The sequence below is a fragment of the Salarias fasciatus genome, chromosome 9 (genome assembly GCF_902148845.1).
Source record: "Salarias fasciatus chromosome 9, fSalaFa1.1, whole genome shotgun sequence".
Lineage (NCBI taxonomy): Eukaryota > Metazoa > Chordata > Actinopteri > Blenniiformes > Blenniidae > Salarias > Salarias fasciatus.
In genome coordinates this window covers 17677459-17796848 of record NC_043753.1, presented here as the reverse complement: position 1 = coordinate 17796848, position 119390 = coordinate 17677459, and the positions used below count along the sequence as shown (strand labels likewise).

Genomic DNA, 119390 nt, shown 5'->3' with positions numbered 1-119390 from the left:
TCTGTCGTTTCTCACAATATTGCAGCATAAATGTGAAACTTTTCTGAAACGAAAACGCTAAATTGATGCGTTTTCACTGGAAAGCTTTTGGTGTAAATTAGAAAAAGGACTATTAAAAATTAGCAGTGTTGCAGATAAGTGAAGACATGGAAATAATGTTCAGATAAAGTGTTCGAATAAATGCTGAATACTGAGTCAAACTCAAGTCTAAGTTGAGTCAAAATTTGTAAAATAAAATTCACATGAAGCTGAAAATAAACTGGAAAAGATCTAATTAAAACTTGTCAGTTTCTGCAATTTAAGGTGAAATATTGAATTTGCAAACAAAAAGTTGGAATGTCTTTGAAATGGAAAAAAATTACTAACAGCATGAATTTAATTTATGTATCAGTTTTTATTCACAAAAGGCAGATTACATAGACACAATCACAGTGCAGCTGGACAGTAAAAAAACACAACCCCAAGAGGATTGTGCCAGGAGAAGCAGCATGAGCTAGAGACGACCACAGCGGAACCTAGCAACCGTTACCATGGCGATGGAAGTGCTCTCAGCTGACTTTGATGTCTTTAGCTTTCATGTCTACTGTTTACCCAGCGGTGTTGGACTCTGTTGTCACTCTTGTATCGAGTCACCGGAGAAGCAGCGAGCAGAGCGACAGAGAGCGAAGCAGCGAGCGACAGAGAGCAGAGAAGAGTTAGAATCCAAAAGAATCCAACAGTTCCATTTTGTTTGAGAAACACGCTTGAGATATGACAGAATATCAGCATCCGAAAGGTAGAGGAAAATTTACCAAGAACCCTCGCGGGTTTGAAGGAATTCCTCCGGAACTTTTAAGCATGCGCGCTCATATCGACGAGCTTCTCGCGACACTGAAAGACCGCGAAATGACGATTCTGCAGTTGAAGAATGAACTGAGGGAGAGCACGCAGAAATCTGTGGATGTTCCTGAAGTTCAGAGGAAACAGCAGGAGAGTCAACACAGCTCAGACAAGTCAGTGGAGGAAGACCACAGGTTGACTGCAGTGTTGCAGGAGCAGAAAGAAAAGACGGGCAGGGCAGAGGCAGCCAGCCTCAGCCAGCAGCACAGCAGAGACCTGCAAAGAGACGTGACCGAACTGAAGGGGAGGATTACAGACTCAGGCCATATTGTGTCCAGTTATATGACAGAAAATGGGAGACTGGCAGAAAAACAGGGTCGTCGGGGTGGAGGAAGATTTACCAAAAACAGCCGCTGGTATAAAGGAAACCCTCCTGAGTTTTCAGACATGCGCGCTCATATCGATGAGCTTATTGCGACACTGAAAGACCGCGAAATGACGATTCTGCAGTTGAAGAATGAACTGAGGGAGAGCACGCAGAAATCTGTGGATGTTCCTGAAGTTCAGACGGAACAGCAGGAGAGTCAACACAGCCCAGACAAGTCAGTGGAGGAAGACCACAGGTTGACTGTAGTGTTGCCGGAGCAGGAGAAGACGACCAGAGCAGAGGCAGCCAGCCTCAGCCAGCAGCACAGCAGAGACCTGCAAAGAGAAGAGACTGAACTGAAGGAGAAGATTAGGGACTCGGACCATATAGTGTCTAGTAATATGACAGAAAATGGGAGACCCTATGTAAAGGCAGAAAACCAGCGAGCTCGCGGTAGAGGAAGATTTTCAGAAAAACGTCGCTGGAATGAAGGAATTCCTCCTGAAATTTTAGACATGCGCGCTCATATCGATGAGCTCATCGCGACAGTGAAAGACCGCGAGATGACGATTCTGCAGATGAAAAATGAACAGAGGGAGAGGACACAGAAATCTGTGGAGGTTCCGGAAGTTCAGACCCAACAACCAGAGACACCAGACGAGTCAGTGAAGGAAGAACTCGACAGGATGGCTGCACTGTTGCAGGAGCAGAAGGAGAAGACGACCAGAGCTGAGGCAGACAGCCTCAGCCACCAGCAGCACATCACAGACCTGGAAAGAGAAGTGACCGAGCTGAAGGGGAAGATTAGAGACTCAGACCATACTATGTCTAGTTATGTGACAGAAAATGGGAGACTCTATCAAATGCTCCAGAACACGTCTGCACTGCTGGCAGACAGAGCACAGCTGGAGCTCCAAAAAGAGGAGGACTGGACAATGAGGCTCGGAGCTCTTGAAGAGAAGCTGGAGCAGGAGGTGAAGGAGAGAAAGAGGATGGAGGAAGAGAAGAAGGCCTCGTTGGCTGATCAAATGTCCCTCCAGAACGAGAGGGACTCCCTCCAGGCTGAGAAGATCAGATTAGAGGAGGCCAATAGAGTTTTATTAGAGACAGTCCAGGCCAAGAAAAAGAAAAAAAGAGGCTTCTGGAGGCATTTTGGCAAAAACAAACACAGCAGAGAGAAGAAGGCAGAGCATGTGGAGAAAAAGAATGTTGCCTCCGAAGAGACAAAGGATCTCTGTGGCAATAGGACTGTATTAGTCCATGTGAAAAATACTGCTGGAATTGATGATTTGAAAACAGGTGAGAGCACCATCGCAGCTTCGGAGACTGTAGAGCTCAAAGAGAAGAAAAAACGAAAAGTATCGGAGGCGCTGGTGAAAACGCAGGACAACCAGAGGGACCATGACAGCAGGCACAAGGGTTTCTGGCACAGATTGTTTCGTAGAAGGAAGACGTGTGACCTCGATCAATAAGAAGCTGCTGTGGGACCCGTCACTTCTATCGTCCAAAGCAGGAAGTTTGGGGGGGCTGGGGGTTGCGATACCCTGGCTGGAGAACCAGAAAGACAAGATAAAAAAAGAGAGAAAAAGAAAGACAAAGAAAAAATTATAGGAAGAAAGACAAAAAAAAGAGAGCAGCAGAAAAAAAATAAACATTTACATGAGGGGGCTAGATGGGTGGGAGGGGGTGGGGGTTGTAATACCCTGGCTCCGAGGGTATAAAGATGGAGCACAGGTGGGGGGGGGGGGGGGTCCATAGGTTGCACGATCACGCAGATCTTTAATCTCTCAGCACTCTTCATATTCTGCATGTGGTGAAGCAGAAAAAAAGAGAGAAAAAGAAAGACAAAGAAAAATTATAGGAAGAAAGACAAAAAAAGAGAGCAGCAGAAAAAAAAATAAACATTTAAACCCATTTTACACTGTCTGTGTTTCTGATTCAACAGATTCCCAAGCGATCCAACAGCTCCATTGAGAGAAGTTTAATCAAACACTGTGACGTCGCCTGGCGGAACAGCCGGGGCGCCAACCTGGAGACAGGCCTGGCCACGCGAGCACCTGGTGGCCCGGCCTAAAAACATGTAATGATAGTGTTGGTGTTGATTTTACGGGTTAAAAATGTACTTAATTCAAGATTTTACTGTTAAAAAAAAGTATAGTTTAAAAACAAGGTTAACCTCAAAATTTCTATTAGAAAAAAATATTTCTATGATAAAATACTGGAAGCTGTGATTGCCAGAAGTATGAAAAATGTGGCCATTTTAATGTTTTAGCGTAATATTTTACCATACCATATTTCACATGATCAGCTTGATTTCTTTAATACAAAAGTTAATGAACAACACTCGAATATTTATGGAATTAAGCCAAATATAATTTGTTGGTCACCTGATGGCATTATTATTATTTTATTTTAATGTTTTCAGGGTTGATCCAAAACGAAAGTCCATTGAGATCTGCGGTATAAAGCAGATGAGCAGTTTGGAGATACATTTATAATTACTTTTTATCATGTTTTATCACTGATTTGTATTGACTTCTGCCGTTTGCGGCAGAAGAATAAGTTGATTAATAAAATTAAACCCGGGACCCAGTGTGTGTGTGTGTGTGTGTGTGTGTGTGTGTGTGCGCACGCCCCCCCTTTTTTTTTCTCAGCACCCCCTGGTGAAAATAAGTTCCCTCGGCTATGCTCATGGATGTTCTCACTAAAGCCTTACCTCCAAAATAAAGCGAAAATTATCATTTTTTTCTAAACTTTCACTCATGGATGGTCTTACTATAGCCTTACCTCCAAAGTAAAGTGAAAATTTATATATTTTTTTCAATTTTCACTCAGCCTTCCCTCCAGAATAAAATGAAAATTTTTCGCACAAAAAAAAAAGTTTTTTTTTTTTTTTCAATTTTCACTCATGGATGGTCTTACTATAGCCTCACCTCCAAAATGAAGTTACAGTTATCAAAAATTAATTTTTCAGTTCTCACTCATTGATGGTCTTACGATAGCCTACCTCCAAAATTAATGGAAAATTATCAAACAAATTTTTTTTTTTTTTCAAATTTCACTCTAGTATAGTTCTTACTATAGCCTTATCTCAAAAATAAAGCAATTTTTTTTTCTCAACTTTCACTTATGGATTTTTTACTATTAGCCTCACCTCTAAAATAAGGTGAACATTTTCAAAAATTTTCTTTACTATTGCCTTCAATCCAGAATAAAGTGGAAATTATCCTTTTATTTTTTTTTCAATTTTTACTCATGGATGGTCTTACCCCCTTACCCCCAAAATGAAGTGACAATTTTCAAACACTTTTTTTTTTTTTCCAATTTTCACTCATGGACATGGCCGCGGGAAGTAGGGGTGCGGAGGGTGCTGCAGCGCCCCCTCGCGAATGTAGCAAAAACTTCCATTAATTGAAAACTACATCGCTTAATTTTATTTTATAAATAATAATTAATTTAGCTATGTTTTCATGGCAACCTAAATTCAGTCACGCCGCACGGTGCCTCATACTCAGGGCCGGCTCTAGGCATAGGCGAACTAGGCGGCCGCCTAGGGCGACACGTCCCGAGGGGGGCGCCGCGGTCGTACAAGGGGCGCCACGACGCTCTGTGTTCCGTGTGCCCCGCTGTGCAGCGGTCCGACGCACCGCGCTCCTCGTCCTCGGCGCTGCTCGGCACTGATCGGTATTGTTCGGCATCGCTCCTCAGCGCCCCCGCCCCCCCCCCCTCAACAAATGTCGGGACCGCTCGAAAAACACGCTCCCAAAGGGCGCTCATGTCGGGCTCGCCTAGGGCGCCTCTGAAGCCCGGGCCGGCCCTGATTACATGTCATCGAAAGGGTTTTAGTTTCTGTATGATACATTTATGACCAGAGTGTCGGTTGGTCCAACTCAGGACCAGAGACTGCACAGGTATAGCTTAAAAAATTACAATATCATGAAAGTGTACTATAATTTTTCGATATTATTTCTCATTTGACAAAGTCCAACTCACGAAAACCCAAAGGTCAGTGTCTCAGAAATTTGGAATATAACATAAGATCAGTAAAAAAGGATTTAAAAAAAAAGTAAGGCTTCTGAAATGCATGTTCATTTTCATGCACTCAATACTTGGTTGGGCCTCCATTTGTATTAATCAATGCAGCGTGGCATGGAGGCGATCAGCCTGTGTTATGGAAGCCCAGGGTGCTTTGAAAGAAGCCTTCAGGTCATCTGCACCGTTGGGTCTGGTGTCGAGCCGCACAGTTTGCTGGTCAATCAAGCACAGCAACAGTATGGTCACTGAACCAGCTTTTGGTACCTTTGGCAGTGTGAGCAGGTTACAAGTCCTGCTGGAAAATAAAACAATCATCTCCATAAAGCTCGTCAGCAGACAGAAGCATGGAGTGCTTTAAAAGGACCGCAGCGTTGACTGTGGACTTGAGAAACAATCCAGTTCTTTTTCTCCACAGCCCAGGTATGACGCTTCTGACAGTGTCTCTTGTTCAGGAGAAGCTTCAACATTTGTATCCCATGTCTAGGATTGGTCTGTGCATAGTGGCTCTTGATGCGTTGACTCCAGCCTCAGTCCACTGCTTAAGGTCCCCCAAATTGCTTTTTGTTGACAATCCTCCGAAGGCTGCGCTCATTGCTTTCGCTGGTGCACGTTTTCCTAACAGCACTCTGTGAACAACAAGCTTGGCTTCCCCGCCTTGCGAGAGTATGACGTCATCAAGAGATGATCAAAAGGACACCGTGACACAGGCCCAGTGGCCTAATGGATAAGGCATCAGCCTCCGGAGCTGGGGATTGTGGGTTCAAGTCCCACCTGGGTCGACTTTAATTCTTGAATTAATGCAAGGTTTTAAATAACTGATGAAAACTCCATCCCAAGACTGTCACAGCCAAACCTGCACTGCAAAATGTATTTACCAGAGGAGGTATTACTTAATGCCGAAGCACCATATCCATAATACAGTTCATTGACAGAAGCACACGCTGTCCACCAGGGATGCACTGCTCATTCATAACCACAAAAGTCAGATTCAGTCTACCAGCAACTCCAAAGCATGGCAATGCATCCTAATGCTGTAAATACACATTATTGAAACAAAATTCATGAATATGATTATTTTCACTTTAAAATACATTTAGATTGACAACATTTTAAGAATAATTGCAATTTATTGGGTCCATATGTGGTACATGTGCATTCTTTCTTGCTTCAACAGTGCATTACAAAGAAGAGAAACAGTGGCTGCAGTTGCTCACACCAGCTGTAAACTGTTATTTAACTATTGGTTTCTACAGGTCAGGTCTGCGTAACATAGTCAGAAACATCCTCTAGGGCCGTGCAGTCGTTGTCCAGGTACTCCAGGACTACATTACCCCCATTATATAGGGGAGTCTCTGGGTGAGCGAGCAGGGAGAGGAGAGTATCGTCCATCCGGAAAGCGTCGCCTGTCTGAGGATGGCATAACCTCAGCTTCTGCAAATACAGAGTGAAAATGCATCAATATCACTTTCTAATTAGAGGTACATGTGTGTATGATGCAGATCTAACTTCTATTTTGAATTTTAAGCAACATTCAGAGTATCACTCAGACTCTGCATACTTTTTTTAACCACTCCAAAAACAGAGAACTGAAGAAAAAAACAGGAAGTGTGCATTGCAGCATTATTTCAGTTTGTGTTCAATGACAAACACCCCTACATCAGCATCACAGAACACTGGCTGAGACCGCTTCCTGTGGGTAGACGTCTCTTCTTGCCGCTGTCTTGTGCTATGAGCAGGAAAGCGCTGGTACTTCAGCACTTCAAGTATGTAAACAGACTTATATGCAGATATGGAGCACAAAGCTAGTGATAAACAGACAATCTCTATTGCAGACAGAAGTGATAAACTAAGACTAGACGCAGACAGAAAGCACAGTAAAGGGAGCTGATCATGATTTCAGCACCAGTAACAAATATCTAAACAGAATTTCTTGTAATTGTCAGTAACCCTGGGGCCGTCTAACCTTAGCAGTCAAGACGTTGTTGTTGTTCTTGAGGCTGGCGAGTGAAGCTGCGTAATCCACGATTTTTCCCACGCTCCATTTGGAACAGAAGAACATGGGCTGGCTGGAGTCTTTAGATCCTTTTGGAAGATACACCTGAAAATACGTTCTCTCGGTCTGGAAAGCAAAAACAGAAGAGCAGTGGAAACACTGAAAGACTGGACCTGTCTTTAACAGTGTTAAACTGAAAGATTACTCAGAGAGTGGTGAGGACTTCAAAAAAACACAGCTGGCCTCTCACACACACATCATGCACTGTACATCTCTCATCAGTGTAGAACGACCAGATTCTCTAAAAGTTCCATCCTCCAAACCTTCAGGCTGTTTAATGTAATATAATATAATATAATATAATATAATATAATATAATATAATATAATATAATATAATATAATATAATATAATATAATATAATCATTTAATCACTGCACCTCTCAGTCTTGTACCTTTATAAGAATATCACATCCTAATAAGTCACTTTAAAACACAGGCAGGAAACAATAAGTCGTGAGATTTTCTTTTTCATAATTAGTCTTTTAGACCTTCATTTGATGTTTGGGATTGTAGGTTTTTATTCCTGAGCCAGTGGAACAGATTGTTTTTTGCCAATTTGCATTGTTTGATGTATCACTGAATGGCTTTCACCGAAGAAGAATGTGATTCTTTCCAACTAGGTCAGTAAATAATGTTTAACTCTTAGATCAGCATTGTACAGTGTATTGGGCTGTAGTTGGACACAGCTTGAATAGGGCAGTTTGATTGTAAATCAAGATTTATTTTTCTGTTATTTTCCTTCATACCTTGCAAGTCAATTCTCATTTCCCTCAAGCTGCTTTAAATATTACTACACGTGATCATTAAAACATTTCCTATTGATGAATTTCTGACAAATTCACAAGATGAGCCCACAGTCCCAGTATTGCACACGTTTCAAAGCAGTCATCCATAATTCAGCTAAAATCACCCTGACTATCCCACGAATGAGCAAATTTATGAAGGCCCACAAGGCAGTGAGCGACTTGGCTTTTCTAACCTCTATTAGCCATTACAAGTCAGAAGTGTTTGTCAGACTGTAAAAATGTGTAAAATGTCACAACAAGGCCGAAGTTTAAAACTTTAAAGCCTCGGGCGGATTGGATGTTACCTGTGGCAGGCCTTTGTCTCCAGCAGCGTGCAGCTTGAGTTTCATGAGTGCTACTTTAGCCGCAGTCGCACTGTTCTTTGCTCCTCTGCGCCCTTTACTTTTGGATCGATCCTTTGACTCTGCGCCATCACAAGGCAGTTTTTAACACACGAAAAAAAAAAAAAGAGGAAGTTGTTAGTTATTATTGTTTGGTTATTTCAAGGATGGCTGCTTTTTGCTTAATACTGATCCCATGTGGACAAATGAGGAACAACAGAAGAATATAAAAAATGAACTGACCTACAATCTTTTGGACCAACTCTTTGGTGGCAGCCATTCGAGGCTTTTGGACTTCCAACTTTTCACACTTGTGATCATCTTGATGGCGGTGGCTGTGATGCAAAAACATCAGAAATGTAGTATTTAATAGTTGCTTGAAGCAGAGTAGAATTCAAGACGAGTTTTGTTGCTTTGTAACAAAGCTTCAAGACAAAAAGACCCACTTACACCAAACAGAAATGTTTCTCACACTGTGGACATATAACTGGCAGCAGTTCTTTTCCCTTGCAGTCTTCAAATGAGCATGGATAACTTTTCGTGCCACCAACACTCTGGATATCCTTTTTCACAGGCTCCTAATAAAAAGAAAGCAAGATTCTAAACAAAAACAGGACACTCAGTATATAGCTAAAATAAAGAGAGAACTATTAATGATTATTATAATGCCATCAGAGGAAAACATGAACACTGTGTTGTCAACAGTGCGACGTACCTCTGAGCATGAGTGAGACTCTCTGCTTCTGTGGTCCAAACTACAAGATTAGGAAAAGAATCATGTTTCAAATTAAATTACGGCATATACATCTGCAGAAGAACACCTGTGCTGACAATAGCATGCATGTTTTAGTGTCTTTTACCACAGAATAACTGAGAACAGTTTGAATGCTCCTGACAATATTGTTAATCCAAGTATGGAAACTATCTCGTTTTGTCCAACGCTCACACAGTAACGAGGCTTTCCTGTATTGAGATTACTTTCACTACCGTGACCCACTGACAAATGAGCAGGCAGAGGGTATTGATTTTCAAATAGAACACATTAAACAAGTAACAGATGTCTTCTGATGATGGTAACCAGAATCCCACTGAAACAGCCCAAAAGAGGATGCTTATAAGTCTCATCACCTCTCATAATAAAGAGACAGCAGTAGGTCTTCAAAAACGTATTCGTTAAAAATCTCAATTAACAGACATCAAGATTTATTATATCTTTGTCTCAACCACTGATTATTGTATCAACATAATGAAATTCAGCATCATTTTATACCAGAAGAGGATGAAGTCTTACCAGAAAACACCATGGCAGGAATCACAAACAAAAGGAAGGAAATCTATAAAGAAAACGAAATGAATCTTCTTATTCTTAGGAGTATAAATGATACAAAAATTAAAATAGATGAGTACAGGGAATGTGGGAACGATATAGAGGGAACAGCAACACTTCTCTGTCTATCAGGGACTGATTACTACTCTAACCTTAAAGGACATCATCAGAGTGTTTTTAATAACACTGGGATCAAGGACAGTGTTCTGATTCTCAGTCAAATAGGCAGCAGTTACCAGAAGTCAATGCTACCAAATGTTTATCTGTGTTTATCTCGTTTGATACTTCGCTGGCGGTTGCTCATTTCGTTTACAATCAAACTAAATCAGAAACCGGTTTTTTTTTTTTTTTTTTTTTTTGAGAAGAAGAGTGAGTTGTTTTGTAGAAAACAGTAAACCGAACACTACTAAAATCACAGCTAGCGGTTAGCTTGTGAGCTAACTTGGCTAAAATGCTATGTCATTATGAAGAGCAATTTCCCCGTTTGAAAAAAAAAACAGTAACGCCACCTCCAAACGATTTATTTGGGGTCGTTCACATGAAAATAAACGGACCTTTGAGATTGCAGGACTCGATCTGACAATGTTTTCCAATGTCCAACTCAGCCATTTGTTAGCCGAAGAGCTAACGGACATGTCAACATGAACTTTGACCCGGATACAATGATGACGCAACTATTTCTAAACGCATTTTTTTTTAAATATTTTTAAATTGATTTTTAAATTAATGTTTTTTTAATGCCCACAATAGAAATATATAAAAGCGTATTGCATTCTCTGGAAAAAAATAATATTTCATAATTATGAGATCTTTTCTCGTAATTAAGAGATCAGGATCTCGTAATTTTGTAAAAAATGTAATCATTTTCCCACAGCAATGCAATGCGCTTCTGCAAAGGTTAGTATGCGAATGTGAAATTAATATCAACATTGTATGGTCAAATTTATTCAATTATTATTCTTGTGTAACAAACAACAACAACTGATAGATAAATCAAACATACATATAATAGTGAAACATAGATTCATAATAAATAAAGAATACACACACACACACACACACACACACACACATAAAACACCCATACACAAGTTCAAATTGAGAGAGTTAGCATGCATCATTTGTACTTTACAGCCAGTTCATATACTACACATAAACTGGACATACTCACTGTAATATTTCAGCATTTGTCAGCATTGCCAAGAGGATGTCCTGTGGAAGGACAAAAGCTGAGCTGGTTGTAATAGATGTCCTGTCTCAAAAGGCAATCGAGATTGAGATTTAAAAAAAAAAATCAAATCCTGCAAGTCAAAGTCTTCAGCTGATGTTACACTGAAGCTTTTTATTTTACTAATTTAACCCCTCTGTGTTACACTTAGAACAAATTCAGCTATTAAAGTTTCTGTTTTAACGGCACAATCTGTTTTAGTTTTTGTGTTTTGATTATTCTACCATCCATATTAATAAATGTGAAAACAGTCATGCACGAGAACGCCACCTCTGCATTTCTTGTGTGGTGTTGCATGGCTGTCAGAGTCTTCATGAAGTTTTCTTTTAGCTCATCTTGAGACTTGGCTCTGAACAGCCATGGAAGGACCTGGTGACATACCCTATTTCTTTCTTTAAGGCTCCGTCTGATCAGCAGTCGTCTGCTCTTCATCTGCACTCGTCCTCTTCGCTGGGCTGGTTTTGGCTCTTTCATGAGATGGACAGTAGTTTGATGTGGTGCTATTGTTTGAGGAAGATACATTTGTATCAGATTATTCTAATTTTATAAGGAGTAAATATAGAAAAAATAGTTGCGCTCATGATTCCCATTGCTTGAATTGTGCTGTTCAAACTGAAAACGATCAAAAAAAAAAAAAAAAAAAAACATAAAATATCAATAATCAGGATATTTCTGGCCAGTGGTGATGATGAGATAATGGTATCTGGAATTTTCAGTATTTGATCATAAAAAGGAACCTTTTACATGTTGAAGTAATTTCTTGAGTTGTAATTGCAAATGAACATACTTCAGGTGATTTTTCAGTCCATTTTCAACTGCTCTGATCTGAAGGGGCAGCACAGCTGAAGAGGTGAGGAACTGCTCAATGTCTCTGCTCCAGAAGCCGAACCATTCTGACAGTGGACATCCATTTGTTCGATGCTCGGTTTGACGCTGAATAACCATTCATCTTCAGACTAAAGACCTCACTAACAATTACATAAAAGATTTAAAGAGAAGTCTCTAACATCCACATGTTAATATACAAAGCCATGAAAAGCGATTGACTTACTGATTGCTGGGAAGGTGCATGGAATAAATGTGTTGCATGTTGATGAAGTGATGCTGGACCACGAGACGTGGAGTCAAACGACTCACAGCATCAAGCCGCAGCATTCTTTTTAGTATGTCTACAAACATGGTGAATCCCTGATTTCCACCACCTTGTCAGTCACGCCGGTTGAGGACAGAGGTCGGATCTGCAATGCCACACAACAATAACTGTCAGAATGTGTCTTCAGTGACCACGATTCATATATAGTTTATCTCCACAGATTTAGAGTAGACAGTGGAGCGTTAAAATGCTCTCTTACATTCAGCAAATCATCCAGGGAGCTTAACGCTTTCCTCTTCTTCTCCTTCTCCTTTAATGGATGCTCTGTCAGATTGAAATTTTCTTCTGGGGTCTGAAAAGAGAAAGGGAGACATAAAGTTTTAGACAATGTCAAATACAGACTTTTAAAGAAATCTTCCAAGACAGAAGTTGAAATATGAGATACCTTGAGCCTGAAGGAGTCAGTCGTACTGTCTGTGTCATAACACTGGGCTGTCCTCTGTGAGCTGTTGAGCAGCTCATCAGGTAGCCGTCCTTGACACTGATTTATGTATCACAGCTGGAAATAGAGAACATCAGCCTGATAAGAAGTCACATTTCTTTTGGGTGTCTCGCTTATTCATTATGTATTAGAATATATTTCAGACCCGGTGAAGAGTTTGGTTCTAATTACCATTTCATACGGACACTTGGGAGGACAGACCAAAGCATCGAAGTACAAAGAGGCAGCTATGCACCCCAGGGAATAAGGTAGATGCAGAACCTCTGCTGACCTGATGGAAGAGAGAGAACCTTGATTAAATTAGATTCTAACACAATCTCCACTTTGTCAGAAACAGATGGGGAAAAAATTGAGGCTACTCACCGATATGGCAGCATCTGGATGTTTCTGCCTGGCTTGGCTGCTGATGTTGGGTGAGCCCGTTGGAAGCCAGCAACTTTCACTCTCAGAGGTTAGGACTTTGGGTCAACCACAATGATATTCTCTAGACGCAGGTCAGTGTGGATTAAATTGATGGTGTCATATTTTCATGAAGTCTAGGAAAAAAAATTTAAACGCTGAAACTCCAGACAAATGAGTTCTCCGGTGGTAAAGAAATGGTGCCACCTCACCACGCTGCATTTGTTGGAGTCGAGCTTCCTCAATTTCTTGAGGTTGTAGCACTGTGAACATGTAATTCACACACATTTTCTGCTATTGTGTTCAGTATGAAGCTACTGATTGTACAAAGTACAAACAAACTATTGTGTTTCCTCCTTACGCCTGCCTTGGTGGCTTCAAGGTTAGGTGGTTCGTTCTGGCGGATTTTCATTGTGACTGGCTCGGAGTCCCTTCATTCTCAAGCACGATTGTTCCGAAGCCTCCTTGCTCCAGCAGAGACTCCGCTTTGTAAGAGGTGGTTGCAGAGGAGATGATATGTCCATGGACGGGCAGAGAAAGCCTGGCAGAGGAAGCGGCTGAAGCCATGTAGCAACAAGCACCTGCTGATCTGAGCTGAGAGCTGAGAGCAAAGAAGACCTTCGTTTCAAACAACACATACAAACAGATATTAACAAAGAAAAACTAAAACTCATTTTGCTAAGCCTTTCATTTAAGGCCGAAGCTAGAGTAGCAGCAAAGAAAGCTGCAATTTGAGTAGAAGTATGTTTTAGCACAACTTAATGTATTTATGAGTTTTGTTTGCAAGTTACAGTTTCATAATAATCATATCATTTATAGAAATCAAACAGAATATTTTGGGCCAGTCATCATAAAGATTTTTAAGCTCATAACAAAGGGAATAAAGTGGAAACGTCTCCTGTCGTCCTTCTCTAACACTCCTCCATGAAAAAGTAAAAGAGAGAAGAGCTGCATGCGGCACAATGTCATCAAGGTCACCATAATGTGTTATACACATTATTTATTTTTTTTCAAGGTGCATGATTTTGTTAGTGGCCCTAATATTCTTCTGTACAAATCCTTACAGATATGATGTGTTGGAAATGTTTTCTCTGAAATGTTCTGGAGTCGAATACATGCAGTGCTCACGCCACAAAGTCCACTGTGTGTTTGGAAGTGGAAAATGTTCTTGATGTGTTTTTTTTGGTTGACAATGTCATAGTACCAAAGTGTCTGTGCAAAAAATATGGTAATGTATAGTATGAAATATCCATTAAATAAAAAAAAAACATGCATGTGTATGTAAAGCATTTTCGGTGGTGTTAAAAGACTGGATTATATCCAATTAAATGGCAAAACACTGACATCTACTGTCCTGAATATTGAGCAGCTCTGTCCATATGGCAAAGCATTATGGGTAATCCCTTCACCTCAAAGAGGGGAATAATTGCAGATCTGTTGCAGAGAAGAACATATTTAAACTAAAAAGTATTCTAAACACGCATTATCATTTTCAGGGTTTGTTCATTATTATTATTTTAAATAAAATATTGACATTTAATTTTCCTTTGCTTATTTTCGATCATGTACTCTTAATATTTCATTAGTTCAGTCACTTCACATCAACTTACTCATGCAATAATTAAATACGACCACTTCTTGTTACAAATCTGTTCTTTAATTTAAAAAAGGTGTAATACAATGATACTGTAACAGTGCAAACAGGCTGCCAACAGCGAAACATGTCTTAGGAAAATAATTTATTATTTAGTAGACGTTTCAGTCACATGATTGTAGACATGGTGCGGTCGCTGAATAGAATATTAATACTTTATTAATCCCAGGGGGGGAATTCTTTGAAGCCCCATACAGAATAAAACATATGCAATAAGTAGAAGAGAAAGTTGAGACGGGATGAAAAGGAAGAAAATAACACTTTGACTCTTGACTCCATTTGCTCCCTGTGAGAAATATTTGTTTCTTTTCTTTTAAAACATTTTCCACAGCAGCAGAGGAGAGAGTCTGTGTTCAAAGGACAAAGGAGAGACGGGGTGGAGGAGGAGGAGGAGGAGGAGGAGGGGGAGGAGAGAGGAGGAAGGAGGTCTTCAGGTATGCAGACGTCACGCAGGTGATGTTGTACTGTAGGTGTGGTGAAAGCTGACTGGCTGCTTTGAATGGAAACCACTAAGTGGCCAAGCAGGAAATTCTGCCCCCGACAACACACACCCGCCTGTGGAGAAACCAGAGGCAGGACGGCCGTGCCCGCAGCTCCGCTCGTTTTTATATCTGCGCGGTTTTAGTCTGAAAAATAGCTGCGGGGAAAAATGAGTAAAATCTCCAACTTTTTCAAGGGGGGCTCCTCCAGCTCCTCCAAGTCCAAACACCACCGGTCTCGGGGGGGTCCGTCCCCCCAGGAGGCCATCCACAAACTGCGGGAGACCGAGGAAATGCTGACCAAGAAGCAGGACTACCTGGAGAAGAGGATCGAGCAGGAGCTGGCGACCGCCAAGAAACATGGCACCAAGAACAAGAGAGGTATGAATTTTCACCTGTCGTGCACCTGCTGCCCAGAGCCTGGCCCGGGGACAGCTTTCATTTAGGCCAGCCTGTTTTCTGGAACCTCTGAATAGTTATTTGATCGTTTAGACAAAAGAAATATATAATAAATTGATAATATTAATCGTAATGTGTGTATTTGTGTCTCTTTCACTCCAGTTTTCTTGTTTATTATGTAAGATGACGTCATGTAAACACGGAAGTGAGGCCTTGTTGTTGAAGCCCAGAATACTGAAGCTTCATCAAGCATAAACTTTATCTGAAAGAACAGGCCAAACTCTGATTACACTCTTTACTTTATTCCTGAAACGACTATTTCATTTCACCTTGGAGCTACTTTTATATTTCCTATAAACTGCACTTCCTGAACACAAGTGTATCAGATTTCTCGGAAAAGCAATACATTTAATAAGAAGTTAGCACAAAGCCATCAAAGGCAGGAATTACAGTTGTAATTCTAAATAAGGTCTCATAAAGTTGAGATCTACATTTGTGTGAAGTGCAAATGGAAAACCTTGTTAATGAGCAACTTGGTTTATTAAACTGTAGACTTTGACACGCAGGGCTTATATAAGTTAAAGCACTATAAACTCCTTCAACTCAATTTGACCTACTGTAGTTATATTTGATCGCTTTCTTGTAGGGTAAAATATTTCCAAACGATTTGAAGAAAATAAGACAAAACAAAAGAAACAAAGAAAAAAGCAAGCCTTCTTTAAAGCTGACAGATTTTTTTTCCTTAGGAAGCCATCATCACTTGTCATGGTGATGTGTTTTCTTAGTGTTTTGCGTTGCTCACCTTCATCAGTCAACGTAGTCTTGTACAGGGAGGAACCATAATTCTTTTGTTTGTGCACGCCCAGATGCCTCTCAGCCAGAGGAAAGACAGACATGAAATTACTGGGGAGGATCCCACAAATGACTTAACTACATCTTTTCTGCATCAGCTGCCCTGGCAGCCTTGAAGAAGAAGAAGCGCTTAGAGCAGCAGCTTACCCAGATCGACGGCACGCTGTCCACCATCGAGTTCCAGAGAGAAGCTCTGGAGAACTCACACACCAACACAGAGGTCCTGAAAAACATGGGCTATGCTGCTAATGCCATGAAGCGAGTCCACGAAAACATGTAAGAAGAACAAATTGGAATTATGTTGTTTCTCATTATTTGTACTGTTTATCTTTTATGGATTCAGTATCAGTTTTCGTTGTTGTGAACATTTTTTTAAATGTAATGTTACACGTGTGTTGAATCTGTTTTGCCTGTCTTCTCTGTGTCTTCAGGGACGTTAACAAGATAGACGATCTCATGGCGGACATCACAGAGCAACAAGACGTGGCCCAGGAGATCAGCGAGGCGATCTCCCGGCCTTTCGGCGAGACATTTGATGAGGTGACCGTCTCTATCCAAATAAACATTTGTCAGCACCTTCTTGCTGTTTTGTGAACCCAGTGTGTGTGTGTGTTTTTGGCACAGACTGTGTGTCACGTGCTCATGCGTTTCCTGTTTCCATTATTTGTTTGTTCAGGATGAGCTGCTGGCCGAGCTGGAGGAGCTGGAGAACCAAGCAGAGGAGGAAGGAATGATGACGATGGGCGGACTCCCCAGTGTTCCCAGCTCCAGCCTGCCCTCATTACGGCCCGGTCAGCGTGCCAGTAAGTCTGCGACTCCGGGATCTCCAGTGATACTCCTTACAAACATGAAAATACAAACAGAAATTCCATTTGTATCTAATATATTTTGTTTAAACTTTGCAATTGGAGTGATACATAATTTGATTAGATGTCTTTTTAAAATTTCTTAGGAATGACTTATAACAATAACCACATTAACGTCTGACTGTTTTTCTTCCGTACAGCGACGAGGAGAAGAATCGAAGAGGACCAGGACATGCAAATGCTGGCGTCATGGGGAACTTAAGTACACTTACCTGAAGATAACATGAACTTAATGTTACATTCAAAAAGTGTCCAGAAAGCTACATTATGTTTGTTTTCACTTTTTGTATCATCATTGAAGGTTTATGGGGTAAATGAAGAGCATTGCGTTTTATTAGAATAAACTTTTTTGCTTCTCAGCTTTTAGACTCTCTTTATGGTTTGTAAAAAATAAAAGTGAAGGAATCAAGATTTTAGATTGGCCTGACTGCTTTTTCCTTGTTTGTTTTAGTTGAATAAACTACTTTTCAGACTCCTAATGAACATTTTAGACAGGTGATTTTGTTTTCCAGGGCAGAATTCTCTCTTGCACAGCTGTAAATATCGTCAAATTTCACTTTAATGTTGTACATATGTTGCTTTGTTATCACAATAAAAAACTTGCTACGCATTGGCACCTTGTCTTTACTGTAAATATATGGTGTTCTTGGATAAGACGAGTAAAGTTTTCTTTGTGCTCAACATCTGTTTTGTTGTTGTTTTACGAGGTTTTGGTAAAGGACACTTAAACATTTTAACAGCTCAGTTTAATTCATATATCTTTCTTGAGCTGTATTTACATGTAACGTTGTGAGTCTTGTATGCATCCCTTTTGTGAATGTCTCAACAATAGAAACATTGTGGTTTTTGGAGATCAGTCTCACATGATACTTCAGGAAACAATTTAAGGAAGTCTGTTCTTCAAATTTCCCTTAAGTCTGTTGTAATTTTGCTTTTAAAAGTATATATACTGATGTCTTTTTCATGGTTTTCTTTATCTAATGTTAATGCCAATGTAGATAATACTGATGGTGAAAAGGGTGACCTAGTTCCCAAGTTTTTATACTGAAGCATTTCTTCAGTTTTGTCTTTGAACACTGCGTTGATTAAGGACAGAGGAAGCGTCATGGATTCATGAGATCAGGTGGTTTTCAACTGCCTCACTCACGTGTCTACTGCAAGTGATACTCTTCAGTTTGGAGCTGGACTTCTGAATGTTTTTCATGTGAAAATAAATCATTGTTCATAGCTTTAGATCCATTTGCAGTGGAGAGCAAAACTCTAATTTGAAATAGTGTAAGGTTACATTAAGCATTTTTTAAGCCTGTTTTAATAAATTAAAAGTTGAATGTTTTGTAATGATGCGTTTCAAGGGGTCAGCAAAAATCTGTTGGACAACTGCAGCTCATTCAGAACTCTACTGCCAGGGTCCTCCTCACCAACACAAAGAAGATAGAGCACATTACACCTGTGCTTAAATCTACAGTGGCCCAGAAGGGCCAACGCCACGAGGCAGCAGCAAAAAGCCACAACACAAAAGCAAGGGTTACAATAGAACAACATAAAGCAACGTCAATGAAAAAGACATCAACACTGCAGCAAATGAAGCAGCAGAAAAACATCAGAACACAAATGCAAGGCCTCACTGGGAATGAGCAGCAGTCACATAAACAAGCTTTGTTTCCGGGGGACAATATTCTCTGACGTACTCTATTGAATGCAGAAGAGTTTAATGAAAAATAAGTGAAACTCTACGACTTGATGGGTTTTCAGAAATCAGTAATGTTGGTCATTGTGTTGAAATTGTCACTACATAATTTATGTGCTTTGTAGTCAATCATTTGGGAACACTTTGATTCCTTCAGAAAATACTGTCCCCCAGAAGCAAAGCATGTTTTTCCAACAGCTGAACACTCCCACTGTGGCATTTGCATTGTGGCTTTTATTGTTGTGGTTTTTGCTATTTTGCTGTGATTTTTGCATTTGTTTTTCAAAATTCTTACCTTAATCACAATATTCTTACTTTATTTATTTTTCTGTTTTTTTTATTTTAAAGTCAGAAAAAAGTGTATTAACTTTTTTTTTTTTTAACCTAACCTGTAAGATTCAAGTAAAAAAAAAAATCCACTTTTTATATATATTTTTTTCTAGATGGCCCTAATCCAGGTCTGTACACCTTGAAGTAGCATTAAAGTGTTAATCTGCAGTGAGTGAAGCGTCCTCCTCTCCTCTCCGTCACTGAATGACTCTGCAGTCCGTCTCCTTCCTCCACGTCCCGGTTTCATTCTGAAAAGCCGCCGCGGGCTTCCGGTAACTGCTGTCATCAGTAGGAAGTCTTCTCTCCACACTGACCGCCCGAAGACGAGTAACCTCCGCCGTGCCGAATAAAACCCACAATGGCAGAAAATAACCCGCTGGAGACGACGGGTGAGTTTTTATATTCGCCGTTTCTTCGCCTTTCCTTCATTCTGACGCAGAAACTCGGCGCGAGACCGCAAAGTTAACAAAGTGTTTCCAGGTTCGAACAACTGAGCCGGAGTTTGACACGTTCAACACGGAGCTGCCTTAAAAACACACGATAACTACAGACGACCTCCGTTTATCTTCATTTCTGAGTAGTTTTCGACTATTGAGGGTTTATTACCGTGTAACTTCAGCTGAAGGCTGGAATGAGACGACGCTGAAGTTGGCTTCCGATTCGCCAGCTTCCGATTCGGCACTTAAGGGAAAAGTTAAGGGGAAATGAAATGAACGTGCAGTGTGACAGTTTATCCACTGATTACCTGTTTTTTTCGACACTTCTTAATGTGTAAACATTTTAGACATTTGGGTAAGACATTAACTATGCCTCACAAGAACTATTATATTTGTGAAAACATTTGAGGGGAAATTTAACCGTTTTTGCTGTATAACCACTCCTTATTACACCAGGTCCAGATTGAAAACCACTGCACCTAGACTCTTCAAATCTGGACTGAATTATTCTACACAGACTACAGATTCATAAAAACATAGTCTCTGATTTGTGAAACTTTTATTCTATTTGTGAAAACGCGATAAAGGCACATTTCAGTGTATTTTTCTCATCCAGACCACATGACACCAGGTCTAGGTCAGGAACCACTGCACCTAGACTCTTCAAGTCTGGACTGAATTATTCTACACAGACTACAGATTCATAAAAACATAGTTTCTGATTTGTGAAACTTTTATTCTATTTGTGAAAATGCAAAAAATGCACATTTCAGTGTATTTTTCTCATCCAGACCACATGACACCAGGTCTAGGTCAGGAACCACTGCACCTAGACTCTTCAAGTCTGGACTGAATTATTCTACACAGACTACAGATTCATAAAAACATAGTTTCTGATTTGTGAAACTTTTATTCTATTTGTGAAAACGTGATAAAGGCACATTTCACTGTTTTTTTCTCATCCAGACCACATGACACCAGGTGTAGGTCGAGAACCACTGCACCTAGACTCTTCAAATTTGGACTGAATTATTCTAAAGAGACTGTAGATTCATAAGAACATAGTCTCTGATTTGTGAAACTTTTATTCTATTTGTGAAAATGCAAAAAAGGCACATTTCACTGTTTTTTTCTCATCCAGACCACATGACACCAGGTGTAGGGCGAGAACCACTGCACCTAGACTCTTCAAATCTGGACTGAATTATTCTAAAGAGATTGTAGATTCATATAAACATAGTGTCTGATTTGTGAAACTTTTATTCTATTAGTGAAAATGCAAAAAATGCACATTTCAGTGTATTTTTCTCATCCAGACCACATGACACCAGGTCTAGGTCAGGAACCACTGCACCTAGACTCTTCAAGTCTGGACTGAATTATTCTACACAGACTACAGATTCATAAAAACATAGTTTCTGATTTGTGAAACTTTTATTCTATTTGTGAAAACGTGATAAAGGCACATTTCACTGTTTTTTTCTCATCCAGACCACATGACACCAGGTGTAGGTCGAGAACCACTGCACCTAGACTCTTCAAATTTGGACTGAATTATTCTAAAGAGACTGTAGATTCATAAGAACATAGTCTCTGATTTGTGAAACTTTTATTCTATTTGTGAAAACGTGATAAAGGCACATTTCACTGTTTTTTTCTCATCCAGACCACATTACACCAGGCCTAGGTCGAGAACCACTGCACCTAGACTCTTCAAATTTGGACTGAATTATTCTACACAGACTACAGATTCATAAAAACATAGTCTCTGATTTGTGAAACTTTTATTCTATTTGTGAAAACGCGATAAAGGCACATTTCAGTGTATTTTTCTCATCCAGACCACATGACACCAGGTCTAGGTCAGGAACCACTGCACCTAGACTCTTCAAGTCTGGACTGAATTATTCTACACAGACTACAGATTCATAAAAACATAGTTTCTGATTTGTGAAACTTTTATTCTATTTGTGAAAATGCAAAAAATGCACATTTCAGTGTATTTTTCTCATCCAGACCACATGACACCAGGTCTAGGTCAGGAACCACTGCACCTAGACTCTTCAAGTCTGGACTGAATTATTCTACACAGACTACAGATTCATAAAAACATAGTTTCTGATTTGTGAAACTTTTATTCTATTTGTGAAAACGTGATAAAGGCACATTTCACTGTTTTTTTCTCATCCAGACCACATTACACCAGGTCTAGGTCGAGAACCACTGCACCTAGACTCTTCAAATTTGGACTGAATTATTCTAAAGAGACTGTAGATTCATAAGAACATAGTCTCTGATTTGTGAAACTTTTATTCTATTTGTGAAAATGCAAAAAAGGCACATTTCACTGTTTTTTTCTCATCCAGACCACATGACACCAGGTGTAGGGCGAGAACCACTGCACCTAGACTCTTCAAATCTGGACTGAATTATTCTAAAGAGATTGTAGATTCATATAAACATAGTGTCTGATTTGTGAAACTTTTATTCTATTAGTGAAAATGCAAAAAATGCACATTTCAGTGTATTTTTCTCATCCAGACCACATGACACCAGGTCTAGGTCAGGAACCACTGCACCTAGACTCTTCAAGTCTGGACTGAATTATTCTACACAGACTACAGATTCATAAAAACATAGTTTCTGATTTGTGAAACTTTTATTCTATTTGTGAAAACGTGATAAAGGCACATTTCACTGTTTTTTTCTCATCCAGACCACATGACACCAGGTGTAGGTCGAGAACCACTGCACCTAGACTCTTCAAATTTGGACTGAATTATTCTAAAGAGACTGTAGATTCATAAGAACATAGTCTCTGATTTGTGAAACTTTTATTCTATTTGTGAAAACGTGATAAAGGCACATTTCACTGTTTTTTTCTCATCCAGACCACATTACACCAGGCCTAGGTCGAGAACCACTGCACCTAGACTCTTCAAATTTGGACTGAATTATTCTACACAGACTACAGATTCATAAAAACATAGTCTCTGATTTGTGAAACTTTTATTCTATTTGTGAAAACGCGATAAAGGCACATTTCACTGTTTTTTTCTCATCCAGACCACATTACACCAGGTCTAGGTCGAGAACCACTGCACCTAGACTCTTCAAATCTGGACTGAATTATTCTACACAGACTACAGTTTCATAAAAACATAGTCTCTGATTTGTGAAACTTTTATTCTATTTGTGAAAACACGATAAAGGCACATTTCGCTGTTTTTTTTCTCATCCAGACCACATTACACCAGGTCTAGGTCGAGAACCACTGCACCTAGACTCTTCAAATCTGGACTGAGTTATTCTAAAGATACTGTAGATTCATAAAAACATAGTCTCTGATTTGTGAAACTTTTATTCTATTTGTGAAAACGCGATAAAGGCACATTTCACTGTTTTTTTCTCATCCAGACCACATGACACCAGGTCTAGGTCAGGAACCACTGCACCTAGACTCTTCAAATCTGGACTGAATTATTCTACGCAGACTGTAGATTCATAAAACCATAGTCTCTGATTTGTGAAACTTTTATTCTATTTGTGAAAATCCGATAAATGCACTTTTTGCAGTTTTTTCAGCATATAGACCACACTACACCAGGTCTAGGTCGAGAACCACTTACACTCCTCAAAGGCTATTTTTTCTCTGTTGAGTGTAAGGTTGCTACCCCTTTTTTTCCTGTTCCTTTCCTGCAACATTGAAGGTTTTCCATTATCTTACTGTGTCTGCCTTACTGTTTTCTTTATTCTACTTCGTAAGTGCTTAGCCCGCCTACGGGCTTCGCTAGTGGCACTCCCCTTGGCGCAGCCAATCAACTGAGACAGCAAAAGTTCAACGCACCAATCCCCGCCGCCCGATGGCGCAGCTCCACGCCCCCCGAGGGTTTACCCCGAGCTGGAGGCAGCCATTCTCCCTTTTTCTGAATCAGCCAAGTAAGGGAAGCAGACAGCGGGGCCAGCAGGTAGGCGGGCACGCACTTACTCGTAGAACTGGAGTTACGTCCCGTAACTTCTAATTCTACTTCGTAAGTGCTTAGCCCGCCTACGGGCTTCGCTAGTGGCACACACCCAGGCGATGGCCGTAGGTCAATGAATGTACCTCCAGCTGGCCTGCTGACGGGATTGGTGCGCAAGGCGGAAGTAAACAAACTGTACGTTCAGAACGGCCGCAGAACTCCCAAAGAACGAGGCGAGCATCCATGCGCCAAAGCGCCACCCACGACGTGAACAAGCATCGCCGCAGCGACAGAGACACACGATGGCCGGGGCAAGCCACAGCGGCAGGCGGGGAACCCCTGGTCCGTGACCCACACAAGGGAAGCGGCAGCCGGATCGAGAATCCAATACGGCAAGCGGCAGAACTCCTGTTCCCGCTAAGCGCCGCCACTGCAACAACATCCGCAGACCATGGCAAAAACCAAGCGGCAGATGGGGAAAGTCCTGGTCCGTGGCGGGAAGGCTAAAGGACCGAAACGGTTAAGTGACCGAACTCGCGTTCTCACGGAACCCGACATGGTCACAGAGCCTGTACACACATTCAACAGATATGAACGCACAAAAGTGGACGCAGAGGCCCAGGAGGCAGCGTGGCAGATGTCACCCACTGTGACACCTCTGCACAGGGATGCAGAGGCAGCCACATGTTGTGTGGAATGAGCACGAATCACTGCTGGCAGCGAGACATTCTGTGTCTCACAAGCAGCTGCAGTAGTGCTCCCCACCCAGTGGGCGAGACGCTGAGAGGTCAGCTGAGAGGGCACCAAACCTCAAAAACAGCTGGTCCATGGTGTGAAAGCCAGCTGTGCGCTGGACATAAAGACGCAGGGCCCTAACCGGGCACAGCAGCCACAGCCGTGGGTCGTTCTCAGACGAGCCAGGCAGGGAGCCAAGCGTTCTGACCCGGATCACTCGCGACCGGAAGTCCGAAGTGACCACCTTGGGATGAAAGGCCGGGTTAGGCCAGAGATGCACAAGTCCCCCATCCTGGCTAAACACCATGCAGGATGGGTGGACCGACAAGGCGCAAGATGGCGGCCTTCAAGGAGAGAAAGCGGTCCTCCGCCTGCTCCAAAAGCTCAAGGGAGCCCCTTAAGACCCTTCAGCACAATGTGGAGATCCCACGGGGAGACCACATGCCTGGGGGGGTGGCCGTAGCCGCGCAGAAAATGCTTCACCAACGGGTGACTGCATGCAGAGAAGCGGCCGAAGCAGCCGTAACCTGCTGTAATGGCCAACGCAAACACTGCAGTGTGGATGCAGCGCGGCAGCCATCCAGCAGGGCCTGGAGGAACTCCATGGAATCCCAGGCACCCCCCACCACGTGGTGGTCTAGGGTGCCTCCCCATCCTGCGAGAGATGCATCCGTGAACACCTCGACGTGATGCAATACGCAGCCCAGGGGGACTCCCTTCATAGGACAGCAGGATCCATCCAGAAAAGGAGATCCTGACGTGCCCCGGGAGGGATCGAGACCTTTCTGCATCCGTCCCGCTTCCCCAAGCAGTGGAGGCATGCACACCGCCGTTGCAGCCTGCGCATGTGTTGAAGGCCCACCCAGGTACCACTGGGTGGGCCGCGGCCATTAAAAACCCAGGACGGTCCTGACCAAACGGACCCTGACCAGAGGTGTGGTCACTGCAGACCTCAGGGCTGAGAGGAGGGAGGCTCGCCTGTCCGCAGAGAGGCGGGTCCTTATAGAGAGCATGTCCAGCTCCAAACCCAGGTAAGCCGTGTGCTGAACTGGGGTGAGCATGCTCTTGTCCCGGTTCACCAAGAACTGCAGGAGCTCTCCAGGAAGTGTTTGACCATCAGTATACGGAACCTCCTGGTGGCTATGTGAGTGTTTAGGACCTGCAGGTCCAGAATGGGTATCATGCCTCCGCTCTTCTTGGGAACCAAGAAGTAGGGGGAATAAAAACCCGAGTGCGCGTCCTCCGTGCTCAGCTCCGTAACTGCGCCCCGGCGGAGGAGCGGGGACACTTCTGCTTCGAGAGCGGCCACACCTGCAGGGCATGCGAGCCGCCTACGAAGAATCCCATTGAAGAGAGGCGGGCGACAGGCGAACTGCAGGGCATAGCCGCTTCTCAGCGTCCTGGACAACCAGGGAGAAAGCGGTCCCAACATAGCACACCACATCTGAAGCGGAGCGTGAGTGGCTGTACCACGGCCTGAGGGGACAGCCCACCCATCCTCCCGGCCTCGGGGGACGACGGGGACCCCGGCGAAAAGGGCTGTTGAAGGGGTGTCCCATGAAAGAGCTCGGGCAGCCGCTTCGGAGCCGCGTTTGTTGGGGACGAACCCGGCGGTGTGGTCCCGAAATTTCTCGGGCCGCCGACCACGGTGATGCTACCGGGGCGGGGCGCTCATCAGCGGGGACCCGGCCGGCGTGGCTCCACCGCTCTGACGCCTCGCTGTGCTTAACACAGGCGGGAGCCAGCGGAAAGTAGTTTGGAGCGTTGCGAGGCACCGTGCAGGACCTCGACAGCGCTCCATTTGTGCATCACGCTCGGCGGGAGAGCCAGTGGCCAAGCTCGCTGCTGCGTCCCGCTTACACAGCAGCAGCGCGGCGAGCGCGTGGAGTAAGAGCCGGTGATAGCGCCGTGTGTCCGGGCCGCTTTGCGCGCACTCCGCTCGCCATTCTCTGCTATATCACGTAGCGAGAGAAGGGAGGGAAAGAGCCCCGCCGAGCTTGGTATGCTTAGTCATACAAGCGCGGGAAGAGGGGAGGATAGCTGCTCCTTAGCGATGTAACACAACCCTCACCGTCCTCTTGGCGGTGAGCCGGGCATCTCAGACACGCCGCCCGTAGGCCTGGAACGGTGGCATGGCGGGACACAGCACCGCAGTCCTGGACCGAGTCTTTGACTGGGTTGCTAGCCCGAGAGCTAAGTCATGCTGCGCCAGCTCGGAGGCAGAAGCGCAAAGCCAGTGCGTTGAGCGGTGGAGGTGAAGAGCCCCGCGAGGTGCTCCACAGGCTCGCAGGGGTCTCAGGCAGGAGTACTGCAACAACACATCATGAGTAGGGCAAACTAACCCGTCTCACGACGGTCTAGAAAAGTTGGAGAAGGTGCCGTCGCGTTGCGTGGACTCCTTACACACGGGGATGCCGCTGCTGCTGCTGCTGCTGCTGCTGCTGCTGCATGCGTGGGAGCCGGTGAGACAGCGCCCATAAAGGCTGCTCTCTGCTGGGTTACCTCAAGCGGCAGAGCGCGGCAGGCATGCAGGAAGGCGACTGGCAGTGATGCTGTCAGCCGAGGCAGGCAAAGTAGCGCTCGTGAAGATCTTGGTCGATGAGCAGGATGATAAGCCCGACACCCGATGGCGACTGGTCACAGGCCGGTCCATCCGTCTTGATCCGAAGAAACTTGTGGCTTCTGAAAGTCTGAAGTGATGCTGATTCAGAAAAAGGGAGAATGGCTGCCTCCAGCTTGGGGTAAACCCTCGGGGGGCGTGGAGCTGCGCCATCGGGCGGCGGGGACTGGTGCGTCGAACTTTTGTGGTCTCAGTTGATTGGCTGCGCCAAGGGGAGTGCCACTAGCGAAGCCCGTAGGCGGGCGAAGCACTTACGAAGTAGAATAAAGAAAACAGTAAGGCAGACACAGTAAGATAATGGAAAACCTTCAATGTTGCAGGAAAGGAACAAAAAAAAAGGGGTAGCAGCCTTACACTCAACAGAGAAAAAATAGCCTTTGAGGAGTGTAAGTGTAGTGGTTCTCGACATAGACCTGGTGTAGTGTGGTCTATATGCTGAAAAAACTGCAAAAAGTGCCTTTATTGCATTTTCACAAATAGAATAAAAGTTTCACAAATCAGATACTATGTTTTTATGAATCTACAGTCTCTTTAGAATAACTCAGTCCAAATTTGAAGAGTCCAGGTGCAGTGGTTCTCGACCTAGACCTGGTGTCATGTGGTCTGGATGAGAAAAAAACAGTGAAATGTGCCTTTATCGCATTTTCACAAATAGAATAAAAGTTTCACAAATCAGAGACTATGTTTTTATGAATCTACAGTCTGCGTAGAATAATTCAGTCCAGATTTGAAGAGTCTAGGTGCAGTGGTTCCTGACCAAGACCTGGTGTCATGTGGTCTGGATGAGAAAAAAACAGTGAAATGTGCCTTTTTTGCATTTTCACAAATAGAATAAAAGTTTCACAAATCAGAGACTATGTTTTTATGAATCTACAGTCTCTTTAGAATAACTCAGCCCAGATTTGAAGAGTCTAGGTGCAGTGGTTCTCGACCTACACCTGGTGTCATGTGGTCTGGATGAGAAAAAAACAGTGAAATGTGCCTTTATCGCATTTTCACAAATAGAATAAAAGTTTCACAAATCAGAGACTATGTTTTTATGAATCTACAGTCTCTTTAGAATAATTCAGTCCAAATTTGAAGAGTCTAGGTGCAGTGGTTCCTGACCTAGACCTGGTGTCATGTGGTCTGGATGAGAAAAATACACTGAAATGTGCCTTTTTTGCATTTTCACAAATAGAATAAAAGTTTCACAAATCAGAGACTATTTTTATATGAATCTACAGTCTCTTTAGAATTACTCAGTCCAGATTTGAAGAGTCTAGGTGCAGTGGTTCTCGACCTAGACCTGGTGTAATGTGGTCTGGATGAGAAAAAAACAGTGAAATGTGCCTTTATCGCGTTTTCACAAATAGAATAAAAGTTTCACAAATCAGAGACTATGTTTTTATGAATCTACAGTCTCTTTAGAATAATTCAGTCCAAATTTGAAGAGTCTAGGTGCAGTGGTTCCTGACCTAGACCTGGTGTAATGTGGTCTGGATGACAAAAAAACAGTGAAATGTGCCTTTATCGCGTTTTCACAAATAGAATAAAAGTTTCACAAATCAGACACTATGTTTTTATGAATCTGTAGTCTGTGTAGAATAATTCAGTCCAAATTTGAAGAGTCTAGGTGCAGTGGTTCTCGACCTCGACCTGGTGTCATGTGGTCTGGATGACAAAAAAACTGTGAAATGTGCCTTTATCGCGTTTTCACAAATAGAATAAAAGTTTCACAAATCAGAGACTATGTTTTTATGAATCTGTAGTCTGTGTAGAATAATTCAGTCCAGATTTGAAGAGTCTCGGTGCAGTGGTTTTCAATCTGGACCTGGTGTAATAAGGAGTGGTTATACAGCAAAAACGGTTAAATTTCCCCTCAAATGTTTTCACAAATATAATAGTTCTTGTGAGGCATAGTTAATGTCTTACCCAAATGTCTAAAATGTTTACACATCAAGAAGTGTCGAAAAAAAACAGGTAATCAGTGGATAAACTGTCACACTGCACGTTCATTTCATTTCCCCTTAACTTTTCCCTTAAGTGCCGAATCGGAAGCTGGCGAATCGGAAGCCAACTTCAGCGTCGTTGGAATGAGCCAGTTTGACTTCAGCTTACATCATCCACTGAGAAGTTTCTATCAAAATCCGTTTTTTAAAATTTTGCTCAGATATATCATTTTAAAAGTAATATAAGCTGATTCTGTTGAAATCACGCTTGCAGTTGTGTGTTTGTGTATAAACCTGTTTGTGTGTGTTTACATTTGTTCATATAATCCCAAGATAATAGTTGAGCTGATATTTTGAACTGCTTGTCTGAAGTTATTATATCAACACTCAGTTATTTCCTACTTCTTCTCTCACATGCTGAAATCACTGGCTCCCTGCATGCAGCTGGAGATGCTTCTGGAGCAGAGGAAGAGGCCAAGCAGGCGGCGGCGGCGGCAGCCAAGGCGGCCCGGCGTCTGCCCGAAGTCCGTCTGGTGGTCCTCGGCTGGAGGTGGCCGGGGAAAAGCCTCACGGCCAACACCATCTTAGGCAGGGAGGAGTTTCGCCTGGAGCGAGCGGCCGAGTTCTGCGTCAAGAGGGAGACGGAGGTGCAGGGGCGCCAGGTGACCGTGGTGGACACTCCGGGCTGGTTCTCCGCCCAGGACACGCCGCCGTCCTACAAAGAGGAGCTGGTACGGGGAGCCTCTCTCTGTCCTCCGGGCCCACACGCCTTCCTGCTGGCCATCCCCGTGGGGATGTTCACCGAAGTGGACCGCTCCCGCATCGAGGAGCACGTGAGCCTGTTCGGGGAGCACGTGTGGAGACACACGATCGTGGTGTTCACCTGGGCAGAGGTGTTGCGGACGATTTCCATCGAGAGGTACATTCGCCGGGAGGGCAAAGAGCTGCAGTGGGTGCTGGAGAAGTGCAAGCGAAGGTACTTTGTCATCAATAACTGCATCTTCGGGGAGCATCCCCAGGTGGGACGTTTGATGGAGAGGGTGGAGAAGCTGGTGGCAGAAGAGGGAGGCTACTATAACCCAGAGGTGGGCGAGGCGGAGAAGAAAACTCTGGACGAGAACAAGAATCCAACCCGAGATGTGCAGGAGCTTGGGGCCCGGCCCAAACAGAACTCTGGCCTGGCTTTGTCAGAAGCAATGAAGGTGGACTCGCTTTCCAGTGAGTGAAGATTCTTCTTCTGATCAGAAATCTAGAGCCGTTATATTTAACGTTTTATACTATTATTGACAAACCCAATCATTAACTAGTAGACACATAGAATCCCCACCTTCACTTTGCAGTTTTCCTCAATTTTTTGGAGGTTTAAAGCAAATGCCAGCTAATTTTTTCTTCCTGTATTAATCTACTTTTTGTTATTCATTACAGCAAGAAGCTGTATTGAAAAAAGAAAAGCCCAGCCATACACCTCCAAATAGTTGATAATGTTGCTGTCTTTGCTGAGTGAATGAACACTGTAGTATTTTAAAATGTGTTGATATCGTAGTTAATCCCTCTATTTTATCTTTTATTTTATCTAAACTGAAAGTTTCCTTGAGTTTAAGGTGCAGTGTCGTCACAAGGCCCACAACATTTCACAACAGCAGAAATCTGAGTCTCAGGAAATGCCTTTTCACTTCTTTTTTTTCACTTTAATTTAAGAGAGGAAATCCAGATAAAATAAACTAATCAATGTGAAAAACTATGAATAATTTTATCAGACCACATTTTCTTTACTGTATTTATTGTAGCTATAATGGAGATACGTTATATTTATAAATTATGCCTTGAAACCTGTTGCATGAAAACAGTAGATATACATTTAAGGATGAAATGAAAATCCTCTGGCTTTCTAATTGATCTAAACCCCCCAAATATGACATTATTAAAAATGTCATAGTTGCTGTCGATATAACTGAACAATCAAATCAAATCAAATCAAATCAATCTTTATTTCAGACACAAAGGGTCCATATTAAAAAGAAAAAAAATCTCCATGTATTTGCTTTCAGATTGACAAGACACTGATGGACTCTCAAGGCCCTCGACTCACATGAACCTGGTGACAGATCTTCTCATGTGGCGCCACAGAAAAGGATGAAACAACTGAAATGTTACTGAATGTACAATTCTGTGTGTGATTTATTCTATTTATTTTTTTTAATCTGACACGTTAGTGGGTGTATTCTTGATACTGCAGCCTTCACTGAGGTATGAAAGGGCTTTTCACTTCAACTTTTTTTTTTTTTTCTTCATTCTGTCCAGAGACTTATTGTCATGTTTTAGCCTGTAATCATATCTGGAACATGATTATAAGACGAAAGAAGCGAATGCTGTCGTCTGCATAAAGCCATCATCAGTTTTTGACAGCATGTTACCCATAACTCCTCCGCCCCGACAGAGCTGCACTTCTAAACTGTCACTATGATTTTCTGTTGTCGAGGGAATCAAACTATTCCCACTTGTGACCAAACTGTAAATGTTTTTCTTTTTTCTCATGCACTGCAATGTGTGTACAGTTGTGAAACACTTGTGTAGGTAGTCATTGACTTTTGATTATTATTTGATTGTGTGTAGATCTTTTATCTGTTGATATTACTTTGTAATAGTGATGTATTTAAAATTAAAAAAAAAGAAAAAAGATGAGTTACTACATTAGCTTCTGAGTAGTTAAATGACATGTCAAATACTGCAGATTGATTTTCCAAAGTTTTCTATCAGGATGATTTTCTGTTACTGGTCATTTTGTTTCTCCTTTTATTTCTTGCTGTTTGTTGATTTAACATCTTTTGGCTTTTAGACAAGCCCAGCCCTTCTTTGGTTGCATGAAACGATCGTGTGCTATTGTTTCTTTTTTATTTAACCATCTGGTTTGTCAGCCTCGATACCTCTTCATTCAGGGACGAATCAATGTTCAGTGATTTGAGAAAAAACATCAGGTTTAGAAGTCAGAATCAACCTGATGGGCGGACCTTTGTTCTTTTTTTATTCATGTTTAAGATTGACGTTGTTACAGTTATTTCATATTCATGTGTTCACAGTTATATATGCGTAATGATCACAGTAATTTCAATGTACCCACATAAAGACTGCAAGATGAAACAAACATTTAAAAGAAATATATTATCACTGCTTTCGTAGTCTCTCTTTTTTAAAATATTAAAATAAATTGTGGTTCAAAAGTCACATTTAAAAGTGCAATGACAGCCAGATTTTGTTTGTTAAAATTTGGGCGCATTTTGGTTTCAATCCAAAAACAGAAGATTCCTCTCAATTATTTGGAGGAAGCAACATGTTGCATAGGAGACGATAACTTGTTGCATGACATCAGGAAGAACAGGAAACTGATAATTATTTGCATTTCATTTGTCAACTCAAATGTCGTTGTGCCAGTCTGAGTTTAAAGTTGCTGTTTAATTGTTTGAGATCTCAATAAAAAAGACTTTCTTATCTTTATGATGTGTTTTCCAGCTGCCTTTTTTTCCTTTTGTTTATTACGTGAGGGACACATGGAATCGGACTCAACAGTTCTGTCATTGAAATGACGGCATGCTCTGTCAACAACTACTCTTTTGAAAAAAAAAAAGTTAAAATCACCAACTTAGATAATTGCAATTACACACTTTGCTGTATGTGCACACAGGATTTTGCATGCAAGATGGATAGACAGGTGTAGCTGGTAATTTTTTAGTGTGGTTAAACGTCTCATTTTCATCACATTGACAAACTGCTCTGCTCTGAGCTTGTAGGATTTAACTTGCAAATGTGGCTGCCTAGCTGATTAGCTACAGAACTGAAATGATTAACTTTTATGGTTGTGAGACCAAACAAATGTCATATTTGCAACCAGAGGGCCACATTTGAACAAGGATATCAAGAAAGTATGGCTTGTCAACTGATTTATTTTAGTTTTAGATTAAATGTTCAATTTAATGTTTCATTTCCTAAGTAAATCAATTTCAGATACTGTTATAAAACAGCTTTGTTACTTCCTTGACTTCACTGATGATTGTCAGCTAGTTATTAATCCAATAATCAGGAAATTGAAGAATCAAAATGGACTACTGCAAACAATAAGGTCATGTTTTTCCTGCATCCATCCATTCTTTCTTTCTACACAGTGAAGATAACACTGTGGCGTGTTGTGCAGAGCTTTTTAAAATCCTGCAGAGCAAAGTCAGCTGCTGTGGACAGACACTCAAATCCTCCGCGAAGGGCCAGCTTTCTTTGCACTGTACGGACCGCTGTCTGAAACAGGAAGTGGATATAACCACTCGCAGTGGTTTTACAGGAAGGTTGATCATTGCTGTCCGACCCAGTTAGGTCACTTCAGTTCGTTCTCGCTGTGATTCTTTGACACAGTTTACTGTCATCTTTGTTGACATTTATCACTGGAACCTGAAGGTGTAGTGTTATGAAACCTTTCACCCGAGATGTTCTTACTAATACTTCAAATTTACCACAGAAGAACATGATTAACACTGTTTAGTGTCACTGATGTAAAGAATCTTTTAAAATGCCAAGACAACCAAGCACGTTCAATCATTAAAGCAATGAAAAGATTGGTAACAAGTAACAAGGCACAAACAAAAGGTGCCCTTGGAAGTGTAACTGGATACAGTTCACCTTTGTAGAAGTGTTTCCTGGCACTGCGTTCATACCTGTGGTGTGTTTCACAGAGCAGAACGAGAGTCAAGTTACTCTTTAGAAATTCATGAATCCAGAGGAGTTAGCTTTTCACAGGCTCCACGTACTACTCAACACCAGTGTTGCGCAAGTTACATTTAGAAAGTAATTAGTTATGGGTACTGGTTAGTTCTTCAAAAAGTAATTTAGTTAACTTTGAGTTGATTATTTACTAGGCAAAGTTACTTTGAAAACTTTATTTTAAAAAGAGTTTGAATATGTCAAAGAATTTGGATCCTCTTTTCATGGAACTATAACATGTATGTTCAATTATTTATTATAAAACTGAATATATGATTCCACTTCGTGTGGTGCTTAGCCCACCTACGGGCTTTGCTTTTGGTACTCCCCTTTGGCGCCAGCCAGTCACTGAGACAGATCTGAAAACATCGCAATCCCAATCCCGCACGTGTGCTGACACACTGCCACGCCCCTCACCAAGGGGATATAATCAGCTAGCGCCAGCTCCACTTCCCTCTTCTTTCTCAGCCTTTGAGACTGATCTGAAGCTCCGTTCAAGACCAAGACGAAGAAACAAAGACATGGACAAGCCGGCCCGCAAAGGGTCGCCATCCGGCGTCGGGCCGTTTTCCTGCCGTGGCTGCGGCACGCCGCTTCACGAGCAAGACCGCCACGAGCGCTGCTTCACCTGCCTGGGCTGGCAGCATCAGCGCCAGCGGGCTTCCTGCCCTGCCTGTCTCACCCTCCCACTCGAAGAGTCCGAGCGTCAAGTGGCATTCATGGGCGCCATTTCACCGGCTTCTGTTCCAGGCAAGACCGGCGTGGACTTCGCCGCCGCTCCCGCCTCCGTCACCGACTGGGCCGAGTCGGTGAAGGAGCTGCTGTAGCTCCTCCGGCTCGGAGAAGTCTGCACGGCATGATGATTCCCTCTCCACATTCTCCAAGGCCAGCCGTCTGAGTGCCCCCCGCAAGCCTGTGGAGCACCTCGCGGGGCTCTTCACCACTGCTGTGGGCCACACCAGCCTGGCGCTCCTGCCGCAACCTCCGAAGCCGGCGCAGCGCGACTTCGCACTTGGACTAGCAACCCAGTCACGGGCTCGGTCCCGGTCTACGGTGCTGTGTCCCGCCATCATTGGAGGCCAACGTGCAGCGTGACTGGTGTGCGCCGCTCAGTGCCAGGGGCGCGGTGAAAGGCTACCATGAGTACTGCTGTGTGGACGACTGGCCTCCTGTCTCTGGAGAGGACTCCGTGAGGCTCTGCCTGTTACCCACCTCGACTCCGTGGCTCAGCGGAAAGCCTGTGCTGCCATCTGAAAAGAGACAGGCGCATGGCTGCCTTCCTGGACCGTGGTTATGCTAATGGCAATCAGGTGTTCGCCTTAGCTAACAATAGGACTTTTCTCCTAGGCTCCACTGATAAGCTCTGCCACGAGCGGACAGCTTTATCACCGGAGGACATTGAGGAGATCCAGAACACGTTCGAAGTCCTGATGCGGATGTGCCGCACCTCCGCCATCAACGGAGGTTGTGCCATGGCCAGCGCCCAGCTCGGTATGAGACATCTGTGGCTTGGCCTCTCCTCCCTTGCGGAACGGGACCAGAAGGGTATTCTGGGGCTCCCCCTTTCTACCTGTTCCCTCTTTGGTCCCGATATCCAGATGATCATCGAGCGTCTGGAGGCGGCGACCCGAGGCTCACAGCAGCTCGCCCCCCACCTCCACCCCCGCCGCACGCCGAATCCACCGCGCCGGCGTCCTGCAGAGCGGCGGAGGTCTGCCCTTTGGGACCCCGTGGCACCTGACCAGACTCGCTCAGCTGCCCGCCGTTCCTCGTCCTTCCAGGGCTCCGATCAGTCGAGACGGTCTTCTCAACCCTCTGCTTCTGTTGTGAAAAGTGTTGTCATTAAAGGTCGTCAGGCCCGTTACATCACTAAAGAGCAACAATCCTTCCTGTCTCACCGTGCTTGCATGACTGACGGATGCCGAGCCCAGCAGAGCTCTCCTCCTCCCCTCCCTCTGCTGTTACATAAAGCAGCGATGGAGGGATCTTTGCCAACTCCGCCTTTGGCCAGGGTCTGCGTGCAGGTACTCTGGATCTGCCTCCAAACCAGCATTTACCCGGAGGTGACCATGGAGGATCCCAGCCTCATGTATTTGTGGCAGACGAGGCCTTTCCTCTTCGCCCCTACCTGATGCGCCCCTTTCCTGGACGTGGTGGCCTAACCCTGGAGCAGCGCATCTTTAACTACCGCCTCTCCCGGGCCCGGCTGGTGGTGGAGGATGCGTTCGGGATTTGGTCTTCACAGTGGAGGATGTTCCGCACTCTGCTGGAAATCCACCCTGAAGTTGTTGAGAAGTGTGTGAAGGCGACGTGTGTTCTCCACAACTTCATGAGGACGTCTGCAGATGGGCGAGCGCCTGCATTCAGAGGAGCGGTGGAGCAAGAGGAGCCACTTCCAGGTGTGCGGCGGATGGGGGCCAACAATGCGACCCGAGACTCACTCAACACACGAGATGTGTTCATGGCCCACTTCTGCGAGGAGGGAGCAGTACCGTGGCAGCCAGCAGAATAGTCATGTCCTCACAGGACTGACCCACAATGGCTCTTTTAAGAGCCACCCACAAATACCTAAAGAGCACTCCTTCTATTATAACATTTAAGCATCTACATTTAACAATGTACTAATAAAATGTGTATATTAATGTTTTTCTTGTGTATGTTTCGATATTAATATGCTCTTTGGAGCTTTTTTTTCCATCCTGTTTGCAGGTAATGGCTGCCAGACTCTACTCCTTCCCCAGACTTCTGTATCACCACAACATGCACGTTCAGACCAGTCTAAACAGCACAAGGTGAAATAAATAAAACAAATTTCCAACAGAAAACTGTTTTTTTCCTTCTAAGATTATATGAAACTAAATATCTACAATTGGGGAAATCAACATTTTCAATCAATCAGGATTATAAAATGATAAAGGTGTGCTTAAAGTCACAGTCAAAAACAGAAAAGAGTTGCAGAGAGCATAACTTTTTTTATTTAACAAAACATAAAACTATATACATAAAATATAGAGACAAGAATAGAAAGGATCTTGATTGGAGGAGGTGCGGTGGAAGAGGAGGGACACACCATGGAGTCTGGTTCCTCTCCTGCAAAAAGTGTCACCTCATTCAGGTCAAATTACCGAGTTGGCTCCAATTGTTCCAAATTTAGCATAAAAGTGCTGCTTTCATTTAATATTTTGTGTATTTGAAATTTGACAAAATCTTTTGATTGAGGCGGCACTTTTTGCAGGAGAGGAAGCAGAGAGAGGAGGAAGTGCTCATCTTCTGAGTAGGGTTTCCTCAGTTCTGCCAGCATCTCCCGCTCAAAGGATGATGGCTCTGAGCGGTCCTGGAGCCTTCTTCTTTGCCTCTTACGAGGTGGCCCTTTAAAGAAACACAGGACAATGAGAATCCTGACAGCTGAAATATGTTTCACCCACAATTCAACCAATTATTACAAAGAAAATAACATAAGCAACAACTAAATTCTGTATTAAAAGAAGAATATGTGTAATTTAACAATATATAAACAACTTTTATGTTAAATTATGTCAAAGTAAATGAGCATTCATAGTACAATTGTTATTTAAACTGACCTTGATTATTTCACATCTGGGAACCAAATTTAGCTTACAAGCATGCAAGTTTTCTCACAGCCTTTATTTGCTGTATATTTCAGTATATGTTAAACAAAAAAAAAAAAAAACAAACAAAAAAAAAACGGGCATCTAAACAAATTCAGAAAAATTCCTAGATTCACAGTTCATCATTCAAAGACACACACAAATGAATGACTATTGGACCCAAAAGTAAGATAAAAGTTTCAAAAGAAATATTTTTTTGACACAAGCACGTAGCTCTCCAGAAAGATATATCTATAGTATTTTTTGGAATCTACTTGATTGTGTGGATCTTTTTCAAAGCTTTTAAAATATTCCTACATTCTCAACCTTAGCAAAATTCCAACACACCTGAAGGTGTAGGAGCAGATGAACAGCCAGCCTGCGCAGAAGAGGCAGAAGAAGCAGCAGCAGCAGCAGCAGCCGGTGGTTCAGGCACAGGTGACTCTGGGTTTGAAGAGGATGGTTCTGTCCCAGGTCCTATGTCAGCAAGTTCTGTATGAAAAAATAAATGATTAAATAAATGCACCGTTTCTGTTTTTGGTTCTATTTTTCCAAAAAAATAAATATTTTTTTTATTATTTCCACTGCTTGTACTCCTGCTACTAAATATCAAGGTAGCACACTGATCAGACAGAAATCAATGTATTTTGTTTAGCTATCATAAAATGTGTGAGTGTTTTTTTCAACTAAATCAGACATATCAAGCACCTGACATCCCTGCTGCTGCTTCTTCCTGTGGCTCCTCTGGGTGGTCATACCCTGCTTGCTCCTCTTCCTCGACCCTTGGCAGCGGCATGTTGCCTGACATCTCCCGTGGGGCGATGTGGGGGTCGAGGAAGGATAAGACGGCTCGGTATTTCCACCTCTTCGCTGACCCTGCCTCTGAACCACTCTTCTTCCTCCTCTCTTGCTCCTTCCTGAACTCCTTGGTGTACTTGTCCCTCAGGCTCTTCCACCGATTTTTGCACAGTTCCTCTGTATAAACATTGGTTTTAGCGGGAAAGATAGCAGTGGCTGTACAATGTTCTGACTGAATGTAGCACACAATACAGCGTGATGAAAAGTTTAGATAACTTACTTGGGACCCCGATCTCCTCGCTGATCCTCCCCCAAGCAAGACCCTTTCTATTCTTGTCTCGGTAGTGGAAAGACGACGTGTCGTGCAGCTCCGGACGAGCGCGCACAGCCACAATCAACTTGTCCTCCATCGTTGTCTTTCTTTTCCGGACTCCTGGTCCTGACGTAAACGACGTGAAACGTAGTGACGTAGCACTGGAGGGATCGTCTCATTATGGCTCTATTCACACGAAAGATATCTTTAAAGATGTGCTCACCCACACTGCTGAACATTAACATTCTGTAAACATGCGGAGCTGTTCTTGATCCATATCCAGTCAAATATCGATGGCAAAATGTATCCAGCAATTTTCTGTATGCTATATTCTTGGCTGGAATGTTTTCAGAAGTTATTAAAGTGACATATCAAGCTGGAGCCTGATGTTCAGAGAAACTGGGTTTGTTTTCAAATCATTACTATGGGATACACTATATGGTTGTTGAGTATGTATACGTCAGTAGACACTTTTTAAAATCAGAAAACTGAAAAAAATCCTGCGTAACATGTCTCTATCATAGTTTCCACTCGCCGGCAGAGTCGCTGCATCTTTGATCATCAAAGAAATAAAGAGACACTTTTCTGAGCTCAATCTGAAAGTGATTCCAATGTGGCATGAGCAAGGTGGAGTGATGTTTAATTGTTTGACAACGCCACCTAGGGAGTTACACTCCAGGGAATCCCAACAAGTCAGTCAAGTCACACAGGTTGAAAAGATTCCATCAGGACAAAGAGGTTCCAAATAAAACAAATGTTTTTAACCAAAACTTAAAAAACAAAATTGTGACGGCTCGCTGACTGTCTGTGGGTTCCAAAGTTCCGCTACCTGGGTAGCCTTTTCAGGCTTCTCCCCAGGTGACACCACAAACCAAAACCCGAAAAGGAACAGCTGGAGGTCCTCTTTTGCGCGACCCATAGCTCAGCAGTGAGCTGAGAAACAGAGGGGCGAAAGAACTACAATCCGAGTTGTCCAGACAGCAGCCCTTTTTCTCACAGCTGACTACAATAGGAAAGACAACGACCGAAGCATTGTTCCTTGAACCTGTGACACCAACCCATTTGCTCACATTGAAGAGGAACCCAATACTGTGGAACACTGTCCAACGTAATTTCAGAGTGGGATATATTGTTCTGACTGCAAATGCCACTGCTCCAAGGAAACTCCTGGTTAATCAGAAGAGTGATTAAAACATTTCCTGATGGAATGTCAGGAATGTATGGCCATACACAGTTCGGGGAAGAGCATGCCACAGCAGCCAGTGGACAAGCATTAACAGATCCAAAAGGTGCATCAACATTACGCAATGTGATGTTCAGTGACATCCTAGTGTGCATTCAATATAAATATCTTCTATTTCAGTGTTACTACGAATAAAGGATGAACATCAAAAGCATGTTTTAGCCGACTGTTTCAAATAAAAGCTATGAAGCTTAAAAAGAATGGAAAGTTAAATCAGTCATATTGACTAAAAAAGAAACACTGAATAACAAAACTCACTGGATTCATATTGACAGTTTATTTCCATTTCTTGAAAGTTCACAACTTTTGTGAAAGAAAACAAACATATTTCCTGAAGCACAGTCTGAACAGTGTTTGAATCAGAAACGTTTCCTTTAAACTGGATGGTCTCTTGTGATTTTGGGCTTGAACTGGACTTCCTGAACGAGATCTCCAACAGAGTCTTTGATTCGTGACGTTTCAGGTGGTGAAGCAACGAACCATGACGAGCAAATCTCAATACACGTTTCACAAGAAAATGGCTTCTCACCTCTGTGAGGTCTCATGTGGAACAACAAATGAAAACAAAATTCTGTTGATTGAAATTTTTCCTAGGTTTCACAAGAGTACGGCTTCTATCCTGTGTGAGTTCTCATGTGTCGCAACATACTATTGTTTTGGCTGAAGCTTTTCCCACATGTTCCACAAGAATACGGCTTCTCGCCTGTGTGAGTTCTCATGTGAGTCCTTAAATGGCCCTGTTCACGGAAACTTTTCCTACATGTTCCGCAAGAATACGGCTTCTCACCTGTGTGAGTTCTCATGTGTACCAACAAATTACTTTGTTGACTGACACCTTTTCCACATATTTCACATGAATACGGCTTCTCGCCTGTGTGAGTTCTCATGTGAGTCCTTAAATGACCCTGTCTACTGAAATGTCTCCCACAAGTTTCACAAGAATAAGGCTTCTCGCCTGTGTGAGTTCTCATGTGGACCAACAAATTAATGTGGTGCCCAAAACTTTTCCCACACGTTCCACAAGAATAAGGCTTCTCGCCTGTGTGAGTTCTCATGTGTACCAACAAATTACTTTGTTGACTGACACCTTTTCCACATATTTCACATGAATACGGCTTCTCGCCTGTGTGAGTTCTCATGTGAGTCCTTAAATGGCCCTGTTTACTGAAACTTTTCCTACATGTTCCACAAGAATACGGCTTCTCGCCTGTGTGAGTTCTCATGTGGACCAACAAATGACGAACATGTTTGCCGCATGTTTCACAAATCTTCCTGGGAGTGACCCTTTCTCCCTCCTGACACAATTTATGTCTTTTACAGACCATTTCATCACATGTGTCCTTATGCACCTCTTTTATCTGTGAAGGTTCTGGTTCTTCTGGTTCCTCTTTGACCTGTAGAGGTTCTGGTTCTTCTTTTTCCTCAGAGATCTGTAGAGGTTCTGGTTCTTCTGGCTCCTTTTTGAGCCGTAGAAGTTCTGGTTCTTCTGGTTCTTCTTTGACCTGTGGAGGTTCTGGTTCTTCTTGTTTCTCATAGATCTGCAGAGGTTCTGGTTCTTCCTGTTCTTGACAGCAGTTTGTTTCCTGATAAAGGAGCTGCTCCTCTCTACAGTCATGGTGCTGTTGGAGCTCTGCAGGGACAGAAAAGCACAAGATAAATGATTATTTAAATTCCTTTAGTTCCAGCTTAAAAAAAACCTGGGACTAAAGTGGTGAAACTGAAAACTGTGTTTAGAAGTAGAGAGTGGAGAAGAACAGTGAGTGTTTTTGGAGTTATCAGTCTGCTGAGAAAAGGTGAGTAAAATCTTAAAATCATAACAGACACAGATCCTGCCTGTGTCTGTGGTGGATAAACCACACAGCCATAATGATGGAGATCCTCTACCAGCCACATTCATGCGTTCATTCAGACTTGTACACACCTATTTTATGCAACTTGAGCTGAGGTTTCAAGATGATTTCCTGCAGTTGGTTCTGACGGTCAATCTTCTTCTCGTACTGGACGATAGTTTGTTCAAACAGGGTGAAGACATCCACAGCAGCTACACTTAGTCTCTGGATGGTCAAGCCTCTCACAGAGTCCAGGGTATTATTATTTCCACCATCAGTAGCAGACACCTCATCAAAATCCCCCTTCTCTCTAACGTGTGGAGCTTCATGTTCCTCCTGCTCCAGACTGGAGCTCGTCCTCTGCTGCTGTGGACCCCCTGGAAGGAGACAAGGCAAAGTCACTGATGTGATGGATGTGAATGTTTTACAGTAACAGATGGATGATGGAGGACAGGCTACATTTAAAATAAAGACATTTCAAACAAAAACTGTCTGCTCATTTCAATAAAACAGACAGTAGCTGTGGAGTTAGGAGAATAAATGATAAAGCTGTCTCTGGATGCAACATTAGCTTCTCTGAACTCTTAAACACTAGTGGAAGTTTCAGTTTTATATAGTTCAGACTTGAACGCATCATGATTCTGAAAGATTTACTCTAAAGTCTCCATTCTAAACTTTAATCACAGTAAGCTAACATCACTATGTCAGCTCAGACTGAATAAATAAATCACTCAATCCGTTTGCAAAGAGCTCAAACATTTCCTCTTTATCTGTCTGCCAGCTTCACAACAAATGTCAAACAAACGACCGTCCAGTAGTCAGATTCATGGGATCATTCAGAATTTAACTTACCTGCAGTGTGGAACCTGATTTGAGGTTTCAAGACGCTTTCCAGCAGTCTGCTCTGTCGATAAATCTCCTCTTCCAACTGGAGGACAGTTTGTTGAAACACGGTGAACATTTCTCCAGCAGCAGCAGTTAGTGACTGGTTGATAACCTCTCTTAAAGCCTGAACTGAAGTCATTGTTGCTGCAGGAGATGAGATATTCAAAATATCTATCCTGTCAGACATGACAAGGCTCTGAACATCCTCCATAAAAACCGCTTCTTTTCTTGTTTTTTTATTCTTTTTCTGAACGATCAAAAACACAGCGTTCAGCTTCACACTGACTCCTACTGGACATCGGGGGAACTGCAGCTCATCAGCTGCAAATCAAATCAGCTCTTTTATCATTGGACTGTCCTGTGAGTTTTCTTTTTTGTTTTTACACATTATCAACTTAATGATCATGATCTATAGAATATCAAAATATTTCCAATTTGCATTTTCCCAATGTTTTCCTCCTGCTGCTGAAGCATGGCGGGGTGTGATGTGTGTGTGTGTGGAAGAGTGAACATGTTTTTAGTGTCTTCAGAGCAGACAGGAAGATCATGTGAACACAGAGGTGTCTGGACTGCACAGCTCTGACATTCAGAAGATCTCTGTCTGAAAAATTAGTTCCGTGTTTGTTTGTTCTGTGATGAGCAGTTCTGTTCAAATAAAAAAAAACCCTTGAATATGCATCACCTGTGCATCTAAATATGCATTTAAAGCTGTAAAAGGTGCAGACACTTTTTTGTTGTTGTTTAAGGTCTTTAAACTTTAATTAGCACAAAATAACAACTCCTGCATACATTTTACATTATTTTCTTTGTATTCTTATACTTTTTCAGCAGAGAATCCCGTTTTTGTTAGGAGATACACAGACAAGGCTTGTTCAGGCTGTTCTTGTTGGAAAATTTTTATTTTCCGCAGCATGGTCTGAAGACCCAGAGAGAAATGAAATTACAGCTTTCTTCAGAGAACTGTTTGAATTTTCAGAGCATCAGATACTCCCATTTCACTATTTCAGCACCACCAAGGGGTGTAAGAAATCTCTGAAACCAAGGGTAAGAATCACTTATTATAATTATTTTTGGGGAAAAAAAATTAAATTATATTAAGTATTTAAGATTTTGTCACTTGTTATTTTTCAAAATGTGAAAAATTCTGTTTTTGTTCACTGATGTAACATAATATCTGTTTTTGAAGGTAAAATTGTGACGCAGTCTTGCTGCCATGACAATCTGCAGGTCTACGGTTTGGCCATTAGGTGGCAGTAAAGATCAGCCCAGCAGCATGATTCCCAGCAGTGACGTGACCTTGCTTACCACAGATTCATTACCTTGATTTGTAAAATGTAATGACTGGCTGTCCAGCTATTAACACCCACTTATTCTTGCTTATAATGAAAACATGAAGTGGTTTGCATTTTGCAGCACACATCATTAAGTCGCCATTCTCTCTGAATCACAGCACACAAGGTGAAATTCGACAGTTTGTTCATTAAAAGTCTGTTGTTGCACGTTCAGCAGGACAGAGTGATGGGACCTGCATGGCTCATCCTGCAGGTTGGGGAGGGTGGTGCTCATGATGAACCACCCTCCTCAGGGCCAAGAAGCCCTGCTGGGCGCAGCTGCTCCATCCAGGTGGTAACACTCCCACCCAAAACACCCTCAGCGGTGCGGGTGTGAACGTTCCTGAGCATTCTCTGTGATGATCAACACTGTAAATTGGAAAGTCAGGGACGGCTCTGGATGATATCACTCTGCTGAATACTGCTCTGCTCCCAGTTTGCTGGAGTCGCCTCCGTGTGTCTTCTGCTGACTTGTTTACTCAGCTTTCTCTGGGTTCTGCCGTAAAGCTCCATCCCCTCCGTCTGCAGAGAGACACAGACACTATCTACCCGATGCAAGGATTCCACATAAACTGGGCACACAGCATTTTTCACAGGTGTGTATCTCAGGGCCAACAGAGTGTTTAAAGTAGAAAATGGTGTTTTTCCACACAGGTAAGGATGGATTTGGTGGATTTCCTGAAACTGAGCACAGCAAAAAACACCGACTTTCTTACATATATTTATGTTCTGTCATGCAATTCCTCTTAAATAATGGTGGTAATTAAGCTTTTATTAAGCCAAATGCATGTGATATTTCAGCTGCACAGCTCCTTTGATTAAATCAATATATTCTACTTAATTGAACTAAAAGGGGGAAATTGCAATCCAATAGCTATTTACAAATGCAAGCTTTAATGAAAACATCCCGAGCTCCATGTTGAGACATCATGCACGTGAATCAGGGGCGGCTGTTTTTAGCAACATTATTTATTATTTCAAATGTAATCAAAACAACAGTAGTTACAGAAATTACAGACAGCTATGATACCGTGTGGTCTTATTGTGTGCTATGAAGTGTCATGATGAGATAAAACAAGGAAGAAGGCTCCCGCTCTCCCTTCTATATACTGAACCTTTTCGGATTGTCGCTGAATCTGCGATTCAGCATCATCGGATCCAACTCATCAGAGAAGAAAAGCAGAGCACACAGCAGTTACCTATCTCAACAACAACCACGATGCTGCTACTCACCGTCTAAAATAACATGTTAATAAAGGAGTGAAAGCGATTAGTCACGGCCGTTCGGATGCTGCTTGAAAATGTCCCGTCTCTAAGATATGACTGTTTCCACAGACAAACAAACTCCAGTCGTATCTGACTGCATTTTGATTGTGGCTTTAAAAAAACAAAACAAAAAAAAAACACTTGCAGTTTCAGGTGGCAGCATACAACAAGCAAGTCTTTCTCCACAGGGGGTCAATCTCACCATGCTGGAAAAAAAAAAGATACATCTGTGGTCACAGAGACGTCGCTGACCTTTGAACCCAAACTTTTTGTGCAAAGGGCTTTCTAGTGGCATTAGAAATGAGGAAATCCTATCCGAGAGGTCGACATCAACCAGACCATATCAGTGTGACTGTGAATAAGGGTGAGTATGAAACATTACATGAGACTCTTCGTCCTCCATGTGGTGCATCTTTGGATGAGGTGTGTTCTGATTTAGAAGAGAAGTTTTGTACCGTTTAGCCATCAGAGATATACAGACTTGGACAAAATTGTTGGTACCCTTCGTTTAATGAAAGAAAAATTCACAGTGGTCAGATAAATAACTTGAATCTGACGAAAGTAATCGTAAAAAAAATTCTATGAAATTTAACTAATAAAATTCAGACATTGCTTTTCAATCATGCTTCAACAGGATTATTTTAATAAAATAAATTCAAGAAACAGGCCTGGACAAAAATGATGGTACCCCTAGAAAAGACTGAAAATGACGTGACCAAAGGGACATGTCAGTCCAAGGTGTGTCCACTAATTAGCATCACAGGTGTCTCCAATCTTGTAATCAGTCAGTGGCTCGTATGAAGGGTGAGAGGTAGTCACATGAAGTGAACCACACACAACATGGACCAGAGGAAGCAAAGCAAAGAGCTGTTTCAGGAAATTAGAAAGAAAGTTATAGAACAGCATGTAAAAGGTCAACCAAAATGGACTTAATGGGAGACGACTGAGGAGGACACCATTGTGAAAAACAAATCATAAAAAAGCCAGACTGGAATTTGCCAGACTACATGTTGACAAGCCACAAAGCTTCTGGGAGAATGTCCTATGGACAGATGAGACAAAATGGAAGTTTTTGCCAAGGCACGTCAGCTCTATGTTCACAGAAAGAAAAATGAAGCATATGAAGAAAGGAACACTGTCCCTGCTGTGAAACATGGAGGAGGCTCTGTTATGTTCTGGGGCTGCTTTGCTGAATCTGTGCAGGGCACAATGAAATCTCAAGACTATCAAGGGATTCTAGAGAGAAATGTGCTGCCAGTGTCAGAAAGCTCGGTCTCAGTCGCAGGTCATGGGTCTTCTAACAGGACAATGACTCAAAACACAGCTAAAAACACCCAAGAATGGCTGAGAGGAAAACTTGGACTATTCTCAAGTGGCCTTCTATGAGCCCTGACCTAAAGCCTATCGAACATCTTTGGAAGGAGATGTTTCTTGAGTTTATTTTTTTCAAAATAATTCTGTTGAAGCATGATTGAAAAGCAATGACTGACTTTCATTTGTTAAATTTCATAGAATTTTTATTTATTACTACTTTTGTCAGATTCCCGTTGTTTCTCTGACCACTGTGAATTATTTTTCTTTCATTAAACGAAGGGTACCAACAATTTTGTCCACGTCTGTATATCAGAAACTCAAATGTCATATAGTTTTTAAAAATGTGATTTTTGAAGGGAATGTTATAAAAACACACCAAATCAGTGAAGATTATCGGGAAATCCCGCTGACTACTACAGAATGTTTGCATAAAAACCAAACCAGTCACCTTATAATAAGAAAAATGACCAACAGCATTGTCATTCATCGAAGCTAACATATACATTAAATTATGATTGAATGGTCATTTTGAAATTTTGTTTGGAATCACTGCAGTTTCGAATTGCAGAGGCCAGAGAAAAAAAAGTTACTGATTGATCAATGATTGGACAGCTGTTCCCAAGAGGACGTTTTCAGGAAATAATTAAGAGTAAAGTTTAAAAAAACGCTCACAATCGGAAAACATCCTCAGACTTTAAAATGACACCAAAATGTGAATTAAACCACGAGGATCACTGCTGGCTGACGGGTGTGGGTGGCGAGGCATGGAGGCTGTGGTGGAAGCTGAGGTAAATACTTCAGAGTATAGCTCATTTAAATGCTGATCAGTCTTTGGTCTCAATGCGATGGTGGCGAGATGCGACTAACAATAATTGAGATGATTGTTTTGTGTTTTGATGCATTTGAGTTGAACGAGTGTAATATTGCACATTTAATTTTCAGTAGAATTCCAGGATGTCGAGATTTAGCATCTCTAAAAATAAGTCTACAATCATTGGTGTAAAACATGAACTGTGAAATCCTGAACAGTATAAATGAGCGTTCAAAATGGGCTTTGAACCGAGACTGAACTGACTCCAACAGTATTCACATTTAAGTAAAAAAGTAGAGAAAGAAAGGCCACTCTTAAAACATAAAAAAGAAAAAAAAGTTCTTCAGTATCATCACTGACTAGACTACTAATGTTTTGCCATGAATTACCTGAATCTGCAAATGTTTGGGCCTCGGTATGTACAGCGTGGATAAGCCAAATCATTTCACACAGACACAAACCTGGTTATGCTCGGCAATGAAGCCACACTTTAACCTCCCCTCAGAAAACAACAAGGGAAAATGAAAAAAAGAAAAGAGAGAAAAACTCCAATCAGACCAGTGTGTTTTCCGGCTCACACAAGCTGTATCCAGATACCACTGAATATAATCAAAAAAGAAAAAAAAAAATCATCCGTGCAGAGCCAGCTCAAACGATAAAGCAGGTGGATGTCCGATCTCCACTGTAAACTGCTCATCTGTATTCACACACACACACACATATGAATCACACTTCAGAAAATATATTCACACTCACAAGCGCCTGTCTTGTAATTTTGCATTAGTACCACATGTATATTGAAAAGAAAAAGAAAATATGTGCATGAAACAAACTGTGCAAACGCTAATTGGGGATAAAACGGCACGGCAGTAATGAACCCAAAGCAATAAAATAAAAAATAAAAAAAACTTAAAGGGAACTATAGAGTGTGCCCATCACCCAAATAAAACACTGAAATATCGTCAGTGAGCAAAAAAAACAAAAAAAAACAAGTCTGACGCTTCATTTTGAAGAGATGGAAGCAGCCAAACGTCGGATGCTCAGAGCGTCACTCCCTGCTGTCGATAATGGCAGTGACAGGAATCCTGCTGGCGTCACGTCAAGCGGCCGCGGCGGAAAAGTCAATTGAGCCTGCTATGGTATTGAAAAGCAATACCGACGGTCTACACAGATAAATGTGCCAATCCTGGTGAAACAAAAAAAATAAAAATAAAAAAAAAAGGAAAAGAAGCAAAAGCTGGATGGATATACAAAGGCCTATACTGTATCACCCCACCAACAATGAAGTGGAAATCTCTGTTCACATACTTGTTTCTGAAAATATATATTGTATGCTTCACCCTGCTCCCCAGCATCGCCTCGGCAGTCAGGCTGTACAAAACCTCCACAGGATGACCTCTGAACTCTCCCCTCCCTCTGTCCTGGCAGCTCGGTCTCTGTTCTGGGATCACTTGTCGGGGTTTTCTCGCTTCCTGCCGTCGCTGAACGCTGCATCCAGTCCCGTCGAGCGCTCGACGGGCCCCAATCCACAGTCTTAACAAAGTCACTGAGCTCCCCCGCCGCCGGGCGCGTCCCCGGAGGTTCCCGGCGAGGAGTCGCCACGGAGCAGGAGGGAGGAGGGCTGCGGGAACGTCGACGGCCGCCCCCCCTCCCTCAGCACTGCTCCGACTCGATGAAGCCCTCCTTCTCCTGGCCCACCGGCTCCACCTCGGCGTAGGCCGGGTGACCCGAGCCGCGGCGAAACTTCATGGCCGGCCACCTGCTGGGGCGTCTCTGCAGGGGAGAACAGGAGAGGAGAGTAAAGAATGTGTGTGAGGAATGGGAAATCAATCTGCTCTTCTGTATCCAGAGGAAAAAAAAACAAAAACAAACAGTTTTCCAGGAAAAAATATCTTCTTTACATGTAAAACTACTTGAATTCTGAGTCTGATGGATAGTTTTGCTTCTTTTGAGCAGGCAGTGTTGCTCCCGTGAGCGACAGTGACCTTGTAACGTCGACAAGGATAAACTCTGAGACGCCATTTGTCTTTTGAGACGTCGGAACATCACTCGCCGTGTCGGTCTCCAAACCGCTCGCTCTCTGTTTCAGTATGTCCACTTTCATTTACGAACAGGCTGTGCCGAGTTTCATCATCTCCCTCGGAAAATCACAATGCATATTTATGAGTCGGAGACTTTGCATAGTTTATTTGTGCACAGCTGTTCATTTCATGACGGATTACAATGGAAAGTCTGAAAGCTGGAGAAAGTTTCCTGGCAAATCACAGCGATGTGCTTTTTTGCGAGCAAAACTGAAATGTTTGACTGGTTTAAACAGTCAGGGTTTATTCCTGCAAAACAGAACAATACAGCCGAAATATGGAAAGAAAGAGAAGAGAACATCTGGTAAACTGTTAGAACGACCACATGCAGGAGCCTATAAAAGAGAAACAGGCTTTCCAGTGATACAATCGAACAGACAAATATCTGATAGTTTATCCACTGAAAGCATAAAGGGAAATTCCTCACGGACAAACACCTCACCTCGATGAGGAAGAGGCTGGCTGCAGAGGTTGGATGATGGTAGATGTAGATGGTGATTAATACGCCGGCGATCATGATGAGCATCACCAGCAGGATGCCGAGGATCAGGCCCGTGTGCAGGGGGTGTGTGCCCGGCACCTTGTCCACCGCACTGTCCCCAGACATCACTGGAAAACACACAGCAAATCTGTTACAGCATGCTTTCATGTTTTCAAGTTTTTTTATCAATCAACTCTCGAATGAAGGGGTGAAATATTGTTGCAGTATTGTTGTGAACCGCCAGGGGGCACTCATCAAACGTCAATACCCTTCTCCATAAAAACAACTCATCAATAGGAAAATCCTACCAGCAGCTTTTCACCTTTACATGTTGGAAAAAGTTCCACTTCCAGATAATCTGACTTTAGATTATCGTGACATTTCATTGACTGTGAGAGAAATTCAAGGTTAAAGGTTCAACCCTGTCTCAGTCTGTATTGTGATTTCTCTGAGGTCTCTTTTAGGTATTCATGAAGAGTTCTTCTCTCCCATAAGTAGGAATAAGAGTTAATCCCACACCAAGGTTAGTCCGGTCCAGATAGTGGGGGAAGGGGGTTCTATACATTCTGAAACAGTTTCATTTTAGCCTCCAGTCGTGGAACTGCAAACTGAAAAGGCTGCATAATGAGTCCGTCCTTCAGCGGGCCTGAAAAAGTCATCACTCGTTTGCAAACCACTTCATCAGGTTCATATTTGAACCTCAAAGTCGACCCAGCAGGTGATTGGAGAGGGGTTTTCTTTTTTTCTTTTTTGTCCAACCTTCAGTGGGAATCTCTATTTTCAGCTTTAGGGAAACAACAGTTCCCTCACGTCCCTATAGTGAAACCAGCATGGATGCCATCCTCATTTTTTTTTTCCAGCTTATCTCTTCCAGAATTAGTGCAGCGGTTCTATTCACATATCTGAGGGTTTCTATTTCTTTGCCCCTTTGACAACCTCTCCTCAGTCTCCACCCCGGTTTTAATTAGCAGCTCCTGCCTGTCGGCCAACCAGCGGCTCCCCTGGCGCCCTGCCTCATTGATTTCCAGCGCGCAGAATAACCGGGCGGTAATCAAACCTGTCCGATGCGTGTGGGCAGCCAGCGTGAGAGCGTGTGGGCCTGTAAGTCAACACAGCCGTCATGCACACACCCTCGCTGGAGGTATAAAGGAGCAGCGCAACGTACGCTTGAAACAAAGCAGCTGATTACCTCCAGCACCCACAATGCAGCGGGGGAGTTTTCTCGGTGTCATTTAGTCTGATGCTGCAGTCGCACGATATTAGAGGCGTTACTCCTTAAAAAGAACCCAGCTTGGCAGAGCAGGTAATGCTGGGACACTGTTGGGCTTTTAATCAAATAAACAGTCTGGAGGCGCTTTGTTTTTCCTGGGTTTTCCTCGGAGAGCTCTTCTCCTGCTTTTCATCCATCACAGCCGCACGGTTTAGGAGCCGCCTCTTTATTCAGATGGAAGCCTAAATGCAGCAGATTGTGGGTTTTGGGGTGTTGGGAGGCGGGCTGGGCTTTATCGGAGTGCTCCTGATCAAAGAGCAGAAACAGTGGCAGACGGTTTTTCCATTGCACATATGTGAACAAAAAAAACAACACCTGCTGCACAGACTGAAGATGATCCTGATCGAAACTTGTCTGAACATGAACTGAGAGCGTCTCCGGTTTGTTTTGTCCACACCATGGTTCATATGAGAAGAAGAGCAGCACAATATGTTCATATTGAATAAAGGATATTAAATTAAAATACATGGTTGAGGCTCCTTTCCTGAAAAAAGTCCTTAAACAGCATTTTTTCAGAAAACAATATTTGTAAAGTAGCTCATAAAACAACAGCAGTGAAAGCAAAGCCCAAAGAGAATCGTGCCAATGGTCTGTTTTGTCCAAAAAAACACTCTAAACCCTGAATAACACTAATCTACAAAACAAGAGTGTATTTCCTGGCCATGAAAATGCCGGAATCAGCATTTCCTTATTCAATTATTTTGCATATTTAATTTATAACCAACTGGCCCAGTCTGGACCAAACTGGCTGACATGAAGAATAATACGGAGAATATCAGTTTAGCACAATGCAGTCTGGGGCAGGGACACACAGCCAGGCAGCGCCGGTCCTCACTAGATTGGATTCATCGCTCATTAGCTTTGTCCTGACGGCTGCTCGGACCTGAGGAGACTGAGCGAGCGCTAATGGACGGCCCGACTCTTAGACAGCAATAAAAATGCATTAGAGCTTTAGAGAGCGTCGGAAAAGCGGCCAATCCGTCTTTTTCCCGCTCTGCATTAGTGCCACAGCTGCAGCACAGGGGTACAACTGTTGTAATGGCTTTCAGGAAACCAACAATACAAACGGAGCACACTTCTAATTCAGCGCCTTTTTGTAAACAGGTGCCGAGGAGGCGGCGGCGGCGGCGGCGCTCCAGATCCAGAGCTGCTTATCTGCACTCCTACTACTGTCGGTGTAATAACTTCAGCTTTTCATTCACACTCAAGGTCAGAGGACTCTCTGGTTTCACAGGTGGAAATTAAAGCTGAGTGTTCAGAATGAAACCAGAGTCTGACTAATCAAACCTTCACAAAGAGCCTCAAAATCAATAATATCACTCTGTCATCTTTGGTTCCAACAAAGCGAGTCAGGGGTAATTTCACGGCCTTTGTGTTGTGTGTCCCCAAAGCTTGACTCACAGCTCCCTTTCACCTTGAGCAGCGTTACTGTCAGGTATGTGGCGATAAAGGCTGAGATGCATGAGAAAAAGCGGAGCGATATTATCACAGCTTCGGGTCCCGGGCGGCAGCGATGGAGACATGCAGCGTTTGTGTAATGAAAAGAGCGATGGAAGCGGCGGATTTCCAGTCCCTCTCAAGCAGGAAATGAAACATTTGGGGGGGCTATCTGACAAAACGGACGGAGCTCCAAACTAATTCAAGACTTTGGATGTATAACATTTTACCGTGACAGCCACACTGTTTGACATACGTGAAGTTTCATGTGGGCATATTTAAAATGTTGGTGTCATTGGGATGCTTTGCTGTCGAGCTTGTTTCCTCTCTCAGACATGGCAACCCTGCCTCGCCTAACTGAACCCCCGCCTGCATTTCAAACAACAGCCGAACCAACCGCAGCTGCACCTTTTTTCCATAAAGCCTCCGCTCCAGACGCTGTAATTGATTGTTGCGTCCCACAGAGGACAGTTAAGCATTAAAAGTCGGCTTGCTGGATAAAGTTTATCAGCCGATTGAGCCATACGTCCGCCGTAAAGATAAAAAAGCAATCAGGGACCAATACTTCAGCGGTAAACTCAAAACCAGGAGGCAGGCGGGGGAGACAAATGCAGGCATTAAGGAAACAGAGCTACAGCGGCCACGGCAGTTATTGGATGCTACAGTGTGGTGGAAGATACATACCCTGGTTATCTCTCAGATGAAGCGCAATCTTGGTGTCATCTGCGAAGAGATAAAGACAAAGAAACCACGGGTGTCAGACATAATCATCAAGGAATCTCTTTGTAGCTTGTTATTGAAGCTCAGATAATATAAACAGCTCCCCGAAGGCTCCAGATCCAGTTAATCATCTTTAATTAGTGAGCCATCTTGCTTAAAATCTTATTAAAAATTAATGCTTTGAATATAATGGCTTAGCATCTATAATTCAAGAGAGGAAAGCTGTCTGGGGTTAACTATACCGGTGAAATATGGAAATGCAGTACGACCCACTTCTTCTCGCATTTCCACACAGCATCGGACTCACATTATGCAAATTTGGCACATATAGCACCAGATGTATTTCACTGAATGATTAAATTCAAACGGATTTCAATTTTCAAAAAGAGTGAATGCCGCCATGTTTCGGTGCATGAAATGAATCATTAAAGGGAACGTCATTCAGAGAGAGGCCGCAGACACTTTGACCGAGTTCGAATCCCACCAGGTCATAAATACGGAAAAATACGGCTGCTCCAGAATCACAAGAAACAAACCGTTTGGATTTCATTTTACCGAAAGCAATACATATAAGGCAAATGTGCACATATCCCCAAAAATATATATTTTTAAGATGATTGCACATAAGATTAGAAGAAATCTTATTATCTGTCTGAATCATAAATGCTTGTTTATGTGGTTTTACTCAAAACGCTTTTTCTACACGACCCAAATGAACATCTTTCTTTCCAGTGTAGATGTACTGAAACGAGATAAAGAAGCCGTACTACAGTTTTGGTAAAAATCATCTCACTATGAACCATTTCTTTCATTTGTGTTTCATCTATTTTGTAGTCTTAAGGCTTATATTTGCAGATTGTGTGCATCCTATAACGCTGTCTGGTTTAGTTTAGAGGGGATTCAGTTAATCCATCTAAAAAATCCATGACAGCTGTATTCCTGGTGATGTTTACATGATGAACATTGCAGTTTAGTAGATTTTAGCAAATAATATTCTTTTTGATTATCTTACTGTTTTCATACTTGGGGGAAAAAACTTTAAGAAAAAGCATTTACTTCTAGTTTTTCTTGGAAAAATGACAGTTGAACCTGACCTGAGTTTCTTCTTAATCCAGAGGTGTATTTTTGACATGACTGTGCAGATCTTGGAGATGACAGATTATTATTCGATGGAGACGTGGTGGAGCAGAGAGAAGCTGAAAACAGGCAGCACAGAACCAGTATTCACCATCTCCAGCTTGGTCCCTCACTCCATCTGTTATAGTAAATCCTCATCTTCACACTTCACCTCTTGCTTCTGCACATTTTCCCATCATAACTTCTACAGCCACTGAAAGACAGCATTAATCTCAGCGTCTCGCTCAAAGACTCGCAGGCGGCTGTGCCATCCTTATTCATGGGGCTGATAGGAGAGGTAACAGCGGCTCTCTCCGCAGCCGGAACTCATTTTTAAAAGCGCCGCGGTTCTCCGAGGCGGTTGTACGTCGTACAGTCGGAGGAGTGAAAGCTGAGACGTTTCAATCTGTCACACCCAGACATGCCTCCACACCCACACGTTTACATTCTCCCTTCGCTCTCTCTTCGAGCTGCGTGTCTCCGGCCCCGTGCCTGACCCTGACCCCTGACCCCTGCAGCTGAAGAGACAGGTCAGGGGAAACTGATCTGCCGTACATGTCCGCCGGAACAAATGCAAATACCGCAGGATGCCCCCTCGACCTCTCGGATCCCGACACATGCACGGACCACACATCTCATCCCTTTACGCCCCGCCCTGAACTCGCTGCGTCCGTCCTCCTCGCAGCAGCGATGCCAGGTTAAACTCGGCCCCCGCCACATGATTAATGAGGGCGTGACGAGGAAGACGGTTGACCTTTGCTTGAGTCAGCCTTGAAAGCAAATGCCTTCTTGAGAAAATGAAATAACGGATGACCCAGCGGTGGATGTATAAAGCCTCAAAAAGTCCCAACAAGAGAGAAAAAAGAACATCAGTGGAATTTAAGTAGAGTAGAATAAGTAGGCAGCGCTCCAGCACTACAAAAGAGTCTGCTTTAGGTTATTTGGACTGGAAAAAACATTCTGCACGGCTGCTATTAAGGATTAAATGCTTTGAAAAAAAATGATATTTTGGAGCTCAAGTTCAAAAATCAAATAAGGATTTAACAAAGCTGCAGAGAATAAAAGAGGAAGAATGAAAAAAAAAAACATACAACCCAACATGAATCTTATTGCAATCTGTTGCTAAATTTAAGATACTGTGAGATTCCAGCTGTCAGAGATCAAGTCAGCCAGAATCAACCTTTAATTTTAAATATCCAAGGTGAAAGCAAAACAGTCCCTGCAGAAGAAAATCACTTCTTTTCAATCCTTATTCCAACTTTTCCCCATGTCCCCTCAGGCGAGGTCAAACACCTTCAAAAAGTCCTTCGACGAGATTCAGACAGCAGCTACAGTTGAACAGAGACAGATCCGGAGACGTGTGACGCCTCTGTGAACATATAGCTCCACTGTTTTCTACAGGCAGGGCTCACAGAGAGACACACACCGCCACACACACACACACACACACACAAACACATCCATACCGCTGCTTGTGCATAACGCACGGCGACATGATGGTACATGAAGAAAAGCAATCACAAACTGGAGTTGATTATAATAAACTGCTTGTTTACACATATAAATTGCTCGGAGGCCATAAAAGGAGAAATGAGCTGAAAATTGGGACTATAAATTCAGTTGACTCGTAACTCTGCCATCTCCGGAGACAAAGTAAATAAACCTTAGAGGACACCTTGGCTGCTTTCCTATCATCAGCAAAAGAAGCATGCCTGCAACTTTCAAAGTGAATTTGCATTAATAACTCTGAAATCATGCTGCAGTATGGTTTGGGTTAGCCTCTGCTGGGGTGTGCGAGTCGATGCTTTATGGTGCAATATGAGAGGAGGTGGGAGTGAACTCTGTGACATTTGACTGGCTTCATGCGAGAGAAATATATTTATATAGATTTTAAAAAGTCCATGAATGTTGTTTTTGCTGTCAATAAGTAAACCCTGCATTTTAAGGAGATGTGGAATCGAGCAGCCTTGGTCCAGCTATTCATGTCAAACCAAAAATCCTAATCAGAATTTCCTTCTGACAGGAATATAAAATGAATATAAGTGAAGTAGTGTTTAAAATTCTTCCGAATTGTCTGGATAATGTATATATTTATTCTGAATGTTGAACACACCCTACCAGAAAAATGTCTTCAGTCATTAAATTAGTCCTTGAAAGAAGCTCAGTCGGTAATGAGGCTCAGCCTGCAGGGAGTCTTCACATCCGTGATGAAGCCTTTTTCCTTTTTTTTTTTTACTAAATTCAAAATCCATTCAAAATAATTCTCTACTTGTTGTGACAGAGTCAGCTCTTCTCCTCATTTCTATGACACCTCAAAACTAATATTTTTGTCTTTGGCAGCCAACCGGTAAGATTTACTGTCTCGTATTACGTAACAAACCTGTTTTGATTCTGTGAGAGAACGATCGGGTCACGTTTTCAAGCATGATGGTGAGTCCACAGAGCTGAATGAGGTGATCACAGGTCTGTGCATATTTTGGAAATGTGGGATTTGTACTGATTCAATCTGCAGTGGTTCAAACACAGCTGCTGTGCTTCTGCTCCGATGCACACCAGCTGCAATGATTTCCGCGTAGCTTAAGTAGCGAGCCACCGGCGCACGGTAATGCATATTCTGAACAAGAGAAATGTCTCAGGCATGTTGCGAAAGCGGAAACACATCAATACCGATATAGGAGAGTCGTGCAAATGCACTTCATTTAGCATGTTGCCGGAACAGAGCATCCATCATCGCCTGATATAGACCAAGTCCGGGGATCCTGCTCAGTGAGCAGCATGGCGTCCGTCCAGCTGCTTTACCTTCAGTGGGGACGCTGGTGGGCGGGTGGGACGTGAAGGGCGTCTCCCCTTCTGCAACGCCGCCTCTGCTTCTTGACGTCGTTTTGGCGACGTTCACTGTGGTGAAGGGGTAAAGGTGAGTCGTGTCCTCGATATCGCACATCTTGTCCTTCGTCTGAAAAGAGGAAGTGAAGATCTTTGTTAGCTAACGGAATCTGTAAAGCACAACATGACAGAGTTGACAGTTTATCATTCATGCCCACCTCGTCGGGGCAGCTGTTGTCCACCCAGTCCTGCCGGTGGCGGTCGAAGCCGCTGGAACATCTGCGCAAAACAAACAGCTGTCACTCAAACGCGCCATCGTCTGTCAAACGGAGCGGTCTCGCATTTCACAAAAGACAGGAGATTAACGGTCGGATGTCATGCTAATGATGTAGGACACTGCCCAGTGCGGTGAATTACTGCGACTGAAAGAGGGACGAGTGAATCAAACTGTGTGACAGGGCCTTTTGTTCAAAGCTGCAGAATCATTAACCAGAGAACGTCGACCTAATGGGGACGCTCAAGAAGGAGTGACAGCTCCAAAACCATTCAGTCCGGAGAAGAGAAATGAAAACAGCTCACAGCGCTTCACTCTGAGGAACTGGAGATGGAACTGAAGAGACAGGAGAAAAAGCCAAGCAGGAAAATCATGCAAACTTCACACAGAAGGAGCCCCGAGCCCAGATTCTTCCCGGGGATAATCTCACAGTTTGGTCTCGACCAATAGTACTTTTGGGTTTTTCTTCCCTGATTCCAGCTGTTTAGCAAACATCTGTACCTCCCACTCAGCGCCACCCTCTGAGCTCTGAATCACACCGGCTTAAGAAGCGAGCTACCAAGAGTTCAATGAGGCACGGGGGCCTCGGGACGAGGGCGGCGCTGAATCAACAGCGCATCGCGGCGTGAGACTTCTCAGAACCTCATGAGGCGGTAATTGAGGCGGCGGCGGCTACTAATCCAGCCTGCTGTAAACGGATCAAAGACGCAGGTTTTTATCATCCTTTCTGCAGGGAGTCAAAGTAAGTATGCAAACTCTCACACTCTGCGCTCTGTTCAGAAAAGAATCGCACAAATAAAACGTAGCTGTGACTCATAAAGCAGGAGCACGGTGGTGTTTGTGCTTTCTGGATCCCCGACAGGCCTTATTTTCTGCCCGACGCATTGTGATGGTAATGGCTTTATCTGAAGGAGTCCATCTCCATCTCGCCACTTCTTTAATCATCCCATCTCTTCTATTCCCCACCCCCTACCAACTAAATTCTGCCCATCTGTTCATCCGGGGGAGACAGATTCCTCTGCTTAATCCCCCATTTTTCCTCAAACTGCTTTTCCCCGCCGAGAGGGCAGCGCAGGAAGCAGAGTGAGACACAATAACGCTGAGCAGGTCTGGGCTGACCTGTCCCTTCAGGGAGGGCTTGTTTTGTATCTCCTCAATAGCATCCATCTCAGCCAGTTACCGCCGAGCGCAGAGAGCCACGCCGCTTCTAATTAGAAACGGGCCGAGGTGCTTCATTTGAATATAAATGAGCTGATGAGGGAGAATATTTCTGCTCAGGTTGCAGGCGTCGCAGCAGGATAGATGGGCTGCGTTACAGGCTTTTCATTCTCCATCTTCTGTGGAATATACACTTATTTTGTGCAGGGCAGAGAGTAATCTGGTACACTCACTGCAGTATTATCCGTCTCATGCTCACCAATACGGATCACTCTCTATACAAGCCAGTTGGGTCTTTTTGGACTCTTTAAAAACCTCCAAACAGCCGTTTTCACACTTCCTGTGGATTCAAATTCACATGGAAATGAGTCAAGAGCGTATTTTCCAAAGAGAAAATCGATCATTTCAAGTGTTTATTCATCAGAGCTTTCTTAGGCTGCCGCTGCTTTCCATTAAGAACATTTAATAAGTTTTCAGTTTCATGAGGCCGTGTTGAAACCGACTAGTGACGACATGGGAAATGATTCAATCCGCATCAACATGTGCGGCTGTGCTGGGAACGGATGTTGTAACAAAACAGTCGGTGAATAAATGAACTCAGAGCCTCTATCAGAAACTACGAGCGCCACCAAATAAACCGCACTCCCCTGAAACTATTGTCATTTTTAAAACAATCAATATACTCTGCGTTCCCAAAGAGGATCTTCTCAATGTTACTACTTTAACTGGAACCTTTTCGTGTTCTCTTGGGCAAATGTGACATTAACAAGTTTCTGTTGCACAGTTTTATTCCTGTTTGATCAGAAATAACTCTGAATGTCAATTTATGTCACTGCGGGAACAGAAAAAACAATATTTAATTTGAAATGCAGTCCTTTTTATGGCTTCATAGTACATATAAAACTAGATATTTCTGAATTGATTTTACTACTAAAACATATTCAGAAAAACAAGCATCTCACAATTCACCCACAAACTAATAAAGGTTTCTACTGACAATAATGTCTCAAACTTTATGAAAACAGTTAATGTTAATGAAGAGAAAGCTGCCTGTGTAGCTGTTCCTGAGACACAAATAGGAGAGAGGAGAGGTTACAGTGACACTGACAGGTTTCTCCCACCAAACGTCATTATATCAGAGCACCGTGCTTTCATTCTTCTCTCTGTGATTGAAAAAAAAAAAAGTGTCACTGTTGGTGCAAACTAAACAAGCAACAGACGAGTTTAAGAATTTCAGCTTTCTGCTTCCAAACTTGATTCTTTAGATTTTAAGATAAGATTCAGATCTTAAAACTCAACAAGAAGGAGTATAACAGGATTATGGATCTTGTTAACATAAATAATCTTCTACAGATTAAAATGTTGAATTGATGCTGCTGAAAGAGTTTCCTGCATGTGCAGCCGCTCGGCCTCTATCAGTCCACATCTGTCCTGCTTCTTTAAGTCACACGTCCGCCACAGCAGAGCGATTCAAGTCGTAACTCAGCCTGAAGAGCAGCGGCGAGCTCTCACCTTCCCGGCACTTCGCTGAGAGAGAGGTTCATCAGGGCTGTTCTCTCAAAATGTCAGAGCCTTTCATTAACCCTGCGGCCGGCGAGCCGCTATGGTTCTTAATCAGCGCGTGTTAAAGGCGTGTTTTCTTTCAAAGAGGGTGGATGAAGGATACAAAGGGCAGAGTCGGGATGAACCGCGAGATATTAACACAGCAAGAAAGCTAATTAAAATGCCACTTAATGAGATCACTGCCACAGGCGAACAGTATCTCTCCACAGCGTCCATAAATCGGCGAACTGGAAACAGGTTTACACGTCACTCAATTCACTTTCTCTCCATCGTAGACAAAAGAATTTAGGATAGAAAATCAAACAGAGAATCAAAGAATATCACTCAGAACAAATAATATGGAAACAAACAGATGACTTTGACTCAAAGGGCCAAACTTCAACCATCATTACAACTCTGAAACAATATTATTCAGATTTTATCATGAAGTTGAAACCATCTTCAGTGGAAAATGAATTCCTCCCCTCCTTGTCCTTCTCACTAAGACTTTTCCTGCTTGACAAAACCAAACCTCCCCACAGATCACGTTCCAGCTGTCAGGAAATTCTGGGGAGGAACGTTAACACTTTCTCAGCAGCTCAAATATTTACTTTGGTTTGAAGTGCCGGGAAACAGGGAGGATGAGATAAAACGTGAAGCAGAGGCTGACAAAACAGGTGTGACGAGAACGAGCTGCAATATCGTCTCTTCACATTCCCAACATCTGCACGTGGAGAACTTATTGTGATTGATACAGTCAGAAATAAATTTTACTACATTGTTAAATCCCATCATGAAAATACCCTGTATGGATCCAGTGTGTCTATTACAGACTGTGAAAACAGCAGACAGGCCACTAAACAAAGAACAATCAGGAAATGATATATTTAAAAGAAGAATAAAGATGAGTAGAAGTGTGTTTAAGGCCGACCTGTTGAGTCGATGGCACCAGCTGCAGTTGAAGTTGATTTGTGAGGAGATGCAGGAGCCACAACTGGTGAACTGCAGGCAGGCTGCAGAGGAAGAAACACGTCAAACCAATCATCCAACCAATAGATACGATTTGATACCAAACCAGGAGAATGGACTTCATGCCACATGGAACCCAATGAGACACTGAGCGAGCCAAACGTTTACAGTCTGTTCTTCTTACTGGGCAGAGGCATCATTTCCACGGCGGTGGAGTTGGTGATCCTCGTCTTCGTCAGCTCCACGCGGTGGTACTCATAGATCGTCCTCCGTCTCACGTCTACGGTTCGGCAGAGGAAAGAGAGATGAAGGGAGAGAGCAAAGCCACCGTAGCAAATCCCCCACCCCGAGACAAAAACTGGGACGAGTGGTCCCTGAAGAAAGAAGAAACGCGAGCGGGAGGCAGAATGGGGTCGTGAGGGACGCCAACGCAGCGTTCTATTCCACCCCCCCTCCTCACTTTGTGCCTAAAGTGTCAGCCATGACACGTCCGCTGCCACAACTTGGCACCAGACGGCTGCAATTTCCCCCGGGACCCGATATTAATCTGACCCTGCTGAAAGGCCGCCTTTCCCAGTCATCTGTAGCAGAAAGTCATCCGCCGAGGTAAGATGGAGCAATTGATTAGATACATCATTGACTCCAATTGCATCCCGGCCCCCGGAATGCTTCTGAGAAACTGTTGAACGGCCTGTTTGCTTTTGCTGGCCGTGCATCTTCACTGTTACCACAGACCGGCATGACTCATTCTCTGGAAATAACTCAAAAAGTCACTCTTAGTATTAGAATTTCTTAACAGATCCGATAGGGCTCTGCTGCTGTTGATGCCGTGATTATTTAAACCCTAATTGGATTTTTATGTGACTTTCTGTGCAGGCGCTCAAGGAACGACGCTCTAAAATTGCAGAATAAATCACTGGGATATACTGCAATGTGCGTGGCAGCATTGCTCAATACGCGACATTTCTTATAGCGGCTGTATTTGCTCGACCAATGAGCTACAAAATTGAAATTCAATAAGCCAGAGGCTGGCAGTGAAATGTGTACGAGAGAAGGCTGAAAATGTCTCATCCATCACCGGATATTTTGCAACCGATGAAACAGCTTTAAAGTCATATTTAAGAGGACATGTTTAGAAATGGGCTCACTCAGATGAGAGGATCAATACGACTTCTTTAAGTCGCGAGGCAGTTACCGTAGCTCAGGACAAAATGGCGCTGAGACACCTGCGAACGCCTGTTTACGCCGTAACATGTTTTGAGTCATTTCTGTAAAGGTGTACAGTAAAAACAGACACTGTGATGGACCTTTGTGAACAGTATTTGCTCAAATTATCCAATATAAAGCAGACACTTGTAGGATTGGTATGGATCATTAATTTTAAAGGTCAGATTAATTCAGATGATCTGCACAAAGAAAGATCACAAACCCTCTAATCCTCTGCTTCCAGTCACTTCAGTGGTTTGGCTTCTTTATTTACTGTCTCTGGAAGAGTTATAATAATTCTCTGTGAAACGTTCCTCTTTTTCCCCTCATGCTCGTCTGATTTTTTGCTCTGGGAGCCGTGGTTGCCGGCGCTGCCTGCGGTGTTGTTCTCATGTGACGCCGCCGCCGTATCCCTGCAGACCTGCTTGGCTCGATTACACACAGGACGGCTGATCAAAGCGGCCGCGGCGAAGCCAGCGCGGCCCGACCTGAGAGTAAGACCACCCTTCCTCTCCCTTTCTCCGCTCCCCCCGGTGACTGACTTCCTCCCGCCTCTAGCGAAGGGATTATCAAGTCCTTAATGATACGGTGGGGGCCAGAGGAAGGTCACTTTCCCGGCTCCAGGCTGCTGATGTGTGGGCGAACCGCACAGCCTCACTGACCTCTGAATCCAAGATGGCCGCCACATAAACAACGTCTCATCAGTCTTCAGTCAGCTTGACTGATGCCATCAATTAAGTAAAAGAGAATCATTTAATCAGTCATCAAACAGTAAGATGAGGTTATATAAAGTATGTTTGGTGAAAATAGGTCTTTTCACTCATTAAGCACACGATCAGGGCTGCTGCTGATCACTAATGCGCAGCGGAGCAATTCAAGTGAGACTCTCTGTAGCTTTTAGTGACACGAAATACATGCTCAATCAACCTCTGCTCCCCCATGACTAATCTTTCCAGATTTAACAGCAGGTTGGGCTTAATTAGATGCATTAGAAGAATTTTACTGAGCATTAATTATTGACAGCCACACACTGCAGCTCCACTCTGCACCCTCCTGAAGCAGATCAAGATTATTAATCCCGGTGCAGACACGGAGATATAAAAAGGATTGAGGCGATCTCACCTTCATTTTAAGAATATCTGTGTGACTGAAAAGGCGTAATCCCACATTAGGAGGGTCTATTAAAGCATGGATCTTAACATGCATGTGTACCTGAGCTGTTAATTGCAAAACCTGTCTATGGGAAACCCACAAATCTCTCCTCTCATCTGGGTCTTTACAGGGTGGACTGTGGCCCGACCTGCCTGCGGGCAGAGTAAAATGTTTTATTTGAGCTTTTAAACTGAATCGCTGCAGCGTAGGGCAAAAAAAAAAAAAAAGTCCCTCCGGTTGCCATGGCTGCTCTGCAGTAATTGGCTGCACACACACTTAAACATGTCTTCATGGCACAGTCTGCAGCGGCCACAGGCTTCCTCCTATCACCTCCCAGTAGATTATAGTTTTATACACTTAATATATAAATAATTAGAAAGAAAATCCAAAGTAGTCAAAAATCTGTCACAATATAACCCTTTAAATGAGATCCAGGGAAAGATCTGCTACCAGAGTTTTGATTTTACTTCTTTTTTTTAATTTCCTTGTGAAAAATGCACCCTCAGCAGCACTTTCTTTACAACCGATACTTGTACTTTATACGCAAGAAGAAGATTTGAGGTAACACATAAACTACAATCGCACAGAGGAATGTGCTGATGTGGTCTCATTCCGTCACATAAAATCTGCTGACTCAGGGGCGAGCTTAAATGTTAGTCCTCGTCCTTTTTAACCATCGGAGCGTCTTTCTCGCTCGTTTGCATCACGGTAATGACCATCATCAGGAACGATCTCCGACCGCCGAGTCTCCTTCTCCACACCTCGCGGGTGAGAGATGCAAAAACTGCCCTTTCGCTTCAGACACGAGCTGCTGCGCTTTGCAAATACCAAGCGAAGACCAGCAAATGCAGCTTCTTTTTTTTTTAAATGTATAAGTAATAGTTATGAACATTTTCAGTAATTTGAAGGAGACATTTTGGTGCAGCCGTTTCAACTTAGGATGGTTTGAAGACGATAGCTCAGCGTCTTGTTTTCAGACGGAGGTTCAGAGATGGGAGCAGACGCAGCCAGAGACACCATGTCATGTTCAACATGACACCCAGGTCTGAATCCGCTTCCACTCTCGATTTCATCACCTCGTCACAAAGCGGCGGCGCGCAACGCCGGTTTCATCACGCTCTGTCAGACGCATCAAAGACAGCTTGGTTTATGAAGTCCGGGAGGACTGCATTAACTGATTCCCTCCTCAGATCTCTTTCAGTGCCAGACATAACCTTATGGGAGGAGACGCCGCGACAGGCTGCCAGATTAGGCAGGGAAACAAAGTCCATGTCAAAAAAAAAGAAAAGAAAAAAAAATCCTCACTACTCCAAAGAGACAAAAAACAAAAAAAAGCTCCAGAGTTATTCACTTTGACAAAAAAAAAAATGTTATCCAAGTTTAACACGCGCCATCAGAACACACTTTAAATTACTGAATAAATCACATCTGACAACTCATTATTGCCGCAGACCTGGAATCAGAGTCCATCAGAAGTCAGAGAGAGTTTGGGTTTTAAAAAAAAAGAAAAAGAAGAAGAAGAAGCTTTGAAGTATCTCTTATGCTTGCATTTGCCTTTAAATTTAATAGCTGTAAATTACAGTAAGTCCAAAGTGAATGGGACAGGCAGATCTGGAGCGCTGCCCGAGGAGAAGAGGCGCTGACAGAGGAAGCTAAAGCAAACCAGACCAGGCTGAGCCATCATCAGATCCACGATGAAACTAACTCTCCCCTCCCGAATAATCCCGGAGGATATTTGTGCTTTTAATATAAGTAGGCTTATTTCTTCATAACCACAGCTGCTGTTGCAGTGCGTGTCAGGTCTGACGACCAGGGGAAGTTACAGGATGCAACAAACTTCGGCAGATTTTGTATTTCCTCCTCTGGCTTGGTTTAAAACTTTTAGTGTGCTCCGGGCGGAATGCACACTTTTTATATATTTATGAAAGAAGAGATAGAGATAGAGGGAATGCGGTGATAAATACTAATAGATTTTCAGGGACGAGTTTGGACAATTCATGGACATAGTTTGCTATTTCAAAGAACTTTTGAAGAAAGCTGAATGAGCTATCGGCTAGAAAATAAAAGATTCTGATTTTAACACCCAAAATGCAACAAAGGTATCTTGAGCATCTTACACACCACAAAAGGTGTTCCATGCCCTCCTTTTGCACTTTGAAACCTCCGATAAAAACTAATCTCACTGAAAATATCAGCTACCAACATGATGGTGTGCTCAGAGATAACAGTGAATCGTTTCAAAGATACGGATCTGAAAGTAAAACACTGGAGTTATCCCGGAGGCCGGAGGCAGTTGGTGCGGAATTATAACAACCCAGAGAAAGAGTGTATGTTTTTAATATTTTTTTAAACCACAAGAAAGTGCATTGAACACTACAAACGTGAAGTATAATTTTTCAGAAATCGCATAAAGGGTTATAATGAGCTGCTAATGTTACCCTGAAGTCCGATATTCAACCACTATTGCTCAAAGAATTCCACGAAGCGCTTTCTGTGTCTGCATGAGCTCTAATCTTACGACGTTCTGTGGTCAGGTAATGATATCTCCCCTGGTTTCGCATGAATTTCATCTACAAAATGCTTGAAATGAAAATAAAGTGAGCGTAAAATATGTGCACAGTTGGCCTGTGGATGAATACAGACTCTCGTTGCTCGCCGGCGTCTGACACTCACTGGGAATCTGCTGGATCTTGTGGACGACCACGAAAGCGTCGGACAGGCCCACCTTCACCGGATGATTGACGGAGCTGATCTGCGACACCTCGATGGGGATCTGTAACGGAGACGTGCAAATCAATTATCGGCGGGACGGCAGCCTGGCCGCGGCGGTCCGACCACGCTGGCAGTCTCCCGCAGGAATCTGCTGAGGCATATGGCGAGCTCCGCAGCGCGGGATAAACATTTCTGTCACAGATGGGACAGAAATGAGCAACAGCTCGAAATGAGCAACAGGGAAAAAAAACACAGGACCTGACATTCAGGGTGTTTCAATCTGGCATTTTGACTTTACACACCAAAAACACAAACCGCAGTGACACACAGGGACGGATTTCTGATTGAAAAGTGACGCGAAAGTGAAAAAAAAACACATCTCGTAATACTGAAGGTTATGCAAGAAGTCTGATTTTGTGTCATGGTCTCGTTGGCCATTTCAGGCCAATAATAGCAACACGGCAGCCTTCAGATGAGCTCCTCTAAATGTGTGAAAAGAACAAATTATGTAAAAGCCATAAAAGACGGAGCCCTGCTGTTATAAGCACTGCAATTATCATAGATCATTACTTAGTTATTGCAATTTCACAGTCCCGGAGCAGTGTCTGCTGGATAATATTTTTCATTACCTCCTCTCTCTCTCTCCGCTCAATTAAGTTGTTTTTCCAATACATTCATGAAATGTGGAAACGAACAGACACCTCTGGGAAACGCAGTGACCCAAAACATCGTTACGGCTTAAAGCATAAGGAAAAACTTAAAATACAATCGACTGATCTTCCCTCATTAGTTTGCGAGTAGTGTTGACATTAATCCCTGGCATAATGTCTATCCAGAAAACAAGAAAATCCTGCTTTTTTTAAATTTTTTATCCGAGATATGAAAATAAAAATACAGCTTTTTTTTTGTTTTCATGTCGAAGAAGTCAGAGGCAGTGTTCAAAATGATGTTTTTGAAAAAGTGGAAAAACAGCCAGGAGGCAAATTATTAGAGGAACGTGATTTAGGAGAAGTGCATAGTAGGGTCAAATGATTTCTATTAAAACATTCAGGAACACAAATGATGAAAAATAAATTGATCTTGGACGGTTCTGAGGGTTTTTAAGTTTGCTAAGTAAGTCATTTTGAGACAACGCTGGATTCCTAACAGACACAGACACAAAAGCAGCCACATGTGGAGAAACTAAAGGCCTTGGCTCACTGTTATAAAAAGAAAAATAAGAAAAAGAGGTTAAAAAATAACACTGAAGCGAGATTTTCTTCCAGGAATTCGGTGCTTACAAACTGAATGTTGTTTCTCCAGCCCTGGTTCTGACTGTGGAAACACTGACCTAACCCAGCCGGCGCTTTACCGACCATCAAGATGGATTTGAGTCTGCAGGAGGCCAGCTGGAGATTTGTGGCAAAGCTGCATGTATGACACAGTAATAAAGGCTCGTTTCGCTCATCTGGAAAATGACGCAAAGCAATAAAGAACAGAGGAAAGGGAAGAGCCTTGCGTAATTGATCCCATACTTCTTTGTATGCGAAGACGATCCTGCCGGTGTTGTGCAGCGTGGCCTGGAAGGTGAAGCTCCCCAGGTGGTAGTTGTCCTGCAGGTGGACGTGGTCCCACTGCACCACCAGCGCCGTACCTGAGGCAGGGGGAAGGAAACGCAGCTCGCCGTCACACGCAGGAAGGAAAGAGATGGATTAATGGAGGCGACAGCAGCAACAACATAGCTTCTGTCTCCCGCGCGAAATAAACTGCTGACTGGACGAGGAAGACCTCAGGGGAACAATAACGCCGGTAAAACGACGTGTTTTTGAGGGATTATGCTTTGGCGGGGACTTCATTCCCCCCGGCGGGTGTGAGGCGTGAGGTGACTGGCGCCCAAACAGCCGCGGCGCCGACGCGAGAACACTCGACCGGAGAGGAACGAAGCCGCGATAAGACTGAATCAAGGCGTGGCCGTTACCGTGATGGATTATGTGCAGCTCAGGCAATTTTCACAACATGGGAAGTTTCTCAGCAAAAAATATGTGCCGAATGACAGAACAGTAAATGACTTTTGCTGTAAGTCGGGATTGGAAACCTCCAGTGGCTCAGAGCTGTCACCGGCAGAGCTTTAACAGGGTTTGAGCACTGAAAAAAAAAAAAGACACGTCTTTACTGAAAACATTGCTTGGAATATAGAAGATAATCGAAGCCTGGCCACGAGCAAAACTTCCAGACGAATAAAAATAGTTTGAAAGAGTTTTGATGACATTCCTGCTTCACTGCGGTGGATTTGAATTTACACCTCAGAGCATAAAACTGTATGTAGAGATCAACCATGAATCAAGAGACACCAACAGTCCTGTGAGCCTTATCAATAGTTAAATACTATTCTACTGGATGTAAATTCCATCATTCATCCTAACTCTAACGATTAATTTTAATAATACTGATAAATAAATAAATAAATAAATAAATAAATGAGAGAAGCTGGTTTGATTTGGCGTTGAATGGAAACCACTTCAGACACAAACGCAGCATTTTACGTTAAACGTTTTACATTATTTGCTTGTCTTAAACCTGCATTTAGTCATCAAGAACACATTAAGAAACAGAAAGTTAACTAGTGCTGCATCATCCAGGGTCGTGATATGAGGGAGTGATACTGGTAATAAAGGTTCTGCGCCCGACCACATGACCTTGGACTTGACAAGGTTCAAGGTCACATTTTTATGGTGACAAAAAACTGTTGAGACGTTTCACTTGACACTTGGGGCAGAACAGCAGACCCAAACGCATAAAATGTCGTATTTCTAGTCTCCAAAGTTTTAGAATTCATTTAAGAGTTAAATTAGAGAACAGATGTTTCATTATCCACTGATTCATTAAATAAAATATAATAATTTGCACAACTAGTTGTAGCTTGAAAAGTATGCTCAAACACCACCGTAAAAAAAGACAAACACATTAAGTAGAATTTCATCTGTTTTTTTTCAGTATAAACTCAGTGAAACAATAAGAACTCGACTAAGAAAAAGCTGGGAGAAAATCTACACATCAACAGGATGCAGAGCAGGCCGGAGCGCCAGACTCCCGCCGCCTCGTATCGCTCCTGATTTACTGTGGATTCTGCTGAAACTATCGATACGAACGCCACTGGCCCCCAGAGTCAGCGATTTGGCCCTGCGCCAGGGCAATGAAGGTTTGTTAACACAACCAATCAATTTTTCCATCACACAACCGGAGCAGAGCCGGGCTTTCCCGCCGGCGGTCTGCGGCGTGGGAATGACAGGCGGAGTTTGGAGGAACTCTCGCTCTGGACACGGACATTTCACGTGTCGAAGGCGGAGGTTTATTGTTGAATTCACGTACATTTTTTCTCTATGTTTCACTTTGTTTGCAACAGATGAAAAGTAACCTGTAAATTAAGAGCTCCTTAATTCCTCCGATCTCAGCGCTGATATGTAAAGAAAGCAGTTTAGCCGCTTTGTTAGCCGCTGATTGCTCTTTAACTAGTGGGCGTTCATAAAATCATCCTCAGAGGACGTCAATCAGCCTCTTCATTAATCAGACTTGGCGCTAATCAGGGATTTCATCAATGCCACACGCTCATGTGTCCGTCACTCCGTCGATGAAATAACCGAAGCGGAACTGATGAAGTTGCAGAAGGAAAAATAGTAATTATGTACCGATAAGACTCACGTTCAGCTCGCTCTGGGTCTTACGGGAACCTTTCCGGCCGCTCGTCTGATTCACTGAAGCTACAATCAGTGCAAATGGAGTCTGACAGCGAGTCATCTCAGTCAGGCTTAGAAAACGGAATCCGTACAAAAAAATGCTGCCATTATTTCATTTCGCCTGTGGTTTTCTTCACTTTGACTTGTTAGAATATCTCCGGTGAATAATGAGGACTCTTCCTATCAATCATAAGTCGGGGGTGAATACTTTTTTATCATTCTATACCTGGTGTGGAGCGAATCTGGGTTTGTAATTTCGTGCCTGCCTTGATGTAATGAAAGAGTCATTTTATCCACAGCTGGTGGTGCGGCAAGTTATAAAATTAACTAGTGGAATAATGTATTAATGACTGTGGCACGACGGGGTATTTTTACCGCCGTGCTGTCACAGTGCTCCCACTGGCAACGGCGCCGAGTCATGTTCTGTTCCCAACTCCGTAACCGCAGGATCGCTGGAGAGCGGGACTCGATTTTGTCTTGGCTGATCACGTGCGCTCTTCATTTTGGCAGATTTTAATCAACAATACGGCGGTGGTCTGAGGATTAGAGGAGCTGGCTTGTGACGCCGTAAATCCCCGGACTTACAGGAGATTTCGGTCGGCACAGCGAAAAACCAGCAGTGTGGTCTCTTGGTACGGCTGCAGCCCACTGCTCCGAACAGCTTTCCCGTGAATGGGATAGGTTAAATACCGGGAAATAATCTCCCCATGGGATTCAATAATGGGCTTTGTTTTGGTGAAAGTCTCACATGAGTCTTGTGGTTTAAAGATTACAACCTTTCAATGCATAATCACTTCAAAATATCATCAGCGCCAAACCTTTTTCCACAACTTCATCCTCAAAATGTTCACTTGTTTGTACATAAACCAAAAAAATCAGCGTTGAACCCCTCAGAAAACGTGTAAAGGATGCTCTGACTCCTCAGCATACAGTGCATGAAGCACCGGCGGACGCTGACTGATGGGCGGAGTGTGTGTGTGGATGAGGATCGACAGGCTGCCAGTCCGGTTCGGGTCTGATGAGCTCCGGAGTAGAAGGTCACGCAGCCGGTCAGCGACTCCGCCGCCGAGGGATCGGACGGCAGCGACGGACGTGATGGATAACAACCGTCACGGAGCGCGAAGGAAAGGCGTAGGAGGCCGAGGAGCGGCATCGATTGAGTTTGAAGAGATTAAGTAGAAAATAGAGGGACGTTAACGACACTTGATCAAGAAAGGAAAAAAGAGTTTGTCCTTTATTTTCACTCATTTTTAAAAACAGAGTAGAAGACGTTTTTACCGTTGTCAAAGTAGATGACAGTGGAGTTTCTGGAGACGCTGGGGTCAAAGTTGGCCATCAGAGGAGCGATGTACTGCGTGGCTGTCAGCATGCGGTGGACCACGTCCCCAGTGTAGATGAACCCTGGAGGAAAAACACGCTGAGTATTACTCTTCCACAAAACTGCTTCCACACACTGATTGCTGATGATAATTATAATTCAAGTTCTAATTTTTCAGGCAGATTCGCCCTTTGGCAATAATCTCTCCCCACCCCACTCCTCCAGTTCTACCTTTCCTCCATCAATAAAGCTATTAACAGATACAGTATCTCCGAGGACGACAACAACAAGCCTGCCCTGCAGCCCAGAGAGGGAACTCTTCATTAAACGACAACCATCGCTTCCCTCTCCGTCTCCAGCTGGAGGCAGCTCCAGCGAGGAACAACCATTAATTAGCAGGAGTATCTTTCATCAAAAACAGAAGGGCAGATCAGAGGGGCTTTAGGGGGAAGATACACCGACGTGTGTCACACTCAGGGCTCCAAAGCTCATCATTTATTCACATTTCTCAGCTGTAGCACTGTTCACACTTCTTGTCTCCATCAGTCATGCTTAGTATTGAAGAGATTGTGACAATAGAAAGTTTTTCTTTAACATTTCCAACGTGTTCAAACCTGGTTGGGTTCCAGGTTTGAGGCAAAAAAATAAAATCACACAGCAGTCTGGTGTCGAGCAGTACTGTATATGAAGTGGCTGCGAGAGGCATGAAGGCAGAAAAGCCTCTACCGAGAAGGAAAAGAAGATTTTGGGGAAAAATCTCATTGAAGCCAGGCCCATAAACCCCTATTTCATGTCACCATATGTCTCTCATACAGTGAGAGAGTTATAAAAACACATCTATCACTTTGAAAACCACCGGCAAACCTACACCATGAGGGGAATCAATCTTCTCCCAAACACCTCTGTGCTCAGTATTGCCTCTATATTCAGCTCCGCCAGCGCCGGGAGGAGGAGGGGGAGCGAGAAGATCTGACTTTATTTAGCCGTGTGAAGTCAGGACGGCAGAAAAACCCACCTGGCACAGGACTGATGGAGGGTGGAAGAATTAGTCCTGCAGGAGGAGTTTCTGGAGGTACAGTTACTTTAATCTCTATCAAAAGCGTTTCACGTGTGAGCTCAGGCTTTAGCTTCTCCAGAGTGAGTCTGTGTGGCGTTTTCAATGACATTACTCCAGGAATAAAAAAATCTGTCGACAACAGAACTGTTCTAAGGAGCTGAACGTTATGAACAAATACATGACTTTTTATTTTTTGCTTAAATTTATTAAAAATATATATATATATCATATTTTGTATGATCATGAATGATATACACTACTTATTAAAGTTTGAGAGTTTTAAAGAGAAATTTCAGGATGAACCTTAAATGCACTGTAACCTTTGCAGGTGAACTTAAAGTGACTTTCTCTAAACTTTTCAATGCACATGTGGAACTGTTCAATATTTCAGTATCTTTTGCACCACTTTGCTGTTCTCTAACAAGGAGCTTAACGAGAAAAATTCACACCAGGCCTTTGATCCATGACTTTAGAAATGTCCTGGTCCTATTAGAACTGGTATTTTAACACTTTACCTCGTCATGCTGTTCACTGATCACATGAAAAGTTAATCAAACATTGACGGTTTGTTTTTATGGAATATCCACCACTGTTGTTGGCTTTTGTTTCAATAAATTGTTTGAGATGAGGAAATCCCCACCGTATTCTTCTTCTACTGAGTTACGCACAATACAAAAGAAGAAAAAGAAAAAGAAATAACATATATCATGCTGCATCCAGTAGCTCAAAAGTGTAATAAGGTACATTTTCCTCCAGTTTGAGAAGTCGTTTCCTCGTCATCATAGTTTCAATAATCTAGTAAAATGTTCTCATCCATCCCAAATGAAAATGAGAACAGTGACCTCTTTGAATATGTAAAAAAAAAAAGACTGATATAACTAATCTAAAAATCTTTTGCAGATGCAACGAGGCAGATAGAAGCATCCAGCCAATGTTTTGTCACACAGCAAGAATGGAGAATGGACAGAACAGAAAGAGGCGGGTTTGTTTAGTCTACCTCTGAGAAATCACGCTGAATATAAACGTAACGGTGCGGACAAACAAGGCGCGGCGCACGTTCCTCTATCTGACGTCTCGCATTCCATCTCATCTCACATCCAACTCAAGCATGTTCTCGTGTCTCCCCGTCTTTCTTTTGGCTTCACTTTCAACCTGGTGAAAGAAATCCCTTAACTGAAAACACACACCCACACACACACACACACACACACACAGATCGGGCTGGAAACAGGTTTTATATACGGCCTTTTCTTTCCAGCAGCAAATCCCCGACAACACAAGCTATTTGACAGTGTAAAGGAAATCAGACGGCTCGATGCACTAAAGAGGCGCAGGCTGCAGGGCACTCAATACAGAGGCGATTCATTCATTACGGACGTCGCTGAGAGCAGGAGGGCGGCGGGCAGAAGCACCACGGGGAGCGGCAGACGGACGAGGGAGAGTCTGGACGGAGTGATGGAGGCGGGGAAAGCGTTTAGCAGGGTGGGATCGTGCAGGATGTTTCTTTTCAGTGTTTCTGGATTGCGTGTGTGTGTCCCAGAAAAGCATGAAGGAGAATTAACAGTCCCACCAGACTAAAGCTTCATTTTATTAGACACTGTGTTTAGACAAGGCCTTTGTTCCTTCAGACAGAGCTTTAATTTACCGGATGTTTTCTGTTTAATAGAGATGTTTGGAGCCCACAGAGGTCGGGGCAGGGTCGACATGCACACCCACTTTTACTCTACAATCGCTCAGTGTAGGTGTTTTTCTACGGTGAAGATCAAGGTTTGGTATCATGCAAATCAAGATAAAACACAGATCTCATCAGACCGCTGGTGTGTTTCCTCCAAGTCGACGTTTGTGTTCTGCTTGTAAAGAGAACAGCTGGTTCAGTGAACAGCCTGCCACAGCTGGATCTCCGTCGACACAGCTGGCAGTGGTCAGATCGTGTGTCGTCAGTGAGATTCATCGCCGAGCTGTAAACACAGCGACACGAGCTCCAGGCTCCCTGTTCTGCCTGGATGAGGCGATCACAGTAACTCAAACTCACTGTGGGAATAACTCTAACTCTATTTACTTTCATGACTGATTAGAGGAATCCTTTAATGCGTCCCGGCTTGATTGAAACCTCGCTGAAGTGACTGTGCAAAGTTTGGATGGTTTTAATCAAAAGAAGATCAGTAATAAGGGATATTTGGCACATCGAGGCAGCGGCGAGTGCTGATCCTACTGATTTCTGAGAAAATGATCATTTGCACTTTAATTTCCAAGGTTTCGATTGGTTAGCCTTGCAGAGATTTAGAGTCATTTTCTATGCCTCTAAATACAGTAATTTCTTTGAACTTGTGACGGTACTGAATATTTCCTGGCCGATCAATGACTCAGCGGCGCCGTCGCTGAAACAAGAGATTCTCACTAAACTTGACTCCTAAAACACTTGAAAGTGTTGACTGCATGTTTCCTGCCAGGAATGCTTACTGTTGGTATTCGGAAGGTCAAGAGGACACGAAGTGACCTTGGGCTGCATGGTGGAGCAGTGGTTAGCACTCTCAGCTCACAGTGATAAGGCCGTGGGTTCAAATGACCCTGCAGCTCCATAAATGACATTATCCAGGATATAAAATGAACAGAAGTCTGCATCAGGAGGTCAGTTAGATTGCCCGTAACCTTACAGTGTTGGAGGACCGGCTGCTGCGCTGCTCACAAAGTCACTAGCTCTAAAAGCACGGCGCTGGCGGTAATGGTAAATCTGGTGCTGCTTCATCACACTCCATCGCCAGTAAATTATCTCTTCCTGCAGAGTTTCGGTGTAGGAAGCATAAAGAAAAACATTTGCTGCAGCTGGAAACGGAGCCTTGCTTTTCAGACGGTGCGGCGCTGGGAGCCGAGGAGGAGCGGAGAGACCGGCGGGTCCTGAAACGGAGGGATATGAGGAGGGCGTCTCGGAGACAAAGCCCCAGAGGCCTGCCAGACGCAGATAGCCGCCGCCGCCTCCTCTCCAGTCCCGTCCCTCCATCTGCGTCTGCAGGAATGCAGATTCCGGTTATCGCCTCTGTCTTCTCCCCTCCTCGCCGTCATCCAGAACGTTTTCCCGAGCCGACTCAGCGCCGAGCCGGGAAGACGAGATGGTGATGATAATGATGATAAGAGACACAACGGATTATTCCTTTTTATTATCCCGGCGCAGTCAGACGCGGCACGGCATCTCTGGAATAGTTGGTTAAGAGCAGGGCTTTGGTCTTTGATGTGATAATGGCGGGTTGCGGCGTTGCGGTTTCGCCGTCGAGACTCAAGTGGAAAATTGTTTGGCGCACGCCGGCGAACCCGTCTCACCCACATGCTCGCCGTCTCTCCCCCACCCTCCTCCTCCTCGCCAGCGTCTATCGGGGCGTGCTCGGCCGCCTGGCAGGCTGACTCCTGTTTCCAGTCCAAACCCGCCGGTCTGGTTTCTCCCCCGCTGGAGTCTGGTGCGCGGCGGCGGCCTCGGAGAGCCGGGGGGGGGGGGGTTTGTTTTTTTTTTTCTGCTCCTGCAGACTCTCCCGTGGAGGTGAGAGCTGTAAATGCTCTCGCATCAAACCCACTGCTTGGCTGGCAGAGCGCTGTTGGTGGTTTTGTACTGCGGCTCGGTTTATAACTCCGAATCTTCTGATTTACTTTCCCGGCAGCAACACATGTAGAAATAACTCATTGGAGGAACATTTTTTTTCTAGTAGTCAATGTAGAAATCCATTTTTTTTCTTTTTTTTTTACAGCGGCCACAGGTACACCGAGTGCTAGAAACACATTTGGACACACTTGTACGCCCACAAATGCTGCTGTTCTCCTCGAAATTTCACAAATGCCTCTGTATTCCAGACTCATTTCATAAATCTCACCGCATTCCCTCCTGAACCCCACAGCAATAAAAGCTGTCTGTGTACAGTCTCATATGCCAGGCACATGCGCCATGTCCAATAATAACACTAATAACTACCACTGAGAGGGTGGGGGGGGGGGGGGGGAAGCAGGGAGCAGGAGCGGTGTTCACTTACCACCAGTCGCCACGGTGATTTCACGCAGGAAATGTCCATAAAACGGGAAATCGAAGGACAGATTAACTCTCTGTGAGGGGAAAAAAACAGACAGACGACCCCAGTCAGGAAGATACAGGTAGGAAAAAAGACTCTTCTCGTCTGAAAAACACAAAGAGGATTTATATCTGAAGGAAAAGGGGAAGGTAGAGACGGCGGTGATGAGTGTGCGGCATCCATTCTGCTTTTTTCTTCCTCTACGAAATCATGACCTGCGTCGCACATTCAGATCAAAGACTGAGAGAGGAGAATGTTCCTTGAAAAAGACACCATGCTTTCCAGGTACCTAAGTATTTCTCTTTGTGAGTGGAACATTCATGTGCTGTTAAGTCTGGGTGATATGGCCCAAAATTCATATATCGATAGCTTTTCTCAAAATTGCAATGTGTGGTATAAACTCAAAATTTTTGGTGAAAGAGTAAAGAATGTAACATTGACTTCAGATTTTCTCAGATTTCACTTAATCTGAATAATGACATCTGAATTTTATTTACAAACCACCATCAAAAGTTATTTATTTTCCAAAACTTTCATGCAAACTAAACACAAAGAAACATGTTGTGGACATTTATATTTCTCATAGGTGTGTCAATGTGCCCTTTACTTCATAAACGGACCAGGCCTGTTAAAATTATGGCGTTATTGGAATCAAAACTCATCATAAGCGTCAACTGATGGACTCATGAACAGTTTTGTCTCAGAATGTAGAAAACAAATCCCTCATTTATAAACTGATCATTAATGTCGCTCATCTGCTTTTTCTATTCTTAGCAGTTATGGGCTCATAAACATTTTAAGTATATTTTCACATCAACTAACACGTCATAAAATCATATACAAACCACGGGCATCGCCACGGCCCGTGGTTTCAGCAGTCATTATTGTATCCCCAGGATGAAAACGCCACAATCATCTGAAGAGACTTGCTGCATCCTGTGGCGCACCGCGCTGAACTTCACCGTCCGGAACCAGTCCACAGCTGAACTCTGCAGTCCTGGGATGAAGCTGACCTTCGCGGCTGTGTTTTTTTTTTTTTTTTTTTTTTTTTTCATTTCTTCTAACCTTCTGAGCCAGTTTGGTTCAGTTGTGGGGCTGAAGCGCTGGCAGCCGGAGAGACTTTTCTTCTGCCTTTCACTGCCATCATAATCAACTCTATTTATTTAAAGTAATTTCGGCCTAGACGGTTTTCCCTTCTTCTTCTACTGTATTCCCACAAATTATGGCAGATTCCTGCGCCTCCCTTTGACTTGGCTGACCGTTGAACTGGGAAACTCACGTATTGATTCTTCTTCTTTTCTTTTTTTTTTTTTTTCCCGAATGAAGCCAAAGTCAGAGAAACCTCCCACATCCTTCCACTGCTGCTGGGATGAAAAGCCTCGCCTTTTAGCCAGGATGTTCGCAGGGCTAAAATGAATGGCTTGCCTCAAATTGTATGGCTCAATCCATCATTACCAGACTGAAGGTGGAGGAGCAGAATGCACAATGTGGGACTCTATTCTATCTCCTCGCCGGCTATTGTTCACACCCCGGGTACTTTCTCTTTGCCGCTGCGTTCCTCCAGTCGGTCTCCTGCTGCCTTGTGGGGCTTCATCAGTATGCGGCTCACACGGGTCACCTGCCAGCGCCGAGGCTTCAACTTCACTGCAGAGCAGCTTTAAACTGCTTTAAACACATAAAGGACGCCTTGCTGTTTTATAAACCATATGCTCCTGATTTTACTGTCACGGCAAAAAGACATAAAGCGCTGTCAGTCGGCTCCGTGTGGGTCTTTTTCATATTACCATACCGAGTTGGAGTCTGACTGAAAGTTGGGGGAAAGTTTGACTGAACTGAGATCTGAAGACATTTACATGTCTCATACTTTATTACACCGAAAACACATTCTGGCTTCACACTCTCTACTTTATTTTTCATTCTGACCAAATTTTGCTGCCAAATCCACCCGAGTTGGTTAGATTTGGTTGGTTGACCGGAAAGCAGCACAATAACGTCAAGCTGTAAAAGCAGCCGTGGTTTTTAAGCTGCTTCTGTGTGACGTTCACTGTATAAATATTATGAAAACCTTCATGCCGTTTCTCATCGTGGTGGAGATGTTGAAAGCAGGCAGAGATCAGACGAAGACAGTCGGGTTTGGATTCCACGTTGAAATACACAACTTATTTATGCATTTTTTAAACAAGTATTCCCAAATTATTGCTCATATTCAACATATTAAGTGTAAAAATTACAAATATGAACAGCTGAATATCCATAATGTTTGTCCTCCACTGAACAGACAGCAAGTGTCTCTGAACAGAGCGGAGATCTTTGGGTGTGTCCGCTCCTATTATGTCTGATTAAAGCTGCTTCCTGTCGATGCGGTTCGGAGGTGATGTTATCTGAATCGTGGCGTGTGCCAAACAAGCCATTTAAGGAGTCACTCAGCTACTAAACGTCTAAATGAGGGCAAAGCAGAGGACGAGACAAGTATCTGAATCTAGAAGAAAATGGAAGTTGTGTTATATGTATGAGTATAACCTTTTATAATTGGCAATATTTATATATTCAAATATTCTGGAAAAGGAATAGAAGTCTTTAGCTGACTTGCTAAAACCCTGACCTCGTATCCCACTCCTGCCCGTTGCTGACTTACCGCCGCCTGCCTGTGTGTGTTGGACAGAATCCCGTGGATCTTCACTTTCTCCTTGTCCATCTGGTCAATATTTACCCACAATTCCTTGCTCATGGGGTCTGTCGGGCTGTACGCCTTCGATGTGTAGTAGTTGTGATCTGTGTCCTCCTGGAGACAAAGGAAAGACATCGTAAGTGGACTTGACCTGTTTGACCAGTCGCAGCTGTCATGCAGGCAGCTTGTCTTGCTCAAGGACACTGACGCACAGACATGGCAACAGGGAGATGAACCACCACCTTTTGGACTGGAAGCCAACCAGCTGAGTGAAACCGCCTTATTGTGTCCTGTGAGTTTGTGTCCTGGTTTCAGTTGCGACAGCGGAGCACAACGAATGTTGTTTGAAAGGAGTTAATACGGCATGAAGGGGAGAGGCGATATTACAGTGCTGCCCTGCGAATTACACCAACTGTGAAGAATGTGCAGCTCCGAGCTCTTACCTCCAAAACAAAAGTCAATGCCGGAGTATTTTCAATTTTCGCTGCAGAACGAACGGCACACTGAACGACATTCAAAGACAGTCCAGCCATTTACAGTGCACGGGGAGCGCTTGCTGTTTAATTCAACTCTCTCCATTAAAGCACAATCAGCACAGGCGCTGGCTTTAATGCCGCCTAATCAAATTAAATAAACAGGAAGCCAATCAACGCCCTCCGCCTGTTTAAAATGCCTGAACCAGACTGCGCCGTCAGGAGCGCCTTCTTATAACAGAAACATTGAAGGACTTTTATAAGGCGTGCGGGAGAAGCCTGTCTGCTTTTATTGTTTCCTGTGCAGAATTAGGAGGAATGCTGGTGTCGTCGTCTATCCCCCTCCGGGTATAATGAGATACCCCACAGCTGTGGCTTTTATCTAAAGCCCCGTTAAAGCTAATGTTTTTTCTGCACAGGGAGCCGGGGATATGTGTGTGTGTGTGTGTGTGTGTGTGTGTGTGTGTGCACTACGTCTGACTGAGACACGACAAATAGGAACTCACACAGCTCCACCGACACTTTGATACACGAGCGATGCGATTCAGACTTTTTTGCGTTTGGCTGTCAAAAGGCCACGAGACACACATTAATTAAAGCTTTCCCGTTCGGGTTGCTTTTGCTCTGTGGAGTCACATTTCCCTCGGAGAGTCGTAATCTGTTCGCTCAATATATTCAGGCTGGAACACCAGAGCAGGAAAGCGAGAGTGTTTCAGGCTCAGCGAAGCCTCTGCGGGATTGATAAACATCGGAATTCCAAATGGAGACCCGCCGTGTAGGTGGTATTACTTTTGATTAATTTGTAGATTTAGATTTAAACAAATACTCCCAGCAGCCTTTCATCGCAGCTTAAAGTGCAGACAAATCATGTCAGGGAAGGAAGAAGAAGAAAAAGGGCCTCTAGGCGGTCTGATTCAGCACATTGCTTCCAGAGGAGAGAAGGAGCCACTTGTAAAAAGAGTAGACACAAACTGTAAAAGGTTGTAAAGTTTCCTGCTAATCAGCACAAGATGATTCTGAAGAAAGGGTGAGGAACATGGGGGAGGCCAGCTGGAAGCTCTTTCCCTAAAGGGCGAGGGTGGGCCGGCTGTCGTCGTCTCGCCGGGCGTAGGTGGACATGAAGCTGCGAGCGCTTCACATTTTACAGGGAAAGTTTCGGTGGGAGGCCGTGCGAGTAAAGAATCTGTTTCTTTAAATCAGCCTCAGAATGTGCCAGCGAGTGGAGTGCAGTGTACTCGATAGCTACGTGTGAAAACACACACGCGGGGTGTGAAATGTGCTACCGCTCGGCTTCTACAGGCAACTGAAGCAGCTCGGCCCCGAGCCAGAGATCGCACCGCAATTTTTATCAGAGTGCGTTTTAAATCCCAAAATCCCTCAAACACATGCCTCCTGGTTTATGGAGCAATTTAAGCACAAAAACACAAACAGTGAAGGTTTTTCAACAAAAGACAAAGCTGAAACTCAGCTGCATTATCTGTCCTTCATGATCTGAAATATTCTTCTTTGCTGGAGGCGGAGGAGGAGAAATGGATGTTGACAGAGAGCCGTTTAGTCAAGTTTGGTGGTGAGCCACAGCCGGACTGCAACGCTCGTTCCAGAAGGCCTCCGCTGACTTTCTCAACATCAATATTGCATTACAGTGAGACCTGAAACTCTTGAGCCAAAATATTTTTTCTCAACTGTTCTCTTCCTGAAAAGTTTTCTAATAGAGGAGAGACCCTGCATAAAGGATTTCAGCGCTGTGCCTTTAAGGGATTATTCTGGGTGTTTCGCTGAAATGAAAGACGACGTCTGAAATGTTTCTTAAAACGCTCTCTGAAGAGGCGACTGCAGCTGCGATTCACTTTGGTTTGTCAGAAAATAAAGGAAAAGTACACGAGGAACTGTAATCCCCTCAACTGTGATCACAACTCCAGCTTTGAATAAATGTTTCAGTGTGCTGGGATTAAGATGCTTGTCAGCCAGCCTTCCTCTTCCTGAGACACGCCGGAGTCTGTTTGAAGAGGCATTTAAAGGACGCCATCGCTCATGTGTGCAGCTTCTCCTCAGCTGATAATGCCTGTCATCCATTACCCGGCGCTGCGCGGCAGCTCGGTGGTCGTTTGGTGGGGAAAATATCAACATGCTGCATCTGATCATTCCTGATACGAAAACATTTATTGATCTGATTTTAGGATGTATTTCTTTTCTGCATAAAGAAAAATCACAGATTTGTTTGGATATTGTTTGTCTTGTTTTGTTCTGTTCCTGGATTTTTCTGATTGTTGACCAAGTGGATCATGTGTACCAAACTCTGGCTGCTTGGATTTTAGACTAAACAAAGTCTGCCTGCGGGTCATGGGTTCGAGTCCTCAGCCTGAGTCATGAGAGCCCAGACACCACATCCTGCACTAATGGCGGGTTTTCCTGTGAAATCACTGCTGGGTCTGAATCAGGAAGCTGCAGCACTTCTTCACTGCCAAAGGTTTGCAATAAAACCTTCTCTCTGAGTATTTTTGATGGTGCTTGAACTTAACGATACCTGTGTTTGATCTCGCTGACCAAGGCGCAGTTTAAACCCTGGAAAGGAAAGGGAAACCCACTTGACCCAGTTAGCTTGAGTGTGATTTGGACGGGTCCCAAATGGGGTCTTATATCAGTCGGCCTGGACCGATCTGGACAGAACAGGAATGATTTACCTCCTCGGATGCGGAGAATGCTAAGAAAAGGGTGTATATAACCAAACAGGCCCCTTCAGATGAATTATTGTGAGAATATATTGAGTGAGCTGTCTGAGATGAGTCCAGGCCTCTAATGTATAATTTAAGCGTATTCTCATCCGTGGTCATACAGTAGGTCTCATGAATTTGATTTGCAAACTGTGTGATGTGGCTGCAATTTAAAGCAACGCTCACAGACTCAGAATTACGCACACTACCTCGGCTGTCTCTGTTCATCTGGAGAAACGACTACAAAACTGACATGCTGGCCGGCCCACTGAGAGAAGTCCGCAGCCGCTCTGCTGGAAGGTGAAGCTCAGCCAGAGCCGAAGCCGAGTGGACTGAAATTTAAACAACCCCGAGTTCATCTGAAGAGCACATCCAAAGCTGCTGCAGCCGCCTGAGACGGTATAGTATTAGGGTTCAAACGCTGGGCGGCATAAAGACAGTAAACATCTCTTTCTGAATGCACGATCGTCCGGGGACTCCCTTTCAACATCACGACACGGTGAGACACAAAACAAACACACCGCCGCACGCTTTGAATGTGAAGTGTGGGGAATCAAGTAATGAAAATTAGTAAGCTGAGCAGCGAGCCGCCTCGCTGTGTGAATTTTCCCGTTAAAGAAAGACAAATAAACAGCAAATGTAGTGAAGCGCATAACCCCCAAAGAGCCCTCGGAGCTGTGGGGTCCCAGACATCCAATAACAACCCTCCACCATAAACCACACCCTTATTACTTCACATCAAAGCCAGATAAACAAACTGGGATGTTTCGACTCCCCCCCGGAGGCTGATATATTGAGCGGTTTTGCATTCATCCTGACATCAGTTACATTACCAGGATGAGCTGCGGTTCTGTGTAGAAATATAAAAATGACACCATCAGGCACACACAGGAGGAAACACCAGGAGGCATCCGTCCCTCCTGGATCCACGTCTGGTTCTGCAACGTGATCCGGCGGCCGAAAACGGAGCAGGCGGAGCATTTCAATCACAGGGGGGCTGCCGCCACACGACCTCCGTACGTGTGCCTGAGTGGCTTGCTTCACTCATAAAGATAAGACTTGAAATGTTGCCGCCTGACAGCTGAAGTCGATCCCTCCACAGGATATTTTTGGTCTACATGACACCCCAAGCTACTCAGAGTCCAGTGAGAGAGAGCTAGAAAAGCTGAGAAAAAAGGCCACGGCTCCAAGAACGAAACCTTAAAACAAAGGGAAAAACAGAGGTGGATGAGATCTGATTTCCAGCGTTTCTTCGCCTGTCCTGCCGTGACCTGAAGACACCTTAAGCAGAGAAGCCGTTTAATCTGGGTTAATGATCCGGACCGCTGGTACAGTCACGGGGGGCGACACACAGTCTGCTCTTAAAAGCCACGGTTATAAACCTGCAGAGCGAGGTGAGGGGAAGCGATGGTCGGAAACTTGCGTTAAGGCACCAGTTAACACAAACACAGACTGACCTCAGAGAAAAGAGCGACGGCGGGAGGCTTAAGACGACGTCGCTTCTGTAAACATCTGATTTTTATGACACAAACAGTCACTCAGTGGAGCTCGGCTATGGATTCATGTAAACACTGATGAAAGAAAAACATCGCCAGGCTTCTCTGGAAATTTCCTTGTTTTGATTTGGAGGAACAAACTCGACTTTGCTGATGAAAATTAACACTGTGAATAATAATGCTACTAAAATAAATGATCTGCTCAGACTACAAATGGTTCAAAACAAGTTTCTAATTACTGTTTAGTAAATGAGCGATCAATAAAAGTTGAGGGGAAAACAGAATTGGCAAAATCTCAAAGACCTTTCTGAAGCAGTAAAAATCCAGAAATAACCCAAAGCAGAAATCTTGCAATTCCACACTGAACTAAGGCTGTATTCACACTACAAGTCTTGAAGCTCAGATTGGATTTTGGATCTGTCAGCTAAGAATTCAAGCTTGTGTTTGATTCACCAAGAGAGGTCATCCTGGAATAAACAGAGTAGGGTTTCCTTACATTTTCTTTTAGAAATCATCTTAAATAACTCAAAAGTGGTAGAAGTGGCATTTTTTTTTATACCCATAAGTTACACTGTGTGGGAACTGTGCCTCTTAAATGAGAGTAATACAACGCTGAGAATCAGTAGCTTTAAAACTGTGCAGCGTCAGTCTTACACACTCTAAGCTGAATGCAGCCATAAATCACCGATTGATACAGACTGAAAGTGAGCAGGTGATGTGTTTTATCCTCACAGACTGGTTATAAACGGTCTCCGAGAAAATGTGAACGAGCAAAGACGTTTCCTTTAAAGGGACGCAGTTCCTCCTCTATCATTTTCTGTCCCCGCTCAAAGCTCCTTCGCTGCGAAGGAGACGGGTTCTTAAATCCGCCCGGCTCGCTGCTCGGCAGAAGATTTGAGCCCGAGCGTCAAATGTTTCTGCCCGCTGAATACGAAGGCTTTTCCCGTGTCAACAAAAAGTGCCTGTGGAAGGTGGAGGGGCGTGTGTGTGTGTGTGTGTGTGTGTGTGTGTGTGTGTGTGTGTGTGTGTGTGTGTGTGTGTGTGTGTGTGTGTGTGTGTGTGTGTTGGGTAAAGACAGAGGGAGGAGTGACGAGGTGTTTGGGCAGATTTTCCATTCTGCAACTCCAAAACGATCCCGAGAATCAAAACAATGAGGGAGGATGTGCTGGCTTGTCTGTGCGATGTTTAGTAAGAGGGCATACGTTGCATGTGTGGAGAGGGGGTGTGGCATTTGAAGGGTGCATGTGAGCTTTAAAGAGGTGTACGTGTGTGTGTGTGTGTGTGTGTGTGTGTGTGTGTGTGTGTGTGTGTGTGTGTGCGTATTTACATGTGATGATCAAAGCTCACTCCCCTGCCTCCCTCCCCAACCGAGGAGACGCCAGACTGTGAACCTGAGATGATTAGAAGCCAGGAGGAAACTTAACGAGCCGTCTGAACCCAGGCGCCCGCTCGCCGTCATTACAACCGAGCAGCTCGTCGGCGCGCGCCGGCCAGGGCGCCACAGCAAGGGACGCGGCCGACGTTCCCCATTTACATAGAGACAGACGCGCTGTAAATCTCCTCCGTGTCCACCGGCTCGCTCTCGCTGGAGGAGGTTGGGTTCATTTCCTGTTCTGGACTTTCCGCTGTCAATTTAAAGAGGATCCAGCCCCACGCAAAAGGCAGACGAACACCTCGGGGCTCAGATTAATTCGATATAAAATATTAATTCCTGAAGGCCCCTCGTCTTCTTTTTCATTACGAAACACCCATTCTGCCGAGCAGATTTATAATTGCTGCGGGGAAGCAGACAAAGTGTATTTTTAGGAACTGCTCAACAGGGGACCTCGTTGGTTCTCTTCACATCGGCTGGATTTTTCATGATAGAAGATTGTTTGCTGCGGAAAACAAATAAAAAAATCCTCTGAATCGAGGTCTGCAGAATAAATGTAATCATCAAATCATCGTCAATCATCAAAATACTCAAAAGGACACTCGAGCGAGCATCTCAATGACCTGAGAGAGTTTCGAGACCTTTCAGTTGAATCAATAAGGACCAAACCAAGTTGAATTTTGGCTGAAATGGAGCTAAACTTCAGATCTGGATCCGATAACTGCTGCTGGTCAATCCATTAATCGGGGCAGAAACCAGACAAGCGCTGGTTCTGGGGGTTTCTCTGGACTGTTCTACCGTTTTATCCTCACATACCTCGATCTGGGAGCTGTTGTCGGTCTCCTCGGTCGACAGCACGCCCGGGAAGCCGTCCGCCTCCTCCTGTTCCGGCTCCGGGTCCTGCTCCTGACTGGCCCTGTTACTGTCCATGTTCCGGGGTTTCGGAGGAAGCCATCGTCTCCACCGGTGGCTGTAGAGCTTCACGTCCACGGCTGCGTCCTCATCGCCCTCCTGCCCCGGCGAGTACGAGTAGGAGACCCCTGAAGAGAGAACAAGAGCACGTTAGAGACGAGGATGAACTTTTGCTCCTCTTCCTCGCGTCTCTGCGGTTTTTTTCTCATTGCTTTCGGAAGAAATCTCAGCAGACGAACATTAGGAATGACTCAGCAGCCGTCGCACGGACCAGTGGGCCACATTCATGAGCAGCCATCATCATTCCGAAATGAGACGCTGGTGACAGGTGAGAAGTATAATATAAACACGGACTCGATTAACCGAGCTGACGGCTGGCTGTCGGAGCGGAGGCGCGACGCGCTGCATCATCTTAAGGAATTGTTTTCTTCAGTGGGATGACTCAGACTTCCCCTCATCATCTCGCCACAGACAGGACGGAGGTAAACAATCACACCATCGGTCTATCATGAGCAGACGTCCAAAACAAAGAGAAAAAAAATGCCTTTTCAGACACCATTAGCTCATTTTAAAGCTTCTCCTTCCTTCCTGCAGCAGAGCGGAGCTCAAATCTCAACATTTATCTGTTAAACCAGATAACATAAAACATCTCAGGCCCTCATGATCTCATTCTGGCTCATGCTGCTATTCATCCAGTGTGCTACTTTCACATCTGTGTAGCATATTTTGCAGAAAAGAAAATGATGACCTTGACTGTTATTTTTCATTACAACATTACATTCATTGCAAGTCAGCCTCTTTCCATTTGGTCAGTTACAAAAGACGTGAGTCTGTTTGGCAGCTCTAATGCCTCATTGTTGTTGGCTTTCTGCTTCCTGGAGTGCTGCTGGATTAAATGTCATCTTGTCATGACAGTAAATGTCTTTTGCTTTGGGGAGGTCAGTGGAAACATTCAGCGTTCCACTGTTTTCGGGTTTTATGCAGGTTTACATTTTAACCGAACGACACTGGAAAAATGAAGTAACGTACAGAAGCAGACCCTTTTTTTTTGTAAGAGTCGGGTTTGTTTGTCATGTAATAAAGCTGCAAATCATCAGCAAAGACGACAAATCAATCGATGCAGGATGCTGATAAAAATCTGTGGTCTTGAGAACACGATCGCCTGTTTTCACACAGGCCATGTGATCCAACCTCTCAGCTATCATCTCATCACCTGTGGCACCAAATCCAACGGTAGACGTGTGATGTGAGCAAACAAGAGTGGCCTTGAGTGCAAGGAGGAGGAGGAGGAGGAGGAAGAGGAGGAGGAGGAGATCATTCGGTCTGCATGCAGGTACATGTTTGACAGCCTATGTATAGTTTTGTGTTGGAGAAGCTACAGGAGAGATTTACAGGAGGTCTGCGATACATCATTACAACATCGATACATGAAAACAAGCAACAGACAAAGAGAAACAAATCTCAGGACAGGGGTTTGTTTGAACGTCATTACTTTGGCAGAATGATGATAAAGTTTCCCGTTTGTTTGAGGGAATTCTCTCATTTCAGTGTAAAACCAGGTCAACAAACCGCTCCTGTGTCTGAGTTTCTGCACAACTTTCCCCTCGGAGTTACGAGCGGGACACTTGTAACAAACATACTGTTCATCACAGCCGATCCGCAGGGCCGTCCTGGTGACACTTATAGTTCCTCCGCCTTTATAGTCCCGGAAGTGTGAGAAATAGATGTGATTAAACCTCGTCCTCCTTTTGCTTACAGGTTTCCCCACTTTATATGGATTACAGATGGCACAGGAACTGTTTCTCTGTTAGACTTGGGATGGACTGCAGGCTTGTTTCCCTTCAGGCTAATGCTCTGTATGCCCGGATAAGCTCCTGGCTCCAATGACCCTAATAGGATTAAGCATTTAGAGACAATTAGTAATGAACTCCCATTTTTATAGCACTCGTCTACACAAAGTTCACCAAAGTGTCGGCATGCTGTTGCAGTTATGGAAATTGTTTCATGTTTAGAAGAGAAAGAATTGCTGAATCCTTGATTATTCGTCAACACTGCATCTTTTTTTCACCGAGACAGAGGTTACTGGGTTTAACTAGCAGAGTGCTCTTTCCGCTCTTTCCCCCCCTCTGTCTTTTTTTTTTCTCTCACGCTCACATTTCGTTCTCCTCCTCCTCCTCCTCCTCCTCCTCCCAGTGGGCCCCCTCTCCTGAAGGGAGGCGAGAGGCAGTGAGAGCAAGTGGAGAGGCTTGAGATGCTAATTTACCCAGAGAGGAGGCTGACAGACTCACTTTATAATGAGTGTTGGCAAAGCAAAAAGCAAAGAGACCAATCTGCTCAAAGAGGTGGGTGCTGATAAACACCGGGACGTTTTACTAGAGCAGAAGGCGGAGCACGGAACGGGCCTGACATGACGGTGTCACAATTAGCAGCCGAGTGTTGTTGCCGAACAATTAAAAGTCACCTTCAGGCACTAATAACCAGGCCGAGCCAGAACTCCGAAAGCGGTCATGGACTCCGTATTCATATAACGAAGGGACTGCCGTCATAAATCAAGCATTTTAAAGGCCTCTCCTTCAGCATTACTCGTCCATACTTTTAATTTCAGTGAGTGTAAAGGCTCTCAGAGACAAGTTCAAGAGATCAGCTTTAAATTTCAGTTCATTTAAAGGAAGATCAGAAAGTTTAAGTAATATTGCGTAACATCCTCCTTCCAAAGTTTTGCTGTGTTGCTCATAAATAAAGGCAGATTCTCTGGAGCGCTTCTTTTCGTCACCTCTCCTCTGCATACCTCTAATGCGTCCTGACACCGACTCGATCTCTGATGGTCATTAGTCACATCCATGTGGACAAAGCAACCCGGGCTACTTCCTGTCAGCAGCAGTTATAAACGGTAATCCAGGAGGCACCTACACATACCGTTCCACCGACGCACGAACATCGATTCTCACCCTTTAAAGGCTCCCTGTCACTTCCTCAATATACGGTGGAGAACTGGCAAACAGCGGATGCCTTGAAACACGCCATGACCACGACATAGGGGCCTTGAATTAATGGACGCTCTCTTCCCAGAATGCAAACAGCCGTGATGAGTCATCCTGGAGAGGTGCGCTCGCACCTGCATTTCTATTGTGAACACAACTCCTGCGATTCTGGATTTCATACTTTTCAAAAAAAAAAATCAGTGTTTTGGACCCCTGTGGGACCCTTAAAATCACCCCACAGCGGGACCCGGTTTCTCCTCGGGGCGAGACGGACCCTCCACGTCAGGGTGAAAGGAAATTTCTCCCCTCTTGGTTCCTTTCAGCGCCGCTGCGAGCTGAAAGCCCCCCGCATACCTTCATCCTGACTCTGTCGAGCGGCCTTGTTGGCCGGACTCACGCCTGTCAACACCTCTGATTCACAAACACCACAGGGACTGTAATTTGGTTCCACCTAAAACCTCTCAAGGACGTTGAGGCGGTCATAAAACAGGGGGGGGGGGGAATAAAGGTGCTGTCCGCGCCGCTTCTTTCACTCCGTTTCTGCTTGTTTTTACCCTCTTTTCTCCCCCGTTGCCCCTGGACCCGGCGTCGCTGACATTGGGCCGGTGTGAGCGATCTGAAGAGTCGTCATTAAAGGTAACAGTAGAGACGCTTTCTATTATATCATACGAGAGGACAAAGGGCCTCGTTTCACTCGACAGCCTTGAAGTGCAGAAGGCGCCTCAGAGCTCTTTATCAGCCTCCACTTCACTTTCACAGATCTGATTCTAATCTGAAGGCGTCGGCGCAAGTGCTGAGGCTTGTCGCGTGTTGAGACGCCGCACAATCGCATGTTTTCTTGTGACAAAGCAGGTATAGAAAGCAGAAATAAAGTCACCCAAAAAAAAGGCGAGTCGGCGAAGGTGTTCGTCCCGGAGGAGCATTTCCAGTTTTACCCGTGAAGAATGTGTGGACCGTCGCCACCTCTGTCCATCAGTGATTTGTAAGGCCTTCTATCTGCCGGCGCTTAATTTAGTGCCCACTAAAAGCAGCTTTATCAGTGCACCGGCGGACCCTGCCAAGCACTCAGGAGGACCCCCTCCTCTCCCTCTGGTGTGGTAACACTGCCGACTTTGTGCACATCGCCTCACAAGGGTCAACTTGGATTTAAGTTGATGTAACTATCGCAGAAGCCTCCGACTTTCTGTAGCTGCTACACTGTGTGATTCCAGAACAGTAAATAAAATCTCACATTTCAAGCAGACAGAGTGATGAACGGTGGGTTTTCATATTGTGCTTCACCCGTCAAACGCTCCAATGAGTTATTGCTAACTATGAGATCCATATCACTCTGAATGGAGGAGAAATGCTCCTTCTGCCTCTGTCTCGTATAAGATGAGAAAAAACATCACATGCGCCAGTCTGCCTTAACATGATCACATCACCACCTCTCTATGATCGTGTAGTTTCACATTTTGATGCCCTGCATGCTAGAGACTGTCACGAACTGTGTATTCTGACTGTTTTCCACAAGAACAATAACTGTCAGTCATTTACTTCCTGTTAACCCTCCAAACTGAACGTCTCATCGTGTCTGTATTTATTATATTAACAGTAAGTCACTCTCTGTCAAAATAAACCCAAACACAAATCATTCAAATCTGAAAAAAATGGAACTTTCTAAAAACTCCAGACAGCCAACCGTCTAAAATTATTATGCAGAGCAAATTTTGTGACCTGCTGTGTCTTGTATCTTCTCTTAAAATCCCAACCTGTCATTAAGTGAACACATAAAAGACACGATTCTGGCTGCGGGAGAAACTCAGACTCAGGTAGACTCGGCGGCAGCACCTGCAGAGCAGATCCCGTTTCAAACACAGCCCGTAAAGCGAAGAGTATGCGTCATAAACACATCTAAATCTGAGATAATCGGCACATGAGCTGAGTTAAGACGAGAAATTAAACAGCACAGCAGAAAGAAGAACAAAACCCTTGTTCTTCTTACCGAAAAGCTTTAAAATGAAAACACATGACAACTTTCCCCCGGAGAGGAGCTGGAGAGAGCGTCCTGTCTGCCTCCAATGCCTCATTTCACCACTGATTTGTTTTGCCAACAATCAGTCACATATTTCCAAGTCAGCGCGCCGCAACACAAACACCTCACACACTTTAATCTGTTATTTGATCTTCTCTTCTGAGTCATCCAGTTACCAAATTACATGAACTTTATGTTTTTGGACTGAGAAAGCAGATCAGAGTACCTGGAAAAAGCCCACACACACATCCACGGGGAGAAGGCTCACATCGGGCTGTGCTCAAAAACAAACTGTTTGCACATTTTGCTGTCCAGAAATCCAAAATGTTTATAGCTTCTACAAACAGTCACACTGTGAATGCGGAGCAAAACGCTCAAAAGATGTCATTAAAAAGCAACAGCTGATGGCGTTATTTTGAGACCACCCTTTCGCACTGGAAAAGGAAACTGACGATTCTGAAGAAAACACAGCTACACATAAGAGGAACACACAAAATCCTCCTGTCTGAATCTGATTTATTCTTTCTGTGAGGCCAGTGTTTAAGCACCACACTGTTACGGAGTTATTGTTCCAATATTTATTCAAAATGCACCCGGGTGCACAGAGAAAGTGATTTTGTGGAGTTTTTGTGACAAATACAGTTTAACAAACCCAAAGCTGTGAGCAGACACCTGTGAAGAGGCAGGCAGGCTATAAATAAAAACCAATTCTCAAACTCTGAAAGTGTTAATTACAATCTCCAGAGAATGAAGGTGGAAGGAAATCATTAGCGGACGGGGGCTGGTGATTGCAGAAGCCCGGCTGGTGTTAAAAAAAAGACGATCACCGAGATGTCAGCCGCCGTTTAAAGACGGAATGCTGTACGACTAAAACACATCAGGACGAAAATCATTTATCTGGCCCCCAAGTCTGGGATCGTGCGGTTAAACTCCATCTGCACAAAGGAAACAAAAGCTCATTTAACCCACCTGCTCCTTCACTCTCACCACACACTGCAACGCCATCTGCAAACAACATGGTCCTCCGAGTCTCTCGTCTGAATCAATCTGTCGCCCCATTCATGAACATCGCAAACAAAAAGGTGATGAGAGCTGATTATTGAAGTGATTCGACTCCTAATGTCAGGAATTTATCATGCATAGCTTTATTATTTTGCTGTTGTGTTATATTGAATTAATACTGCAGCATTAATATGAATGAGGAAACATGGCCGCTGTGAAGGCAGCAGGTGTCCAAGCAGAAGAAGAAGAAAGAGGGCCGAAGAATCAGGAGGCGGTCCGGGAATTCAAACCAATCTGGAGAAAGACAGAGCCGTTTTTTTTCAAGCCGGTTTAAGGAGAATTGCTCATTCCCTTTACTGAAACAAGTGAACACGCTGGACACAAAATCCGAGCGAGCAAAGCCACAAAGCACCCAGAAACATGCCCGAGCACACAGTCGCAAACCCCAAAACACAGGGTTTGAAGTGCCGGAGTCGACCATAGCGGAGCTCGCTGTCACCGCCGCGGCTTTCTTCGTGTAATTGGCGGTTGCCTTGGCTCTGACGCTGGTCAGCGCAGGAAGTGTAAACAAGGAAAAAAAAAAAAAACGTGCTGGCACAGTGACAGACGGCGCGGAGGGCTGCAGGCGGTGGGATTACAGCGAGGAGAGGCTTTCCTGAGTGACACACGGCCTCGGGATCTCAGGATTCCAGTCAGGCGCGGTGTCTGTCTCGTATTTCAGGAGATTGAGTGATCGACTGCAGGAGCATGAAGCGCCTCTCTTGGCTCTCTTTTCCACTTTTTCACAACTGCGCCAACGAGCGGCCCCGGCCCAGGAGCCCCGGGGCCTTGAATCACTCCACGGCGAGAGGAGCCGGAGCCTGGCAGGTCATGTATCACCAGACGCCGGACCTCCTGCCAACACATTATTTTTCCTCCCTCCGGTGCAGACCATTACCTGTGGTAATATTACTGTATTCTTACGGGTCGGTGGATAAAATCCCCACTGAGAAGAAGGAGAAAGAAAAAAAAACTCAGCATCTCACACTCGTCCTAATCTCTCCGTGGAAATACAAAACCAGTTCCCACAGAGCCTGCTTAACAGACCTGAAAATTGAAAGTGTCCATGACTGGTCCGGCGAATGGAGAAGGACTCAGCTCCGCATTCTGAAACGCCGCGTCGCAAACAACGGGCCTGCCTTCGACCTGCGGGTTCACACACTCTTCGGCCGGGGGCAGAAACACACCTATACGCCTACGGTAATCGCTCTTTTCATCCACTCAGCCCAGAGATGCTCTGAGAAGCCGGTCTCTCCATCTCTTCCACACTGAAGGGTTCCAGGTCGTGAACTCTCCGACTCACTCTTTTCTTGTGTATTTCCAGTCAACTGCACAGCTGCCGCCGCAGATGGGGAGAAGAAAATATCAAAAATATTTCTGGGATATTTCAGTTGGCTGGGCCTGAGCTGAAGATGCTTCATGCTTGCAAAAAAAAAAAAAAAAAAACCCAACAAAACAACAAGAAGCTGTTTCCTGCAAAACACGGTGAGCCGCCGCCGCGATCGTGATGCAAAAACCGCCAAGTCGGTGATTTGTGTCAGCACAAGTAGGGGTTCCTGCTCAAAGGCAATTTTCACAGCAAACATTTGACTTGTCTCAGTTGGAAAATCACAGGTATCGACGCTGACGAAAGTTCTTTTTTGTTTTGTTGTTGGAATGCGGCACGCACGAGACCGAGAGCCTGAAACTCAAGCGGCCGCATCGAATTCAATTATTAGTTTTGTTCTAAACGCCGGCGCTTTTCCACACTCTGACATATAAATGCCACCAGAAATCTGTTTCCTGTGAACATCAGCAATAAATGTTGGCTTGCAGAAGGTCTTTAGACAGCATTGTTGTTTTTTTTAATTGCTTTTCAGCTGTTGCTGAAAGTTTTTAATTCTTTTTAGAAAAGTCAAGTTTTTGAACGTTTCACTTCCGGAAAAACAGAACAGCTCAGAACAAAAGTGAGGACCGTAACCCAACAGTGAGCCTCTTCAGATTAACACAGAAAACCCAATGAATATGCAGTTATTATCAGATACTTGAACATCTTCATGTGAAAAATGGAAAATGATCTGCAAATACATAGTTATCTGATTACCATATCCATATTTTCCCCAATACACCCATGCTTTTGTGCATATCGATCTGCTGATCTGATTTATTACCGACATGTGAGCTCCTTCGTGGTGAAATTAAATTTCATGGTCAATAAAATAAAAACCCTCTTCACAGATAATCCTGAGTCAAGACAAAACCAGATGTTTGGAAAATAACAGGGAGTTTGAGTCTTACGTCACTATTTTATTAAACAAACATCCAGCAGAGGTTGGAAGCTTGTGTCGGTTTTCTATAACTGTAACATCGATATTTCGGCGTTCAGAACTGTCTCCAATCCTCACAATCGTCTGTGTCAAGTTAAACTCAGACTATTCGGATTTTGTGACAGTGGGTAAAGGTTTAGAAGGTTTTTAATGTACTCATTTTCTTTGGCACCACATCACACATGTGTTTTTTGTTTGCTTTTAAAGTTTTTTTTTCTTTTAATTCTGAAATTTTTGTCATTCATTAAAGGTTTTACAAGCACGACGGGACCAGTAAGGCTTGCTTTATTGTTTTCATTCATTTGGCAGCTTCCTCTGGTCCACATTTTCCTTTCCTTCAGTAAAATACTAACCACTGCAGTAAACCTTTAATGAGCACCTTTACATCCTCACCACAGACACTCGGCTCAGTTGCAACCATTTTTCAATAATTATATCTGCAACCTCTGTCTAGGTTTTTTTTTTTTTTTTCTCTACGTTTTTTTCTGTCACACCATCCACCGGAGCTAAATGACTGTTATCTTAAACATATTGATCATTATGGGAGCTTAAAGCACATTGATCCCTTCTCGTTTTAAGTCAGAGGCATCAGCTGTTCAAACAGTAGCAGCAGCTTCAGCTCTCCTTCGACTCAACATTGATTCCCTGTGGTGGGAAAAGCCTCGCTTAGTGTGTCGGTGAATGTATGTGTGTGTCTGCTGCTGTCATGTTCGTGTGTGATCCGTCCTGCAGGTGCAGACTGATTGAGTACCAGTGTGAGTGCATTAACTAGATTTTTTTTTTTTCCCCCCTCCACTTCTGCTCCGGGCCGAGGGCTGCCGGCGAGGCCAAGCGGGGCCCCTGGGCCTCTCCTCGTCCTGCCCTCTAATCCATCAGCATCAGCGATCCCCTCGGCCCTTCAGCCTGCCAAAGCTCTCCACACTTCACCGTTCTCTGATCGGACGGCGGTGCAAACGCACGGAGACGGGTCCGGCTCAGAGCCGCCGCTCCTCACAGACAAACGAGACTCTGAGGAAAAAGATCACGACGCTGCTATCATTCTTATCAGCTGCTATGATCACTGGATTCCAGAAACCGTTTCCAAAAAATAAAGCCAAAGACATTCTTGAGCTGATAGAAGGTGGTTTTTAAATTGGATAAACAGATAAAGTCACCCACTCAGAAGGTTGCTATGAGATTTCCAGTAAGCTTTGACGAAGACGTTGTCCTTGAGCCGGGTTGAATTCTCAGAATTTTGGCATCACATTCCACTGTTAGTGTGTTTATACAAGTTGGGAAACTAAATCCATCCCATTCCATTCAATACATGAATCACCTAAAGAAAAGCTGTTTTTTGTGGAGCCTTAAAAACTGAATGCATTTGGAATTAGGTGTATTTTTCTATTGTTTCTGATTTCACTGTTAGCTGAACTCTGAACACGCCGATTGACTTATTGACACACTCAGAGGTCAAAACACGCCGCGCTGTTTATCGTCCACAGCAACACCGACGTGAAACCTTCACACTCAGCTCTGAGTGCGACAAATGAGACAGGGCAGAAACAAGAATACACAAACACAGACGGACGTTTGTATCCTCTCAGTCTCAGATGGAAAATGCTTTCGACAGGTAATTTTCCATACATTTTTTGCAAATTCCACATGATCTCAAGTCTAGTTTTTAGTAACTGAACTTCAGAGATTAAAAACAACAACAAAAATATTCTAGCATATTCAAAAAATATCCTAAAACCAAGTAATTTATCTTCATCATTTCACATTTGATTTTATAAATCTTCTCCTGCAGTCGATGATATGAAGCTCTCTCAACAAACCAAAAAACACGCACTGCGGTCATTCGGCTGTACAGACGGTCACATTTCCAGCACCAAGAACCGCGATCTCACCCACTCATGAACCTCTTTATAATCACCCTAATTTGCTGAAGCCATAAATGCTTAACATATGAGCAACATGAAAACCTCCTCAATGAACAGACACGCATTACTGTCATTGATTGTTTTTTTTCTCCCGATCTGAGGGTCCCATCTCTACAAGAGGAGATTCCTGAAATGTGACCAAACTTTTTTTTTTTCATGATTTCCAGAAATACGGAAGAAAAACATCAACTCCTCAGAAACTTGCCAAATCCTATTTTCTACAGCCTCCAGCACCCCAGACCCACAGCGAGCAACAACAAAAAGGATGAATATACTAAAAAAACTCACAACAGCAGCAGCAAGAGAAGCACATAGGGGGATGTATATATATTTCCAGACTCAGTTGTCGAACAGGGAGGAGGTTCCCTCGGCCGATCACAGCTCAACCATCACTGCACAATGTCTGTTGACGAACCGTGGGACACATCCAAGTCACACACAGTCTGTAATTGCCTCAGACTTTGTTCCATCCAGCAGTGGAGACTTCAACCCCTCACAGGAAATCAATATTAAATATTGTTTACGACGCCACCGCCCTCGCCTCGCTGGGAGTTTTGCTCTGCGAAGCTCGGGACGGACAGTGTGGATTCAGTCACAAGCGCACGTCTGCACTGGCTTCGTCTTTTCTCACCGTGCACATTTGTAATTATGCAGCTCATTTTTTTTTTCCTGAGAGATTTAGAAAAAAAACCCAAAACGATCTGTCAAACTATTTAAGTTTAATAAAAGTCGCCAAATTTAAAATTCATCACATCTCTCTCCGTCCTGGTTATGATAGTGTTGGAGCAAAACTCGTCGCTGAAAGAAAAGGGGAAGATCAGCAGACTTCTAATGAACATTAAGGCTTTTAATTTGCCTGCGTGGCGCCTTTGAGTCAGAGATGATTTCCTCAGGAATTACGTTCCTGGGTGAGATTTAAATTGGCTTCTCGGAGATAAGACGTCTGGCTCTCTCATTCAATTCAGTAGCTTTCGGGAGTATTGGCAGGAGATAAAAATACGCCTGGCAAAAAAATAAAAGTAGGGAGACTGTGCTGCAACGAGGGAGGCGGTTTTAATGGGCAGGTCACTCGGGTCAGAATACAAAAGTGGAAGAGAGGCTGGGTTTTTCAGGTTTACCACTTCCAGTTGGACAGCTGTGTGTGCAGCTGCATGTTGTTAACAGATACGAGTTTTTGGGTCGGTGTATCCACAACACAGCAGGTACAGGTGCAACTTTAATCCTGAAGATGTAATCAGGATTATTAATGACTCAAAGAAGGTGAAAAACTGTGATGATAATCTGAGTCACGCTCTGGTTCAAATAATGTGAAAAACTCTAAATCTGAAATGTCTTTTAGAAGTTTAAAATAAAGGGAAGGATTGTGCTCACATCCTGCACACTGGTATTTTTAACATCACATGCTGCGCAGCTGTTGAGCTGCTGTATATTCTGTGGCTTAATATGTGCAGCAATGCAACAAAACGCGAGATATGAACTCAACAAGTTTGAAAATGAACTGAGGTGTTAAACAGACACAGTTTGGGATTTATCAGCAGGTCCGTGACAACGCGGTCTGCTTTCGCTGGCCTCCCGGTCTCTAAAGTCACAGGTGAGGCGAGGCTGCCTGCTCCTGCTTGCCTCTTTATCCTCGCTGCTGCCAGACATGTGCTGACATGCATGTCTGCGGTAAAAGCCCCTCGGCGGCAATGGAGGGTGAAATTAACCAGCCGCCGTGCTCCCGTCTGGATATTTTACTCCATCGATTCCCTAAAACATGCCTATTGATCTGATTCACACATATTTGTGACCCTTGCGGAGGACGCGGGAGTAATTGTTCACTTCGGGACTGATGGCGCCATTTGTCTTGTGCAGGCGTGCCTGGCTGCAGCGGGTCTTTAATGGAAACAGACAGTCCGCTGCCCTCTGACAAACAGCCCGGGAGGCTCGGGGTGTGAATGCAAATGCGATGGATGCACTCGATCTAAAATATCTCGCAACTTTCTCTCCTGTGTGTCCCCTTCTCGTTGTTTTTTGCTCCCCAGTATTCAGCCCGCCGAGGGCCGCGCAGTTTGTTGCTTGTGAGACGATGATGAAGAGGGGGGGAGGAGGAGGAGGAGGAGGAGTGGCTGTGTCACTGGCGAGATGGATGTACCTCGGCAGTCTCGGCCCGGACACACACACACACACACACACACACACGAACCCTCCCGATTTTCCCAGCAGACCTCCGAAAGACGCCGTTGTTTTGGCTCGGAGTCAGTGAGAGAGTCTCCTGACCGTTCAGTGGGAGATTCATATTCACAACTCGCTCCACACTCTCTTAATTTAGAAAGAAAAAAAAAAACAAAAAAGGAGTAGCAACTCCTAGTCCAGAGAGGGAAAAACAAGATTGTCTAGCAGATGCTTCTGTTTATGTTTTGTGGTACAGAACATTCCTTATTCTTTATATAAAAAATTCTACATTTGTTTAGTAAAAGATCATAAATCACACTTCAGTTGAGTCCAGTTAGAGCATGTAAAATATATTTTCACATACAAACTTCACAGTAAAATAAATATACAGTGCTATAAGAAACTTTTACATTGGTTTCACAAGCTTAACAGTTAATGGGAAAAGCTGAGCCCAGAACCCGCTCTGGCTTTGAAAATCACCCTGTTTGGGGACTTTCAAGTGTGACAAGTATGCCTCGACCCCCCCATTCCCCCCGCCAAACGCTCTCCATGCCATGCTTCTGGGCACGCCGCCATGCGCGCTGGGCCTCATGCTCTGCCTCTCCGGGCTCCGCTGATCAAACTCGGGGGGCCCGCGGCACTGACACTGCCTTAACCACCCTCCTCGTCTTCCTTTTTCCTTTCTCTGGTGAGAAGAGTCTTCAAATCACAAGAGGTAAACGTCGAACGTATTGATTCAAAGACAGATCTACTGAGCGTTTTGGGAACTGTATTTCCAGTATCAGTGGCGATTTGTTCAAAATGTCCATCTTTGATTTCTCTCATCCACTAAACTCGCAGGTTTATAGTTGTGTCGCTGTTACTGAGTGGATTTCGGATGCTTTCGCTGATAGAAAAAGCGAGAAACGCCCTCAGGCTTAAGTAGAGATCTCCAAAAAATGTACAACTACCTTCCAGCGCTGCTTTTCTCTGGCATTGTGTACAGAGGACTGTCTGAGAGGCAAACGCTCACAGACAAACACCCAAAAGTGTCGACGCATGAATAAAACATTAAAATCTCCCCGCAGTAACGACCTGCAACCCCCCCCCGACTCATCAGACAGAATACAGGTCACCCTGCAAAGGAACGGGTGAGAGACCGAACCGGGGCTGTGACCGAGGCTTTCTGAGGATGAGGCGCCAAAATAAAGTGAAAAATGAGATCCCACAAACGAGGCAGTGTCAATAGGTGTTTAATAAAGCGTCCGTGGTTCGACGCGCCAGTGCTCCGCGATGATAAAAGAAGAAAACAGCGGGATAGGGAGCCGTCAAAGCCACTGTGCAGCAGGGAGCAAAGGCCCTGAGGGGATTCAGCACCGAGCTGAGCGACTCCACTATACCTGCAGCAGGCTCCGTCCTCACTTCACACCACCTGTCTCCGCGGATTTAACCACAGGAGGAAAACCGCCGGAGGCTTTAGAGGCAAGAAACACAAGCTGCATTACTCTGAGACACATGAGAGCCCGTCTGAGAGAGTGGTCAACTCCGAACGCTGCGGTATATCTTTTCTTGAACACTTTAAATCAAAGACATGAGCAGCAAACCCCGCAGATCGTGATCAGGCTGCGACAGCCGCTCGGACGGCACTTTGTCATTTGTGTCAAAAAGGTATAATTCTGTCCTTGGACGCAGAATGAAAGTTTGTGGCTTGACAGGGAAAATAATTACAGCATTAGCATACCATTACAGGCTGGCAGGGAGACAATGGATCAGCGAGACGCCGCTTTGGTCCCGCTCCAAATGCAGCCACAATATTTGGCAGATTATACATGTTACACTAATTGATTTCCTCTCATTTTGTGACTGGGTTTCAAAACTTCATCTCAAAAATAATTGATAACAGCGTAACAATGCACTCCAATATAACCGTGCTCTTGTATTTGAAGCACGGGAAACCTGCAGCAGCTGTTTGGAGATGGTTTTTCTGCTCGCTACTCCCTGCAGGTCGGTAAGCCGGTCGGACTCGTCTAAAGCCTAAACCGTCCAACGATGGACCCCCTCCTTTATGATCTGTGGAGACAGTGGAGCTGTGTGATGTGCCTCCTTGTCCCTCTAATCCATCAGACGTTGTGTGTTTACGACCCCGTCAGCTGGAGAAGTGGGTCAAACACAAACCTGCAGGAACACGCCAGAAACAGCTGCATCTGTTGATCTCAGACAATGACCCTGACTGACAAGCTGGTCCTTGTGCTGAAACGCAGTCAGAGGATCTGCTCTCTGTCTCCTCTCCTCTGCGTGACAGCCGACACTGAGATAAACCACCGATTCTCCGTCAGGTATTTCTGATCAAGGCTGATATACATCCAGCGCCGTGAACTGATTCACACCTGGACAAGACTTCCTGCAGATTCACTCATCCTTACAAGCAATAAAGTGTAGACGAGCATGAAAACACACACACACACACACACACACACACACACACACACACACACACACACACGCTCCCTCCAGTCGGACATGTGGAAGTATCATCAGCCCTCTGGAGGTGAATGACCGAACACATGGAAAAGCTCCACATTCAGATGATTTACGATGCGGACTGTCGTCGCCCTCAAGCACGGAGAGGACTGCAGTCCACATTAGGAAAACAAACAGGGAGATTCTGTTATTCAAGAGTGTGTTTCTCATTCAGTCCTCATCCATAAAGCCACGTCGATGGCAGTGATGCTGTTGGGGAACATCTCATTGATGTTGAAGCAGCTTTTTCATATTAATTCTTCAACTGTCCCACTGATCCACAGTGATCCTGTCTCTTTATGTGTGACTGCCTCACTCTGTTCTGTTTGCTTTATTGCTTTATTACACAGAAGTCTTATCAGATGCAGGCTGACAAGACTTTTAAAAAAAGTCATCATAAGCATCAAATTATCAACACATAACTCAACTTTTTCACACTTCCTGTCGTGTCACTAAGCTAAGATAACTATCGGGCAGCAGCAGATCTATTCATGTGTTTTAAAAATGGTTTCAGCCTGTTTCTCAATTTTTTTTCCAAGAAAAGAAACAAATCTTTAATCCAAAAATATATATATTGAATAAGCTCTCTACAGTGTTTTCTGCTGAGCTGTAAATTTAATTTTACAACTGTGACATTAAACCCCTTCCACTTCCTCAAATAGGATTCATACTGATATGAAGATTCAGTTACCAAAATACAAAATGGGAAAAGACAGTCTATGCATGTCTTTTTAAATCGTATGTGAGAGCACCTCATTAAATATGAATCACCTACACTCTCTGTGCTATTCGGTAAAAAATAAATGAGTGTTTTCCTGGCCAAGGCAGCTGAGATGATCCATCACTCACAAATGGATGTTTAGAGACCAACAAAACATCTGCAGGAGAAAAGAAGGGGAAGATGTGGAAAAAAACCAAAAAAAATCAGACAAGACATCTGCAGGAAATTCAGCATTTCTTATTTTTTTTTCCAAACTCAGCTTTTCATGACAGGCTGTGGCGCGTGGGCTCTGTTTTCCTGCAATCACGCAAACGTGTGTGTCAACAGTTTCTGTTTACTTGACTGAAAGAAAGGAGACTCAAAGGAGAAACAAAAGATAAAGGAAAGCAGAGCAGCATCGAATTCCAGGAGGTGAGAGAATATTGCTGACGCGGGGAAATCTAACAGGCTTATTGAAATAAGAGGCCGTCGGGATTTTCCCTGATGCAACATTTACGGTGTGTATTTTCTTTTTACACGACCTTTTCAAAAATGCAGCCATTAAACATTAATTTGATAGAGGGCTCTTACAGCTGGATGGCTATGAATGTGCACGACAGCTGAAAGTGAGCGGGTTTTGTTCCAGCTTTTCCACCGGATGAGCTCAGATCCTGCTGTTCTTCCTCTCCGAGTTCGCCATCGCAGCCGCTCTCCAGTCTCCCTTTTCTTTTTACAAGGCCGGACTAACTTTATTCCTTCAAGACAGATGGCCGCTGCTTATTTCCTGCCTTCGTACCGAATGCCAGAGAACGAAGCAGCTGACAGATGGAGGTTTATCAGCACAACGGTGCGACATACGCTGTTAAATTGACTTATCATTGATAACTGGCCGGTTCCAGGAAGGCCCATCACGCCCAGGCTCCCGGATCGTCCAGTTTCAGGAACGAGGCTGCCGTAAACACACGCACCACTTGACAGATTAAGTATGTCCACAATCTGAGCATATAACCTGCGACCGCGGAGACACGGGTCCTCCTCGTGATCTCACTCCATAAAGAGGCCCGCCCCGACGACACAGGGTGGAATTATCACCGTCAATCACGCCGCAATCCACTTTAGCACCGGCACCAAATGGGACAGGCGCAGTGTCAGGGAGACGGGGCCTTTCATTACCTTCCTGTCACTGTGATTGTAGCCTCATATCAAGCCGGATGTGTTGTCTGTCATGTCCCAGCACGGGCCTGTCACTGCAAATCTGCCACGGGACACAAACACCCCCGGGGAGGGCGGCGCACAGCCCCCCACCCCCCCGAGTCACCTGGACCGGGAGGAGGTGATTTACCTGTCTGCATGCATGTCACGGAAATACGACCCGAGCAGCTGCAGGCGTGCACAGGAGCCAGAAAACACAGAGAAAGTGAAGCTCAGAAGCAAACGGTTTGATCCAGATTTGAGCGTTTTACACCAAACTTGTAACAAAATAAAATTTCTGATCATCAGTTTTCAAAAACAGCAAAAAACATCCCTTAAAACAGTAAAATCTAATCATTTTCGATTAATAGATTTCTTATGACAAGATGTCTCTGCTGAAAATGAACTTTAATGTATTCTGATATTTAGATTTAATGGCTTTCAGATCAGGGGTTAGTTTTTGCTTTCAAGCTTGAGATTTATCTACGAAGTGATCTACAACTCTGCAGCACTCAGACGTAAAGAGATGGGCGTTTCTGCCAAAACTGACCAAAACTGAGGCAGTAAGAGTAAATGAAGGACTATTGATTGACCACATCACTTCCTGAAGCAGAACTAAATGATGTTACTTTATTTGCGTAAAATGTTTCTCAGGTCATCCTTTCGTCTGGGTTAAAATGGCTCAATTATCATAATGGAAGGAAGAAATCTCCTCAGTCACCACCTCTATTCAAGAAATCATGAACAAAAAAAAACAAAAAAACAACATGACTGCATACTTGGAAAAGTGTGCAGGTAAATTATCAGTCGAACAGTGAACAATACACAGGAGAGTGCGTCATTTCCCGTGTTCAACCTTACTGAACTTGTGCACGAGACTTCATAGTAACTTTTAACGATGCACTAAAAGAGGCCAGAGGGGGGAAAGTATTTATTTATATTATTAAACTTTTCACTTCTGGTGAAGCTGAATCATAAACTTTTATGTGTTTTCAGGAGCTCGCCGTGCGGCAGATTTATACGCCGATGTTTCTGAGGTTGAGAAAGTCCAGATATATTCTAACGTTTGCAAAGAGGGCGAGAGAGAGAGGGATTACGCCTTGTCTGAAAAATGACAAACTTTATGAGACACTATTGACCTTAGCAGCTCTAAAAGCACCTCAAAGCTTTTCTCTGTCAGAGGCTTTTTGTATTAACAGAGATTTACCACTGTTTGGTCTGGAAAAGGCTAGAAAGAAAAATATAAGTCAGATTGCCAAAAGCGCCAAAAAATGCCACACTGTTGGTTTACAGAAGAATTTTTTTTTTTTCTGATTATCGCTTTTGAAGCAGCACACCAAATAATTAGAAGCTTGAAAGCTGTCCTGTTAACTTTCCCGGCAAAATATTTAAAGGATTAAAATGGTGAAAAGCTGTTTTCCTTTGAATCAGTGGTGAAAGTCGAAGGTTCCGCCTCTCCTGTGGGACGACCGACGCGGTGAAAGGTTGAGGGGTTACGCTCCTATTCAATCATGTATTTGCTCATCAATTAGAAGCCTTTTTTTTCCAGCGTCTACTACATTTATATTTGCCTACAAGCAAAGTATTTGTCTAAGCTCTGTTGGAAAGAGCTTTATTTGGGCAAAGGCCGACACCATGGTGCTAATGTGTTTACCCCCCTCCCGCTCAGGCGCACAGATGAGTTTAACCAACAGACCGACGGGAAGTCGGGCAGAGGGCCTTTCTCGCTGTGGGAGAAAGGTCCAGGGTCAAGTTGAGGGGCAGGCGATCGTACTGGCCGCCCGCTCTGTCACACTTAATTGTCGACGCTGAGTGTTGTGAACTAATCGGAAACAACATGCAGGAAATCCAAAAACCGAACGCTTCCCAGTAGATCAACGCTGAGCGATGTTACCGTATGAACAACATGACGCTTCCACCTTCTGACCCCATCGATCACCTCAGTGACAAACTAAATCACATCGTTCATTCCAAAATGATTTATTCGATATTCGATGTCTTTGCTTAAGGATTCCATCCTTTTTCCTTTTTACTCCGATCCCCCGCCTGGCTTTTTTGGGGGAAACTATAAACACTGCGGCTTGCTGGACGGCACAGTTTGAAAATGACTACCTTGAGAGCACAACCCACATTTCAGGAAGGCGACGCCTTGATGTTTTGCAATTTACTGCTCAATTGCTGCAAAATTAATGTCGCCATGGTCTCGCCAGGGCTGTAAAATTCATCCCCGGAGCATTTCAGACGACCAGAGGTTGTGTATTAGTTGCGCTGAGCTAATGCAACATCGTCGTCTCATGGCACTTTCACACACACTGTGTTAAAAAACACTGAAATCACCACCTGACTGCACACACTGACGCCACTATTTTCATTTACAATCCTGCATCCATTGCCTCATGGGAATCAGGAGCGACATGCCCAGCTTCAACATCCTCATGAGTTTTATAGCGGTGAGAAATACAGGTGTGAAGTCTACAGATGCGCACAAAATCAAACTTCAATACACTTCATTTATTTCTGTCTGCTGAAATGTTACAGATACGGACCATCGGAGCGGCAGCACCAGCAGCTGTCAGACAGCGTTGAGATTAAAACAAAAAACAAATGTCTGGTGTTATTGGAGCGGTTTTGGTGTTTAGCCACGTGCTCCCCCTGGTCGATCGAATCCTAATTCCAACAGAGGGGAACACATGGATATGTAAAAAAACACGCAACGATTTCCAGACCCCTCAGTCCAGCAGCAGTAAAGGACGAGAGGCGCGACTATGAAGAAACGGCTCACATGTCTAGAAAACTGGGGCAGAGATAGAAATGAGGCGAGGACACTGGGTGGGAGGGGAAATGAGAGGCAGGGAGATGGCGAGGAGCAGATAGAGCAGAACATCAGATATGAGATCCAGGATGTGTGAATTCTCAGAAAGCATTAGGTGACCACTGGCTTATTAAAAACTCATCCTCCATACAGGAGCGCAGGGTCATTCTGGGCTTGTAGCAGAACAGGCAGCAGAGTGGCTAAAGCTCCACGGATAATCAGAAGTAAGAACAGAGACCAAAAAAACAGAAGCAGCACGACACTACAAAAAAGGTAAAACAAAGAAAAAAAGCTTTTTAACATCAATATACAACCAGTTTCGACAGACATGCATGAAAATATATTTACAAAGAATTCAGTAAAGTCGTTTTGACATTTTAAACCTGAATATTTGGCATTTCTTGATTGTCAAAATACCAAGAAAACTCCTGCAGCTTGCAAAGTCAAAGAGTTTCCAGCAGAAAGGACTCCGCCACGGGTCAGATCCAGTGCACGGGTGCTCATTCTCGTTAAAGTGCTCCGATTCGTCACACCAAATACCCAAAGTGTGACACAAACTGAGATCAATTTTTCTGCAGAGCGGCTCCTCGGCGGAGCAGCTCTGTCGACCCGGGAGCTGAAACTGGCAGCAGATTGTTCACTTGGCCAGCGCCAGCGGGGGGGATCTGATCTATATAGGTTAAAGTAACCGTCATTCAAGGGAAAATTATACTAAATTGTACTAAATGAATGCTAATTTCATGTTAAGTGCATTTGCTGCAATTTGCGTTTGTGCAAATCTGCAGTTAAGCCGCAATTTACACGCAGCGCTGCACTCTGGATAATGGAGCATCTTTTTACGTCGTGTTCAAGTTTCCACCGGATCTGTTTTTGATAGAAACTGGATCAATCTGCACAGCAGAAATCAAGAGAGACCGGAAATATCCTCATGAAAGACATATTGATGAGTGCATCGCTGGTTTAAACAGATGAAACATCTGAAGTAAAATGTGAGTTTTAATAGTAGTGATATATTTCAGCATTCTGGTATGAATTGCAACCTTAAACAAACAAATGCGGTTCTGCACTGCATTCTCAACCACACGACCGCAGTAACGTTCCTGGAACTGATCCAGACTGATGCACGGTGGGTTTGTGCGGCATTAAGATGTATACTCTCAGAGGTTACACCGTCAGAGGAGCAGCCAAATACGCAGACTCGTCTTTTGCAAAAAATGAACACAAAGTGACCATCTGCTCCAAATCAATATCAAACGGGACTCATTTCAGTTCAGGGGCCAAAGTCTATCTAGTCTACCTGCCAGTGTTCCACTTCATAATGATGTTGGTGAAAACTAGGGATGGTCTGATCTGTTATTCTGGATCGGTATTGAGTCCGATATGAATTTAAATTGAAAATTATGATGAATGCAGCCATTATTATTCCCTGAAGAGGGAAAAAAGAAGGTATCAGACTCGTATCAGCATCACACTGGTGTCGGTATTGGCTGATGTTCACGGCTGTGTTACTGGAAATGAAAAAGTGGTATTGAGCCAAATCTGTGAATTCCACAACCACTTGCACATCAAATTAAAAAAATCCCTTTCAAAATAAGGCTTTCATGCAAGCCTCAGTCTTGAGCGACTCTTCACAGAAACAGTTCAACTCCCTGGGGAAAAATTAAGATTACCAGTTGCAGCTACAGCTGGGTGAAAAATTCAGAGCACTTTTTACTAATCAACAGCTGCACAAAAAACAAAAAACAAAAAGAAAATTGAATGTTTGCAGAGTTTAAGCCAGCTGTGCAAAAGTCATTTTAGTTTAGGGACAAATTAGAGACGGTCTGACCAGCAAAATGAAAGCACGATAATGTGCAAACATCCAGAAATCTAAATCTACAAAGTACAATTTCAACATTATACCACTTTTTAAGGAATTAAAGTCATGTGACCTGAAGATATGCAACTAGAAGAGATGACTAGATATGCAACTAGAAGAGTATGGAGTGATTCTGGGTTGGAAAAGGCGGATTGAACCTCCAACTTTGAGACTGGAAGAATACGTAGGTACACAGAGACACTAAATAGACTCAGAAATTCAGAGGTTTCTGTCCTTGCCTTTCTTTTTCTGCTTCTAATTACTTACAGAGATGATGTGCAAACAATGAAGCAGTATTTCCCTCTGCGTACGATGTGATCGGCTCCTCTGATCTGAGCTGATCCTCTGAGCTGCTGAGGGAAACACTCCCACAAACCATCTGCATGTGGTTGTTAAACATCCGCAAAGTCACAGAAACAGCAATTTTCTTGTTCTCTCTTTTTATTACAGAAAGCATCAAAACTTTCAGGTCAGTGTGGGCTGCTTCCACCACTTTTAGTCCTGCTGCTGAATCATCGTTCAGGTTTTTTTATTCTACTTGGAAGCTTTTCAGCTGTTCTCTTGAGTTCGATTGAGGAGAAATCAGCTCAACGAAACTTTTTATTTATGTTTTCTTTTTTAAAGTCAGCTCTCTGGATTAATAATTGTCTCTGCATCAAGCATCCTTTAAATTTAGCAGACCACTTCTGCACTGACCAGAATCACAATCGCATCTAATAGCCTTTGCAGAAAAAAAAAAAGGGCAAAGTCACAGACAGCGACATTAAAAAATCATGTTGTGCCACAAACACCAGAGCGATCGTCTTCGTGGCAGAACGGGAAAGATGGCTTATTGGAGGACTGAGTAACAGATAGAGGCTTTCAACGGAAAACCCAGCATGGCTGCCCGGCCATTTGGGGTGAGCATGTGGCAAAAAAAAAAAGGACACTGAATAACTCATTTATATTCATATCACCTGCTCTCATTTTCAGTTTTGGCTCCTTGTCGATAGATGGGATTTTCAGGGCATATATCACGGGTTTGGCAGCTCTCTGGAGGGAGGGCATTTCATTTGACCTGCATTCAATATATGCGCTTGGAAGCAGGTCTTTCATTCTATTGAGGCGAAGACAAAGGAGACGGGCATATTTATGGCACCACAGATGTCAAATTACATCCCCACAAGTCTTTATTTATCGCTTTAATAAATGTGTTTGGATGAAGTCGGGCTGGCGGCGTGCGGGTCCTGGCCGCGGTTACTGCGGTGCGTTCGCACCTTCGTCTCGCCCGGGTTCTGCGATAGCAGACACCTTCGAGTGATCGGAGAGGCGGCCAGACGTTTAATCAATAGCTGGACCTCTTCAAGATGAGACACATTAATGCTTTTGCTTTTCTGTGGGACAGAACAGCAACGAGAGACCAGAGAACAAGACAATCTGGGTTGGACGATAAGGCCGAAATGAGGCTGAAGCTCCCGGAAAGGAAGGTTTTATTCAAAGTTGTTTCAGTTTAGAATATCCGGGAGCAAAACGACAAGAACATTAAAACACACTGTAAAATATAATATTAATAAGACACTAAATTCAAATATGAGTGATTATTACAACTTTTGTTTTAGACTCTGTTTACATGAAAAAGTTTTGACGTAAAACTGGAAAATGTTGCATTTTGGGATTTGTTTGCACAACGATGCTCTGAGCCTCTGAAAATGCAACTTTTTGAGAACGGTTCCCATGGTTGAACTTTTTGAAGGTAATGCTTCCAGTGTATTGTATTCTGCACGTTTGGTTTCATCACAAAAGCTGATGACAGCACCCACTAGTGTCCAAACATTAAAACTACATCGCTTTTCTTAAAGGAATACTCCGAAGATTTTGAACCCACGCCCTATCCCTATCATTTACAAAGTGAGACAAGCTCATAAATACCTTTTTTGTGTCTGTGCGTCCAGTGGCTGGATCCCAGCTGTTAGCATCGTAGTTAGCTTAGCTCAACTGCTGGAGGTGAAGAGGAAACAGAGCCGGACTGACGAAAGTGGACAAAATACTCCTTCCAGTGGTCCAGGAGACGGCGTATTAGCACAGGAAGTAAATCCGAATGGTTATAAAACATTTTAAAAGACATGTTTTTTTTCAAATCCGTTAAAATAAGGTTTTGATACACACAGATCTGCACAAGCATAGTGCTCTGCGGAAGGATATACCAGAGCACAGCGGCTGAGTCTACAGCTTCTACTGCGCTCAGTCCGTCAGTCCGGCTCTGTTTCCTCTTCACCTCCAGCAGTTGAGCTAAGCTAACTACGATGCTAACAGCTGGGATCCAGCCACTGGAAGAACAGACGCAAAAAAGGTATTTATGAGCTTGTCTAACTTTGTAAATGATTGGGATAGTGCGTGGGTCCAAAATCTTCGGAGTATTCCTTTAAAGGACGTTGTTTTCAAAATGTTGCGTTGCCGTGAAAACGTTAAAACTTTGCGAGACATGCAAAAACAATGCACTTTATCTTGAAACCTAATGATGTAAATGCATTCTTGAAAAAGTTTTTAAATGCTGAAATGCTTCCATTTCCTCCTCCTGCTGTTTTTTTTTTTGTTTTTTTTTTTGGCAGCCTCTGCTTATTTACAGCCATTTAGGCGAACGTAAACCTTTACTGTCACTCATATTGATCGCAGTGTTTCACTGCCACCCCACCTGTTTGAGAGGGGGGCGCATTCATCACCTTTGTGCACTGGTTTGAATAACACCTCCATAAATAAAGCGCTCATAGTGATTCACTCACCGACTAATTAGTGAATTTCGCGACAAAGGCCTTTAAAAGGAAGCCAGTTACTACTTTATGATGCAGTTAATGCCCCGCTCCCTCCATAACAAAGGCTGTTTCTCACTTTATGTGAACGGGACATTGTTAGCTGCCTGAAGTGAATGTATTTTATCATTTTATGATTCAAAGGTAGAACAGCCCAGCGTTTCTGAGGAGGTGACTGCAAACATCAGATCATCCAAATTCTGACGTGAATTATTTTCAGCGAAACTCTGTGAGAGAATAAGAGAGAAGAAATAAGGATCTCACACTGTCATCATCTCTCAATTCTACCAGTTGGGTCATCTTTGTGTTAGACAAAAAATATATTTTTAGACATTTATACACAATAAATACCTGTGTGTGTGTGTGTGTGTGTGTGTGTGTGTGTGTGTGTGTGTTTGTGTGTGTGTGTGTGTGTGTGTGTGTGTGTGTGTGTGAGAGCGCTGTCAGCCCGGAGCCACGGTGTGAGATGCTGCCGTCATTAAACTGATGTGTTGCTGCTTTCAGGGTCATAACACCAAACCCAGATCTCCCCTCATGTCAGTACGACTGTACAAGAAAACACAATTAAACTTCCACCGTCTCTCACACACACACACACACACGACCCACACCTTGCAATTCATCACCACAGTGACTCAAGCAAGCCTTTGTTCCTGACTCAGTGCTTGAGCCCTGTGAGAGACTCTCAGCCAGTGAAGAGGAGGGGAGGAAGCCTGAACACCTGGTACATACCAAACAACGTTTACCAAAACTGCTGCTGGATTCTGGGGGGGTGAGGCTCGCTTTGCTGAATCACACTTAAACTAATGTGCTGGGAAAAGTCATCCGAGGAGAGAAAAAATGTGGAGAACAGGATTCGAAGTTCTATAATATGTTTATAGTATCAAGTGAGGCTGGGCGGCTCCACTAAATATATCAGGGTTTGCTGAAATGGAGATAAAATCTGATTTTATTTTTTTTTTTGTTGTTTTTTGTTCAGGTCATTGGAGCATCTTTGAGTCAACTCAAAGAACAGGACTGTCCCCAGAGCAGGTCATCCATTTACAGTTTTGAAAAGCTCAATATCCAGAACACAATGACTGCTGGGGAGCAAAATGTAACACTTTCGGCTGAATGTAACTCACTCCTCAACTTCTGATTCAGTTCATTTAAATAATTGAAATTCTATTAATCAATCAAAACACGATTTCTAAAATTTGTGAAGAATTGAGTTTAAAAGGAACAGATCAAGCATGACATTAGAAAAAAAATTTTCTACATAAAAGGATGACACTGTTTCATTTTTACGCTGGAGTCCAGACCCGTCAGCTTTCGGTATATTTCTTGTACTTGAAGTGTAGTAACTCCTGGTGCACAGACACAAATAACAACATGTTCAAGTGCTGCAGTCTGTTTACAGCTTCAGGATGAGCTCAGCACAAAGTTAGGAGGTCGAGCAGCTGGGAGGCTCTCCGCCCGCCCAGGACTGTAAAGTCCACACAGAAAAAGCCCCCGCAGACCTCCACAAACCTCTTCTGGTTTCTGGGAAGACTCTGTTATCCCTGTTTTCCTGGCAGGTTCTGACTCCTGAAGGGTCATCCGATGAACAGCTGAAAGCCAGCGGAAAGCCTCAACAGCGCTGTTAAATCTTCATGACTCATCGAAGGGGGGGAGGAATACCAGAAAAAAAAAAAAAAATGCAGAACAATGTTGATGGTTCTCCTCGCAGCTCCACAGTGACAGATGACAAAGGGAAGCAAAGATGGTGCTGTTGTACCCACAGCGAGGAAAAACGAAAACAGACCGACGTCTGCGGGGATGCACTCGGCACCGTGCACGAGGGCGAGCGCCATTAGGAAGCTAATCACTACAAAGCTACAGCAGGCCGGGGAAGCAGCGACTGTCTGCAGGCTGTAAAACTGTAATGGATGGCTCGGGGAGGGAGCGTGCTATTAACATGATAAACACACAAACATCAAGAAACCCTTCTCCGCACGGCGTAGAGACCAGGTGAGATGGGATTGCGCTGGTGTTTAACATTTCGCTGACACGATTTTTCTGGGAAAAACGCAGAGAAATCAATCACCTGAGATAAGCAATCATGATTCGGTCTAGAAAACTGTAGATCTTATATATTTGTTGAATAGGCTTGGTTCACATCAGCATTTTATTTTTTTTTATAGAGAAGTCAAGAGAAAAAAACTATATGAAGTGAAAATGGTTTCAATGATTACCCTTAAAGTTTGCTACAGATTTCAATTAGCTTTCATCAGACTCATTAATCAAAGGAATAACATGTTTTGAGCCAGATTAGATGACAGAGTGACTCACTGCGTCATAATGTTCTGAAAACTGGAATATTTGGATCAAACTAATTCCAGCTAAATGGTTAGATGACTTGAGCCAGTAACACAGTTCGTGATCATCTTAAAGCAAACACGCGGCTCCCAGTTGGTGGGAGGTGAATCTGGAAACTCAAAATAAACCTGCTGCCAAGACAAAATTGAATTTCTGGCACAAACTTCAAAATGTTTTAAGTTACCAAACTCCGGCAAGTATTCACACTGGTAACTCGGAGCAAACGCTCCGAATGGAAGCCGTAATAGTTGCTTTAAAACATACAAGACGTGACAGAATAAAATCTTGTTTCCCTGGAATCAGTCACAGAAAACACTGAACCTCAAACAGCTGTTTTCACTGGAAGTGCTCGAGCTGGTTTTGCAAGGCTGATGAAGGGACGTTAAGGAGTGGCTGTTGGTGCAATCAGAATTAAAGTTGGTGGTTCGACTCGTTGGAGGTTATCTTGCAATAGCTGCAGCTGTTTGACGTTATGCAGACTTTTTCTGGTTAATGTTTAAATGTGTTATGTGAGCGGCAGTGCGTTTCAGCTTCTTGTGTGATCGGAATGTTTGATTTGGCCCAAGTTTTACACGAGATGCACTTCTTCCCGGAGCAACATGAGCCTTTTGGGGTTAATTTTAACTGGATCAAATCTGCCAATGCGAGCACCCAATAAATTTGACTCACTTGGACTCATATACTGTCAAAGCTTGAAACGCCGCCCTCGGCACGATCCGACCGCGGCGCTCCTCGCTCCCTCCGCCGTGAATTTTAAAAAGCGGCGGTTGAAACTGCTGCATGGGAACAGTGGCAGACAGGCGGGTGGAGATACGAGAGGAGAAAGCATGTACCAGCATGCAACAAACCGTCTGAATGACACTTTTTTTTTTTCTGTGGGACAAAGCCAAGCCGCAGCCCCTGCTGGGTTCAGGATATGAAGCCCGCTGCAGGGCCGGTGTGACGGACACCTTATCTTTCTTCAGCACGCCTGGACGGCCAGAAAAGTCACACTCCGCCCTCTCCTCCATGACAGCCTGACGCTTTGTTCTTCCTTTCGAGAGCCGCTTCTTTCAACTTTCTTCAACAGATCTGCGGCTCCTTCCCGCCACTCCAGCGCAGGTGCAGCCGAAGACGGCGCATAATTCTCACACTGGAGAAACCTGAATTATGTTGTGAGGCACAGGCACAGTGCAAGCACCTGCTGAGGTCGGTGGTTAAAAAAAGATGCGAGAAAGAGGTAAAAAAATCACGACTGTTTCACACCTGTCAAACCGACCTGTGTGGATGAAACGGCACCATCTGTGCTCTACGTCGTTACTTCCTTCAAGATGTTTGAACAGGTTTTAGTGAGCAAAGACCCCGGCGATAAATCCCACAGCTGGGTGACCGTCAGATATTTCATGCTACATAACACATAAAGTCCAACACCATGAGCCTGATGTTACGATCCTCAAATACCAGATACTTACTGGAGTGCGTCGGACTTGTAGGCGGCGGCGGCGGCGAACCCCTTTAAGACCTGCTGGGGTTTAATGAGTCGCCTAAAAAGGCCCAGCATAAACACCAAATCAGCCAACGTAAAGAAACACGGGAGAATAATTCTACGCTCCAGCAGCCGTCAGCTTTACATGCAAATCTAGCAAAGTGGAAACACTCTGCAACGTTAACGGGAGCTGGAGGGATTTCGGTGGAAAAATGGACACTCATGCAACATTCGATGCTTTGGTACGATAGCTAGTGTAAGAGTGTGCATGAAGGTCTAATTTATAGACCATCTGCACAGATTTAGTCTGAGACACTCAGGAGAAGGGATACACCCAAAGATAGACGAAGTGCAAAAACGAAGTGCAAGTGGGGGGTGGGGGTGGTTTACTTGGTGCACTTTGAGCCGATTGGTAAGGTTTAAAAGCCACAGCCTACCTGAGTATTGTTGCCCACTATGTTCACCCTTGTCATAACTGCGATGCACCATCCTCTGCTGGCTACTGACAGCAGGATAACGCACCATGGCAGGAAGCTCAGATCATCTCAAACTGGCTTCCTGAACATAACAACATTTGACTGGTTCACCACAGTCACCAGATCCGACTAACAAGCTGCATGGAAACACACGAAAAGGAATGCGAATAACAAAATAACTCATTAAAGACATCAGTAACTAGTTACACTTTTACTGCATCATGGAAAATATTACCTTTGAATACAGCTGAGGAACACATCGTCATCGGGCATCAAGAAACAAGCAAACCACACACAGTTCAGCCGAAATGAAACGCAGCGTGAATTAATTTCAAACATGCTCCTAATTAAGGCATACTTCACCTCCTGCCACTTTATTGGAAACCAACTGACATAAACAGAACAGCTCGTTCGACTTTTAGGAAATAAACACATGAAAAGGCCTTTAAGACTTTTATTTAACCTCTGCATAACTGCTGGACTCCAAAGCCAATAAAAGGAAGACAAATGGAGCAGCTTCCTTTAATCCCTACCGTTGAGTTTGATGTGTTTTCTCATGTCTCTAGAACTATGCATACTGGCAAAGAGCGAGAGCTGCTGTTTCCTGAGCCTCCTCCCTCTCAACATTATCCTCGCTTTATTTTTTTCCCTGCAGGCAAAGGAAAACATAACGGGCCTGAGCCTAAATAAAAACATTTGACTGGTTCCACTCATCAGACGATGAGCGAACATCTCTCACAGAGTCAGAGGCAGGAGCAGATAAGAGCCCGGCTGTGGTCCGCTGGCAGCTCAGCGGAGGAGAACGGATGTTTATCCTGAATGGAAACTGCTTCTTCTCTCTCAGACAAACACCAACACCCAGATTTCTGTTTTGAAAGGCTGCCGCTCCTGCCTCCAACCTTTCCAAACCTGTTTGACAGACACGATTTCATACACAGGTTTTCTGATCTCGTTTGGCGAAGCGGATCTCACGGAGGAGAAGGAATCCAGAAGGTGATTACAGCCGCCTCAAAGGAAAACGATAACTCAGTCGGAGCGCCGCTACAATGTGAAGCGAAGGAGCTTTTGAGGCACATGAAAGACAAAGAGAGAAAGGCCGAAGAGGAGCTTAGCTGCGCCGGGCTTCATTAACCGCTGGCCTCTTGGCTCTTTGTCTCTGAGCTTATTGAACTCTGTGTGGCGCTCCGGCCCTCGAGAGCCACCGGGCTGAGCTTCTTCACGGAGTTAAAAAAAAGAAAAAAGGGTGTGTTTGGGGGGGGTGAGGGCCAGGCGTGACTAATGCTGGGACCTGCTGCTGCACGCTGGTGATGGGGGATGACCCTGCCCCCCCCCCCACCCAACTCCAGTTCTGAGATGTATGGCGTGGCCCGCTGTTGCCTCACACAGGGCGGCACAATAAGCCCGGCCGCCACCGCCACCGCTGTCGCCGCCACCGCCGCCCCTCCCCGTCTGTCACACCCCCCGCCATCCTCATACTACCCCACCCCCCATCATCCATTCATGGCAGCTCCTTTCAGCAGGTCATTCAGAGGGCCAATAAAGAAGCCAGCTCATTCTGCTCGCTCTGAAATGTGCAATGTCAGAAAAGAGGGAAAGGCTGGCGGAGGAAACGGCGGGGGTGAGATTCCAAGAGGGCTTACAATCTCCTCTCCACTGTCGGAGCTGGGACTCTCATTTCACAGCTCCTGTTGGCCAACATCTCTTAGAAGTTGGTGGAATAATGGTTGGAAGTTTGACCACACAGAGAAGATTTTCTGGGGCTTTCTGTGTTTGCATGTTGTCCCTGTGCATGCGTGTGCTTTTCTCCGAGGACCTCCATTCTTGCTCTAACTCCAAAAACATGCATTTGGGGATAATTGATGACACTAAATAGTCTGCAGGTGTTAAATAAGTGTGTGAGAGTGTGTGTGTCTCTCTGGTGACCTGTCAGGACTGCAGCCTGCCTTCACCTTCAGCCCAAAACATTCAAGACATTGCGTTCAAGTTAAAAAAGAACAGTAATGGCACTATAGTCGTGCACTCTTTTCGAAGTGGACTGGCTCAACACCCTGTGACCCTGACAGGATAAAATGGCATTGACAATGAAGGCTGTCATGATTGCTACTTTGGCCGAGTCTCTTTTGCAAGGCACATGTTGATCTCAGTGGGAATTTGTGGTACACTTAAAAAAAAAAAAAAACCCTTGTAAAATCCTTCATAAGTTCTCTTCTATTTCTTTTTGACTTTGCAGTTTTACTTGATTCTTACCTGGGAATGGGCAGAGAGTGAAAGTATGTAGGTCAAAGTCACAAAACACGTGACGGTGACACTTCTTCAGAAGAATGTTCGAGGGAGACATGCAGGCAGTTGCAGTGTTAAAGAAGCCAGTCTTTCCAGTATTTTCCACTCGGTGTGAAAAAACACGATGCTGGTGTGCGTCTCTGTGCTTCTCCACTTCAGCCAAGGTCTCCAAATGTACATTTTGTATGGAAACACGGAGTGGAAAGGCACTTCTGTAGCTGTAGCTGTAGAGTTTTCTGCTCTGCACACCTGTGGGGACTGCTGATGAAAGACGTGGACTTGTTTTTTACTTTCAAAGCCCGAAATAGATCCCGAAATGTGTGCTCCTCTGCATCTCGCATCCCCGTCCGTGTGTTTGCAGGATTGCAGGGGCAGCTGGTGGCATTATGATGAATGAGAAGCTCGGCGCTGGAGCTTTGAGACGTCCGCAGGAGCAGGTTAACCCTCGATCAGCCTCGTGGAAACTCAACTCCCAGCATTCACAGCAAAATTAAATTCCACACAGAGCCACAATCTTAGCACATTAACAGCCTTCAGCACAGGCTTTTAAATCCGACCACATCATGACAGGAGGCCAGACTCTCTCTCTCTCTCTCTCTCTCTCTCTCTCTCTCTCTCTCTCTCTCTCTCTCTCTCTCTCTGGAGTCTAGTGGAACATCTCTTTTTCCACTCGGAGAAAAGCGCAGGAGTGCAAATAGACCCCAGAATCAGGCCCAATTTTGTGGGGCTGCCACTTCTGAATGTACGCCGGGTGAATGTCACAGAAGCACAGGCTGAAAGCAAAAAGGAAGAAAGCGGAAAGAAAAAAAAAAAAAAACCTACGCACAAAGCTCACAGGATGTCGTGTAATTTCAGCCAGATGTGCTCCACAGCTCATCTAACTAATAAATGCAAGAAGGGGAAATGAATGCTTCAACATCTCAGGCTCCACCGGCGCTGCTGAGGCACTTCCAGAGCGTTTGAACGCTCGACTTGTAGCGGATTGTGCATTATGTGGTCCCACCGGACTTGTAGAGAGGAGAGGAGTCCACCTGTGCTCTATTAATACGAGGCCAGCTAAAACGAGAGAGCAATACGAGAGAGGAGGTCAGTCTACAGCCAGGGAAACACCTCGCCCAGATGTCTAAAAATACTGTCCTACATTCAACTCGGTGTCCGGCTCCAGCAGCGGATGCAGCGAGGATGAAGCAGTCTTCTTGGAGAGGGATGAAAACCTTGATGTTACTTGAGAAACATAAACTAGTACCGATGTCAAAAGACAAGGGGGGAACTCGACCTGGAGGTGGATTTAGTTCATAACCGTGTAAAAGTGCCAACAACAAAAAAAAAAGTTTGTGCACAAATGGTTGAACAGAGTGATAGCATCGCTCCCTCCCCAAAAAGAGCTGTGCATTCCTGCGACTGTGGTCTGCACTCACACACATGCGAGTTGAATTCACAGTCGCTGTCAGCATGCAAACATTTCCCCAACCACTATCTGATACGTGACGAAAAATCACTGCCAGCAATAAAAGCCCTGGGAAACAAGAGTCTGCCTGTGTGAAAACAACCAATGCTGGCATGAACTTATTCCGCCGCCTCGTCTGAGGGCCGGGCCGACGTGGGATGGAGGAGATATGAGACACCCACAGCCTCAGAAAGGTACAGGAGCTTCACACTGGGCCATACTTTAAACCCCAGGTCTGCTGTATGGACTGTTTTCTGACAGACCAGAGGAAGCACCTGACTGAAACCACTCACCCTTTCTGAGTAAGATCTGCACAAAGGGTCTTCCAGACAGAGATCAGACACATAAATAAGTCATAAGACACAACAATAGGCCGTTCCTCAAGATTTCCAATATGAAGTATAAACATTTGACTGTATATGACTGAATTCACATGAGTACTCAGCTCAGCCTAAAGCCAGTGCATGAACAAATGTGAAAATAAAACAACCCAAAGCGATTCAGTGAAGCTTGCAGCAGTTGTGAAAATCATGATTATGATGAAAGAAAGCCTGTGATTCTGATAAAGCAGAGTAAGTTAGAGGGTCATGACTGCTGCATTTGCTGTAATTATTCCCCAAATACAAAAGAAACAGCCTTCGGGGGGGGGTGTTCTCTCACACACACAAACACACATGCATCTGGTAAACCGGGGGTCTCTGCTGTAAGTAAATGGGGCGAGCTGGAGTCGCTGTGATGCAGAAGCAGACCAGTCCACCTGTGTGTGTCTGCATCTTTCCCCCCATCCTGCACGCTTTGCACATAAGACTAGATTGTGCACAAAGTTGGGCTCGTTAAGAGAATCTGCTTTCCACCTCAGAGGCTGAGCTGCTGCTGTTCTCTTACCGTCACTGGCCGTGGTCTCTCCGTGCACATTTCCCACGCACTGCAAAACTAAAACAACTCCAACGAGAAGAAGGTCGATCGCCTTCACAGCCGCCATATCCAAGCCGCGCTTGCCGATCTCTCCTCGGAATCCCGGTGCTTTATTTATCGGTGTTATTATTTCTGAAGAGAGGTCCCTCCTCGGCGGGGCTCCGGGACTCTCCTGCTGCAGGGAAACCTGCCTGCGCTCTGCGCTCCGCTCCGTGTGCGTGCCGGGGTTTTGTTCCACACTGCTGCGCGCTCCTGGGCTTGGAAACGCGCACTCCGCCTCCAAAGTGAAGCCAATTTAGAGCAACATCAGAAAAAGAAAAGAAGGGGAAAAAAAAAAGTTGTCCGCAGAAAGGCGCGTCTCCTGTCAGCCTCCGGGCTGAGGGCTCATCCCGGCGGGCAGACGCGGACTGAGGACAGAGGAGGAGCGGGGGGGGGGAAACGGGACGCGCTCCTG

General features: G+C 44.2%; 5 protein-coding genes and 1 non-coding gene across 7 annotated transcripts; 3 read left to right on the top strand and 3 right to left on the bottom strand.

Annotated features, from left to right (window-relative positions):
* Positions 1-5927: 5927 nt before the first annotated feature.
* trnar-ccg (transfer RNA arginine (anticodon CCG)) lies at positions 5928-6000 on the top strand. The gene has a single exon. It is a non-coding gene; the product is annotated as a tRNA-Arg (tRNA).
* Positions 6001-6341: 341 nt separating this feature from the next.
* Positions 6342-10406, bottom strand: zfand1 (zinc finger, AN1-type domain 1). The gene is made up of 8 exons (XM_030099741.1): positions 10285-10406; positions 9695-9737; positions 9119-9158; positions 8854-8981; positions 8647-8738; positions 8368-8486; positions 7185-7340; positions 6342-6652 (listed from the first exon to the last, which is right to left on the bottom strand). The coding sequence occupies exons 1-8, from the start codon at positions 10337-10339 to the stop codon at positions 6476-6478; spliced, it is 810 nt and encodes a 269-aa protein (XP_029955601.1). The 5' UTR covers positions 10340-10406; the 3' UTR covers positions 6342-6475.
* Positions 10407-15131: 4725 nt separating this feature from the next.
* chmp4c (charged multivesicular body protein 4C) lies at positions 15132-17883 on the top strand. Its single transcript, XM_030099925.1, has 5 exons — positions 15132-15466; positions 16435-16612; positions 16768-16876; positions 17013-17139; positions 17343-17883. The coding sequence occupies exons 1-5, from the start codon at positions 15256-15258 to the stop codon at positions 17402-17404; spliced, it is 687 nt and encodes a 228-aa protein (XP_029955785.1). The 5' UTR covers positions 15132-15255; the 3' UTR covers positions 17405-17883.
* A 1594-nt stretch (positions 17884-19477) lies between these two features.
* gimap4 (GTPase IMAP family member 4) lies at positions 19478-32396 on the top strand. 2 transcript variants are annotated; one of them, XM_030099924.1, is made up of 3 exons: positions 19478-19608; positions 29349-30122; positions 30953-32396. In XM_030099924.1, exons 1-3 carry the CDS (start codon positions 19578-19580, stop codon positions 30955-30957), a joined length of 810 nt encoding a protein of 269 aa, XP_029955784.1. In that variant the 5' UTR covers positions 19478-19577; the 3' UTR covers positions 30958-32396. The 2 variants fall into 2 exon arrangements, with proteins under 2 accessions (XP_029955784.1, XP_029955783.1); XM_030099923.1 differs by lacking the exon at positions 30953-32396 and having other exon boundaries at positions 29349-30130.
* Positions 32397-40209: 7813 nt separating this feature from the next.
* LOC115394743 (zinc finger protein 239-like) lies at positions 40210-40748 on the bottom strand. Its single transcript, XM_030100094.1, has one exon. It carries the CDS (start codon positions 40746-40748, stop codon positions 40224-40226), a length of 525 nt encoding a protein of 174 aa, XP_029955954.1. The 3' UTR covers positions 40210-40223.
* A 4843-nt stretch (positions 40749-45591) lies between these two features.
* Positions 45592-119161, bottom strand: plxdc2b (plexin domain containing 2b). The gene is made up of 14 exons (XM_030099836.1): positions 118907-119161; positions 85660-85883; positions 78759-78905; positions 76088-76157; positions 70978-71100; positions 67501-67619; positions 65948-66047; positions 61101-61196; positions 60879-60960; positions 57192-57252; positions 56950-57103; positions 52999-53037; positions 49569-49735; positions 45592-48818 (listed from the first exon to the last, which is right to left on the bottom strand). Exons 1-14 carry the CDS (start codon positions 119001-119003, stop codon positions 48699-48701), a joined length of 1599 nt encoding a protein of 532 aa, XP_029955696.1. The 5' UTR covers positions 119004-119161; the 3' UTR covers positions 45592-48698.
* Positions 119162-119390: the final 229 nt, after the last annotated feature.

What these genes read in the sequence shown, in the direction of transcription:
- zfand1 (XM_030099741.1), bottom strand. Translation starts at nt 10,339, where the DNA reads ATGGCTGAGTTGGACATTGGAAAACATTGTCAGATCGAGTCCTGCAAT. An exon ending in GTTGGTCCAAAAGATTGTAG is followed by an intron (nt 8,487 to 8,646) that starts GTCAGTTCATTT and finishes GTGATGGCGCAG; the next exon opens with AGTCAAAGGATCGATCCAAA. An exon ending in ACAACGTCTTGACTGCTAAG is followed by an intron (nt 6,653 to 7,184) that starts GTTAGACGGCCC and finishes CTGTATTTGCAG; the next exon opens with AAGCTGAGGTTATGCCATCC.
- chmp4c (XM_030099925.1), top strand. Translation starts at nt 15,256, where the DNA reads ATGAGTAAAATCTCCAACTTTTTCAAGGGGGGCTCCTCCAGCTCCTCC. An exon ending in AAGCGAGTCCACGAAAACAT is followed by an intron (nt 16,613 to 16,767) that starts GTAAGAAGAACA and finishes CTGTGTCTTCAG; the next exon opens with GGACGTTAACAAGATAGACG. An exon ending in ACGGCCCGGTCAGCGTGCCA is followed by an intron (nt 17,140 to 17,342) that starts GTAAGTCTGCGA and finishes TCTTCCGTACAG; the next exon opens with CGACGAGGAGAAGAATCGAA.
- gimap4 (XM_030099923.1), top strand. Translation starts at nt 19,578, where the DNA reads ATGGCAGAAAATAACCCGCTGGAGACGACGG. An exon ending in TAACCCGCTGGAGACGACGG is followed by an intron (nt 19,609 to 29,348) that starts GTGAGTTTTTAT and finishes CCCTGCATGCAG; the next exon opens with CTGGAGATGCTTCTGGAGCA.
- LOC115394743 (XM_030100094.1), bottom strand. Translation starts at nt 40,748, where the DNA reads ATGAGAACTCACACAGGCGAGAAGCCGTATTCATGTGAAATATGTGGA.
- plxdc2b (XM_030099836.1), bottom strand. Translation starts at nt 119,003, where the DNA reads ATGGCGGCTGTGAAGGCGATCGACCTTCTTCTCGTTGGAGTTGTTTTA. An exon ending in TCGTCTTCGCATACAAAGAA is followed by an intron (nt 66,048 to 67,500) that starts GTATGGGATCAA and finishes TCTCCGTTACAG; the next exon opens with ATCCCCATCGAGGTGTCGCA. An exon ending in TGGTGCCATCGACTCAACAG is followed by an intron (nt 57,253 to 60,878) that starts GTCGGCCTTAAA and finishes TGTTTTGCGCAG; the next exon opens with ATGTTCCAGCGGCTTCGACC.